Below are 142733 nucleotides of genomic sequence, written 5' to 3'. Positions count from 1 at the left end.
CTTTGTAGAGTGGTTAGTTGGTTTTTGATGTGCTATTTCATTTTTGATGTACTACTGTTGTTACTGTTACTTTTATTTTTTCTCATATTTAGTTTATAATTTTTTGACCTTTTTAATTTCTATGATAGGGAAAAAAGAACCATTCGTGACATACAATTAATGCACATACAACTTTTGTATTATATATTGTCCAAACACAAATAAAATGATGTAAAACATATTACATTGGCATCTATTTATCTATATCTCTATGTAATCTCTATAAGCAAAGTTTAGATTGCTTCTAAATCTCCATTGTGCTATGTGGCACCTCTTAAAATGTTTCTTACATTTTCTTATTTTATGCAATAATAATGTACTATATAATGATTTTTATAAAATGATATTTATAAAATGGAATTGTTTAAAAGCAAAATTTAGTCGCCCTTAAAAAAGAATATAGAGAATGACTAAAAAGTGTTCTTCATATTTACCTCTATGAACCTCTTTCCGTATGTGAATCAGTGATCTCATTACTCACATTGATCTCTCGTCCAAAGTTGTTCAACGCGGTGTGGTGCATTTTGACCTTGCACATATACCTGGATTTCATGAGTGTCTCTAGAAAGTATGTCCAAGCTTTTATGGAGGCGCCCTCACCTCAACACTCATATATAGGTGACTCTATCAAGTGTACACCACAGTCAAGCACACCACTTTCATTCATGAGCTATAGATTCATTAAGAGATAAACTTAACCTCTAACACTGTAGTATACACTATCCTACACCATATGGATGAATTCTCAAAAATAAAAATGGATAGTGTCTCCTCAAATTGACAAGTGACTTGTTCTTATCAATATGAACATAGCCTTGGAAATTTTCACAATCTATGTTGGGTTACCATCACTTTCAATTTTTTTATTGGACATAGTTCTATCTCTCTCAATGTATATATCATCCATTAGTTTCTTGCTCAGTGGGTTATCACAGGATGCATTATATATATATATATATATATATATATATATATATATATATATATATATATATATATATATATATATATATATATATATATATATATAGGGGTTTTCTAACTTAGACCCTAGTTAGGTCTAAGTTAGCAAGGTGCACCTTTTGAGTTGGACAAAAATATCCATTTTTTTTTTTTGAAACAATAGAGCAACTGGGGCATGTATGTAATTTGCATCATAAAAATACCCTTTTTTTTTTTTTTGAAACAATAGAACAACTATTACATTTTTTAAATTTCTTCCAAATTTCGACCTCATTTTACGTGCGAATCGAACGCCGATTTCAAAAACTAATACCGGAAACCTTTGTAAAATTGAAAAACGATCAAAATCCATATAAGGAACGTCGAGTTTCGTTGAGTATTGAGGGAGATCGAACCGGGTCAAAAACCGGGTCGCACGACCCGTTTCTGCATAAAACGGGTGGGAGGGACGATGAACAGTGCGCGTCGCCCACGCCCACTCTCACCGGCGGCGCGTGGGGGCGCGTGCGGCCTCAGGGAGTCTCTATTGTTTTTTTATTTTTTCATAATAAAATAGTAGATAATATTCTGGAAATTTTGGTATATTGTATGAAATTTTTGGAGACCCGAAACTATTTTTAGTTAATTAAATGAGTAAAAAGGTAATTAAAAATATTATAATTCCATAAAAAAAATCCAAAATTTTATGTAAAGTATTATGAATTATTTAGAACCCTCTTGTGTACCTCACTCTCCCTAGTTCAAGTCATGAAATTATTTTCACAAATTCCGCTGATTATTTAAAACCATTTAACAAATAATAATAATAATTTCATAGATTTGTACTCTGAAACCAATTGTTTTTTTATTTGTTTCTAATAAAATATTAGATAATATTCTGGAACTTTTGGTATATTTTATGAAATTTTTTGAGACCTGAAACTATTTTTCGTTAATTAAATGAGATAAAACGGTAATTAAAAACTATTGTTTGCTTCTGAAACCATTTAGCTGGAAGAATGGTTTCAGAGAGTTATACTGTGAAACCATTCTAGCAGTAAAATAGTTTCAGAAGCAAACAATTAAAAATCAACTCCCCTGAAACCATTCTATCAGTGAAATGGTTTCAAAGTACAACGCTCTGAAACCATTGTACCAGCTAAATGGTTTCAGAATGGTTTCAGAAGCAAACAATTAAGAAATTACTCACTGAAACCATTCTACCAGTAAAATGGTTTCAGAGAGTTATACTGTGAAACCATTCTACCAGCTAAATGGTTTCACAGTATTATATAAAGATAATTAAAGGTAGTGAAAAATTGAGTTTTTTTTTTTGTGTCCAAATCAAACGAACCAAGTCTCTATTTGTAGACAAAAAAAAATTATGAATTTTGGTATAAAAATAAAAAAATAAAAAATTAATTCACAACGAAATAATTGAGTTTAAAGTATTAAATGAAAAAAAAAACACGCCAACCACCCAGCAGTTGACACGTGTCCTGCTTTTTTAAAATGAAATTTTCTCTCTCCAGGCGCAGATCTAGTGTGGTGCACGCGCTGGCTTATCATGGAGATGGATGATCTGGACTGTCTGATTGATCCGACAGCCATGATGAGATCATCTCTTGGCCGTCTGATGGAAATCAACGGTCTGTAACGGTGGTCCTGCGGTAGGCGCGCGACACTGGATCAGCGGCAATATGTTTTTTTTTTTTTTATTTAAAAAAGAAAGGGTATTTTTGTCCAACTCAAAAGGTGCACCTTGCTAATTTAGACCCAACTGGGTCTAAATTAGCAGCCCCCATATATATATATATATATATATATATATATATATATATGGGGATTGCTAATTTACAACTAACTAAAAACATTAAGGTGTTAATTAGCAATGCGCACATTTTCTAATAGGACAAAAAAACCTTGATATTTACTAATTTAACACTAGGAAATTTTGGATTAGTTAGGTAAATTTTATTAAATGATGTGCACCCATTTAGTAATTTACACCCAAACAATTATAAATATATACAACCATAATAAACACAAGACAACCTAGGAAATCAAAAAAAGACAACTTGAGAAAATATATACAATCCAATTTGACGATTAATATTTTTAATTGTATAATAGTATAAATTATAAAAATTTGATATTTTGAAACTACTCATCGAGACGAATCCAACAACATCTTATATGCTAATATTTATTTTTATTTATTAGTAGAAAAATATGGCATGCTCCAGTTTATTTAAAAAAAAAAAATATGATGAAACAAGTTTCTTGAAAGAGAAACTATGCAAATTGGAAAAAACTGTTTAAATAAGTTGTTTATTTAGGTTGCACATATTTATAATTACGTGTGGGGTGTAAATTAGCAAATGAGTGTACAACATTTAATAAAAGTTACCTAACTAACCCTCAATTTTCTAGTGTAAAATAACTAAATGTCAAAGTTTTTGTCCAAAGTGAAAAGGTGTGCATTGCTAATTTACACCTTAATGTGTTTAGTTGGTTGTAAATTAGCAACCATATATATATATATATATATATATATATATATATATATATATATATATATATATATATATATATATATATATATATATATATATATATATATACATCACTCAACAACTGTTTGAGAAAATTAAATTATTCATTGACTAAAACGTCTCTTAATCAATATTTCATCATATATTGCCAAACATACATCCATGATATATTATCATAGGTTTACTTAGATAAATTCTAGGCAACAACATTCTCACAAAAGAAGAAATTCAATCTATGTTTAGATTTATTGTATAGGTCAACTTGAAAATTTCCATGTGACGACACCCCCACATTTGGTAGAATTAATTCTCCATACAAATTATTTATTCAAGTCTCTACTTGAAAGAATTTAAAGCGACAAAACCCCACATTAAAGAAATTAATCCGCAAAAATATTCTTTTTTCTATCAAAGGTTTTATTAAACATCATTATATTATTTTAATACAATGAATAAATCCATAATATGTGTACCATATTATAATTTTATGGTATCTCTCAAATATCTTTGCTCAAGTAGCACAAACATCATAAGGGATGCTCCATATTTTAATTCCAAAATATTTAAACTTCCTAAGACACTTCTCAAGTTATTGCACATATTGGTATACTATCAATCTTTCAAAAATAGAAGCCACTATAATAATTTACTTTAAAGTAAAATTTATCAAATCATCACTCAACTCATACATGTTAACATGTGGTCTCAAAATATAAAAATGAGTATATAATTATCGAACATTTCAATCATCATCAACGATACATACGTTTGATTAATATTAAATAAAATTCACTTGTATGAAATAATTTTTCCAATCACAAACTACATTTTTTTTAACCGAATCAAGAGCATCTAAAAATCCGGAAATAACTAAACATACCAACTAAGTTGGGATCTCGCGATGTCCCTATTCTCTACCTATAACTCTTAAATATATAAATAAATAAAAATAAAATATGTACAAGGGGGAGACTAGGCCTTACCATAAAGGAAAAAGAAGCAAAACCATTATTCAAACAATAACATATGAGATCTACTTATCCCATGAGAACTTTATAACGACCTTGCAGAGGGGAACCCTTAAAACGAGTGTTATAAGGTTGCCCTGCACTTCTAACTATTTTGTTATTTTTCTTGTGTTGGTGTTTGGAGACGTAAGGTGTGAATTCTTAATTCTCCGCATCAGCCCATGCTTGTCGAATAATTTGAATGTCTTTTTGAACCACTAACGGAAGTTCTCTGTTCTAAGTATCTCTTAAATATCCCGAACTCAATGAGTTGCAGGAATAACATTGTCAGTAGTATCCAAAACAGTAGCCTCTTCCCCACTCAATTTATTCATAAGTGCATCATCTGCAAAATCATGAATAACAATAGTATTCTCATCATCAAGATTAACATCAATATTAATATCATAATTGTTCACATGTTCCGCATCCATATTTACTGGTGTAATGATAGGCTCACTATTCAGTGAAATATTAAGAGCCACAATCCCTTCAACAATGTTGTCTTTCCTTGCTATCTCTGCTTCTTTCTTTATCGATCGGGCAACTTTGGAAGTGTTATCTTTCTCAATGTAAATGGCTTTCGTCTGAGGTTTAGCCATCACTGGTTTGCTGGCCCGCTCATCTCGGTTCATTGCCAATCTTGGTTGCAACTTGTTACAAGCTTTAACGGAGTGACCGATGGATTGACAGTGGGTGCAATAATCTGGTAGCTTCTCATACACCACATCAACATAAAACGCGTGGCCCTCTCGTTCCACCAATATTGCCTCAAATGCGCGTTTAGATAAATCTATATCCACCAACACTCTCGCATAGTGTCCAAAGGATCTATTTTTTGTGGCCTCATCTAACATCAAAGGTGTGCCAACTCCTCCTGCAATTTCAAACAAAGTTATCGGTCTCCAGTACTCCTGAGGAAGTTCATATATGTCATTCCATGATTGCACATGCGTTTGACGTTGCGTGTGAGGAAAAAAGTCAGGCTTCCATTTGACAACCGCAACAACCCAGGCTTTAGGTTACAATTACACAAAGACCAAGCTTTCCTTTTGTATAGGCATGGCAATGGGGCTGATCGGGGACGGTTTTTACCTTCCCCGTTCCCCATACCCGAATCATTGATAAATACCCGTTTCCCGCCCATTACCCGACGGGGATGAAAAATTGAACCCAAACCCCGTCCCAAATGAGTTCAGGTATACCCAAATGGGTTCGGGTATCCCCGAACCTTGCCCTGCCTTGTTGAACCTTACCCGAACCCAAAATTTGCCCGAATGCTGACATACATACAATACAAAAAATTTCAAATAATAAAGTACAAACCAAAATTTCAATGCATTAAACATACAAATGAAATGATATTTCAAAATATCAAACCAAAATTATCAGTGATATTATAAATAAATAGGGGTAATATAGTAATTTTATATAAACGGGCGGGTTCGGGGACGGGTTCGGGGTGGGTACCAATATCTCTGTTACCCGCCCCATCCCCATGTTTTGAAATCGGGGAAAACCCAAACCCGAACCCAAACCCAGTCAAATCGGTTTTTCCCCGTCAAACTCGGGGTGGGTTCGGGCGGGTACCCGCGGGTACGGGTTCTGTTGACATGCCTACTTTTATATTCAGCCAAACTGAAGCTAAATTCAAAAAAGCCCTTCCCAAGAAGGACAAGCTTCCATGGAGCAACGCCTTGCCATATCGATCCCAATTTTAAGGTGAGTTCTTTCGCTATAACAAGCTTGACTCCTTTTCCCATGATTAATCAACCATGCAGATGATTCCTGCAGTCATCAACGCTTCTGTGATACTCCTCCTCTGTAATTTTAACGCTGACTGAATCTCCCTTCACACAAGGTTGGGGAAGTTGGCTCAAGTTAAATTATTCGCCGTCGTTACACAGGATCTGTGCAAACGATTTTTTTTACTCTCAGTGGCTGGTAAAGTTTTGTTTTGTTGATCGGAAGGCGAGCCTGAAGCATAATTGGGCAGCACCTCATTGCAATTTCCATCTTGTGAATCGTGAAGAGTCGTTTTGTAAATCAAAGGAGCACCAGCCATCTCCGCAATACTTAACCATGAGCCTCCAATAGTGAATGGTAGTGATTGATGACCACATACGGGTTGAAACGTGTAAACTGTGGATGTAACGGTGATGCGACGCAGCAGATTCTGGTGGGCGGCGCTCAAACTAGGAAAATACAATCTTAAAAATCAAAACACAAACACCTATTAAATCAGTAAAATAATATGTCTTACACATATTAATACAATATCAATATTTGGTCTCATCTCAAGGAAATACAATCAAAGCAAAATAGATACTCAATATCATATTCTTTTTAACCCACTTGGGTTGGTTCATTCACTTCATTGATATTGGTTTGGGACCTGGGAGTATACTCCCCTTGAGGTCGGAGGTTCGATTCTCTCTGATGCAAATTTAAGTAGACTAATTTAGTTTCTTCGGAAAAAAAATCATATTCTTTTTCATGCCGCAAATATGAGGACTAAAACATAACTCCAACATTGACAATTTTCCATCAAATCTAAGATTTATTACAACATGCATATTCACATATTCCAAATAAAATGAATCAACAATATTCAACATATTTTAAAAATAATACTCAAGTTCAAAAATTCTAAGTCCAACGAATAAGACAATAATTATCAAAATAATTCACAACAATAAATTTAGTGGCATTAGACCATATATAATCAAGATATTTTCATAGAAATTCATCATACAATCATAATATCAACAAACACAAGATATGATTTGTGAAGTTTAGATATTAGAATATGTGTACCTTGTCCCTTGGGGATGGTTTCAATGGGAGAAAAGTTTAAAACTTCAATCGACTTGATTACACCATGCTCTTATAGATTGAACCGAGAAAATCAACAAATCATTTGTTCCAAAATAAAATTAATGATAATTCTACACATAATTTCATGTCAACATAAATACTCTTAAGATTGTTGGAAAAATATGATATGGAATTATTCTCATATAAAGAAATATTATCACAAATAAATAATACAGACTATACAATAAAATTGAAAACAAGAAGAACTTATCGGATTTGACTGAGGCGTGCAAATATATTGGGCTTAATAGTATTTCGCCATCACAGGTAAGTTATCCAGTGCAGTTGGTCTCATAGCTTATACCCTTCAAAATACAATCGTCACTTCTTACTAGCACCGCACGTGAATTAATAAGGTCTCAAGAACTACTTTTAAATGCTCATGAGAACTTTATTATTCTACTTATGTTACTCATTACCACTCTTCATTGTTTTGTCGTATAGAAAACTTATTATATATAAGCGCGCCATACCTAGATCCACTCTCATATGTTTACGTTGTATTCTTCTCTTCTTCAATCCAAATCATGATTGCTATTTATAAAGATTGTAACCGATGGTATAGCAACTAATAACATGAGCTAATTGACTAGACAACCATTTAATTATGAAACGTGTATATAATAAATAATTAGTTAATATATATAAATTAACTTTAAAATAAATTATTAGATAAAATATCCAACAAAAACTTCTCATATATGCAAAGCAAACACACTTTAAATTGCAAAAGGAAGGTGGAAAAAAAATAGTCACTTTATAAGTAAAAATATACTTTTTAGATTTATTGTACTTTTAATGAATTTAAAAAATTTCATAAGAATAGAAACGGTGGTTTACAAGCTACTTTGCGGCTGTTTTTAACCCCCGCTAACTAAATTATGAGTTCATACTAATAGTTTTTGGTTGTTGTCTTAAACCCTAATCCGTTCACTCAATTTGCTTAATTAACCTCCCGGTATTATTTTCTCCTATATTAATAATTCAAATCTCCCTTCTAATTTTGTTTTGAAGCATCCCTTTTACTGTTTTATAGTTTAATAATTTATTTTTTTTTGACTAATAGTTTAATTAATAATTTATAGATACATTAAAATATGTAATTCATTTAGACAAAGTACTCAGAAAAAATATTTTAGAAACAAGGTACTCAAATTTTTATTAATAATAGAGAATTTAGTGTTTGAAAATTCATATTTGATTAATTTTTTATTAAAATTATTATAAATTTTTTGAAGAGAGATTCATATAATATTATAAACATAAATAATATTGAAGTGTACATATATGTTAACTAGTTAGTTCTTATTAGTGTTAAAAATTGTGCTACCCGCTATTTGATTAAATTAAATCCATTATAAAATCAATGTATTCTTGTAGTGTAAGACATTTAGACCATTTGAGCAAGTAGTCAAAGAATTTAATCTCTTATCAAGAAATGTTTATAAAAAAATCTGAATAGGATAATATACCATATTACTCACGAGTTCTACGATAGAGATTAGGTACCGTTAAATAACGGTGGGAATATTGTGTCAATATTATGAAAGAAAAGAAATCAAGTAACACAAAATACAACACATTGTATAGAAATTTAAATATAATTTTACATATATACAATATTATGGTCGCTGAATTTTATATTACTTCGACTATTAATTTTGCAATCGTTGAAAACTTCTGATTTTGGTATGTTTCCCTTGTCTATCATGAATGATCAAAAGAAATACAAATAATAATAATAATAATAATAATAATAATAATAATAATAATAATAATAATAATAATAATAATAATAATAAAAGGTTGATAAAAAAATAAACTAACTTTGATTGCCAACAAGATTTGAATGTGAGATTCATACAAAGTTCAACTCACCACTTCGGTGAGACAAAGGGTCAAGGATGACCTATCAGTACTAATTATTGAGACATTTAATAATAATTTTAATTAAAAAAAAAGTTAATTTGTAACAAAGTAATAATATTTTTATATGGTAAATATTTTTTATTTTTAAATTGAAGTATAATAAGAGTATGATGGATTTTACGTTATAAATAAATTGGTCGATTTATAGACTTTTAATTTGTTTTTATACTACATGTAAATGAGGAGAAATATGACTGCAATTATAAAGTTTGTTTATGTGATGACCCTTTTTCTTTTGCTATTTCATGTTGTAACCAGCGATTTTAGTAAGCCCCTTTTCTGTTCCTTTTCTTATTTATTTTATACGCAAATTAAAAATAAAATTTGTAGTTACAGTTTGACTTTGTAATATCAAGAGGAAATTTAATTAAATTCAACTTAAAACATTTATAAAATAAGTGAGATATATTTACTTGGGCACAACTCTAAATGTAAATTATTTAGGTACACATACAAAACTAAATAAAAAATAGAAGAAAAGATGATTAAATAATACAATATCAAGTCCTATGACTAAAATATTTTACATTTAACTTTTTGTCAATTGTGTGTATGCGTCCAAATATTTTTTATTTGAATTTGTGTTTATGTAAGAATTATTATTCACTAGTGTAATTGGCATTGATATATTAATGATGTTTTCTTCTTATTTAAACAATTATCAATGTACAAAAATAAAATCGTCATCTTTCATTAACATTTTCTTTTATATATTTTTCACATTGCAGTACGTTATAAATGCAAGAGTGATTTTCACTGTCAAGATAAATTATGTACCCCTCCGCAAATTGGAAAGTGTCTTAATAAATTATGTTACTGCAGAATAGGTTAGTTGAAAAGTTATCTCGTTTTGTCTATAATAATTTGATGGAACTATTAACGCATGATATATGTTAAGAAATCTACAAGTAGAATTATATTATAAAATATAACTATTTGACTTTAAAAAAAATTAAATGTGCCAAAAAATATTTTAAGAGCAATATTTTTATATTGAATGGTTGAGTTTTGCTTTTCGCACTCCCGATTTACATGCACGTCCTCTAATATTCTAAATTTACACCTCTTGCTAGCTAGTTAGAAGGCAACAGTGTAAATAGCAAAAATTGAGAGAAAAAAATAGTTCGCTTTTTAGGTAACAAACCGCAAACTGAGTTTGTTTTCTAGATAGCAAACTGTAAACTGAGCTCACATTCTAGGATGCGAACCTTATAAAAATCAAATTTTTTTGTCTTCTTCATCCTTCTTTCATCTCTCATTAAATATATATATATATATATATATATATATATATATATATATATATATATATATATATTTACGATGTGTGTGTGGGTTTGTTGATAATGTCACAACCGTTCCAGTGGCAAATTAAAATATGATAAATGATAGTGGTCATATTTTTATAAGGTACACTATTTAAAGTGTAAAGGATTCACACTCTAAATAGCAATTTGTGTTTCAGTTTGTACTCTGCGTAGCGAGTGACAATATTTTATACTCAAACTCAACTTGTGAGCCCCCCATATGAATGAAAAAAATTCATGATAAAAAAGAGTTCGTTTTCTAGATTGCAAACTGTAAATTAAATTCGCTTTTTAGGGGTTTTGTTTGATATATCTTGAGCGGGTTGTATTTGCTTACTTTGTGGAGTGGTTAGGTGGTTTTTGTTGTGGTATTTCATTTTTTATGTACTACTGTTGTTACTGTTACTATTATTTTTTCTCATATTTAGTTTATAATATTTTGACCTTTTTAATTTCTATGATAGGGAAAAAAGAACCATTCGTGACATACAATTAATGCACATACAACTTTTGTATTATATATTGTCCAAACACAAATAAAATGATGTAAAACATATTACATTGGCATCTATTTATCTATATCTCTATGTAATCTCTATAAGCAAAGTTTAGATTGCTTCTAAACCTCCATTGTGCTATGTGGCACCTCTTAAAATGTTTCTTACATTTCCTTGTTTTATGCAATAATAATGTACTAAATAATGATTTTCATAAAATGATATTTATAAAATGGAATTGTTTAAAAACAAAATTTGGTCGCCGGCCCTTTCTTAAAAAAGAATATAGAGAATGACTAAAAAGAGTGTTCTTTATATTTATATCTTTAAGAGAAAAGAACGTAAGGTGAAACTATGTTCACATGGAACAAATTCTAAAAAAGGGTTGCAATATAAATTAGGTTTTATGTTATTTTATAAATTTATGTTAATTTTTTTTTATAAGCAATGTAACTATATTAAAATAAGTTTATGTTAGTGAAAATTGTAATTTTATAAACTATTTTATCATAAACTACCTTGACAAATTTATAATAATATATATAAATTGTATAAACTGTTTGCATAAATTCTAAAAAAACTAGGTCAAACAAATCCTAAAAATCTGAAACTTGAGAGGTCATGATTGGAAGAAAAAAAGCAAAAAGACTATTTTATGTCTCAGCTACATCGAACGTGTAGAAGTGAGTGATAATAGACCCAATTTCTTGGTACTACTTAATAAGTTGGAAGAAAACGAATCTTAACAATTTGCATATCAACATTATTATTAGCTAAGTTAGTCCAACACATTAGCACAAAATATTAATCATGCATGATGAATATGTAGAAACAATAACTTCAATTGATTAGTTTGTGTGCATTCTTCTCTAATGTAGTAGCATCTTTATATACCTAATAAAGTTGTTCATAGACTCTGGTGGTGGTGGTGGCAGTTTTCTGTTCTTAAAAGCCACAACAATTACCTGGGTGGGGAAGTTGTCGCTAGGTTGGAAATGACTTGAGTTGACTCGAACTCACATCAGCTCGAATTGACTCGACTTGTTAAGAATTTTTTCCAGCTTGAAACTCGGCCCAAATTCATTACGAACTGATTTTTTAGCTCAAATTTAAACTCATTTTAAGTTCACAAACAACTCGGTTCGACACGTTAGATTCAACTCATTAAGTGAATCATATGATTTTAAAATCAATTTTTTTTGTCAAAAGTTCAAAATTGGATCTTTAACATTTCCAACTATTTTTAAAAGAAAAGACAAATATTAAATTAAAATAAAAGTGATTCAAAATGTATAATGAATAAAATGTACAAGACCATCACCGGCTATGTCGATTTTGATCAGGTATGATCAATATGCGTATTATTTGTTTGGGTACTCAATATATAAAAATAATAATGGCCAACCCTAACTTTTTAGTCTAATTCCACCGTCTTATTCTTTCTCGTGAATGATATAATTGTAAAAATAATATCAATTGTCAACAAATTTAACAACTAATTTTGCAATTGTTTAAAACTATTATTGCTCTTTTCTGTATTTTCCCTTGTCTATCATGAATGGTTAAAAAAAGAAATACAAATAATAATGAAAGGTTGATATAAAGAAGTAGACTAACTTTGATTTTTGAATGCCAACAAGATTTGAATGTGAGGTTCATACAAAGATCAACTCACCACTTTGGTGAGATAAAGGGACAAGCATGACATATTGAAATGTACATGAGACATTTAACAATAATTTTTTTTTATAATTGAAGTATTAAGAGTACGATGGTTTTTACATTATAAATAAATTTGTCAAATCATAAAGTTTTAATATTTTTCTATACTATATACAAATGATGAGAAATATGACTGCAATTTTAAAGTTTATTTATGTGATGACCTTCTTTCTTTCACTATTTCATGTTGCAACTAACTATGGTGATAAGCCGCTTTTCTATTAATTTTTTTATTTATCTTAAACATAAAATTTCATAATTTTTTACTACTTTCGTCCCTAATTATAAGATTCTGATAGACGAAATGGTAAAGTCATTAAAAACTCTTAATTTCATATGTAAGTAACATAGTAGCTTAAAATAAAAGGTGCCAATTTTTTAGTTAACGTATAACTTTATAACATCAAAATACAAATCAAATCCAACTTAAAATATTTGTAAAATAATTCATTAGTGCAATTGTTTTTAATAATAATTTTCTCATATTGATTTTTTTTTAAAAAGAACATTATCTTTTATTAACATTCATTTATACATTTTTCCCATCTCAGGATCTCGTGGTTGCAAGTATGACAAAGATTGTCCAAATTATTTGTGTTACCCTCCTAAAGTTGGGAAGTGTTTTTCTAATAAATGTTACTGCAGTAATTAACAGGTTAGTTGAAAAGTCATCTTGTTTCTTAACTTTTTTTTCTCTCAACATTTCAAATTTCATTTTTAGCTGCAAAGGCAGAAGCAATACTAGGAGGACAATCGTCAACCCAAACAAGTGTTTCGCTTTCGGAAGATTTGAAGAACTACAATTTCTTTACATGATTATAATTAACTACTTCGATAAATAAAAGCGATATGATCATGTAAAGTAACCATCTATTTTACTTCTGCATTTAGCATAAGAATGATGTGAGATATAAAGTGAACAAATAGCACTCTCTTTTGTTCAATCTCTGCAACAACACTGTAATGATCCATCATCACCCTTCTAACAGAAAGCACCCCCTTTTGGGGCACAGGCAAACTCGAGAAATAAACCGAGGAAAACATCAACACTACTTGAATGTAAGCTTCCATACTTCACGCACGTTAGATGAACCATCGGTAATTTCAGCAACCAGGTTACTAGTCATGACACCTGCACAGATATAGGATTGTTATGAGAAATAGAACGTATAATAATAGCCACCACAGAGAGAAATCTCCGACTTCCTCCGCATAACATACCGAATAAATAACATACAAAGATTCAGAATAATAATTCTATTGCATATATCAATACTAGCTCACCATCTTTTTCCACCACAGACAGAAATCTGCGACTTCCTCCACCTACTCCGAAGTAATACTTCTTTGCAGCCATGTACACAACTCCATGAGGATGTATCAAGCACTTCAATATATGCATGACAACGAAAAAATTTATCATCAAAGATGCATATTAATACATATGGACAGATAAATGCACTCATATACATTGCAATTATCAAAACAATACCTTTTTGATAAGATTGTAGAGATTTTGAAGACTGTTGATGGAGTAAACTGTCTCTGCCATCAGAATAAAATCATAACCAGAACCTTCAATTTGTTTTTCATCGGTACCAACATGAAGGAGCAGTTTATCAATTTCACTCCAGTCACCAGCAAAAAAGCGAACTTCTGCCTTGTTATTTGTCAAGTGTGAAGGTGATGTTTGAGATCTTCCAGAAACATTTGCATTTACATTGGGAATAGTTAGACTATGTAGGACCTCGGCATTGAAGTCTTGAAAATGTACGACGGCCGCACCCTAAATCAACCATAATGAACACATTATTACATTTTTCAAATTTAACTGAAGAGACCAACGCAAAAGCCATAAAATGAACCATAGTTTCACCTCAAGTAAAGCATAGATTCCAGGCAGTCCATGACCGCATCCAACCTGAATCAAATATTTGAAAGTGAGTGATACTTTGATAGATGAACAACTTCCCTACCAAGAGACTAGGGCCCTATTTCGATAACAACTTAATTATGCACTTATCATATAAGTGTTTATAAGTGTTTACGTATAAGCTATTTGCATATTTTTATAATAAATGATAAAATAGTCGTCTATGTTGTTTTCATGAGCTATCCTAGAGTACTTACGAAAATAAGATGAAAAAAACTTGTGTCAAAGTCATAAATTGTTTCCATAAACTCTTCCAAACAGTCTCACAAGTGTTTATGACACTTGATAAGCTCAAATAAGTCAATCGAAATAGACCCTATCTTTGAGTATATCCTCTTGATCAATTTGTATATCAAATTGCGAAAGTTCTTCTAAGCAGGTACTAGACAATCTTCTATCAAACAGATAATAAATACAGTAGATCAGATCACAGAATCACCTGAAGAAAGAGATGCCCACCTCTAATACTCGCTTCCCACCAAATGAAATAAGCTGACTTTTGATATCTGAACGAAGGGCTTTAATTAGATCAAGTGAACCTTCCCACAGCTTCAGTCCTCCTAAGTCATAGGAAAGGACACCAAATTTACAATTGATTTAGTAGCTCAACATTATAGATTGAATGTCTGTCATATATTACATACAATCACTTCTATTTTCTTAAATTATTATCATTGCCTACATGTCAGTGTGTATCATGTCCAATGTTTGTGTCTGTGTCGATGCTTCATAGGGCATCACATCAACAATAACAATATGGAATGAATAAATAAACAAATGGAAAAGGAAAAAAAAATGCAAGGTGTAAAACACCACCCACCTTCATATTTTCCTGGAACTAAGTCAGAGTTGGATAAACCAAAAACTTGTTTAGTATTCACCCGTCCCTACAAGATTGTGAAAAAAGTAAGTTATAACAATAAAAAAAAAAGTAAAAATCTAATTTATCCCGTAATGTAAAATGTAGGAGTTTATCAATATAGTTCTTCACGCTCTCAATACTCTAAAATGATCGCCCATTAAAAAATGTTAATTAACTTCATCCTGCAAATATCGTTATAGTGCCTACAAATAATACTAACGAAGGAAGGAACTTGATTAATATTTTACAATTTCAAGAACCACCACACAAGCAAGAGAGACACAAAATCTTCGCCCAAAAGCATAAAACATTGAATTTATGGGTCATTTCACTTCTCCAAGAAATGTGGAACTTTCAACTTCACACTTGCTACACAACAACTGTTTGACTAGACTAGGTAAAATAGGTTGTTATGCTCCAACCATTTAACGAACCTAATTGAATATCTAGTCTCTTTTTTTGTTACATGTTAATGTTATAGATATGAAGTTTTCACCATTTTTACCCAGGAAAGGATCGAACTTTTTTCATAAGCACGAGTCAGGATCAAACTCCTGACCACTGCTTAAGGGGCCTAAGTCTCATACCACTTGGACCAATTCATCAATGGTAATTGGATATTTACTCTACTAATTAATACTAATTATAATTCACATTGTATTATTACAAGAATGAGAATTTTTCAACAAAGAAACAAACTTTACCTTAAACAAAGTAACCCCGTCAATATCTACCGAATCCACATTCTGCTTCCCGCATGAAGCAGCCTAATTTTAAGAATCAAACAATAAACAACTACGTTTCAAAAACGACATCGTTTCAACTCAAACAATCATGAACAGAAAAAAAAAGAACAAAGAAGAATCTACTAAACCTCTGAGTCAGAAGCAAAAACTTCAACACAAGGAGGAGGAGGAGGAGGAGGTGTAGCATTAACTTGTTGTGAAACATCGTCAAATATTCCGAAACCAGAACCTACGGAAGAGGAAAATAACTGAAATGTTTCGAAATTTGTTTTCTTAGAATTTACCTGTGGAAATAAAAAATAAAAAAACAAATATTAAATAATTGAGAAGAGAACAATGAAAAAGAAGAAATTATTATTGATTAGTTGTAGTGACCTTAGAATCACACTCTGAGTTCGACGCCGCCATTTTTTTGTTCTTCGAGCTTTTTTTACTTCTTTCGGCTTTCTCGTAAGTCATAACATAACGGTTTTTTCTTTTTTTGGGCTTTTGGGCTTTTGGGCTTTGCTAGTTTTGACGAATTTGAGCTGGGTTGGGCTGCTAGGTATTGAATTAGAATATTTCTCTTCCCACCCTACGTCTTTCTTTTCTACTCCGCCTAATTTTTTCATTTTTGTTACTTAAACATTGGGGTGGGAAGAGAAATCTTCATTGAACTGAACAGTTTTTTTATGCACTTTTGTTTACTTATTGCATTCACATTTTCTTCTTAGACTCGCCACTCCATTTTTTTTCCATCTTTTGTTAACCCTTCAGTTTTCAATAAAAAGCGGTGATAATATTGAGTTCGGTTAAAAGATAAGTAAAGTCTAATAAAAAATTGTTTCATCCAAAAATTAAACTTAAATGATTCATCTTTAGTGTAATTCATTAATCATTTGAGTTCAATCACTTGATAAATAAAATCTGACTAATAATTATTTGATCCATGCATCCCACTCGAATTCTCCAAAAGAAATTGTTTCCTAGAAATTGTTTTAGTATATTTTTCATGAATAATATTTTTTTTGCTCCATTATTTTTTACCGGGTCCTCTATTCTTATTTGTATAGATTGTTTGATTTTTTTCTTCTTACATTTAGATAATAAAAAAATTGGTAGCAATGTATAATTTGTATCTGACTATTATTAAAATACCATTTGTATATAAATACACTCAATATTTACTTTTTATATTCTAAGGGAAATTAATAGTAAAAGAGATATTTTTTTAAAAAAAACAATAAGTATATATAAATATAACAATAAACATGTTGTTGATCGAATTAAATCTCGGTTGTTAGCTTGGAAATGTCGTAAGCTATCTACCGGAGGTCGATCGGTTCTTCTTAAAGTTGTCTTGTTGTCTCTTCCGGTTTATTTTCTTTCTTTTTTCAAGACTTCCACATGTATTATTACTTTAATTGAATCTCTGTTTAAATAATTTTTATAGGGTGGGGATGAGGAGTTTCGTAAGATTCATTGAATTCATTGGGACACTATCTACTTAGATAGGAGTCCGAGAGGTCTTGGAGTTAGAAAATTGAAGGAGTTTAATATAACTTTGTTAGGAAAATGATGTTGGAGGGTGAAAATAGAAGAGGACGGTTATTGGAGCGGGGTATTATTGTGCAAATAAATATGGTTTGATTAGAGTAAAAATAGGAGATGGAGGGAGTAAGGCGTCATATCGATGGAAATATATTTTGAGTATGAAAAAAAGGTCTTTTAATGGGTTTGATGAGTGGTTTGAAAATTTTGCTATTTAGACCAATGTTTTAAGAACCGGACCGGACCGGCCGGTTCAACCGGGAACCGAACACAGCAGCTGTCCGGATGAGTGCTAAGAACCGGTAGTCTGTGGAACCGGAAAAAAAAACCGTTTTGAACCGTTCGGAATCGTCCTGAACCGTCCAAACCGTTGAACCGGGGGCGGTTTTAAAAAACCGGCCGGTTCGGAATCTACTTTAAAAAATAAATAAAAAATCATTTTTTCCCTGTTTATTGTTTCTTTTCGGTGTAATAGATTCCTAAGAGAAAAGGATAAAAAAATGATAAAAGAAAAATATACCAGATCTTGAAAGAAAAACATATTACATACTTTCATCCACAAATAACACAAGCTGACATGGTTTTTGTTCTTGAAAAAGATGATTATATTTTGATTCATATTTCATGAGAGGATAACTCAACAATAGAACTAGAGGAAATAGAAGAAGGATTGGGAGAAGAAGAAAAGATAGAAAACAAAGAAAGAAAAAAAGAAAAAAGAAAGAAAACAAGGAATGGAGGATGGAAAAGGTGGGTGGCGGCTGACTATGCTGCTACTTACTTTTTCATTTTATTAATTCTAGGGTTTGTTAGTACTTAGTAGTAGTAGTTTGTCTAGTTATATAAGTGGGCTTGGGCTTAAAAGTATTGATGTTTGATAAAAATAAAAGCTTAGAATATATCACACTAATAAGCCTAAATAATAACATTACTAATTTAGTAAAAAAAAAATTACTAATTAGTTCATTTCCATATTATTATTATAGAATAATTATATGAACGGTTCAATGGAAACGGTCCAATAACGATTGAACCGGTTAGACCGGTTGACCCTTGAACTGAAAGTCACAACGGTTCGATCTCCGGTCCGGTTCTTAAAACATTGATTTAGACAAGTGGGTGTAATACCCTCCTCTCACAATAAAAAACCGTGTAAAATAAAATAAAAAAATTGTTTTATAGTTTCACTTCAATCATTGAAGTTTGCGTACTGTGAGTGTTATGAAATTCAATGCTGAGATAGGTCAGGTCAAGTGAGAGAAGAAACCAACATTGATCCATCAAGAGCTGAGTCACATGAGAGAATGAACCAAGGCGTAACATTCGTGTGCACAAGGAAGAAGGGACACCCCATGTGAATTTTTTTTTTTTTTTTGAAAAAGCATGTATTATGTTTGTATGATATATTACTCACCTAATGTAATTCTCATCAAATTTCAAATTCAGTATTTTATATTGCAACACTTAGATTCTATTTTCAGTACCCTATCTATTCGGATCTGGATTTCTCATGTTATTCCTCTTCCGTTTCTTGTCATGCACTGATATGAATCATCAATCTATTAATTCATGTTGTTGACTACTTACATGAATTAGCGTAGGACCATTCAGTAGCAAGAGAGGTTTCGGTTCCTATCTCTTCATATTCTTTCGGCAAAGCGTAGAGATAGGCTAAGTATCATTACCATTACGGTGAAAATATTAAGTTTGATTAATTTGATGAGTGGAGATCTTAAGTTGTTTGATTAAATTGTTGTTTTTTCAAAAATTCATAACAAATTGATTTCAGGTAGACTAGTGGTTAGAAATTTCACCCTTAAAATGGAGAAGTGAGATATCCAGAATTCAAACATCAATCCCTTACGCAAAAATGTGATATCCCTTACCAATTGAAATAAGATGATGGAGACCCCTAACCGGTATTTCTACTATTTCAATCAATACACCATTATATATTCGACAAATAACGTCTCTCGTAAAAAATAAAAATTGGACAAACAATGTCAACTTGCATAAAGGGAGTGGCATTTACCAAAGAAAGTTATCAAACAAAAAGAAACATAATTCCAAAAGCTTTGCAAATAAAAGTAACCATTTTTTGTAATCGTAGATGGCTAGTAAAATGTTTTATGCTAGGGCCATGCATGTATAATGCAAACTATTATTGGTGGGTGTGTGATGACATTAGTCATTACATGGAAATAAAGACCATTTTCAAGTATTTTTAGAGGTTTTTGACCTAAATCATGAAGAATGAAACATTGATTTGAAGCTACATGCGAAGAAAGATAGCAAATGAAAATTGGTGGATTGTATAGTATTTTTACGCCTAAAACGGAAGTTTTTCCGCCTGGGGCGGAAATTTCACTGAAGAACCAAGATTGCTCTCTGTTTTGCCGTTTCAGGCGGAAAAAGCTGTGCCTGAAACGTAATTCTTTACGCCTGAGGCGGAAATTCTGTGCCTCAGGCGGAAAACGTTACTTTTGATCATTTTTATAAAAAGGAAACATCAGATCTGGATCATTATCGAATTTTTACGCAAAAGAACAGCTATTGGAGCGATTTTGGAGGATCAAGAGCGACCAAGCAAGGATTCAAGTGTGGAAACACATCAAGATTCTTCTTGTAATCATGCTTTCTTTCATTTTATTTGATGTAATTTCTGAATTTGCAATGTCTAGCTAAATTCTCATGATTGGTCCTTAGGTGATTCTAATTACTTTTGATCTTGAACTATGTGATTGTCATATGATATGATTAATGAATTACGAAGTTAGTTTCTATTGATTGTTCTTTGTGCTTAATGCTTTGTATGAATTCGCGACTTATATGATGATTGCAATGATTTGTTTTACTATGACGATAGGAATAAATCATCGATCTAGGAACGATTGATCAATTAATTTTCACTTAAGAAATTTTGGATTGTTAATTGAGATTAAGAGATTAAAGTTTTTCTTCCTCACATGATCATAGGTCTTACTAAGAAATTAGGGATTGATGATCATGAGAGAGGATTATGTTACCAAGACATTGGGCATAATCAATTGTGTTTTGATCAAATCATGAAACTAATTTGAATAATTCGTTATCATACATGGCGTTACCAAGAGAAATAGTAATTAGATGACCCAAAAAGGACCAATCGTTTTTCTTACATCAATCTAAACACCAAAGCAATTCCAAAGTTTAAAAGTCTGAACTTGAAACCAAACAAGAACCCCCTTTTTACAATTTATGTCAATTTACATGAGTATGTCTTCAAATTACAATTGATTTACAACAATCCCTGCGGAAAGAACGATTTTATTATACTACTTGACGGCTATTTAGTACACTTGCTAAATTTCTATCAAGTTTTTGGCGCCGTTGCCGGGGATTGTTGATTAAATCAACAAGGCAATTGAGTCATACTTTTAAATTTTATTGTTTTATTGATTAAGTTTTTGTTTATTTTAATTATAAATATATATATAAAAAAAAATATAGTTTTGAATTTTATTTTCATTTTCATTCTTGTGTAGTGCAGTTGCTTCTTAAGGTATTTTCTGATTGTTTATGCAAGGTAGGAGAGTAGCAAGAGAACTTGTCTTTGATCCTGAAATAGAGAAAACAGCTAAAGCAAACAGGAAAGCAGTTCGGTTAGCCCGAGAGGCTGCCCGGTTAGCAGGTGTTGCACAAGAAAGTAGTGAAGAAGCGGTTTCTAGTCCAAACACATCGGACAACGAAGCCAACATCATGGCTGAAAATCCACCACCACCTCCACCAGTTGTGCCTGAGAGGTTGTTAGGTGACTATGGGCAAAGAAACAATGGAGAGCTTGCCAATCTGGGTTTCCAACCGAGAAATCATGTGTCATTTGATATCAAGAATTCAGTGCTCAGCGCCCTCAAAGAGAATCAATACTCAGGGGCAGAAACACAATGTCCAAATCTGCACCTGGAGCATTTCTATGAAGCTTGTGACTATACAGACCCACCAGGAGTATCTGAATCAGATAAAAGATTAAGGCTTTTCAAGTACTCGTTAACTGGAAGAGCTAAAGACTGGCTGGACACAATACCACCTAACACCATCAATACTTGGCAAGAGCTAGAGATGAAGTTCATGGATAGGTACTTTCCAATTCACAAGTATTTGGAAAGAAGAGCTGACATTACAAGTTTTGAGCAAGGAGACTCCGAAACATTGTATGATGCCTGGGAAAGATTCAAACTGAGCCTGAAGAAGTGTCCTAAGCATGGGCTCGATAGTCATACTCAAATGCAGCATTTCACACAAGGATTGAGAGCTCAAACTAGAATGTTTCTAGATGCATCGGCAGGTGGATCTTTGAAAAATAAAAATCAAACTCAAGCTAGAGAGTTGGTGGAGTCCATGGCTCAAAATGAGTACAGAGTTGAAAATGATCGTGGTGCAAAGAAGAAGGCAGGCATGATAGAGCTTGATACTCAAACTGCTCTTTTGGCCCAATCTACATTGATGAATTCTCAAATGGCAGCTGTGTTGAAACACCTCACTAGCACTCCTAATGCCCAAATGCCAGTCATGGCAGCTAATGAAGTGAAATGTGATTTTTGTGGACAAGGGCATGCTAATGGCCAATGTTTTCCTGAAGGGTCAGAAGAGGCAAAGTACCTAGCCAACTTCAAAAGGAACAACCCAAAGTATGATCCATATTCAAACACTTATAACCCAGGTTGGAGAGATCATCCAAACTTTGGTTGGGGAGGAAATCAAAACTCAAATCAATCTCAACAACAATCTTCTTCACAAAACTCCCAACAAAGGAGACCTTCTCAATTAGAGGATACACTTACTCAATTCATAAAGGTGACGCAAGGGAACTTCGAAGCTATGAAGGTTAGCCAAGATCAAATGAAAGCCAACCAAGATATTGCCAACAAGAATCATGAAGCTTCAATTAAGAACTTGGAAACTCAAGTTGGGCAATTGTCAAGGCAATTCGCGGCTACTCAAAATAATGGTTTTGAAGGTTCTACAAAGGATAATCCGAGGAATGAAAGTTGCAAGGCGATTAATTTGAGAAATAGAGTGGTTCCTTCACCTGAGATTGTAACGAAGAAAAAGAGTGAGCCTAGTGTTGAGGGAGTGAAAGAAAAAAATAATGTTGAGGGAGAAGTTGAACATGAGAATGAGGGAGAAGTTGAGAATGAGTTAGAGAAAATGATTGAGAGTGAGAAAGAGGAGTTAGTTGAAGATGAGAAAGAGAAAAAAATTGAAAAAGAGAATGATGAGAAGTTAGTTGAAAAGAAAGGCAAGGGTGTAGAGGAAAAAGAAAGTTCTGTCCATGCTAAATTGCCATATCCGCGCAAGAAGAAGGCAAAGGCTAATGATCATCAACAATTCAAAAAGTTTATGAAGATGCTTCATGATCTCCAAATTAACATTCCTTTTGCTGAAGTGTTGGAACAAATGCCTGTCTATGCCAAATTCATGAAAGATCTCTTGACAAAGAAAAGGAAACCTCTTGATGATGACACAGTTGATATGACAGAGGAATGTAGCGCCATAATTCAAAAGAAGCTTCCTCAAAAGAAGAAAGATCCGGGAAGTTTTACTATCCCATGTTCTATTGGCAACATTTCCGTTGGTCGAGCTCTATGTGATTTGGGAGCAAGCATAAATCTCATGCCATTGTCAATGATGAAAAAGATTCCGGGAGCCGTTGCTAAACCTACAAAAATGCAACTCTCTTTGGCTGATCGATCAATAGTACATCCATATGGCATACTACATGATGTTTTGGTAAGAGTTGCTGAATTTGTTTTTCCGGCTGATTTTGTAATTCTTGATATGGAAGATGATGCCGAGGTAGAGCCGTTGTTATTGGGTAGGCCATTCTTAGCTACCGGAAGAGCATTGATTGATGTTGTTTTTTCAGATCACTCGGCACTTAAGTACCTCCTCACAAAAGGCGACTCAAAGCCTAGACTCTTGAGGTGGGTACTACTTTTGCAGGAATTTGATTTGGAGATAAAAGATAAGAAAGGTGTGGAGAATGTGGTCGCGGACCATTTGTCAAGGTTAGAAAATCCAATGGTGACCACAAAAGAGAAGTGCATTAACGAAGAGTTCCCGGATGAAAAATTGCTGATGGTTTCTCAAAGGCCTTGGTTTGCTGACATAGCTAATTTCAAAGCAGGAAATGAAATCCCGGAGGACTATTCCTATCAACAAAAGAAGAAATTCTTTAGAGATGCTAACTTCTATTTTTGGGATGATCCATACCTATTTAAGGTGGGGCAAGATGGCTTGATCCGTAGATGTGTTGATGAAGAAGAGGCGCAAAGCATAATGTGGCATTGCCACAGTTCTCCATATGGTGGTCATCACAGCGGTCCACGAACAGCAGCAAAGGTGCTTCAAAGTGGTTTCTTTTGGCCGACACTGTTTGCAGATTGTGTAGAGTTTGCTAGAAGATGTGATAATTGCCAGAGGACCGGCAATGTTTCAAAGCGGGATGAGATGCCTCTAAACCAAATGCTCGAAGTAGAACCTTTTGATTGTTGGGGGATTGATTTCATGGGACCTTTTCCATCTTCACGGTCTAACCTTCATATATTGGTGTGTGTAGATTATGTTACAAAATGGGTGGAAGCTATTCCTTGCCAAGCAAATGACTCTCATACCGTGGTCAAGTTTCTTAAAGAAAATATTTTTACTCGGTTTGGGGTTCCTAGAATTCTCATTAGTGATGGAGGCAAACATTTTTGTAACAAATACTTGGAGAATGTCTTGGAGAAATACAATGTTAAGCACAAGGTGGCCACTCCATACCATCCTCAGACAAGTGGACAAGTTGAAGTATCTAACCGGCAATTGAAACAAATTCTGGAGAAAACGGTTTCTACTTCAAGGAAAGACTGGTCAATGAAGCTTAATGATACACTTTGGGCTTATAGAACCGCGTTCAAGACACATTTGGGGTTCTCTCCGTACCAACTAGTTTATGGCAAATCATGTCACCTACCGGTTGAGCTAGAACACAAGGCATATTGGGCTGTGAAATTTTTAAATTTTGATGCAGGTCTTGCAGGTGAGAAAAGATTGCTTAAGCTGAATGAACTTGAAGAATGGCGGATGCAAGCATATGAAAATGCCGTGATTTTTAAAGCAAGGACAAAGAAGTATCATGACAAAGGGTTGGTAAGAAAGGAGTTTAAGAAAGGACAGCAAGTCTTGTTGTTCAATTCTCGTTTAAGGTTATTCCCGGGTAAGCTGATGTCTCGGTGGTCTGGTCCGTTTGTCATTAAGGAAGTTTTTCCACACGGGGCTGTGGAAATTTTTACACCAGGAGAGGAGGAGAAATCTTTCAAAGTAAATGGACAAAGACTCAAGTTTTATAAGGGAGGAGATTTTAATCGCCACAAGGTGGTAGTACTTTTCGAAGACTCTTGAGGTTTCGAGACCGTCAAGCTAATGACGCTAAAAGTAGCGCTGCTTGGGAGGCAACCCAAGGTTTTATTTAACCGTAATAGTTTTTCTTTTGATTTTTTGTGTTGTGCAGGTCAAATTGAAAAAAAAGAGGAGTGTGAAAAGTATCACAATCAGGAATTTACGCTTGGGGCACCAAAAATTTCGCCTGAAGCATAAGAAAGGAGCAGAAAAATTCAAATCCTGAGTGATTTACGATTGGGGCGGAAGAAATTGCGCCTAAGGCGTAAAAATAATGATGAAAAATGGGTGCCCACTGTTTTGCCGTTTGGGGCGGAAGAAATTACGTTTGGGGCGTAAAAATCCTGAAGAAATTGGGTTGCTTAATATTTTGCCGTTTGGGGCGGAAGAACTGCCGTTTGGGGCGGAAAATCACACTGAAAAAAATGGTGCTCTCTGTTTTGCCGTTTGGGGCGGAAAAATTTGTGTTTGGGGCGGAAATATTTCGTTTTAGGCGTAAACACATATGAAACCCTCATTCTTTCTCTCAAACTTCATCTTCTTCAACAAACCTTATCCTTTCTCTCAAACTTCATCTCCTTCCTCACACAAATCCTCCATTAACAACCATCCAAACCTTCAAACCCAACACAAATCCTTCATTAAAACAACAACCACAACAAATTCACCCATTATCTTTCACCAATTTCATCCTCAAATCTCAAACCCCTCTTGAACCTAAACCTCCCAAATCCTTCAAACTCCATTAAAACAACAACCTCTCTCACACCCATAACACCAAACCCACGAAATTTCTTCCATCTAACTCTATTCTTCAAAACCCATCATTAACAACAACCAATTCTTCAAATTTTTCCAAAACCCAAAATCAAAAACCCTTCAAAACCCTACACGAAAATTCACCCAAAAACACCATAAATCTTCATCTTTTCCATCACTCACCCATAACCCATCACCCTTCTCAATCTTTACCTTTCACACCATGAAGAACATATTCAAAAAATCCTCAAAAGATAAAGAAGTTGAAGTTGGGTCTTCAAAATCAAGGTCAAAAGTGGTGAAGAAAAGGAGAGTAGTCCGAACTCCTACACCGTCACCTTCGCCTTCTCCTCCACCATCACCGCCTAGAGAGCAATCACCACCTCCTCCAACGCCGGTTGTGACTGAAATTCCTCGGTCACGTTTTGTTCGTCCAACGGCCTACAATCGGTACCAGACTCTCAAAAGTAAGGACTTCAAACCTGAAAAGCGTCTCACGGATGAAGTGCTAGCATTGCCCTTAATTGAAGCAGAATTCCGCAACAGGCATTGGTATGAGTTTAATTTCTGTCTTCGGTCTGGAAATCGTACTTTAGCATTAGAATTTTTGAGTAATGCATGGCGAGTGAAAAATTCGTCACCACGGATTGCTAAAGTACGCGGGGTAGATGTAGATTACTCCCCGGAAACTATAAATAGGATATTTCATTTTAATGTTCCTGAATTCTGTGTTCTGAATCATCGACGTGAGAATAGGGCAACCATGGCATCAGATAAGCGTGAGGCTCTAAAATCTCAGCTGACTGTACCCGGAAGTGTGTGGGTGAGACCATCCAGACAGCTCCCACCCCAGCGGTTTAAAACCGCTCATTTGTTAGATTTTCCACGGGTTTGGGCTGAATTTTGGATAAATAACGTGGAGCCAAGTGGGAACAATTCTGAGATTCCTATGGATGTAGGGCTAGCACTTCAAGCTATTCTGTTAGGTGAAGACATAGATTTGGGCACAATTCTGAGTGATGATTTGTCTGCAATTATCCAGAAAGATCCCGGGTCATATAGTCTAACACATCTCTGTTTGATCACTAAACTGTGTCTGGATCAAAATGTTGCTACTTTTGATGATGATCAAATGGAAGAGCCTAGAAAAGTCACTACGGCTTTTGTAAGAGATGTGAGAAGAAAAACTTTCGGGAAGACATTCATTCCATTTGCTGATGTGGATGATGTAATGGATTACACGGTTGAGGGAGGAGGTGAAGAAAGGGAGGAGAATGTTGAAAATGTAATGCACCATGAAGTGCCACAGGCTCCGGAGATGGAGGGTTTTCCAGCTCCGCAATTTGATGTGAATGTTCTTGCTGACATGGTGTGGAAAATGGACATGAGCACCCAACAGGGCATTGATATGGCGGACCACTATGACACTTCATCCGCTTTATGGCAAGCATCCATGCGTTACCGGGAGCAAGTCCCGGCATATTTCTATCCGAGATATCCAACAATGCATGATTTTGATGAAGCTCACAATCAAAGAGTTAGGAGCATGGAGGCCACACATGAAATGAACCGTGCTACCTACATTCGCCAAAGGAGGGCAGCTGGCCTACCAGATGAAGGAGGGTCCTCATCAATGCAATTTCCTGGAAATCTGCCTCGTTTTGATCATGATCACAACATGCCCGAGCAGGATTGAGGTTTTGTGCCATTCACCTTTACTGTCCTTCTCCTCTATAGATTCTTTTTGGCCTGTGTATTATGATTCCTTTGTTTAATTTGTTGCATGTTTGGTGTTGGTCTATAATAAGTACTTGAGCTAGTCGTTTTGTTTTCTTTGAATGTTTTAGTCTTTTTGAAAACTTCACACTATTGAAATTTGTTTGGCTATCATCTTAGATTCAAAATTGTTGACCAAATGTGTGATATGAATTTGTGATGTTTTTGATTGTTTCGGATGCATCATAGTGATGATTTAGGCAAGGCTTAGGGACTCTCACAAATATTGACCATAGTTTAATTCAGCCAAAAACTGTGAGATTTTGAGCCCAAACACTGATTTCTTTTGATGATTATGAGAATTCCACACTTAGCTATGTCTCTAGAATTTGCGCATGTTCTCTTTAATTGATTTATTGTTGTGATGTACACACGAGGCAAGTTGTTTGGTACCTTGAGCCTGTTCTAGCCACCCTTATCATTGCTTATCCGTTGTTTAACCCCTTTTGAGCTTAAAGAAAAATGTTTTGTTTGTATCTGACCCAAGTTATCAAAATAATATAAAAAAAAAAAAAATGATTTTCTTGGAAAATTAGATACCTTTAGTGGTTTTTGCACAATGCATTTCACTAAGTTTGGGGTTGCTTTTGGAACTAGCAACAACTTAAGTTTGGGGTGGATATACTATACTAGAGAACTAAAAAAATTATGAAAGAAAAATTCCAAATTATGAAAGAAAAATTCAAAAGTTCACCAAGAAAAGAAGTATCGAAAAAAAAAAAAAAAAAAAAGAAGAAAAAAAAATAATAATAATCATGGTGAATTTTTTTTGAAAACAAAAAGGAATTTTGTGAATTGTTCTCTAAGTATAAATTCTTACAAAGTAGGGTGGGGTGTTGTATCTATTTGACTCAGTGGTATCTAATTTCAAGTTTTTTTACTCACTTACCAGAAAAGCCACCATCCACCTTTTAACCAGGCCACGTTATAACCTTTAAAAGTCCTCTAATGTGTGTGCTCATGACATGGTGATTGATTTTTGAGAATGTCTGCAAATTTATAGTAGTCTAGTTATGATGTGTTGATTGAGTGATTATATTACCCTTAAACAGGAGAGTCGGTGAGGGTGTGAAGAAATTAAGTATGGTCAATCTTTGTTTGATGCTCTTTGTTTTGCCTAAATTTGAAACTGTGTGTACTTGAATCATGACGAAATTGATCATTGAAATATCATGCAAATTACGTCTAACTTGATTGGGTTTGAGTTTGTTTAGCCAGATGAATCGAGGTAGTGTTTTGTTTTCCTGGAGATTGAGATATTCCTTGAGGACAAGGAAAAGTTCAAGTTTGGGGTTGTGATGACATTAGTCATTACATGGAAATAAAGACCATTTTCAAGTATTTTTAGAGGTTTTTGACCTAAATCATGAAGAATGAAACATTGATTTGAAGCTACATGCGAAGAAAGATAGCAAATGAAAATTGGTGGATTGTATAGTATTTTTACGCCTAAAACGGAAGTTTTTCCGCCTGGGGCGGAAATTTCACTGAAGAACCAAGATTGCTCTCTGTTTTGCCGTTTCAGGCGGAAAAAGCTGTGCCTGAAACGTAATTCTTTACGCCTGAGGCGGAAATTCTGTGCCTCAGGCGGAAAACGTTACTTTTGATCATTTTTATAAAAAGGAAACATCAGATCTGGATCATTATCGAATTTTTACGCAAAAGAACAGCTATTGGAGCGATTTTGGAGGATCAAGAGCGACCAAGCAAGGATTCAAGTGTGGAAACACATCAAGATTCTTCTTGTAATCATGCTTTCTTTCATTTTATTTGATGTAATTTCTGAATTTGCAATGTCTAGCTAAATTCTCATGATTGGTCCTTAGGTGATTCTAATTACTTTTGATCTTGAACTATGTGATTGTCATATGATATGATTAATGAATTACGAAGTTAGTTTCTATTGATTGTTCTTTGTGCTTAATGCTTTGTATGAATTCGCGACTTATATGATGATTGCAATGATTTGTTTTACTATGACGATAGGAATAAATCATCGATCTAGGAACGATTGATCAATTAATTTTCACTTAAGAAATTTTGGATTGTTAATTGAGATTAAGAGATTAAAGTTTTTCTTCCTCACATGATCATAGGTCTTACTAAGAAATTAGGGATTGATGATCATGAGAGAGGATTATGTTACCAAGACATTGGGCATAATCAATTGTGTTTTGATCAAATCATGAAACTAATTTGAATAATTCGTTATCATACATGGCGTTACCAAGAGAAATAGTAATTAGATGACCCAAAAAGGACCAATCGTTTTTCTTACATCAATCTAAACACCAAAGCAATTCCAAAGTTTAAAAGTCTGAACTTGAAACCAAACAAGAACCCCCTTTTTACAATTTATGTCAATTTACATGAGTATGTCTTCAAATTACAATTGATTTACAACAATCCCTGCGGAAAGAACGATTTTATTATACTACTTGACGGCTATTTAGTACACTTGCTAAATTTCTATCAAGTTTTTGAACGGGACCAGGATATACTATACTAGAGAACTAAAAAAATTATGAAAGAAAAATTCCAAATTATGAAAGAAAAATTCAAAAGTTCACCAAGAAAAGAAGTATCGAAAAAAAAAAAAAAAAAAAAGAAGAAAAAAAAATAATAATAATCATGGTGAATTTTTTTTGAAAACAAAAAGGAATTTTGTGAATTGTTCTCTAAGTATAAATTCTTACAAAGTAGGGTGGGGTGTTGTATCTATTTGACTCAGTGGTATCTAATTTCAAGTTTTTTTACTCACTTACCAGAAAAGCCACCATCCACCTTTTAACCAGGCCACGTTATAACCTTTAAAAGTCCTCTAATGTGTGTGCTCATGACATGGTGATTGATTTTTGAGAATGTCTGCAAATTTATAGTAGTCTAGTTATGATGTGTTGATTGAGTGATTATATTACCCTTAAACAGGAGAGTCGGTGAGGGTGTGAAGAAATTAAGTATGGTCAATCTTTGTTTGATGCTCTTTGTTTTGCCTAAATTTGAAACTGTGTGTACTTGAATCATGACGAAATTGATCATTGAAATATCATGCAAATTACGTCTAACTTGATTGGGTTTGAGTTTGTTTAGCCAGATGAATCGAGGTAGTGTTTTGTTTTCCTGGAGATTGAGATATTCCTTGAGGACAAGGAAAAGTTCAAGTTTGGGGTTGTGATGACATTAGTCATTACATGGAAATAAAGACCATTTTCAAGTATTTTTAGAGGTTTTTGACCTAAATCATGAAGAATGAAACATTGATTTGAAGCTACATGCGAAGAAAGATAGCAAATGAAAATTGGTGGATTGTATAGTATTTTTACGCCTAAAACGGAAGTTTTTCCGCCTGGGGCGGAAATTTCACTGAAGAACCAAGATTGCTCTCTGTTTTGCCGTTTCAGGCGGAAAAAGCTGTGCCTGAAACGTAATTCTTTACGCCTGAGGCGGAAATTCTGTGCCTCAGGCGGAAAACGTTACTTTTGATCATTTTTATAAAAAGGAAACATCAGATCTGGATCATTATCGAATTTTTACGCAAAAGAACAGCTATTGGAGCGATTTTGGAGGATCAAGAGCGACCAAGCAAGGATTCAAGTGTGGAAACACATCAAGATTCTTCTTGTAATCATGCTTTCTTTCATTTTATTTGATGTAATTTCTGAATTTGCAATGTCTAGCTAAATTCTCATGATTGGTCCTTAGGTGATTCTAATTACTTTTGATCTTGAACTATGTGATTGTCATATGATATGATTAATGAATTACGAAGTTAGTTTCTATTGATTGTTCTTTGTGCTTAATGCTTTGTATGAATTCGCGACTTATATGATGATTGCAATGATTTGTTTTACTATGACGATAGGAATAAATCATCGATCTAGGAACGATTGATCAATTAATTTTCACTTAAGAAATTTTGGATTGTTAATTGAGATTAAGAGATTAAAGTTTTTCTTCCTCACATGATCATAGGTCTTACTAAGAAATTAGGGATTGATGATCATGAGAGAGGATTATGTTACCAAGACATTGGGCATAATCAATTGTGTTTTGATCAAATCATGAAACTAATTTGAATAATTCGTTATCATACATGGCGTTACCAAGAGAAATAGTAATTAGATGACCCAAAAAGGACCAATCGTTTTTCTTACATCAATCTAAACACCAAAGCAATTCCAAAGTTTAAAAGTCTGAACTTGAAACCAAACAAGAACCCCCTTTTTACAATTTATGTCAATTTACATGAGTATGTCTTCAAATTACAATTGATTTACAACAATCCCTGCGGAAAGAACGATTTTATTATACTACTTGACGGCTATTTAGTACACTTGCTAAATTTCTATCAGTGTGGAATCCTCTCCACTTACCCAATGACAGATCTAACAAATTTGAGCCATGTTTAATTTTGTGGCATTAGAGTCTTGAAGTATATTATTACGATAGAAAGAAGATAAAATGCTAATTAGAAATGATAAAAATTTTAGAATAATGAAAATAATTTTTTGGCATTTTTTTTAATAGATGCATACAATTAATTGTTTATTTCATTTTCAAGAGCTTATTATATATAGTAAGATTTTTATTTTTTTTGAAAGTATAGTTAGAATTTGAGAAGTGTTGTGAATTCTTTAATAATCACACCAATAATCTTGATGTGTGGAGCAAATCGAATAAGCAATCAAAATGTGGAAATAGCAATAATAATCACGAACAAAAAATAAGTAATAAAACTGTAAGAACACGAAGCAATTGTTTACCCAGTTCAGTCAAAACCGACCTACTCTGGGGGAGAGAGCCACCCTCCGTTCCACTATCAATGAAAAGTTTGATTACAACGAGATTCAATACAAAAGAGTTGCAAGAATTAGACTTCAACCCTAATTCTACCCTTTTCCCAAATCTCTTCCCGTGACCAAGAGATTTCAATGATAAGTGATTACAAGATGAAAGAATCAACACCCAAAACCTAGAGATGAACCAAGAGTAACCCTCTTAACCCTAGCCGTCGTTTTGGTGAAAGAAACCCTCAAAACTTCCTCTCAAAAAACAGAAAACGTGACCCTTTAAATACTCTGCAGCGATTTCCGCCTGAAACACAGCTTTTTCCGCCTGGGGCGGAAACTTCCGCCTGAAACACCAGTATTTCCGCCTGGGGCGGCAAAACAGTGAGCACCCCTTTTCCTGCTTCAAATTTCCGCCCGGAACACAGGTTTTTCCGCCCGAGGCGGAAAACAGCAGACTAGTGTTGTTTTTTCACGTTTTCAAGGCAAATTTGCAACAATCTCCACCTTGCCTTTAAAACGATGGTGATGTCAACTTCCCATCAACCACCGTGCTGCTCTCTCCACTTGTTTACACCATACCCTCTTCGGCCCCCGGAGTCTACCTCTCCGTACTCCCGAAAAATGCTTGCCTCCAATTGCCCTTGGATTTTTAGGACAATACACAAGGTAAACCATACCCTCTTCAAACCCCGGATTGTAGCTTTCCGTACTCTTGAAGATATGCTTGCCTCCAACCAACCTTGGAATTTTTAGGTGGTTTCACAAGCTGCAACCTCAAACTCTCCTTGTATCCAACTACCTCCCGCAGTCTAACAAGTTACCAAGCTTGATCACCGTTGCTTCCACACAAGGTCTTCATAGCCATACCACTTTGGTGTACCTCCACCTCAAACCGAGATTCCTCCACCAAAGCCTTAAACCGGTATATCCACCATGTCTTCCACCTTGTAACGTAAAACTTTTCAACTACTCCGAAACACACATCAAGTCATTGTTAGTCTCCAACACTTCCCGGTTTAGTTCCACCACCTAGTAAACTTCATTTCACTAGTACAACTAAAACCAACCAATGTCACTAACAACCAACCGAAGTTTCACAACTTATCCACACCATGAGAATCACAACTAGTAACAAAGCTCAAGAACAATACCTCGCATTGTGTGAAAGAAATTCAATCATACCTTGAACCTTATAAGCTTTCCCGTCGCCAAGATGAACAAACTCCACCTTCAACTAGCTCTAGGGCTTCAAAGTACTCATTCCTCAAAACACATGTGATCGGAGCATCCAAAGTCCATGACTTCAACTCCATTGATTCCCAACTTCACCACACTAGCACATCCACATTCGCACAGTAATAAAGTTGTTGTTTCGAACGTAATCCTGAGTATTATTACCACCGCCTCTTCAGGCTGATGTTGAGTATTATTACCACCGCCTCTCCAGGCTGATGTTGAGTATTATTACCACCGCCTCTCCAGGCTGATGTTGAGTATTATTACCACCGCCTCTCCAGGCTGATGTTGAGTATTATTACCACCGCCTCTCCAGGCTGATCAGCAAGCTATGAGTGTCAACTGGTGACTATGAGTGCTCCCGCACTCTCATAGCCTTCCTCCTCATCAACGACAACATGAACTGACGAACTACCACTGCCCCTTCTCTGAGGACAGTCCTTCTTGAAGTGACCCGGTTCTTGACAATGGAAGCATTTGAACTTGCCACCACTATCACCCTTTGGCCTAGACTTGGACCCATATTTCTTCCCCTTTCCTCTACCGTCGTTCTCACTTCTATCCATCGTCACATTCAGCCCTTCCGCACTATCATCAACCCTCAAGTCTCTCAACTTTGTCAACTCCTTGGTCCTCAAAGCTGATTGAACTTCATCCAAGGTGATAGTACCTTCTTTGCCATAAAGCAATGCATCCTTGAGATTTTCAAGTGACTTGGGTAAAGCACATAACAGATGAAAGGCCTTGTCCTCGTCTTCCAAATTCACGTCAATGTTCGCCAAGTCGTCAATGATCTTGTTGAACTCCGAAAGTTGCTCCACCACAGGCTTGTTATCCACCATTCGAAAGAAAAACAACCGTTCTTTCAAACACTGCTTATGTGCCAAAGACTTCGTCATATACAACGCATCCAGCTTGGTCCACATAGCCGCCGCAGTTTTTTCTTTAGCTACTTCCCTCAACACATTATCCGCGAGGCACAAGATAATGACACTCAAAGCCTTATCATTCATCTCGCTCTTTTCTGCGTTCGAGAGAGTATTTGGCATATTCGATATGCCCAACAATGCTTCAACACACTTTTGTTGTGTTAATATTGCCCGTACCTTCACCTTCCATAAACCGAAGTCATTTTTACCGGTGAACTTCTCAATCTCCCACTTAGAACCCATGATACTTAATTCGTTTGATCCTTTGCCCCACGGTGGGCGCCAATTGTTGTGAATTCTTTAATAATCACACCAATAATCTTGATGTGTGGAGCAAATCGAATAAGCAATCAAAATGTGGAAATAGCAATAATAATCACGAACAAAAATAAGTAATAAAACTGTAAGAACACGAAGCAATTGTTTACCCAGTTCAGTCAAAACCGACCTACTCTGGGGGAGAGAGCCACCCTCCGTTCCACTATCAATGAAAAGTTTGATTACAACGAGATTCAATACAAAAGAGTTGCAAGAATTAGACTTCAACCCTAATTCTACCCTTTTCCCAAATCTCTTCCCGTGACCAAGAGATTTCAATGATAAGTGATTACAAGATGAAAGAATCAACACCCAAAACCTAGAGATGAACCAAGAGTAACCCTCTTAACCCTAGCCGTCGTTTTGGTGAAAGAAACCCTCAAAACTTCCTCTCAAAAAACAGAAAACGTGACCCTTTAAATACTCTGCAGCGATTTCCGCCTGAAACACAGCTTTTTCCGCCTGGGGCGGAAACTTCCGCCTGAAACACCAGTATTTCCGCCTGGGGCGGCAAAACAGTGAGCACCCCTTTTCCTGCTTCAAATTTCCGCCCGGAACACAGGTTTTTCCGCCCGAGACGGAAAACAGCAGACTAGTGTTGTTTTTTCACGTTTTCAAGGCAAATTTGCAACAAGAAGCATAGAGAAGGTTTCAAGTGGGGCATTTTTCCTCATAGCTATCAAGGTGGGTTCATCCCTATACTTACTGGAGATCGAAGTGACAAACTATCAAATAATTGTAGAGGACCACAACCTTTATAAATGGGTGGTTTAAGTGGGTTTTATAGTAACACATTATTTTTCTTTTATATATGTATGTTGAATATTACCGTACATAATTGTATTGACTAATTTCTTAAATTTTGTGAGATATAAATAAGCGATAATTTTTTTTAAGAGTTTAAGTTATTGCATACTCAAGTTTGTGATCGAATTTGAGATTTTACTTAAACTAGAAGAGGCACATTATTTATCTAAGCACTTTTACGTTAGTATATTCTTTTTAAACAAATCATCTATAATAATATTCTAGTTCATTCTATTGCTATCTTAATTACTATGGATATGCACTATTGTGTGCGATAGTATTTGTCCAGATAGTTCTCCAACTACTCTTGGTTGTTTTGCTAAGAATCTTAGTGTTACCTATGTTTTTCAGACTCAGATTGTTGGGGTGATGTTAGCTATAGATATTACTAATAGAAAAGGTTGTAACTTACTTTGGATTGAGATTGCTTCTACTCTAGTTACTCTTGCTTTTAGGAATCTTTCTATCATTCCTTAGATCCATAATCATTGGTTAAATTGTATTGAGCTCATGAAGCATATGTTTTTCATTATTTTACATATTTATAGAGAAGACAATTAGCATGTTGATTGTATTGCTACTTTTGGATTGCAAATTCAAAACTTTCGATTGTGAGGTCAGTTCTAATAGTATAAGTCATGTTTTCATTAGAAATAGATTTGATTTACAATAATATAAATTTTGTTAATCTCTTTTGAATCACTCTACTCTTTTTTTCTTCATTTGGTTTTTTCTACGAGGTAAAATTTTTAACTAAACAGTTATATCATATTCAATCTTTTTTTTTTTTGGGTAAATCAAACCACTCATTGATTATGATTTTGTTTACTTGATAATATGAGTGGCAAGTTGCAAGACAATGTTAGTTTAGCTTTTTGATTGCTTAGACAAAGTAGTCCATTATTCATGCACATTGAAACATGCCCCTTAAGCTCCCATCGTGCATAACAAAAATCCAGCTAGGAAAGTTCTTTGGACTTGACAAAAATTCCAGCTAGGAAAGTGTTTGGACTTGACAAACATCACTCATTGTCAATTGGATTTTTTCTGGAAAACTTTACTTATCAATTGCACTTCAACTCAAATTTGCACGTGATTCAACACCCACAAACAACAAACATACGTACACCACAAACCACAAAATCCATCCAAAAGAAATGAAATATGTTTCAAATTTTAATGATAAATATTGAGACATTAAAATTGAGTAAACTCTCCTCCAATCAAATATAAACAAATTGAATAGAACAATAATGAAGTGATCCAACTAATAAAAAATTTGACTCTAAGTAGCTGGAAATTCGATCTTTCACTCCGATGTATGAAAAAAAAACGATTGAGGAGAATTTTCTTTATGTGTTCCATAAATTCTTTAGTAGAGATTAATCATCATCATTACATTAAACCGTGGAAAAAACTTCATAACTTTATCATAGTGAAAAAATAAATAAAAGAAAATTGAATAGTACGTCCATTTTACAAGGAGTGTCATTTTATTGTTTCATTTCAAAATGAATGTTATTTTTAATTTTCAATATGTGATATCTCTATATACAAAATGAATGTTAGTTCTTACTTAAATATTCCTCCTCCGTCCCAAAATATAAACAAAAATGGGTCACCAAAAGTGAAGGTATCTGGACTAAATTTTAAATTAAATTCATCAACTTTTGTTGACTACTTTTTACTTATATTTTGGGACGGAGGGAGTATGTTGTAATGATTATTTTCATTTACTTATTGTTGGTGTATTCATTTATTGTTTGTATCCTTTATTTTTCACGCAATCTTAGGTGTAGTTCAACTTTCTTCGCTAGACGCTCCTCAGAGTATTTTATTGTTGGACTCTGAGGGGAGCCCGAGAATCATTACAATGAACTAGAGCATTCACAAATGATTTGCACAGATCTTCATCATAAATCTTAAGATGTTAAGTATATTGGTCTTATCACTTATATGATACTCAATCTACTCACACTTGATATACCAAGCTTTCGGTCAAGTGTGAGTTCATCCATTCATTTGGTATATTGCTCTCTCTCAAGCGGAAGTTTTTTTATACATTAGTCACCTTTTAGTCAAGTAATTGGGGGGAGCTCTCGGGGATCATAACATTTAGTTAGCGAAATCACACAAATGACCTTAACTTAGAAACAAAGTCTCTTTCTAGTTAATTTTCTAGTTAATTAGTCATGGTATATATCTGTTGTAATGATTATTTTCAACATACTCAATCAATCAAACAAATCTTTACTTAGCGTTATGGTATTCATTTATTGTTTGTATCCTTCATTTTTCACTCAATCTAGTTCAACTTTCTTCGCTAGACGCTCTTCTAAGTATTTTATTGTTGGATTGTAAGGGGAGCCTGAGAATCATTACAATGAACTAGAGCATTCATCATAAATTTTAAGGTATTAAGTATATAGGTCTTATTACTTATATGATACTCAATCTACTCACACTTGATATACCAAACTTTCGGTCAAGTGTGAGTTCATCCATTCATTTGGTATATTGCTCCCTCTCAAGCATAAGTTTTTTTGATATGTCAGTCACCTTTAGTCAAGTAATTTGGGGAGCTCTCGGGGATCATAAAATTTAGCTAGAGCAATCAAGCAAATGACTTTAATATCATATCTTAATCCAAAATCTTAAGACATTAAGTATATGGGTGATTTCACTCGTATGTTGCCCAACATCGACTTTTCATTCAATACGGGACTTTTACTCACACTTGATATATCAACACTCAGGGACCCATAACTTAGAAACAAAGTCTCTTTCTCGGTGTAATCAATCGATCAAAAAGAGGATCATTGTCTAAATTACGAGTTAGCTGACGTATCATCTTATCAACTGAGCAAATAAACGACTAATCTGTTTATCACACAACTAGTCGAGTAAGCACCAAAATTCTTCTAGTGATTATAATTTCCCCATTAAAAAAAAAACTTATATATAGCACATACCATGCATGTCCTTAGCAACACAAAGTGTAGTACTAGAAAGAAAGAAAAAAAAAAGCTATGAGTGAACTATGGGCACAACTAGGGTCTATACTAGCCACCATAATGTTTGTGTATGCCATAATTGAACGTTTTTTACCACCTTCATTTCGTGATAGTCTTCAAATCCACACACAAAAAGTAATGAACCTTTTATACCCTTACATCCAAATCACTTTCCATGAATTCTCAGGTGAAAGACTCAAAAGAAGTGAAGCATACACTTTCATACAAACCTACCTAAGTGAAAACTCATCACAACTAGCCAAAAGACTCAAAGCTGAAGTCATAAAAGATAGTCAAAATCCATTGGTTCTTAGCATAGATGATGATGAAGAAGTCACAGATGAATTTCAAGGTGTTAAGCTTTGGTGGGCTGCGATCAAAATCGAAACTTCATCACATGGTTTTTCTTCCTTCTCTAATTATAAGAGATACTATAAACTCACTTTCCACAAAAAGCATAGAGATTTAATCACTATTTCTTACATAAAACATGTTTTGAAAGAAGGAAAAGAAATTGCATTGAAAAATAGACAAAGGAAGCTTTATACAAACAATCCAAGTAGTGGTTGGTATGGTTACAAACAATCAAAATGGAGTCACATTGTTTTTGAACATCCAGCAACTTTTGAGACACTTGCAATGGAGAAAAAGAAAAAAGAAGAAGTTATTAAAGATCTTTTGAAGTTTAGAAATGGTAAGGACTATTATGCAAAAATCGGTAAGGCTTGGAAACGCGGTTATTTACTTTATGGTCCACCAGGAACAGGTAAATCTACTATGATAGCCGCTATGGCGAATTTCATGAACTATGATGTTTATGATCTTGAATTAACCGCGGTTAAGGATAATACTGAGTTAAGAAAATTGTTAATTGAGACATCTAGTAAAGCTATTATTGTCGTTGAAGATATTGATTGTTCACTTGATTTTACTAGCCAGAGGAAAATTAATAAGAACGAAAAAAATGAGGAAGATGAATTATTAATGGAACAAAAAGATTATTATCAAAGAAAAAAAGATGAAGAAGAGAGTAATAGTAAAAGTAGTAAGGTAACTCTTTCTGGTTTGTTGAATTTTATTGATGGAATTTGGTCGGCGTGTGGAGGTGAAAGGATTATTATTTTCACGACGAATTTCGTGGAGAAACTTGATCCTGCTCTTATTAGGACAGGAAGGATGGATAAACATGTTGAGTTGTCTTATTGTTGTTTTGAAGCTTTTAAGGTTCTTGTTAAGAACTATTTGGATATTGATTCACATGATTTGTTTGATGAAATTGGTGATTTGTTGGAAGTGGTTAATATGACACCGGCTGATGTTGCTGAAAATTTGATGCCTAAATCTGTGAATGAAGATGTTGAGACTAGTTTGAAGAACTTGATTAAAGCACTTGAGAAGAAGAAGATGGAAAAACAACAAGAAGAAGACAAAGATTGTGTAGAAACTGTTGAAGATGTGAAGGAAAATGGTTACATTGTGTGAGTAGAAAAGGATATACTTCTATGATGGAGATTGTTACATTCTTTGTTGTTGAGACATCTATTTTAGTTACATTATTAGGATTGGAAATGTGTACTAGTTTTATTTTTCTTCTGTAACATAGTCATTTCACATGTTGATATAGTGAATTTGATGTCTGATATGTGTCGGTGGCTAACACCGACACAACCGACATATCCCGTTAGATTCATTTTATTTATTTATGTTGATATATAGATGTGAGTGTCATGTTTAGTATCTATGTCGGGTGTGATTCTTTAATAGCATTGTTTGAATTTGTGGTGGGATCATATATAATATAATTCAGATATGTGTGTGTTTTTGAAGTTGTAAAGTTTGATCTATCATTCTCATATATCTACTTGTTTGTCATTCTATTTCAATATTAGAGGTTTGGCAGATATATTCTACAATCTACAATACAATTTAAATAAAATAATCATTTCATTAAAATAATTTCTTGTAAGCTAACATTTTGTCTCTTAAATTATATTATATTGGATATATTTGTTTGAGAGAAAGAAGGAGGGGAAAAAAAATTAAAAGATACAAGTTTTTTCAAAAGAATAATTTAATTTATATTTTACAAATATATCATATTAATTTGTTACCGTAACCCAATCATAAAATGTTTTAAAAATTGAAATAGACAGTTAAATCGGTTGAACATTTTAACCACTATTTAGTCTTAATTATTTAAAGGAATTAAATTGTAAATCTTAGTGTAAGTTCTTAAAACATTGCAACCACATACTTTTAGTTTAAAATAGACAGTCAAGTCTTAATCATGCATATTATAAAGGTAGGACCTTTGTCCACATTTTCAAAGGTGTACTTCTAAATGGCACGTCTCTTAAGATTGTACTTTTGAATGACAAAAAAATTTCATTTTCAGAATGTGTAGGGTGCAGAAAGTTACTCTCAATTACTCATGCTGCTAATAGGATTCGGGCCTATTTTGAGCCCACTGAAATTCAAACCACTAAAATCCTAAGAAAATGGTTTTTTATACCCTATAACATGCTCATAAGCCTCCCAAAATGTTCATTTTACCCTTTATATTTACACTATTCCTTAATAATTTAAAGGTATTTATTCAATAATCAATGAGAACAAACCACATAAGTAGATGTGTATGTGGTATTCACAACCAACTTTTAACCAATTTTTACTTCATATGCATGTGGCTTATTTTCATTGATTGTTGGATAAATACCCCTTATCGTGGGGTAGTGTAGAAAAAACCTTAAATAAATAGGTTTTGGGAGATATCTTTCACTTACCTGTTGGATTGTAACTTCCAAATGAAGATAAACTTTACAATAAACACTTATGTAAAAGGAAATATTTGTAGAATCTAGCAAAGTTTATGAGTCCTTTAAACATAAACAAAAATTTGTATGTAAGTCAAAATTAACTTCAACATCCCAACTTTTTTGAAAGCTCCCTCATTTATACCTACAAACTTATAATAAAAAGACTTTTTAATAAGTGAACCATGAAACTTATTTTAATTAAGATGCTCCCATGATTCCATGAACTAAAAATTAGTACACATTAGTGAACTATTAAACTTGTTTTAATTGAGATGTTCTCAAAGATCTAGGCTTGCTTAGTGTGGATTTTAAATCCGTTATGAAACTATATTAATGAGCCGGCAGCGAAACATCTATATTACTTTTTTATCTATAGGAGATTATTTGTTAGATGGATGACTCTAAGAAGCGAACTCAAATTCACTTTTTAAATGAGATTCATATTATCAACATCATGTTAGTAGAGTATTTTTTTTTTTTTAATAGTAGAGTGAATTGTTAATTACTACTATAGTACTGTGTTTATCATTTTACCAACATTTGATGGGATTTTAAATCGCCTCAGAAGTGGGAAAAGTGGGAGTCCGAATGTGGTACATTAACATTAACATTAGCACCGGAGTCCTAGCTCAAATATTAAATTATTTGACTGATTTAGTCATAACATTATACTAAGCTTTACATTCTTTATGTATGCAAATAAATAGATTGGTTAACATAAAAAGCATTAATCCATGTTAGTCACCCTAAATTTTCAACAGTCAAACATGAAACACACATTCAATTAGAAAGAGCTAGGAAAAATAATTTGTTCTGGTTCTACTTCTAGCTAGAGGTTTCCCATGCTTACCAACCTTATATCACATTAACCTCATAGCATTTTGCCACATTTTTCAGATAAAAAACTCAAAGTCTTCAAACAAGTCATTGGGCTCAAGTAGTTAATGAGTTTCACCTAAAATGACGGATTTCGGGAGAACCTGGGTTCAATTCCTGAATCGAACAATTTCTTGGCCAGACTTTACTTACCTCGCGGACGAACTCTGGACTACTAGGACCTCTTTCCCCTAGGAACCAAAGGGTTATAGAAAAAAAACTCAAAGCCTTCAATAAAAGAGTATCTAGAAGTGTCCACAAATAAAGTTCAAAAATAAAATATAAAATATAGAGATAAAAAATATAATAGCGTACTAATATATAAAAAATTAAAAAGGTTGGATGACCATAATCTCTACTAGTCCCCTTCTAATTCTGTCTATATATGCTCTTAACCACGATTTTTTATTCAAAAGACTTGAATTCCAAACTTTGTTGGAATCCAAATTCACTAGAATTAAACCAACATAAATAGTTATAGAAAATAGTTTTGATCATATTATAGAAAATAGTTATAAAGACATCAATGAATCTCCACACATATCTACAACAAAAGCCTTTGAATTATTAATGTATAGTCAACCTTATATACTTACATTCAAAAGTTTCATTTCAATGGCACCCTCTTCAAGTTTTGTTCCTATATTGTGGTTTTTATTGGTTTAGTCTTAGTCCTAGCTAAAATATTACTATTAAATTCGTTGTGTATGCATGCTAGTTAGATTGGTTGGCATAAAAAGTATTAATACGCACTCTATATTTTCAACAGTCAAACATGAAACACACATCCAATTAAAAAGCTGCTTCCCATGCTTACCAACTTGTATTGCATTAAACCTCATAACATTTTGCCACATTTTTTAGATCTGAAACCTTAAAACCTTCGTTAAAAGGAGGAATGTTATTTTAACAACTATGTATTTTTTTATAACTTTTAGGACATTTGTTTTCCCTTTTTTTATTGGACAAAAATACTTTAGAGAGAGAGAAAGAAAAAAAAAATAGAGAGAATAAGAACACGATATGAGTATGAGAAAGAAAGTTGTTCAAAAATTATCAAAAAATAAATATTCAAATCATATTTCTCCAATAAAAGAGCACCCAAAAATGAAATTTAGATTATGTGCACTATAAAATAATATCACAGAATTCTAGTAGTCAGAACATTAATAGTGATTGAATTGAGATCAAATAAACCAATTATCAAATTCGCTAGATTACTCCGCAATTGCGATTGGAAAGGAGTTGAAATCATTTGTTGCTTGAACTAACCCCCGAATCAGATTAGGCGATCTATAGTTGGCCCAATACTGGTGGTGAAAACAAAATAAAAATAGCTACATTAAATTTTAAAAAGTAATTAAAATATGCATTAAAATTTAAATCCCGAAAATGTTAGTCATGCAAATATATACATTTATAGCAACATGGCATCCAAAAGGTTATATATAAGGACATCAAATGAATCTCTATTCATTTCTAAACCAAAGCCTTTGATTTAATCACAATCAAAAGGTTCATTTCATTTCAATGGCACCCTCTTCAAACTTTATTCCTATTGTGATTTTTCTTAGTTTAGTCCTTGGTGTTATTGTGCCTAGAGGTGAAGCTAGGCCAAGAGCATTCTTTGTATTTGGAGATTCTCTTGTTGACAATGGAAATAACAACTATTTATTTACCACTGCTCGTGCTGATTCTCCTCCTTATGGAATTGATTATCCAACTCGTAAACCAACCGGTCGATTTTCTAATGGCTTCAATATTCCTGATCTTATCAGCTAAGTTTCCATGCATATTAATTTTTTTTGGTTTAAATTTAATTTTATTCTCCCAAGTTTTATAACAAATTATGTTTTTTCAGGTCAAAGACTTGGTGCTGAGTCTACATTACCTTATTTGAGCCCAGAATTAACAGGGCAAAATCTTCTAATTGGTGCTAATTTTGGTTCAGCTGGAATTGGAATCCTTAATGACACTGGAGTTCAATTTGTAAGTATTTTATCACAAAACACTTTTTTTTTTATACCTAGACTAGTACATATGATACCTACTCATATATTAGTACTCAAATAATGGATACTATATTAGATTTTGAAATTATTGTTCTAAGTTACAATGTAAACCTTGATAATGCAATTTTTGTGTAGATAAATGTGATAAGAATGCATACACAACTAGATAACTTTGAAGAGTATCAACGACGATTATCGGCTTTAATCGGAGTTTCACAGACTAAAAGACTTGTAAATCAAGCATTGTTTCTCATGACAGTTGGAGGCAATGATTTTGTAAACAACTACTATCTTGTACGTTCTTCTGCAAGGTCTCGCCAATATAAATTACCACACTATGTTAAGTTCCTCATTTGTGAGTACAAAAAGCACTTGAAGGTAAACTTTACAATTATTTTTTATTCATACTTAATAAAAAAAATTAAAAAGAAATTACTCAAAATAGATTCTTATTTCAAGCAGATTTTAAAATTTGTGTTCTCTAGACAATTCAATTTTTTTTTTTAGGGTTTATAATATAATAAGGATATATAGATAAAAGATGGGGGCAAAACCTGTTTTGTCCGCTAATGTCTAGATTTTCTTCGCCTTATTTTTAAAGTGATTATATTCTTAAAAAATTATTGATTCACAAATAGTTGTAACAAATGAGACCTTAGTGAATGCTTACAAAACTTATTGCAGAGGCTATATGATTTGGGCGCTCGGCGAGTTCTAATCACAGGAACAGGACCGTTGGGTTGTGCCCCAGCAGAACGCGCTACACATAGCACCAATGGAGAGTGTTCTGCTGAACTACAACGTGGTGCATCATTGTACAATCCTCAACTAGAACAAATGTTGCAAGGACTCAATAAGAAATTTGGGAGTGACATTTTCATTGCTGCAAATACAGCACAAATGCACAACGATTTTGTTGCTAATCCAACAGCTTTTGGTACTAATACTTAGATTATACTCTATTTATAACTATGTGACACTTCAGTTTGAATACATGTCAACTGTCTAACACGTATTAGATCAGACTCGGACCAAACTTAGGTCTTACAAAACTTAGCAAGAAACAAATACTTTTTTTATGACTCACAATTATTAACATATAATCTGTATTGTTGATTTAATTTTGTAGGATTTGCTACATCAAAAACAGCGTGTTGTGGGCAAGGACCTTATAATGGTATTGGAGTGTGCACAACATCCTCAAACTTATGTCCCAATAGAGACTTGTATGCATTTTGGGATGCATTCCATCCAACTGAAAAGGCAAATAAACTTATTGTGGAGCAAATTATGTCAGGTTCAACTACATACATGAAGCCAATGAACCTTAGCACCATTCTTGCCTTGGATGCTAGCACATGAATTAGATAGAAGAGCCTAATAAATGACCTTATCAACGGTTTGTTGTTAACTTTTAGAATGAAGTTTTATCTCTGTCCCAAATAGGTAGCTCGGTTGATGAATAAAAGAACACTAAAAGAGTTTCAGTAGTTAAAAGTTCTAGTTTTTCTTTTTATGGATACATTTTTCAATTAGAATTCGTACCTTTGTTAATGTTAAGAAACATGATATCTATGAAAATAAGGGAGAAAAACTTAAAAGTTTATTGTATTTTGTTTTTTTGACCTAAGTTGATTATATTAAGGATAGCATAAATGAGATACAAATAAAAAAGTACTGTATATATTAGCCATCTAAAAGATGATTATTTCACTACCCTTTTAATAAAAATCGAGAATACAATGGAAAAAAATAATCATAATCATTGTAATGAAGCAAAAATATGGTCGCTTTTACTAACTAAAACACATATTTATAATTTTAAAATATTTAAAAATTAATATGACAGCGAGTCATACTTTTAATTAAACACTAAATGATGGGGTCCAGGTTGTTTTATGGTAAATGACTCATTACCTTATTATTTCAAGCTTTATATTCCTTCCTCAAAATAAATTCAATGATTTTATAATAAGTACCCATTCATCTAGATTTTCAAAGTTCTATAGTCTAAAAACATGAGTCAATATCGGGTGATATTGAGGTACAATATTTTCTAAAGTAGGTAGCCTCTATAGCAGTGATGTCAGTCCGAGGGTACGTACTTGCAAAAGCTCCTCCAATGCTTAAGTCTCAATTTTGTCAATAAAGATCTCTAAAATAGGGTAAAAGAGGCTCCTTAATTACATAGAAGTGGTCCAGCTTTCTAATCGCGGCCTTTAGAAATAGATCGTGTGGACAAATATAGCCTACGACAATATAGATTTATAGATCATTTTATTTATATGTCGTTTAGCGATACCAACCCACATCTTAACTTCAACATCAACTCTTTCATCTAATATCTAATAGTATAGACTTATCCACTATCTCGTTCTCTATTGGTTTTATTGCAAAACCAACCAACCAGCCACCTACAAGCTATAGTGGATTAGCATATGTGGTTGAAAATTGATGATCAATCTATATTTCTTTGTTTGATGGATGATGTATTTATTTGTGGTGTGCTGAACTTTTAGTTTAATGTTTCCTCTTTCTTTTGTTTTGTTGCTAAATGTATAGGACCTAAAGGCAAACTAGTGGATGATATTATTTGCTAGCTAATTATTTGTCCTTAATGTTTGGTTTGTTATTATCTACTTATAATTCGTTAGTGACAAGATTGAATGAATGATATTAACAAATAATATATCTGATCCTACCTGTTCATCAGAGTAAGTTGATGGTTAGCAAAACCGTCGTGTGAGCAGCGAATCGTCCACCGGAGGGAGAGGTTTGCACATGCTGACACTTCGATGTTTAAGTTAGTAAAAAGCACAAGAGATACAAGTTTAAGTGTAAGGGTTAGAATAAATTGAATAATTGGCTCTCATGTGAATGAGAGCTTTTATAATGCCCTCAGCACTGAGCCAAAGGTTCCCTTAATGAGCCGTATTGGGCAGCCCATTAAGAATGACTGTCAAGAATCTCCGTAGATGGAGGGAGAAACCGTTATTTGGTCCTCATCCTGGGTGAGCTGTCCCACGTTCCAAGGGAAGTGGATAGGCTCTTATGAGCACGCGTCCTGAACAGGATGAACACATATGTTGAGCTGACGTGGACGAGGAAAGCTCGTCTTATTGTGTTGTCCAAGCAAGAGCGGATTTGAACCAGCTCTATGCTGAATCCAAAACAATATCAATAAAAATAAGATATTTACGATTATTTATTACGATAATACAAAAAAAGCTTCTAGTCATTGAAATTGAACATGCCTCTTAAATTACTGGCAGTAGCATGTATTTGCGGCTGTGTTTGGTTTGTTCTAATGTAGAGAATAAATAAATCGGCCGTTTCTTTTCCCTCCCAAACTTTTTTTGGTTTTCCCAACCAATATCTTACTACTCGACCACATAATCTAATTCGAGGGTCAGAGTTTTAACATTAAGTGATTTCAGTTCATTCGCAATCGTAGTTACGAAGATCAAACCATAATCATCTCTACCAAATTTAGCGTTAATCACCACTCGACCAACTAACTATTGGTCCAAATTTTAAGTTTTAATTTAAAGTTATTTTTACCGGTAATTTATAATTTACTATTTTTTTCTTTCACTTTTATGTCTTTTTACTTGAAATATATTTTGCTAATAAGAATCTTACTTGAAATATCATTTCAACATATATTTTTTTATATCATTTTAAGTTTATTAAATTGACATTTTTATTAAATATAATATATTTAATCAATAAAATACGTATAAGCTAATTTATCAAATGTTAATACAAACAAATTTAAAAGAGCAAATTAACATTTTAAAATTAATTTACACCTCCAAAATAATCATCAAGGATAAAATAAGTATTTAACCCTTTGAATTGTATTTACTTTGACTTAGATCCTTTCAACTTTATGTAAAACTCTCTTATTTAGTGATATTAAATAGATAAGGTTGATATGACCCAAAAAATATAAAAAAATAGATAAGGTTGATTAAGTGTGTTAGTGTAGCAGCAGCAACTATAAATAAAATATTGAAGATTCTCTGAATAATATTGACAAAACTGACAAAAGAATATCCTATTTTTTAATTTATAAAATCCGAGTTAATTAACAATATTCTACTAGATGATTTGTTTATAACAACTCAATAAAATAAGGGTCATGCTAACCAGTGTCCCAGGACACTAGTTAAGGATATCAAAAGAAGTAATTTTTATATTGAAAAGAGTATTTTTTATACTTATAAACAATAAATTACACAATTTCTAATACATTCATACCTTATTTAGCTTCTTAATCAGTACCCCAGGAGCACTAGTTAACATTTTCCATAAAATAATACGTACGAGATTCTAATTATAATTAACAACAACATAGGGTCCTTCAAAAAAAAACAACAACATAGGTGAATCTAAGATGACCAAGAAAAACAAAAGAAACCAGCAGAAAGAAAGAAACATACACACACACACTCAGGTCAATAAAATTTTCTTGTGGGGACCTCAAAAGTTATCTTGCTTTAGGTGCCCAACATACCACATTCCACTTGTCCAGTTAGTTTTCTTAAATTTGTCAAATTAAAAAAAAAACGAGAATGTTAACTTGTGCCCTTAAGGGCACATGTTAAGAAGATAAATGTGAAAAAAATTTAATGAAATTGTAGTGTATTCAATTCTCTAAACATTAAATGTTTTATATCATTAAATGATCTATTTCTATTTTTAGGTAGCTTAACATGTGCCCTTAGGACACAAGTTAACATAACCCTTAAAAAAATTAATTTTCTTAAAAAATTAATCATTTCAGTGATATTTTTATTTTAAAAAAATATCTTCTGCGTGCAATTGTATATATTAATTATTCGAATTTTGTAGGATTGAAATATATGGTAAACTTTACTTAAGAGCTAAATAGGCGGCAAACTCTCCTTAAGAGTTAAATGAGCGGCAAACTCTCCTAAAAATTTTAACGTTGCTGCATGCTCAAGTCAGATATCGAATTCAAAATTTTGGTTAAGCTATAAGAAATTTGTGTCATCTAATCCCATTATTTTTCCCATTAGACTCAACACTATCGATTAAGAGCTACTATTAACCTTCTTGTTTTCTTACGAATCGTACAACTTCTTCTGATTGGATGCCATCAAAAACTGTGGATCTCAAATTATTATTGACATTTGGTCACATGTGAAAGGATTTAATATGGTTGTTAAGATTTAAATTTTTGTTTGTTAACGTTATATTGTCGTATCAAAGTTTTAATAAAGTTAGAAATCCATTTAAAAGGGAATTGCAAAGAAAAAGACCAATTTAATAATTTTCACTGCGAACTTCTTAATTCTTATACTCGTCATGTCTCATTTTAAATAACCTACTTTGATCAGGTTCACTATATTCATATCTTGTTTGACCATATTTTTTGTTGGCAAGACATTTTTTTAATAATATAAATGTAACTAGTAGTATATAAGATCTTATTCAATTTTTTTCAATAAACATTTTTAAAATATTAACTTTTCATAATTTTTCACTCTGTCATTTATCATTTATTTTGAGATGAAAAGAGTAATTCACTTCCTTATGTAGTACCCTAACAACATTTGTTATCATACTCTTTAGTCCAAAAGCTTATCCTTTATTCCTTTTGGCTCCAAGATCACCCAAAAGACCCTAACCTAATAATAGAAATAGAAAGATATATTATTTACGAGTGTATGTCACATTATGATAGTGACACATAAAGCAGCAACACAACAATCTAAAGTGGGTTCCGTTTGGATTCTTCCTTAGGAAGATAATTTACAAAATTCATTTTTCAAGTTCAACTTGTGAACCTTTTTCCACCTCTCTTCTTCAAGTAAAAGTTTAAAAACCTTGCTTTTCATTGTATATTCCAGTATCTCCCAAACAGATCCCATGTCTGGAGACGTATGCATCAATCACAAAATCAAATTCATATAATTAAAATATGTTAAGAAGTCCTACGTCGGTTGTGAGATGACCTTTGACAAGTGTTTGCAAGTGGCAATCATCATTTTACAAGTCGATTTTGTAATGATGAGTTAGGTCCAATATCCATTTTTAAGATGGTATCAGAGCCTCTTCCCGATCTATTGGACCACATACCGTTTATATCCACGCATTAAATCCAATAATATTGGACGTGAGGAGGTGTGTTAAGATGTCTCACATCGAGATGAAATTTTACTTTTTATAAAATGAAAATATATCTTTATCATATGCCGTTCAATTTTAATCAAACAATCGAAAACATATAACACGACTGCACTCAGTCAGTGACGGCACAAAATCCGGGTCTGCCCCACAGACATAGCGATTTGGCTAACTACTACTCGTTTCTCTATCTTTTCTTTTTTCTCCATCAGCGTGACCCTCGTCAGTCGTGAACTCGTGACTTCACTAACTCGTTTTTCACACTATAAATACTAAAACCGACTCAGCGGTTATACTTTCTTTCTCTTTTCTCTCTTCTCTCTTCTTCCATTTTCTACATTCTCGCGATTCTTCCTTTTTCCGTTGCGCATTTCTCGCGACATCAATAACCGTTAATAGCTACGATTTTCTACGGCGGAGAATATGGCGGCGGAGGATATGTCCGATGAAGAAGTTGTTATGCCGACGAAGATTAAGATTGGAGTCTGTGTGATGGAAAAGAAGGTGAAATGTGGCTTCGAGGTTCAATCTCACTTTTTCATTTTTTTTGTTTGTTTTTGGTTTTGGTTTTGTTTTTCACTGTGGATCCAGTTTTTTTCTTCTTCTTCGTTTTCGTGTTTTTTAGATATTACTAAGTTTAAAAGAGTTCAAAACAGAGACTAATTGTTATGAATGTGTATGATTTTCCGTTGCTCTGTTTTTTATTGTAGGTTTCTTCTGCTCCTATGGAACAGATTCTTCAGAGATTACAAGCATTTGGTGAATTTGAAGTAAGTGTGTATGATCAGTTTTGTTTCATCATCATTGATTTGGATTTGACTTGTACACTGCTTTGAAGACTAGTTTAATTTAGTGCTTATGGCATAACCACTTATAATATAAGTGCTTATGTATGCATCTATAAGTCTATTTGCTTAAGCTTTTAAATAAAAAAAAGATTTTGTTTTGAAAAAATGTAGAGATTTCTTTTTAGAGATTTTTAAAAATATCTGTAGAAACTTTTTGTTTATTTACTATCATAAAAATTATATTTTTAAGATTTGAGGTTCCAACACTTAAAAAAAAATGTTTTTTTTAACAAAATGATTTTCTTAAAAATCTATAACAAACACTATTAAAATGATAAAAGTGATTATTAAAAAAAAAAGATTTTTTCTTAAAATAAACTAAAAAAAGCTGTCTTCATAAGCTATCCCATAGAGTTTATGAAAATAAGTTGCATCGTACGTGCTTCGAAATAGTCTCACAATATTTATCTTAGTAGATTAGTTTAAATAATCCAATCTAATCCAAATAGGTCCTTGTTCATGAATCTGCTAAATATAACATTTTTCCAAAAAAAAAATGGTGGACATTCGGGTATCTTGGAGTTTGGTTTAGAACCTACCCATCATCCAATCATTGAATTGCATGCTATTTTTTATATTTAATTATTTAAAAGTAAATTTAAATTTTGAACTAATTTTACTTGCAAGCACTGATATACCCAACAAAACTCCAGGTACGAAATGACTTTCCAAAAAAAATTGTACTGCATTAAAATGTACTTTATGCTATTTTTCTCACTCTCTTGTAGTAGTTAATTTTTATATGTATTTCTTTTTTAATTCGGTTGTTTAGTAGCAGAGATAGTTGTTATGGTTATGGTTTGAGGAGTGCTAGCAACACACTCTAACACACTCTTTTCTATTGGTTAAAATTTATATGGGTCCCATAAAAGTTATATGGGTCCACATTTTTTTATGGGACCCATGTGAATTTCAACCAATAAAAGAGAGTGTGTTGGAGTGTGTTTGTTAAAGAGTGTGTTGCTAGCATTATTCGTTATGGTTTTTACAATATTCTCATCTGAACTTTGTATTGTATGCAGGTGGAACATTTTGGGGACAAGGTTATACTTGAAGAACCAATAGAGAGGTATAGTTGGAACTTGTTTGGACTATGCATTTTGAAGAGCCATATTGGTGTATTTCCATTTTTTTTAAAGCTATATCTATTTCAACAACTTGCTCAGTGTTTTGCAATAGCTTTCAATTTTAGTTTTCTTCATTGAACAACTGATTGAAATGATAGAATGTTCTCAAGCTCTATCGATAGACAGATATTGGTTATTCTCATGCCTTTCAGGACATATATACATACTCGGTGGTACTAAGGATTGGTTTCTTTAAGCAAAGGAATATCTACGATTCTATATGTCATGTGAGATGTTAAAATTCCAAATCGAAGGATTTATTTCTTCTGTCCTGGCTTTTTATCATCCCATTATTAGTAGCCATTTTTATCTGATAAGAAAGATCCCTAGCAGGATAGATGGAAAATAAGGGAATGGTAACAAAGCTGATAATAATTTCTTTGTCGTCATATTTACTTATGGGTAGTAGAGAAGTTGACTTATGTATAATTGGGAGACACTGGGAGGGAAGGGAACAAAAGGGAAATGACAATGGAAGAGTATTATCTTTGTGGCGCTTCCATTTTATGTAATTTTTTGACAATTCATTTTCATTGGTGGTGGATAAATTTGGGATCTCATATAATTTAATTGAATACTCGACTTTCACTTTTGTTGTATGTCCAATTTTGGAGGGAAGATAGATCAAGACAAAATATGCTTTCTTGGGGAACAATTTATTTTCTTACCATGTTACTGTGCCTTCTCTCATAATGTGTCCAAACAAGGGATCAAACTGATGTTTTTTTCTTTCAAATATGTTGCCTGAATCATATTTTTATTTAAGACATGTAAGTTATAACTGAAATATTTGTTGCTGTCATCTTTTTGATGTTTAGAGTCACCCTGTTTCCATACCAAAATAACATTTTGTTTCAGATGGCCAATATGTGATTGTTTGATTGCTTTCCATTCCTCTGGATATCCCCTCGAAAAGGCTGAAGCATATGCTGCTTTGAGAAAGTAAGCTTGTTTACCTGCGAACTTTAATTTATTTGCATGTCATATAAATCTTATGAACCTTATCTACCATCTATTCTCATCAAAATGTTGGATTATGCAACTATAAGATGTTGTGAGATTACTGTTGGGGTCATGGCCAGTTACACCTAGGATGAAAAATTGCTTATGTATATGAGGATACTTATTTGCTAGCTTCTTGATAATTTACGTCTGAAAGAAACATCTGTAACAAATTTTGTATTGTATCAAAATTACTTGGTACTTAAAGGGAGTTATATTTCATAAATTTTGTTGTTAGTTCAAACTTAGACACATAATGTTTCACGGTGAGCATTGGATTATTTTTATTAGGGTTTTAATCTCTTGTATCTGTAGCCTGTAGGTAGGCCTTTTAATTTTTATTTATAGTAGTGGAGGTCTGGAGGACATATGCCTACGATGTATATTCATATTGTGTATATTTAACTCTTCGTTGTAGACAATGGTGATGTTTACTTAATTGTGAACATGTATAAATTTTTTTTTTTTGACTAATGAACATGTATAAAGTTAAATTCTTTAATCTGTGTGTATTACTATGCTCTTTTGTTTATACTTTCCATTGCATCTTCCTTTCAATTGTTGGATGAGAATGACTATTGATCCAAAACTTGTTCATTGTGATCCAGACCATTCCTAGTAAACGAACTGGAGCCACAGCACCTTCTTCATGATCGAAGGAAAGTCTATGAGGTAGGAAGGATTACATTATTCATTGCTTTTAGATACTGTTGTTTTTTCAGTTTTCATGATATTTAAGTGCGTGATGATGTCATGTGTATTAAGTTATCTCGGATTTCTGTTCAATAAATAAATATTGTACCTTTCATTTGTTTGAAGTCTTGAATTTCCGTTTAATTAGCTTCACTTGGCTACATAATTGAATTTTTTTCCTGCAACCATATACTAGGAGATGAATTGTTCCTTTTTAAAATGTATTTATACAACTCAAAAGTTTTTACAATAAAAATGATGATGTAATTAAATAGTTGTGTGCGTCCATGCATGTGTGTTGCATGCGGCAAATGACAGCCGATTGGATCTCTGTCTAATAGCTTAGGCATTTGGGAAACATATATATATATATGGCAAATTACAGCCGAAATGCTTTATGCTATTTGTTCTCAGATACATAATATATGGTTTTAATAATGTTCAATTTTGGGTTTCAAGCGTCTTGAAATGTTTGGAATCCATGTTCCAAGATACGCCCTTGTAAACAGAGAAGTACCATACCAACAGCTAGATTACTTCATTGAGGAAGAAGATTTTGTCGAGATTCATGGCATGCGTTTTTGGAAGCCATTTGTGGAGAAGCCTATTGATGGTGAGTTTTTTTTCTCTTATTTTGCAAATATATTTTCTTGAATATGGGATAACCCTTATTTTTTATTTTTATTTTTAAAGGTGATAACCATAGTATAATGATATATTATCCCAGTTCAGCTGGTGGAGGCATGAAGGAACTATTTAGGAAGGTAAATTTTTGGGTGACATGTCACTCTCCCTACTTTGGTAGATATAATGTGGTACTGATAATATCTAATGATCTTAGAGGACATCCCTTTTCCAAGAGACATGGTAATTTGTTTTTGACTTGGCTGTTTAGCGTTTTGGCTACTTACATGCTTAAGTAATAGATGGGTAGTAAGAACTTTAGATAAAAGTGAGGAGAAAAATTAATAAGAATTTCGGATATTATTCATAGTAACTTGATACTGACTTAATTCCAAAGACACACTAATCCCTATTTATAGGATACATAGACTTGATCCTAAATAAATAGGGAATTAAGAAAAGAAATAATAATAATAATAATAATAATAATAACAACAACAACAACAACAACAACAATAACGATAATAAGAGATATGGAAATCAGTCCTAGTAGATAATCTAAGACACTAAGATTGAAAACTGATCCTAAGACCTAAGGGATAAACCAAGATATGATTAGATATTATTTTCTAACAACCACAACCATGAAATCATCATTATGTGTAACACAAGTGACATTAAGTTTCTGGCATAGTTGATGGTATCCTTTCTTTTCTTAAGTTCGAATATTTATTAAGCAATCTGGTCTGTTTTGGGTACTGTTTGATCTTAGGTTGGCAACAGGTCCAGTGAGTTCCATCCAGAGGTTAGAAGGGTGAGGCGCGAAGGCTCCTATATTTATGAGGAGTTCATGCCAACTGGAGGGACAGATGTTAAGGTTTGGAAGTTTGAGGTTTATGTTTTTGTATGTGTGTGTGTGTGTGTGTAGTAATATCTTTGGGATGTTTCTAACACGTGTCATGCTTTTGAAAAAAATTCACATCACAAATGATCTTTAAAAAATTTCAACCAATGATTGTAGGTGTATACAGTAGGCCCTGAATATGCTCATGCTGAGGCAAGAAAGTCTCCTGTGGTTGATGGTGTTGTTATGAGAAATCATGATGGGAAGGAAGTAAGTAATCTGCCAAACATCTCCCTTATTTTTATTTCACTTCCTATAATCTATGTTTTGTCCTTGCTATAATGGATTACTACTAAGATGCTTGTACATTTAGTTCAGAATTTGCAAATGGATTTTGAGTCAGTATACAAGTTAAATTTGGCCGACCCACCTACTGGGAAAACCCCTTGATTGTTGTTGTTATTCAACATGTAGGCTTCTTTTTAAATACAGATCTATCTTTCTTATTTTCAGTTACTATTTCTAAGATGTGAATGTTTGGGATTCCTTTCAAGTATCCCCTAGTTCAGAATGGCTATTCTAGGATTACTGTAATCATCTATTTGTTATTCTCTCGCATGTCTCCAGCTAACCTGCCTTCTTGCGTGTTTCTCAGAGTACACTTGTACCACAACCATATGCCTCATCTATAACAGCCAAAAAATTTGTTGATTAATATTTTTTATCTCAGGCTTTAATAAATGTTTCTCTAATCATGTGAACATCTAAAGCTTATCTTAGTTATAGAATTTTGTGTGAAATAGGTTAGGAATGGACATATACCATTATTGAAGGGAATTACTGACTAGTGTGAAACAACAATTTGAATTTCTTATTGAAGGGCGTGTCTAATTTCATTTGGCAGGTTAGGTATCCAGTGTTACTTACTCCTGCTGAAAAGCAAATGGCAAGAGAGGTTTGCATTGCCTTCAGGCAATCGGTATGTTGTGTACTGTTAATTGCACACTATTATAAGATGAAGTGATTTTCTTTTGTTCTTTGTGATAATCTTATGATTATCTTATGAAACATTCTCATAACTGAATATCGTGTCCTGGTTTGTAGATTTTGGTTGATTTACGTTAAAATTTTGTAGTGTGGACTGATTGATAATCTTAGCATTGCTGTACTTGGATAATCCTAGCTAATGAAATAAGAAACTCAACACTCTCACATTCTCAATTTTTCTCTCACTTTCCTTTCTACTGTTATTGCTCGTGATATATTAAATATGATACTTGAGTAGCTAATCACATGGAGAAATTAACATTAATAATACAAAACAGTAAGGGACAGTTTGAATTCTCTTTTCAAAAACTATTTTAGTTTTTAAAAAATTAAAATCTTAATAGCTAGTTTGATTAGGTTGTTTTGTAAAACTGTTATATATAATTATTTCTTGTTTTTAAACTAAATTTACCAAAACTGATATTACTTGGTTAAAAAACAATTTTTTTTTCAGAACAATTTTATCAAACGGTTATTATAAATTATAACTAAAGACAATCAAACATGTCCTGAGTATTGTTCCATTTTCTTTTTCTAATGTTAATGCCTTTCTAGTGTAAGACATTAACTTTTTGAAACTCTTGGCTTAAGGCAATAAAATGCCCTATTTCCTTTGACTACCCTGGCAAGGGTTATCACCATTGAAATTTTCACATTGTTGTACAATGAGGTTGAAAAATGGCTGTGTTTTTGTGGTGAAAAGAAAATATTTAAGGTCCGTTCTTCTTAGTGTTCCAGTGTAAACCACTATTTTCTCTCGCAGGTTTGTGGGTTTGATCTCTTGAGATGTGAGGGACGCTCCTATGTTTGTGATGTGAATGGATGGAGCTTCGTGAAAAATTCACACAAGTAACATTCTATAATTACATTTTTTGGTAGTCTTCATTTTAATACTAGAAACATGATTCCATTTACATAAATTGTTATTCAGTTTGCTTCTGCTAATTAGCACATTTCATTTACAAATTACAACTCTTCCAATGAGATTTATATTATTATATCTGAGTTGGGGATTTTGTTTGATATCTCTAGTTCTATCCATAACATATGTTGGAAAAGGCAACAAGACTGTATGACATGCTATTTGAAAAATGTTCCATGAAACCGCTGTGCATTGGATGTTGAATTTTGTGAACCATATTACCTCTCTGTCTAGCCTGCATATTTTCTTCAGTATTTAGTGTCCCGTCCTTATTTTGTGCTATATTTGTTGCATTATATGCTGAAGAAAATTATAGTAATGAAGCGAAAACTGAATTAAGTGACACAACTGAATTGAACCACATTAATGCTTTGGTTCAGTTTTTTAAAACCATTTTCATAAAAATTGTATAATTTTCTAAATCAGTTTAATTATGTACCAGTTTGAAACCGGTTTAGTGATTTAAAGCTCTTGTGCATTTTATCATACAACAATAACAACTTAAGCCTTTTACCGCTTCTAACAAACGATGCAATAATAAATCATGTCTAATGATGACAACACCTTTGAATCCAAATGTAACTATTGGACACCTACCATCTAATCTATCCTCTTGTTGGTGATTTTATGGGCAGCACACATGCTTAAACCATGTAAAGACAAGACACTCTTGCATCTTTTTGCCAATAGGTGCTATTTCAATTTTCTCTTTAATGTTTTTATTCCTAATTCTATCTCGTCTCGCGTATCTACGCATCTAGAGTTTGATGAGTAGACACATGAGACAAGATAGAATTAGGAATAAAAACATTAGAGATATTTTTTATTTTATTTTGAAAAGATAGGATTTGTCCAGCTTACCTGAACTCTAGATGTCTAATACAGCATTGTATTTTAGTAATTTTGAAAAGTTTTTTAATTTGTAAAACAATTATGCAATAGTCCTAACACTCATTCTCATCTAATATTCTAATCAAAATCCCACTTTCTCTTAGGTGCCCTCCACATTTTGAACTCATGGCAAATAATATGAGTTTGAGAGATCAAAGATTCTGTTCCAATAGCTAATTTTTTTTTCACTATTTCTATTATCATCCATAGATTATAAGTACAATTGGTACTGATTTCCTTCATTTTATCTACTGTATTTACCTTGATAGAATCCCATCATTTACCCCTCCATTTCCACGTGATTTTATATGATGGACTTGAGATACTTAAACTGTGATACTTGTGGGTTTTATACATTTCATAATACTGCAGAATGTAAAGTAAGAAAAATATATTTGTGACATCTTTTCTAGTTGTTGGACATGAATTATTTATATTTTATTTATTTATTTATCACACCATACTTCTTTTTGTGAAAATCTCTTTCTGCTTGATGCTTCGGAAGGTATTATGACGATGCTGCCTGTGTGTTGCGGAAGATGTTCTTAGATGCAAAAGCACCTCATCTTTCTTCAGCTATTCCACCAATTTTACCATGGAAAGTAAATGAACCAGTCCAACCTACTGAGGGACTTACGCGTCAGGGTAGTGGTATTATTGGAACTTTTGGACAATCTGAGGAACTACGCTGTGTAATTGCTGTTATGCGTCAGTATGTTCGATTCCCTTCTCATCATACATTTGATAAGTTTTATGTTCTTCCCTATTTACTCTTCTGTTTTGGCAGTGGTGATAGAACTCCCAAACAAAAAGTGAAGCTAAAAGTTACTGAGGAAAAGCTTCTGAACCTAATGTTAAAATACAATGGAGGTCGGCCTAGAGCAGAGGTAATGTTATTGTCTAGTGCTTCTGCAATGTTTATAAAATTTCATTTGAGCTACTAGATTTTTGACATTTTCTGTATGATTTTATGATCTTTTGTTTGCAGACAAAACTTAAAAGTGCTGTTCAACTGCAAGATCTGTTAGATGCCACACGCATGCTAGTTCCACGTACTAGGTGATTGACCCTTCATAAACTTCAAAATAATTCTACTTTAACTTGACATTTAATTTTAATCTCCACTTCCAATTTCACACCAAAGGTTAATTAATATATTTCATAAGATTGTGAGTTTGTGACTGGTCTGGCTTTAGGGGAGAAGATGTCTTGTGAAGTGCAGTTTCGAAATTTCACTTGATTACTCCACTCTTGACTAGTGTAAATGTGTAGGAGGAAAAACATAATTGGAAATTACATTTCCCAATGAAAGAAGAGTAGTTTATTAGCGTAGAACAGAAATACAATTACAGTGAAGAATATCTATTCTCTCATAAATGGAGACAGAAAAGAAAGAATATGCAAGGAGTCTCCAAATTAGAGCTAAATTTCATTGCATTGAGTTGCAAAAAATTATGACTGATATGAAATGGGTAGCAGATGTGAATTTACAGCACTTCTAAACAGGACAGGTAAATGATGACGAGAAGAAACAGATTTAGAAATGGTTGCAGATTCTTTCAGTTGTTTGCTTCATTCCTTATATATAAAGGATTATGAAATGTACACGTAGTAAGTTAACTCTGGTTTAGATGTTCCTACTCGTTAACCATATAAATCACCCCTGGCCACCGAATTTCCAGTTTTGGACAATTAAGCAATCAAATCATGAATCATAAAGTTCCTACTCGTTAAGCACTCTTCAAACATCATTAACCTAGTTATAAAACCAATTAATTTATTTAAAAAAAAAAACAATTAATTTTATTGTTGGATGTATGCATTGCCATTTCGGTTGGCAAAAAGTTTTGAATTAACTATAGCTGTTATGTATTGTTTAGACCAGATCGAGAAAGTGATAGTGAGGCTGAAGGAGAGCATGGTGAAAAGCTCCGTCAAGTTAAAGCTGTTCTTGAAGAGGTTGTTAATTCTCTTGACTATTTTATTTTATATTATTCATTCATGAGGTTATTTGGTACTAATAACCTGATTTAATGTTTACCTCTTTGAATACTTCATTTTTTATAGAACACTATGGCATTGTTTGTTCAATGTAGCGATCCCACTTAGTGAAAAAAAGATTTGGTCGTTTCTGCTGTGCATTTCTCTAGATAAAAGAAAAGTTACTCTGGAAACAATAATTTAGGAAAATCTGTTGGCCGTGACATGCCGCACAGATTGCTTCCAAAAGAGGAAGATAATACTCCTGCTTGTACTTCAAATCATTGATAATTGTAGCCATTATTTTTGTTTTCTCATAATTGTTAATCATAAAAGTTTTGGAGATGTTTCATAGGTTTCTTTTCCCTCTGAATATCAGGGAGGGCATTTCTCTGGCATATATAGAAAAGTTCAACTGAAGCCATTAAAGTGGGTCAAAGTGGCCAAAAGCAATGGTGAAGGTGAAGAAGAACGACCCGTTGAAGCTTTGATGGTTCTTAAATATGGTGGTGTTCTTACACATGCTGGCAGAAAGCAGGTGAAGATTAATAATTTCAAAAAATAGTTCGGCTCAGCTTGAGTTTGAATGTATTGTTGCTATTATTGCTGAGGATAAATTTATGTTCTTATTTATAGCCTTTTTTTAAGTGGTGTTGATTATGTTTTTTCTTTGCAGGCCGAAGAACTTGGAAGATATTTCCGCAATAATATGTATCCAGGTAACTCAACTATACTTTCATTCAGCAACAAATGTCTAAACTTTAACGGTTGTATTTTAAACTAAAACATCATTGCGTCATATTACATCAGTTTTTCGTCCTGTGATCTCACATTTTCTAATTTAATATTTTTGATTATTTCTGAGACTCTTCTTTCAAGTCTGCATGCTGGATACCTGAATGCATGCTTTCAAAGATATATAATTATGTGTGGATCTCCACTTAAAACTAAAATAGAATGTTGTAGGTTGAACGGTAAGTGAATACACACATACTCACTCCATCCTTAATTATAAGCAAAAGTTACTTCTTATATTCATCAGTTATTCAATGAATCAAAAAAGTAACTTGCGCTTATAATTAAGGATGGAGGGAGTATATACCTATATTGAGAAAACTGCAGTATCAGTGCTTTGTAGGTTTTAGTCACCATAATTGTTTCAGACATGATCTTTCTTTCATTATAACACTGACATGGTAGTAGACTATAATATGTATAACAAAGGTAAATCAAATTCTGTAAATTACAGGAGAAGGTACAGGTCTGCTTCGCCTCCATAGTACATACCGTCATGATCTTAAGATTTACAGTTCTGACGAGGGTCGTGTTCAGGTATGGGCTACGTTTCTCTAACTCCCACTATCAAAACAAGGCTCAAGTTGTTTATTTGCAGTTTATCCACTTGTTATTTAATTATTATTTCTTTTTTTTAATGGCTTTAATTTTTATTTCTTTGGTACCTAGATTTGGTTGTTACTTGCACAATCTGTCTAAAAGAGTGTCATCTGAAAGGTCTTCCTGACATTTCATTGGTATATGTTGACAGATGTCTGCAGCCGCATTTGCCAAAGGTCTTCTTGATCTTGAAGGGCAGCTAACTCCAATTCTGGTTTGTTTTTTTTTCCTGAATAAAATATGTGATCTTGTTCTCTGTTTTGGATTTAGTTTAACTGAAATTTTATCGCAGGTTTCCCTTGTTAGCAAGGACTCCTCTATGTTGGATGGGCTTGACAATGCCAGTATTGAAATGAAAGAAGCCAAGGTTTGTGATGTTATAATGATTTATATTGTCCTTTTCCTACCATAAAGGCATTGCAATAGTAGTGATGATAAATTGAAAATGGTTTGTGCTCAAATATTTTGCAGGCTCGGCTGAACGAAATCATTACTTCTAGTTCAAAGACTGTTCATACCAATGAATCGCCTGAATTTTCTTGGATGGTTGATGGAGCTGGATTGCCACCCAATGCAGCAGAATTGCTTCCCAAGTTGGTAATGTTTTGTAAATAATAGCTATGATGCATCGTTGTGTCTTTATCCTCTTACTATATACTTAGTATATATTGACCAATGTCTGATGCCTTATGGAGATTCGAGTATTTAACTTCATTTTAGCTTCGTTTTGTGTTGATTCAACAAGAATAATGACGAAATGGAATTCTTAATTCCTATTGAGATAATATCTCGATTAAATATGATATTGAAACATATTTGCAAGTCACAAATGTCAAAAAAAGATTTAACCAAATTTTAGTAGATTTGTTGATGATTTTGGTAGGGTGGGTTTACTATTCCTTTTCCATGATCACGATGATCTTTTGTCAGTATTCAGACCATGTCATCTTCTGCTTGTGGGAAGCATGTCTGTTTTCTGTTGTTCGAGTTTATTAATCCAAACAGAATAGTGTATCCATGATAAATTATTGCCTCCTAATTCCTTATAGGCTTGTACTATTAATAGAAATGTGAAACTATTATTGTAAATATGCAACTAAATCTATTTTTGTTTCCCAATTTCCCGTGTATCTCATGAATAGGTAAGTTTGATTAAAAAGGTTACTGAACAAGTAAGACTTCTTGCCAAAGATGAAAATGAGAAACTCACAGAAACTAGCCTATATGACGTTATTCCTCCGTATGACCAAGCAAGAGCACTTGGGAAGACAAATATTGATGTTGATCGCTTAGCTTCTGGCTTACCTTGTGGAAGTGAAGGGTTTCTCTTAATGTATGCTCGGTGGAAAAAGCTTGAAAGAGACCTGTATAATGAACGGAAGGAGTAAGTATTTATATTTGTTGATATGTTCTTGTTTGGTTTTATTCTATTATGGATATTAAGAGACAGAAGGTTACTTCAAGTACCATTAGTACATGAGAAAGGTTAGTTATATGCATGATGGACGATGTCACATTTGTGTTTTTCAAAAACTAGATACTGTGAGTCAAAATTTATTACAGACCTGTGGTTTGCATATGGACACTTGATATGGACACTTGATGAGTAGATGAAATTATTTTTCTGCCGATATATAATATTAAATTACCTCGTCTAAATTATTTTCTTGACAAGCCATTGCAATAGAGAAAGCTTTAGTTTCACCTTGTAGCATATTGAACCAGCAAAATGTTCTTTTGCTGTTGGAATTCTAATAGTTAGCTTTTTCCAGTGACAATTTATTAACAAAAATATCATGAATTCCTGTTCATGTCATTCATGTATAACCATTATGACTTCATTTTTCTTGTGTGTGTGTGTGATATGGTAGCTGGCTGACACTCAATTGTGTGTTACTTGTACAGGCGCTTTGACATCACCCAAATTCCAGACGTCTATGATTCATGCAAGTAAGTTATTTCTTTTAGTAGGTTTATTGTCAGCTTCCATAAACCTTTTTTCAGATTTCAAGTAAGCTATTTTTTTTCTTACTAGAGCTTTTAAAAATTGTTGTTTGGCCTAGCTTCTTACTTCTAAGGAAAAAGAAGAGGAAAAAAAGCTAGGTCAAACGGCACCTTACTACTCTATTCACAGTGTTTACAGTATTCAATCCTAACTATCTCCCTAATTAGCTCCTCATTATCATAAATTGTTACTAACTCTTCTTATCACATATCCCAAAAAACTCCACTCTTATCCCCATATACTAACAAACTTCTAATTATCTTATATCCTAACATAACCAAAAGCAAATTAACATGCGTAACTAGCAGAAAAGGTACTAACAGCAAAAAATTAATAGGTCTTCAACTGAACTATCTTTTCATCTCTTAAAATGTTTACTTTACTTTCATGTATATTTTTTGCTCCTGGGCTATTTTTTCCCATCGGCCCTCCATCCAGTTTTATACCGGTCTCAAGCTAATGTGGTATTTGGGTTGGGAGTGGGATTTAAGATTTAGGAGACCCGTGCAGTTAGTTAGTAGAAAATTTCCTTGTCTATGGTGTTAGCGTCAGCATAACACTTAAAATTAAATCTTATTTATGTGTGTCTGTATCATATATGCCTAAACCAGTTTTCAGTTTCACAAATTTGAAAAATAAATTGGCAGTTTCATTTGAATCTTGTAGCTTCTTTTATTCCTTTCTCATAAGAAGTTAACATTTACTTCCACATTACAGATATGATCTCTTGCACAATGCACATCTTAATCTAGATGGATTGGATGAACTTTTTAAAGTTGCTCAGGTATGTTACGTTAGGAAATTCCGTGCTCAGCTAACTGGTTGAACCAAATGCAAGACAAACATTTCTTATAAAATTATGAATTTTTTTTTTTTTTGCCTCGAGTATTTTGAAAGAAACATTGTATGTTAAAAACAAAGACAGTCAGGTATTCCCTTGCAGAAATAAAACACAAACATATGATATTTTTCTGTATATACTGATGAGTTCTATTTGTTCACTTTCCTTGTTGCACCTCTTCTTATTTACAGGCACTTGCTGATGGTGTAATACCAAATGAATATGGAATTAATCCAAGTCAGAAGCTGAAGATTGGCTCAAAGGTAAGGAGTATCACAAATTTCCTTCAATGTTACAGATCTTGAAACAAGTTTCTTACTGTGTCTGCACATAATTTTACGTTCAGTCTTCTTTTAAAGTGAACCCCTGATCAATAGTAAGATTTTTTTTTTTTTTTTTGTGATAAAGGGTTAGTTAATTTCACCTCATATAATGAATTTGAAAATTTCTAGATGACGCCAACACTCCTTTATAGGGTTATAGAAATGAAAGGAACAAGTTTCTTACAGTTAACAATGTTTGCCTTTTTAATCGATGCGGGTGATCTGATTTGATGCATTGTTCAATTATTTGTGCCTTTTTAATGTTTGCCTTTTTAATCGATGCGGGTACTCTGATTTGATACATTGTTCAATTATTTGTGCCTCTTTAATCCAGATCGCACGTCGATTATTGGGAAAACTTTTGATTGATCTGAGGAACACCCGTGAGGAAGCCATTAGTGTTGCTGAGTTAAAGAGTAACCAAGACAACGATTCATCATTCACAAAAACTGAAAAGGAAAATACAGATGCCAAGCCAAAATCTCTAAATAAGAATGATGAAACAAGAAAATCCTTCACTTTGAGCGATATATCAATGGACCAAGATGACGATGATGATAAAGAGACAAAATATCGTTTGGATCCAAAGTAAATATCTTGTCTTCACTTTATGCTGTACATTTATTTTATTTTTATTTATGCTGTACATTCTGTTGTATTCTAATAATATTGTTCATTCTCTGCCAGGTATGCAAATGTAAAGACACCAGAACGTCATGTGCGAACACGCCTGTATTTCACATCAGTGAGTGCTGTGTTACATTATGTTATAAACCCTCAAAACAAAAATTTACATTTTATTCCCTCTGTTTCCAGTGGATTGTTGGCAAAACTATTTCCTATCTGGTTAATTTAATCATTTGATGATTCTCATTACATCAATAACAGATCTGTGGTGTTTCCCCAAACTTGAAATTTTCTACACAAATTTTGTTTTTAGTGATTATCCCGAATAATTGGTGAAATTATAAAAGCTGACCATATAAATACGTATTATATTGCATATGGACTTTGTTCCAATTAACTTTGTGTGCTGATTTCTCAAGATGTAAAGACTTTTTCAATATCAACATTGGACAAGATTTGTTCATACTTGCATGAACATATTTCTGTTTATATACTTATTGAGTTCTACTTCCTTTTCTTAAAAACAGCTGGCCGTTGGTCAATCCGGAAAAACAAATGAAAAGAAAGTGAATTTTTTTAAAAATAATCGGAAATTAACAAAGGCATAATTCTATATCATAGTGAATTGTAGTTTTGATTAAGTGTGGATTCAGTGGATAAACAGACTAGAATGAAGACAAATGATGCATCAAGTAATATCAAACACCTTTATCTAAAATATGCATCCAAATTTCTAGATTTATAAAACTCTTGACATTTGCTAAGAATTCATCTCTTAGTTTTATTTCCATACCCTTGTTTTAACTTACTATTTTTCTTGACAGGAATCACATATCCATTCACTCATGAATGTTCTTCGATATTGTAATATGGATGAATCTCTTCAAGATGAAGATAGCCTTGTTTGCTACAATGCTCTAGAGCGCCTATATAGAACAAAAGAGCTTGACTACATGAGTTACATTGTTCTGAGAATGTTTGAAAACACAGAGGTAGTATATTTTTACAATTTTGCTCGATCGACATATCTAATTAGTTACTGCAATATCCATCTTTTGCCTCTAGTTGGCATAGTAAATTTGCTATTTTGATTTGCTATTCCTTAGTGCCCAACACTACATTAGTTCTTTTAGTTCCGGTTATGCTTTTGATAGAAAAAGATTAGGAGATAAGGATGATGATTGTGTATGAATGAGTGCAACATTTTTCGGAAGATTGATTTGAATTGCAATTTGAACAGACCTATTCTTTTTGAGAAAACATGGAAATACAGATAAATTCATGCTTCATCGTAGGAATTGTTTGACGTGATGCTGATGCTTTTGCTTCTGAGTCCTGCTTTGAATTTGTGATGCAATGAGGTTGCCGGAAGCAGTACAATACAATGTTATATAGGAAGTGATGTATTAAATCAAATATGACTTTAATTAGTTGTCCAACTGAAGCTATAGTGTTTTAAGTGTTGACTGTTACAATATTTTCAAAGACATAGTTGATTATCAGGTGTTACTATAATGTATGCTAGTACGCTGTTGTTTAAAAAATATACTTTTGATTTTCAAATTACAGGTGGCTTTGGAAGATCCAAAAAGGTTCCGCATAGAGCTGACCTTCAGTCGTGGTGCTGATTTATCACCTTTGGAGGTAATTATATACAGTTTATTTGGTTTCCCTAATAAGATATCTTGAATGGTGGGTTCGAACTATCTTCATTAGCCATTGCCATATCTAATCTAATGTCTATAAGAAGAGAGTGAAAGTGAAACTCAATTTCATTATCCCTAGATTTTAAGTATACCAGATAGCTTCATTGTTTATTCTCAAAACTTGCTCTCGTAGGAAATATGCAATGCATCCAATAGGAAGTATCCATTTATTGTTGTTAAACTTTATGCTCGAGTCTTGACATAAAATAAACTTCATCCTCTTCTTGACAACTTTTCATGTGAATAAGTATGCAGATTATGTATTGAATTTCTTTTCATTAACTTATTTCTGTTGTGTTTTATGTTTGCCAGAAGAACGATAGTGAAGCTGCTTCATTACATCAGGAGCACACACTGCCTATTATGGGACCTGAAAGGCTACAAGAAATAGGTTCATGTCTCACATTAGAAAAAATGGAGATGATGTTTCGTCCATTTGCTATGCCTGCGGAAGACTTCCCTCCACCAGCAACACCAGCAGGATTCTCCGGCTATTTCTCAAAAAGCGTACTTGAGCGTCTAGTAAACCTTTGGCCTTTTCATAAGCATGCCCATTCTAATGGGAAATAATAAACTTGTAAAATGCTATACATTCCTCCTTCTACTCTTTATATTTCTTAATGTACATGGAAAAGTTTGGGAAAAACACTGTTTTTATGCTATCTACTTCTGAAATCATGTGGGTAAACTTGCTTACCACATTTTAGCTGTTCTCGTTTGGTGTTTAAGCAAATACCGTAATGACCAAGTAATGATGAATCATAGTTGCTGGTCTAAAAACTACTCAAAATGTTAAGAGTCATTTACTTTTCAAAATATTTTAACTTCATTTTAAAAATAAAAATAAAAATGTCAAGGGTTATTTTCATCAATTACTATAAACTAGTATTTTATCTTCTTTTCATCACCACAATAACCGACTTTATAAAGAATCTCATTATAATGTAAAATTAACAAAATTCTAGAAATAGAAAATATAAAATGTTTTCCAAAAAATAAAACACCTCTTAAATAAGTTGTCAAATTTTATTCATATTTTGTCTCTTTTAAAGTAATCTAGTAACTAAAATTATAACGTGATAATTAGTTGGTTCAGTGGTGATTGACGCTGAACTTGGTAGGGATGATCGCGGTTCGATCCCCCGTAACTGCGATTGGGAGGGACTGGAACCACTTGAGCTGACCCTCAAATCAGATTCAATTGGTGGTGAAAATCAAAAAAAAGTTTATAATGAAGTACATAAACTTAGGGATTAAAGTGATAATTAGTTGGTCTCTTGTGCTTAGTTCAGCTGGCAGGACATTGCATTATATATACAGGAGGTCGGGGTTCGAACTCCGGTCATTCTATTTATCGGTGGAATTTCTAGTCAAACTACTTGACGAAAGAAAAAAAGTGATAATAAGTTGTTAAAATACAAGAATATAAGAATTTAATTGATAGTAATTTAAATATATGGACAAATTTGATGGTTTAAGTCTCATAAGTCCTAGCTTAACTGGCAAAAATGCCGAAAATGTTAGGCCGGACGTCGTGATCCGGGTTCAAACCCGGGATCTCACAATTATATATGAGTTTAATTTCAGTGGATTATCAATTCTTCTAAGACAAAAAAAAAATTGATGGTTTAAATATTTTTAATTATTAATCATTCTGCATCTATTGTCAAAAAAAAAAATCATTCTGTCTTGGACACGTTATTTAAAATCATTCTGATGGATTTTACAATAAGATAACCAATTTCATTAATGAATTAAAACAGAGGATAAAATCCGTAATTAAACCTATTTTAAAATTTTAAAATAATAATTCACTCATACTTTGAACTAGTGCCTTTTCAAGCAATCATCATCTGTGAAGTGTGAAAATAACATTTTTGTTGATACTTGAATCAATGATCAGAGACTTGGAGGAAGTGCATTTACATGAAGAAACTTCCCCTAAACAAGTGACAAAGAAGACTCCAAAACAGGGGACTAGCCTCAACACTCCAAAATAGTATAGTAGCATTTGACAATTTAACATCACATTCACAAAATCATCATCATCATCAAACATAAATGCAGTAATACCAATACCTTACATCTATAGTATAAATTAGTTTAGAAAATGACACCAAATAAGAACAGAGTATGCAATGCAATAATTATTTGTAAAAGAGAGTTACAAGATCAACATACACAACAAGATCACAACACAAATTCTCATATTTTACAATGTCATTTCATAGCAATTAATCACTTTTGCTAAACTATGAAATAAACATCATTTGGGTGAAGCAACCCAACAAATTCAACATCATGATGATAATAAGATCATAGTCTTTTTTATCCTTAAAAAAAATAAAAGAAAAGAGAGACAAATACATAACTAATTAAGCTCTGTGCTTTTTAATCTTGTTTTGAAGTTCATCTTTCTTTGCTCCAACAACCTTATCAACCTCTTTCCCTTTCTTCAACAACACAAACGTTGGCATAGCCTGCACCTTAAACTCCTGCGCCACATCCTATAATTTTCCCCCAAAAAATTAAAAAAAAAAATCAAAATAATATTTTTAATAGAAATTAATTAAATTAAGAATAATAATAATAATAATAATAATAATCTTACAGATAATTCGTCAACGTCGATCTTGATGAATTCAACATCAGTGAAATCGTTAGCCATGGCGTGAATAATAGGTTCCATCATTTTACAAGGTCCACACCAAGAAGCAGAGAAATCAATCACAACCTTCAAAAAAACAGAAAATCAAAAGAATTCAATTCAGATCCAAAAAAAATAAAATTGATGAGATGATTCATTCTATAGAGTTTACTTACAAGCCGAGGAGAATCTTTGAGTTCGTTGAAGTGAAGTTGCCAACGAGCTGATGAGTGGAATGTCTTAACGGCTGAATCGGCAGATTCAGATGGTTGTGAATCGGCGGAAGGACCGCCGCCGCCTAAGAAGGAAGAGAGAAATCCGCCCATTGCTTTGTGTTGAGTTGAGTCAAATGGTTGGTTGGTTTTCTTGTTTACAAAATGCTTTGCTTGCTTACTACGCCTTAATTTCTTGTTGTATTCTATTGGATTTAGTGATGTACTCCTTATAACCCCGTGAAGTTACTAGAGTCGGGATTTGAACTCCGGATAATACCTTCACTTAAGTTATATCACGCAAGAGTCTCATTAGCCGTATGACGTGAGAATCTCATGTACAATTCCTTTGAGAAGGGTGTGAATCGAATCTCTGACAATATGTTTAAGGGAATTAAAACCTTACCACTTGAATCAATAGTAAAACAAACATTTTTTTATTAAGGATTAAATAGAGTATTAATATCTATAGTTACGTATTATTAAAAAATTATTATAAATTGTATATTTTGAAAATATTCATCGAGAAAAATCAAACATCTTATATGCTAATATTTCTATTTATATATTCATAGAAAAATATGGTCAGATTAGCTTATATAAATTGTGCATATATTATCTAATTGGATTGACTTACTTTTTAGCTTATGCAAAATAATTTATGCAAATAAATAAGTTTTTACGTATTATTATAAGCTTCTCAAGATAGTTTATGAAAAAATAACTCATGGACATACAATCTTTTTAGTGAGAATTTATGAATTAACATAAAAAAAAAATTATTTATATAACCTTTTTTATATGCTAAAAAATAAGTCGATGTAAATAGATCACAGTCAAACTGTGTCACTTATTTTAGAACAAATTAAGGAGATATATGTATTGAATTTACTTTGTTATTATTTTTTAGACTAAAAATATCAGTTATTATAGATTAACAATATCGGTTTCTTTCTATTTGAAAAATATCAGTTATTTAATGAAACTAAAAATTAAATTGAGTCTTATAAAAAAAATGTCTTATAAAAAAATTAAATTGAGAAATAAAAATAATAATATCATTGAAAAAAGAATGAATTCGAATGAACAATACTATTTTTTAGATGCTTACAAAGATCAAGTGATCAATTCAATGAGTTAAAGGGTCAAACACAACGGATTGATGTACTCAAGAGAGGTTTAATAATGATTATAAGTTTACAAAGTGTTTCTTGAAATTCCATAAGTACTATAAAGTATTTTATTCAAATGAATTATGGGATTTTGTAAATTATATAAATTAATAAAATAATTTTCAGTTTGTTACATGAATATAAGGAAAAACATGGAAAAAATTCTCCTGTTAGCATATTATGTTATGATCCTCTTTTTTTCCCTATATCTTGTTGTAACTGATGCAAGGAGTAAGCCCATTTTTTCATATTTTCTTTTTAATCTTATACAAAAAAATTTCATCATCTATATATCATTCATATGATTTTTTTCTTGTTTTATATCACAGATGTTAATTGTACTTCTGTCCTTGATTGTGCATACAATCGATGTATTCTTCCTACCATGGTGTTATGCGTGAAAGAAAAATGTATATGTGCTTAACAGTTAAGTTAAAAAAGATTCTATTACTTCTAAGCATATAATTATTTTTACATGTTATATTAAATATTATTGCTCGTATAATTTATCTTACACTTTGAGTTATATTATTTTAACAGGACAAGCTGAACAACACAAGATAAATGCTATCGTCAATAACAACTATTTGTCTTGTTTATTGCCATTATAATAAATAATAACGTGATTTCACTACATTATCTATAGTATAGTATAGTATAGGCTTAACTACACATTTGGTACCTTACGTTTATTTTAGGTTTCAATTTGGTCCCTTACGTTTAAAAAGTATCAATTTGGTCCCTTACGTTTATTTTAGGTTTCAAGTTAGTCTTTTCCGTCAATTTTGTCACATGTGGCAGCCAATTTGCATATGTGGACTGACACGTGGCACTTGGACACACTGACACGTGTACTGTTCAAACGGTGTTAGTGACAAAACTAACGGAAAGGACTAACTTGAAATCTAAAATAAACGTAAGGGACCAAATTGAAACTTAAAATAAACGTAAGGGACCAAATGTGTAGTTAAGCCTATAGTATATAATATATATATAGCTAATATATATTTATGTTTTGCATATAATATAGTGGTGTAAATTATTTATGGGTGAAACTTTTGTTGGGATTTAAACATGAGTGATTAAGTTTTGATCATTAATCTAATATTTTAAGATTTTGGGTGAAGATGTGACATATTCCTCTTTTGTGATCTCTGGTCATTATGACTCATGTTTCTTCCGAGCTTTCTGGATGCCCAACAAATTTTGTCGATGATACATATTTGTTGTGTTGATTGTCTAAGTGTAGGTACCTTTAGACACTTAACACTTGTAAAGGGTTGCTGTGTTGTTTACAATTGACCTTATACTTAACACTTTAATAACAATTGAAACACATGTTCTAGTGGTTGAAAAACTTTATTGTAAGCAAAGGATGCGGGTTCAATTCCCACTTTAGACAAATTAATTTTTAGATTTTTTTTCTTTTTATTTTCATCACAATATCCGGTCTACTAGACAGTCTAATCTGGTTTATGAATCAGTTCTGACATCAAACGGTTCCGAACTTCCAACCCCTTCCAATATCAGTTACTAAGAAGATAAATTACAACCAAATAACTTTAGGTTTGTTTCAAATCTTTCCATGGAACTGTTTTGTGTACAAAACTAAGTAGTTAGCGGTTATTAACATCAATTCTCTCCCATATGTCTGGACATATCTAAAGCGAAAGCCGTTTATAGTTGAAATGTATCCGTAATAGTCGAAAATACCATCTATAAATGATCGCTAAAATAATTCATGTGGGTCGAATATTTTCTAATATAAAATTAAATAATGGTTCAAACCTTAATAAAGGTCGAAAATACCATCTATAATTGACGGTTTATCTATAGTTGAAATGTATCTATAGTTGGAATGTATCTGTAAAAGTCGAAAATACCATCTATAAATGATCGCTAAAACAATTCTGGACCAATATTTCCTAATATAAAAATAAATAAAGGTTCACATTTGTTATGATGAGTTTAACTCAGTTGGTAGAGACATCACATTATATATGTAGGAGTCGGTTTCGAACTCTGAACATCCTACTTATCCACCTGAAATTTTTAGTAACAAGACTATTTAAAAAATAAAAATAAAATTCTATCATGTAAACTACTTAATAAAAAAAACTTAGATTCTATACCAAAAAAAAAAACAAACTTAGATTATCAAGAGATTTTATTCAAATATGTGGACCAAATAATTCAGAAGATCTTGGAATATAAAAAATTTGCTTATATATTGTGGCAATTAATTATCAAAATATTTCATCCACTTTTATTTTGACGGGAAAAATATACACAAACGAGGGGATTAAAAAAAAATTCAACTAATCACGTGAGTTTAGTTCAATTGACATGACATTGCATTATACATGCAGGAAATCGGGATTCGAACTTTGGTGATCTCACTTATCCACCTTAAGGGTGAAATTTCTAACCACTGAACTGCTAGAAAAAAAATAAAATCATCCATGCATAGCGAGAAAAGACGAAACTGTTTTGATGACAATAATAACACTTTTTGTTTAATTTTATTCTAATGTCCCAAAAAAATAATATTCTAATGACTTTTATAATATAATTTTTTCAGCAGTGCTATACATAATACATCACGACGAGTGGTTTAACGAAAAGCAAGAATGCGTGCTTATCACGTGCTAACTACCCACAACAAGTTTTATTATTTATTGACAATGATTTATAAACTAAAATAGATTTCAAACAACATAATTTCTTCCCTTCCGTCGCCACCGAGATCTGGGGTTTTTATCATCATATTCTCCATTGAATTTTTTGGGTTTTTTTTTAATACTTCTTCTCCATTGAATTTAGTACACTGGATATAATCTTTTCCTCACCACAGTTATAAAACCAAAGGAAATTAGATTTCTCTTGTAAATTCTGGCATGCACCTTCACCTTCACCTTCCTCAATGATTGTTAAGATTAAGAAATACAAATTGAAAACACTAGGATCTTCAGTTTAATGGAGAATGGGTTGCAATACTGGTTTCAACATGGTAAACAGAACAAGATATTACAACTTAAAATCAACATCACTACGCTTGGTTCTCTAGTGCTTCTTGAGTTCTTGTTACAGAGAATTGAACAATGTTGTCTTTTACATCATAAAGGTCATTGAAGAGGGGGATTTGTTGTGGCACTGTGTGTCTGTACATACCTTCCTCAATTTCTTCAAATCTTTTTTTTTTTTAATGTACTGCGAAACAAAAAGGAAGAGGAAAGGTAAACAAAGAGTTAAAAGGGCCCACCGAAATTGTTTGCCACATCATTCTTGTGTTTGTCTTTGGCCAATTCGTGAGATTCTATTGTTTTGATGAAAAAAAAATTACAGTTATTTAATTATATATAAAAAAGTTATGGACATGAGAGGGAGGCAAAGAAACATGCTGAGCTTTTAATCCAAAATCATTTATTATATTAAAAAAGTATCAAAAAAATTATTATATTAAAAAAAATTATTACAATAAAATAATTTAAAAAACAAATCTTAATAATGGACTTAAATAAAAATGAGATCTTTGATTTTAATGAGTTGATTTGTTTTTTGTGCAACTTTGATAAATTAATTTGATTGATTTCATTAAAGTTAATTTTAATAAAATCTTTTGATTGATTCGCATAATAATTAATGACAAAGCCTAATTTACTATAAATGAGAGGTTAAATATTCAAAAAAGAGAGAGAGAGAAAATATAGACAGCAAATAAATTGGAGAACGAGCAAGGTATGCTCTTTTTTTTTTCTCGCTTTATCACTTATTGTGTTTAACGAATGTATTTTATTTATTTATTATTTTTTTTGTCTAAGAATTGCATTATTTATTTTTTCTGGGTCAAATAGTCTAGCGATTAGAATTTTACATTTGTAAGGGTGAATAAGTGGAGTATCAGATTCAAACTTTGATCCTGCAATAATTTATAATGTCCTTGCCAATTGAGCTACGTTTCATGGACATAATTGCATTTGTTTTATTACCTTCTATTTTGTTTCTTTTAGTACATTAAAAATCTCTAGTTTGTTCCTTGTTGTGTTTGATTACTTACTATTTTTTTTTTATTGATGTTGTTAATTGATAATGTAGTATTATATTTTGGCCACATCTTCAAATAATATGTTTTGGGACATTCCTGAGTGTTATATATTCGGTTATTGAGAATGCACTCTCTGTCTCTTTCGTCACGTTTTATTCAAATCTCATTTTATGTATCTACCTTTCCCTGTAATATGCATGAACTCTTTAATTTTTTTCTTATTGTTGTATTTTTCTTTTATTTTCATTGAATCTCACTTATGCAACTAAATTTTCGAATTAATTTGTTTCTTCTGTTTTGCATTGATTTCAAGTTTTGCAAGATTTTAACTAGTCTTCTGTTTTATTCATATGTTTTCAGTTAGTTGTTAACTCGATCTTTTTTTTGTTTACAATGTAGTTGAAGATTGAACCCAGAACCTCTAGCATACTGCATAAATCTCTGACCACTAGACCAAACCTAGTGACTTAGTTTGTTAACTCAATCTTTGAAATTTGCGATATGGAAAAGCAATCTTATAGCAAATTTATTGATATGGTAAATATCTCTCTATTTATATCTTTTCCTACTTTATTTGTTGTGTTCTTTTCATATTTGTTTTCATTGTGAAAGTCATTAAGGTGTATTGGTTAATAATACAGTAAGTTTTTTGCCTGATTACAGGTGCGGAATCTCATAGAACAATGCATGCAGCAATATATGACTCCAACAGAAGTAGTAAACACACTACAAAATAAAGCAAAGATTAAGGCTGAAGTCACTCAAACATGTAATGAAGTTTTATTGTTTAGTTTTTTGTTATAATTAATAGTTTCATTTCAAGCCTTCCATTCTCTCTCTATTGTTAAGTTTCTTTTTCCCTGCCCGCATCAATCAATCTTTTCAGTTTGGCGAAGGCTTGAAGAACAAAATCCCGAGTTCTTCAGAAGTTATTATACAAGATTGGCGGTGATGAAGCAAATAGAGGAATACAACAGATTGTTGGAAAAACAAAAGCAATTAATGGATGAAGAACAAACTAAAGTTGCATCTACCTCCAATGGATTTCATTCTCATGCTGTTTCATCACTACTACCTTATTCTAATATCCCCGATTGTAAGTTTCTATCTACCTCCATAAATATTGTTTTCAACTCTCTATCAATTGCAATTAATTTTTTGTATTCTATCTAGCTCTGAATGTCATTTTATATATTTTACAGTTATGGAGAATCCTTATGTTTATGCGCCGCAAACTACAGAAGGATTAATTAATGGGGGTATGGCTGATATGTTTGCTCAAGGAGATATTCCAACCATGCCTCATATTCAAAATTCAAACGGCAGATCATCATCATCATCATCTGGTATGGTTGACATGTCTGTTCATGAAGTAAATATCAATGAGGCCAGCCCAAATGTAGGCAATTATGCTTCAGCTACGCCGATCACTAGTGCCTACTCTACCTTACATTCGATGAATGAATCAGTTGCGGATCGTCCATACACTTATTTGAATGAATCGCTTTCAAGAGCATTTAGCTTTGAAAACATGCTTTCAGAATATCACTTCCAAGACATTCCAGGACCAGAATGTTCAACTTCTTCTCCTCACATGTTTGGTTCTGATGTAAATGTCAATGAGGCCAGCCCAAATGTAGGCAATTATGCTTCCGCCACGCCGATCACTAGTGCCAACTCTACCTTACATTCGATGAATGAATACACTTATTTGAATGAATCGCTTTCAAGAGCATTTAGCTTTCAAAACATGCTTTCAGAATATCACTTCCAAGACATTCCAGTACCTGAATGTTCAAGTTCTTCTCCTCACATGTTTGGTTCTGATGTAAATGTCAATGATGCCAGCCCAAATGTAGGCAATGCGATAACTAGTGCCAACTCTACCTTACATTCGGTGAATGAATCAGTTGCGGAGGATCGTCCATACACTTATTTGAATGAATCAATTTCAAGAGCATTTAGCTTTGAAAATATGCTTGATATGTTTTCTGGTATGTCCTCTCTCTTTTGTTTCTATGGGTTAATAATGTGTGTCTGATTTGAATAAAATATTTTTCTACCAGATCGATCAGTTTTCTAGTTACATATACAAATGTATATATCCTCAAGTCAAGTATACTTAGTTTGGGTTAATCAATCACCAGTAGTAACAGTTCATCTCCTTGTTCGACAGATGTACCTGATCGAGGCTTTCTCGTAGATTCTAATATTCATGATTTTGATCTTCAATAGAAGAAATTAACATGGTAAGAAACTATATATCTAGGCCCCTCCTTAAAATTTTGGTTTGTGCCACAATATTTCTTACACTACTATATATTGTCATGGTTCTTACAAATACTTTTGAAAGTAATAACTAATTTTAATTGTTTATCTTACCTGCAGGTTGAACAAATGCTTTCAACAATGTCATACATAAAACCATAACTTGTGAAGAATATATGCTTTAATATTTTGGAAGTTTGCTGAAATGCATTTTGAGACTTTTTAGTTGGAACTATGCAGATAAACATTTAATTTTAGGATGATTTTATTTTATTTTATGTCTCGTGTTTCATAATTTTTTTCATGAATATTAATTGCTAAAGATTGAATCATTCGATGTTTTTATTTTTTGTAATAAATTTTAAATAAATCACGATCAAATTTTGTAAAAGAATAATTGTTTTAAAAGAATATTGCTAAAGTTATTAACATCACCGCATCAATCTTTTAAAAGTATAATTGTTTTGTAATTAAAAATAGTTGTTATTTTTTTATAAAAATAGAAATTGTGAATTTTTTGTTATTCAGAAGAGACAAAGAAAATCTTAACATTAATACTAGTACTCTGTATAAATCCAATCTCCCTAAAATGAAGTGCACACATAAATAAAATAATTAATTTTTAGTTAAAATAAAAAAGTTATTACTTAATATTAATATAATTAATTAATATAATCTTTGTTGGAACTGCAAATTTGCGAAGCCATCTTCTTCTCCAAAGCAGTACCAAATATTAAAAGTTAGGTTTAATTAGTTAAATGATCTCTTAAAGACATTTTAGGTTTCACAATAGTCCTTTAAAAAAAAAGGTTCGGATTGGTCCCTTAAAGACATCTCCGTTAATCAAATTGGTCCATTCCGTTAACTTTTAACACCAAAAGTTATTTGTCTTAATCAGTGGCGGAACCAGAAAAAATATTATGGGTGGGCCGAAAAATAGTTAATCTATTTTCAAATTGAATTTTTTGCTCCTCTATTATCATATGTTACAATTTTGGTACCAACAATCTATATTTTTACTCTAAAAATTGTGATTTTTGGCTATAAAGGTGATTTATTGTCTCCAACATTGAATCTAAAGATGAAATATCAAATTTGAGACCAAAATTCACATTTTTTGTCATTAAAATTCGCTAATTTTACGGCAAAAAAGAAAAAAAATGAGATAGGACTAAAATTGCAACAAATGTGAAAATATGGGATTTAAAAAATTAAATATTAATTAAACATATTTTTTTATGTCATTTCATATTTATATATGTTAGTTCAACTGCTAATTTTATCTAATATTATAAAGTCAATTAATTATGAACTAACATTTACACTAATACTTTAACTAATATGTGTACCGAGTTACTTATAATCATCAATAATATACTCTAAATTAATATTTACATTAATATTTCTACATTAATATTACTGAGTGCTTAAAATCATTAATAATACATTTAAATTAATATCCTACAAATAAAAAAAATTATTTTTTTGGGGTGGGGTGAGCCGTGGCCCACCTCAACCCACCCCTAGGTCCGCTGTTGGTCTTAATGAGAACCATTGGATATTTTTGCTTAAATGAGAACCATTGGATTTTGTAGATCTATGTATCTAATGATAAATCATCAACACCTATTTTTTTCCCTTTTCGATTTAGATTTTTTATTTTAAATTATTTAGATTGGTTTGATTTGTAATTTTTTATTTTAAATTTCAATGTATCAACGTCCAGAACTGATAGTTTTACAAATTTATTAAGTCTTTTAACTTAGTATGTGTGCTTTTTTAACTGCAGCAAATTTGGGTCCAAGATGACATCATATTATACTTGCAGAGCCAAAACGATGGAAAACCCATTACAAAAATTTATTAGAAATATAGATATGTAACTATGATAAAAGAGGATAAGCAGGAAGGAGGACGGTAGTTTGGTTGGAGCTACGACAAAGGTAGTACGAGGGCTCAACGAGGCTATCGAGGCAGAAGCGATGAGTGTTGTTGAAGCAATCACGTTCTTAACACAGTTCCAAAACGGATCTGTTATCATCGAGACAGACAATGCTTCAATTGTGAAAGCTATCCACAGAAGAATTTACCCTAGACTCTATTGGAGGATGCTAGCGAGGAAGATCAGAGAAGCTATGGATGAAAACCCCAAAATCTCTATCCAATGGATCAATAGGAACAAAAACACGGTGGTTCATGTGTTAGCAAATTGGGCTGAAGTTGAACCCAACAAAATTTGATTACATAAATTACCCCGCACATTTTAGGCCATATCCAAAAAGATATGATGCCATCTCATATTTCTTCTGTTTAGTAATATATTTCTATTTGCTTAAAAAAAAAAAACTGTGCATATCAATCAATTTATCAAATAATATAACACATGATTTTCATTTAATGATATTGGTGATGATTGAATTTATTTATAAGAAAAAATAATATTATCTTGTTCAAAATGCAAAATTTAAAGTCAAACAATTAAGAGGAAAGTAGCATAGCAACTAGTAAGTGCTCTTCTCACAGAAAAGCAAAAGCAAAATGGCTGTCCCTTTCTCTCTCCTACCCGTCCTGCCCGCTTTCTTTCTTTCACATCCCAATCCTGCCCGAACTGCCCGTTGTTGAAAAAAAACTCTCTTTCACATGCAAATGCAAACTCAATCTCTCTCTTTCCCACATACATCTCCTTTGGACTCAAATTTCATCAACCTCAACTGGGTTTGTCTTTGTTTTTGTTTTAGTCATTAGTTGGTGTTGATCCTTTTGTTGTTTTCACTAAAAACTATGATGTTTTTGTTCTTTTAATTATTTTCATGATGATTATGATAAAATTTTAAATTTTACTGTCTTCAATTATTGGAATTGAGATTTCTTGAAGTGGGTGTTTTTTATTTTAATCTTTTTTTATACCCATGTTCTAAAGTTTGAAACTTTTGGTGAAATTTTAATATGTAAAAGAGTTTTTTTTGGAAGATGGGGTTTAGGAATAATGCAATTCAAGCAGGGAGTTTGGATGTGGGGGGGAAGTCAAAGGGAAAGGGAAAGATGAAGAGAGATGGTGATGAGAAGGAAATTGGGTGTTGTGTTAAATTTGGTTGCTTTGGAAAGTGTATACCTTCAAGATTAAAGGTTGATACTTCCAAAAATGGCACCACAAGTGCTCATAATGGTAATTTTCTTTTTTCCTTTTATGCCCTCTTGTTTAGTTTCTGGAAATGATTTATGTTTGACATTAATGTTAGGTAGAATTAGAAAGATTTGCTTTTAATGTTTAATCTTAGGTTCTGAGTTGTTGAAGTGATGCAAATATTCTATTGTACTTTTTTACTATTAAAGGAAATTTGAGGTCTTGTTTGCAAACAATTGAGTTTCAAAACAATGATCTGTTGTCCATTACCATTTGGCCAGCTGCATAATCTCTTTGTAAATATTAGCAGTAGGCAGTACAGTAGCACTGTCACTCTATTTGAATAAACTTAATTAAGCGATTATATAGCATAACAAGTGCTTATCAAATAAGTGCTTGTATAAAAGCTAGTTCTACAACTATTGATTAAATAAAGTCACTGTTCTATAAAGCAAGGACACATACACCAGGCACAACACGAACACGTCGACACAAATAATAATTTGAGGCAATGACATAATTCAATTATAAGTGTTGGTGTTGTGTCAGTGTCGGACATTGACGCCGTGACACGCTTAATCCAAGGAGTCTCCGTGCTTCATAGTCATTGTTTTAATATGAATTTGCACGAACTGTAGAATGTCATGATTGTATGATGTGAAGTGTTTTTTTTTTTTTTTTGTATTCTTTAGTCTCAAGTTTAATCGATAATAATTATGTTTTTTTTATTAGTGGAAAAACCATCTGTTAATGAGAAAAGAAAAAAGGAAAAAATTGCTCCACCAGGATCGTCTACAACTAGTAATGCGGAAAGTGTCCCTTCCACTCCAAAGTTCAGTGAGGAATTGAAGGTTTCTTCTCATTTGAGAAAATTCACATTCAATGAGCTAAAGATGGCAACTCGGAATTTTCGACCCGAGAGTCTTCTTGGTGAGGGAGGATTCGGTTGTGTTTTCAAAGGTTGGATTGAAGAGAACGGAACTGCACCTGTGAAACCAGGTACGGGACTTACCGTCGCGGTCAAGACCCTCAACCATGATGGACTTCAGGGTCACAAAGAGTGGCTTGTACGAACGAATTCTCGATTCTTTTTTTTTTTTACCTTCAATAAATTTCTTTTATGATTCCTTTTTGTTAACATTCTCGTATTTTGTTTGTTCTCCTTTCCAGGCTGAGTTAGACATTCTCGGTGATATTGTCCACCCGAATCTAGTTAAATTGATTGGTTTCTGTATTGAAGATGACCAAAGATTATTGGTTTATCAGTTTATGCCGCGTGGAAGTTTGGAGAACCACCTCTTCAGAAGTATGATATGAACCTGTTGTATTTCTTTTGTATTCCTTCGCTACTGAGTTCCATGAATATGCAGTCCGTAGTCATTGCATCAAATTTGGAGATTTTCGACACATTATCACACTGCATTTGATATAAAATTTAGTTGAAAGCAAGTTTGATACAAACATTAATGTTGCATTCCCTATTCAATGTACTACCATATTTTTTATACATTATTTAATTCGCAACTAACTCCTAGGGTCCTAGGTTGTTATAAGATTTGGATTGCCTGCAGTCACAATCCCGTGTGTTCACATAGACAGCACATCATCAGTGGTCGTTGGATTGAGGCCGGACAATGCTAAAAGCAACCATATTTTGATTTATCTTAAACTCTAAAATACAGAGCTTGAAATTTGGGCTGTCTGATCTCGATCCAACAATCATCGATGTGCTGATTGCATGGGAATTGTGACCGCAACAAATCTAAATCCATTGTTATGGGGTTCATAAGCTTTCATATTTCAAGAAAAGAAAATCTAGAATTAAATGAATCTCTTCCTAAAATGCATCAACTTTTTTCTGCTTTGTAGTACTCTTTAAAAATTTGTATGCATAAGGAAATTTATTCTTTTCTGGTAACAACCATGAATTATGCAGAAGGGTCCTTGCCACTTCCTTGGTCTATTAGAATGAAAATTGCGCTCGGTGCAGCAAAAGGTCTTAATTTTCTCCATGAAGAAGCTCAAAGGCCAATAATCTATCGTGATTTCAAGACATCTAACATTCTATTAGACGCGGTATGTCAGTTTGTAATGCAAAAGTTTTTTAATTATTTTCTATTTTTACACCAACTTCAAAACTTAAAAGTAAACTTACTTATTTTTTAGGAATACAATGCAAAACTCTCGGATTTTGGACTTGCCAAAGATGGTCCTCAAGGCGAAAATACTCACATATCAACGAGAGTTATGGGAACATATGGTTATGCAGCTCCTGAGTATGTAATGACTGGTTAGTTTCATTTCCTAATCTTTTGTTTAGTAAATTTAATTCTTCATATGATGATTCAGGCTTTGGATTGCAAAGATTGCATATAGTTTTGACCTCTAGATTTTGTTTCATATGATACAATAAATGGTAAATATGTGCTAATTGTTTTTATACATTTTTTCCTTTTATGTACTAGATTGTTGATGTTACTCTTTAGATACAAAATCATTCATGTACCTTCATTCTACAATTAAGATAGTTCATGACATGTTATCAGAGTCTCTAATCTTATGCCATTGCGGTTTTAATTTTGACCTAAACTGTTGGTTTTGATTAGGTCATTTAACATCAAAAAGCGACGTTTATAGTTTTGGAGTAGTGCTACTTGAAATGCTCACTGGCCGACGAGCTGTTGATAAGAATAGACCAAACGGGGAACACAATCTTGTGGAGTGGGCGAGACCTGTACTTGGAGAACGGAGATTGTTATTCCAAATAATCGATCCTCGTCTTGAAGGCCACTTCTCGGTCAAAGGAGCGCAGAAAGCTGCCCAGCTAGCCGCTCAATGCCTCAGCCGTGATCCAAAAATCAGACCTATGATGAGTGAAGTTGTTCAAGCTTTGAAGCCTTTGCAAAACCTCAAGGATATGGCTATTACGTCATATCACTTTCAGGTAGTGCGAGTAGATCGTACCATGTCCATGCCGAATTCAAAAAATGGTACAAAAACACAATTAGCATCTTTGTCGAAGAAGGGTCAACCTATGAGGATATTGTCGAGTCCAAATGGTCAACACGGTTCTCCTTATCATCATTATATCAAGTCACCAAAACCTAAACATGGATAAGAATCGTGATTTTCACTCGTTAATTCGTTTCTCTATTCATTCGGTCTCCTCAACTTAGGCCAGTATTAGCTCAACAAACAATTGGTCTTTCTAAAACCTTAGAAATCATTAAAAGTTGTCTGTTATTGTGAATTTGTTATACATTTTTCTACATTTTCATAGGCTTCCTTCCTTTTGATGTTGTAATTTTTGTAAAGAAAACAACTGGTGGTGTTAGCTCATGTTATTAATATTTATAGATATTTACATACTCATTGGTCAATGTAATCATAAGTAACTACTTATTAATGTAATCAAATGTTATACTTGCAAAAGAAGCATGCTAGAGCTAGCTTTGAATGATTTTAATTTGTAGTTTCAGATTATATTATAACTCTTCGAGAGTCTTACATCGGATGAGTTATGACCTAAAAAATGTTTATAAATGAGAGACATTATTCATCTCATAATTTTGTTTTGTAAGGTTGAAATAAGCCAGACTAAAATTATACTGGCATCAAGAACAGCAGCAAGACTAATTGTGGGTAGCTTAACCACAAAAATGTGAATCCAACAAAATTTCGTCAAATGCATTCCATCAGTTATTTCACATTGATGATTGTATTTTACAAATTTTTATGTCTTGTGTGATTTTCATATTCATCATCAAATGCTTATGGTCCTGCTGTGCGTTTGCAACCCCGATGCAGTGAGAAAGTTGAAAGAAATTCTGGGATTCTCTCTCACTAACCGGTTACTGGTGTCAAGCTATCGAATCGGTTTCCTTATTGGCAAAGGAGCAACACTCATAATTTCAATAAGAAGGCTTACAAAAGCTAAAATCCGCATCCTATTAATGGAAGATCTTCCCAAAATTGCATCAGAAGATGATAAATTTGCATGCACATTTATATACAGTATCATTATTATATTAAATGTTACTTCATGTAGTTCTTTCGTGGTCCTCTTTTATGTTAACAAATTAACAATGGTCCTTTTTATGTTGTTGACAAAAACAGTTTTTTGAAATCTATGTCATATAATCAACAATAGCATAAAATATACAAGTTGACATCAATTCTAGCACCTGAGGATTAGCCACAAATCACAATGCCAAATTCGGTAGCTAATGTGGAAGATCGAAGTGTTGAATTTAGATGGTATGTTGAGGTAAGGTGTACATGTATATATTGTTATATTAGTAAAAATCGAACTCAATACCTCAAAGGTCTACAATACTCGCACACACCATAATACATATTTGTTGTTTTGAAGCATGTCTCACATGTTATGCATGGTTTTGTTTGTGGATTTTCAGTGAAGTGATGGTTGATACAAGGCCTAGAAGTGATTGTTGATACTTCATGGATAAACATGTTTTCTCTCCCGACCAATGTTTTAAAACCCGGACCGGTGATCGACCCGGTCAAAGCACTGGGTCACTGGTTCACTGGTCAGACCAGTGGGTCACTGGTCAGACCGCATGACTATTGACCCGGCTTTTATAACAAATTTAAATATATTAACTTGAATTTCATAACAATAAAATTTAATAAAAAAAAAACTTCTTTCAAACTTTTTTCAATAAAATTTCATATATTTAAAAAAAAAACACACAAAAGCTTTTCATTTCATCATTATTTATATTTTGATTCACATATCTATCCGTATAATATTATAATTTAGTCAATAAAAGTATTATCATATCATAATTTTTAATTAGAACAACATAATTTATAAGTCCAAAAAAAATAATACATAATTTAATATTTTATATTAAAATAAAACAGTGAATATATATTAAATTAAAAATAATAAGGAAAAAAATGATCAATGTATTTATTAATACATGTCATGATGTTTTATAACTAATATAGTAGTAAAGTAGTATTAAATATATTTCAGTTATTTAAAATATCACATAAATGTGAGTGGCCTAGTGGTAGTAGTGATGCTCCTATATCCAAATGACATGAGTTCAACTCTCATATACAACATATTTACAATTTTTTTGAAATAATTGATTTCCTCTTCAAACCGGTCCGGTTCACGCGTGCGGGTTAACCCGGTTTCCGGTTCAACCATCAACCCGGCCGGGTCACAGCGGTTTTCGGCGGTTTTAAAGCAGAACCGGTTCTGCATGCTAACCGAGCCAGTCACCCCACCGGTTCCCGGTCCGACCGGTCAGACCGGCCGGTCCGGTCCGGTTTTTAAAACTATGCTCCCGACCCCCCGCATTTCTTTTATACCCCCTGAATTTCAAATTTTGCCCTTGCAAAAAACATAGGTTTATAGAAACCGAAATTTTTTTTGCCTTGAAAACAAATTTCAGTTTATAAAAACCGAAATTTACTCTGAATTTGTACTAGAAAAAATCCAATTTCTGCAAACCGAAGTTTTTTGCCAGGGCAAAATTGAAATATTAGGGGTATAAAAGAATCACGAGGTCGGGAGAGAAAACAACTAAGGACAGAGTTTCTTTAACCTCAAAAAATAACTGCATTTTCATCTAGATTTATAAATACATGTGTGGTTTTTAAGAAATTAGAGGGAGGTGAAAGTAGCTATTTCTCAAAACCATAAACCCTTAATCATGTTATAGATTTACAAGAGCAAAGCTTATAAAGTAGGAGTTTTCGTTTTTCAAGCTTAAAAACATTTTTCAAACAAATCTGTTTATTTATCTTCTGCACTTGAAAAAAGTTCTTAAAAAGATTAATTAATTAAATAGTTTCATAAAACAAAACAAACTTGATCAAAAAACAAAATATTTCCAAAAGAGATGTGAATTTAAAATATCCATATAGTAGAAAACTCTAATATAGTTTAACATTGTAGTTTAACATAACATTTCTTAAAATTGAAATTCCAAAACATAGTATATGATTTCCAGTGTGAAAAAAGACCACACAATGCAAACACATCATGCCAAGGGTCATTGCATTCAAGTCGTAACTAATGAAAGACAATGGAATGCAAGGAAATCACAAAACAACCATCACATGCAACAAGATATAAGTAAAGAATACCGCAAAACATACCAATAGAACCAAAAAATGTAAAATTTTGCTGTCAAAACTCAGTACCAATTCTAGGTTCAATAAAAGAGGCTTGCAGAGTAACATTTGGTTCATTAAAAACCTATTTATTTCTACAAGGTTGAATTGCTCAACTGCAAAGAAAACACCTTGAAAACTTCTTACCCAAGAAGAGAACCAACATCAATCCGACAAACTATATGGTCCCTAAAGCCTACCTCAATTTCATGCCAGAATGGATCAAAACTATCAGGGTTTGAGAGCCAAACTCAATCCAACCTTGGCACTCTTTTCAATGGCCTTGGTGTCCACCTCAGTAGAAATGGTAAAGAGTGACTTGGGGCGCCATTCGTGCTGGATAAGAGCACTTGCCTTGCCAGCGTTGTTGACGCGAGCCTTCACTGTGGTCAATGGATCCAATGCATGTTGGGCGCCAAGTGTGAAGGTGTTTTCTTTGGTTGAGAATTTGTGACTCATGTCAACAGCAACAGCAGTGTTGGTCAAGGGGTTAATAGCCTGATAGTAAGACGCATTCAGCACATCACCTTTGTCATTCCTGCACACAAAAGCTAAATCACATCACAATGCATATAAATCCAACACAAAAACAAAACATTGGAAACAGTTGTTACGCTGTGTACACGTAAACAGGTATATACTTAAGTGGGTGGGAGTGGAGGAAATATATCTAAAGCAATAACAGAATATAGTCTTAAAAAAATGTGCATTGTTGTTAATGGAGGAAAATAGCTGTTCATTCAAATTGGGCTATGCTACAGGCTTAGCCACTATTTGACAACACCGTTCTAAATAGTGTATCACGAAACAAAAGTGATTTGTTCAAATCCCACTACGAGAAAACAGCTAATTGACAACAAAAACGGAATTGTAAATGTGACAATAGATTAATTTTGAACACTTCATAGCTACCACATGTAATGGCATCATTAAGACGTGAAATTCATGAAGATAGTTAACTAGAAATATTCCAGAACAGAAGAGCCGCGAATCAATAAAACTGAGAAGGTTGATTCAACAAAAAAAGAATCAAATAAATAACCGTTACTCACAGAGTCAATGCCGCAAGCAAGTCTTCAGTGATAAAGCTCAGTCCAAAATTAGATTTTGTTAACACCCCTTGTTTGGTGTCAAAAGAAAGATCAGCACCAACAGAACCTTGATCAGTTCCAAAAACACTAGACAAGTTGACAACCGGGTTTGCTTTCAACCCAACACTGCTGCTTATTCCAGCATAGTCGTGCAAGTATTGTAGCTCCACCTGTTCCATGAAACAGAACAAGAGAACAAGCAACTTAGTGCCACGAAGGAATACAATGAAAGAGATTTCTATCCATCTAGACTAATTACAATGCTTTTCTCAAACTATGTAGTTTACACTATAGACAATTTTCTTCAATTTTTGAATGATGATATGTAAAATGGTTGAGTAGTATTATCTAACCTTGCCAGATGTTTGCTCAGGAACTTTGAAGCTTAAAATAGCCTTCACACCAGGAGCAGGTTCATTGATAGTGATGGTTGTGAAAATCTGGAATGCAAACATTCACCAAATTCAGTGAAATGATCATAGGAATAATATAGGTCATAATAAGTCAAATTAAATTAAATTTAACAGACAAGAGTACAATAATTTTGGACTACTCACGTTGGAACTTGTGTCTACTTTGACATCAGCAGTGATGTTTTTGTTCTTCAACTGGGTATTAACATCACCCAGAAACTGTTCACCTTTCTTTGTTCCCGTTGATGTTATAGCCTGTAGCAGAAGACAAAAAGTGATCAGAAACATAACATAAATTGTTAAACGGGTGTTTTAAATCATGTAACTGTAACTGATATTTCACATAAACAGCAGTCCACTTCAGCATAAGCAATCCATATTGAGAAGTATATGATGCAGGTTAGGTTACATTATTATTTTACTATGAACATGTTACAAAACTACAAAATAACTATTGAATATTAAAAAATTACTAATAAATGTTAAATAAGAATACAATAAATAGTATCGAAAGTAGACGGGAAGAGCATATGACAGAGCAACCACACTTAAAATTTTTAAGACTACAAAGTGGTCACTACAATGAATATAGTGGTTTTAATGAGAAAAAAAAACTACAAAAGCTAACACAATTAAACATGCATAATTAATAATCTCAACAGATTTAAATCCTTATTCCACCAACAAGAGGACAATAAACAGAGTTCAATAAACAGAGTTCAATACAGAGCCTTTAATTGATAAACCTAAACCTAGAATCAAAACCTAAAGTGATGACCTGAATTTTGTGCAAATTTGGTTAAAACATAAATCCAGATTAATTGATACTAGGTTATAAAATAAAAAATATAAACTCAATTGCAGCCAGTAGGTCATTTCCATCGTGCAATTAAAATAACATTCAGAGAAAACAGAGCTTAAACCACAGAAAAACATCAAAGCAGCATATACATAAACCATTTTTTTCAATTTTAAATATCATAATATGCTTATTTGGATCCTTTAAAAAACTACATATAATCAAAATACAACTGAGATAACACACAAATCTTCCAACTAAACCATCATATTTTCTTCAACCAGCTTCTTGATTATACAAACTAAACTAGTGAAATCAAGCAAACCACCAAAGCAACAGAAACATAATCCTTTAAAACGCATACAATAAAAATGTCACAAAGTAAAAAAATAAAAAATGCCACAAATCTGTAACTAACCCATAACATTTTCTTCAACCATCGATTTGATTTTACAACATTATTATTATTAATCATACAAGCAACATTGAAAAACCAATAACAAACTAAATACAGAAAAATGAAGCACACAAATATTCAACTAAACCATCCTATTTTCTTCAACCAGCTCCTTGATTTTACCAACATTATATTCATTTTCATTATTATTCATATTATTTATACAAATAGCATAGAAAACCCAATAACAAACAAAAGAGTGAAAACGAAATTCAAAACAAAAAAACTAAAATCCAACTCACAACTCAATCATTATTCATACAAAACATTATACACAAACCAATAACTAACAAAATAATAAAAACAACAAAATCTAAAAACAAAATTAAAATTTCAACTCACAACTCCAGTAGGTGAGTAAGTTGTGATGGTGAATTTCTGGTCACTGTTATAGTCCTTGTACAACAGATCTACACAAACACAATACAAATTTCATCAATCAATCATAGATTAAAAAATCCAAAAACCCTAAAAAAATCCAAAAAAAAATAAAAAATTTGAAATTCGAAGTGAAAAACCGCAAGCATTGAAACAGAGTGAGATGGAAAAGAGTACCTCTGGCTTTCTTGCCGATGTCAGTGTAGAGACCGGGACCCTTAGCCATGGCTTCTTGAAACGGTGGAATCGAAGAATCTAGAAGAGAGGTGAAGAAGCTGAGTCTGTGATGAAACGAGTGAGCGAGTGAGTGAATGAAATGAAAACTCAAACCCTAATTATATATACCCTTTATTTTACGGATTTTTATATACGCTTTCTTTATGGACAAGCTTTTATTGTTAATTTTATTTATTTTATTTCTTTCTTTTTGCCTACGAAAATGCAAAATTACCTCCACCACCGTTCGATCTCTTATGATTTATTTCTTTTTGCCTACAAAAATGAAAATTCACCACCGTTTGATCTCTTGCGATTTCTTGATTTGAAAATTTGTTTTTTTATTTTATAATTTGTTTTTTTTTTTTTGTTTACAATGAGTGAAAATCAAACTTATGACCTATAACATACTACCAAAATCTCTCACCGCTAGACCAAACCTAGTGGCTACCTAAAATGTGTTAATTTTCTGGATTTTAAATATAGAGATTAATTTATATGCACCACTAAAATATTTACGCAGTATAATTTGATTAAATGAATATGTAAAATGTTATTCATTCAATGTATGTAAATATGCAAAATATTATTCATGTATCTAAATTAGATATTTTAGTTTAATTCTATCTTAGTATATATTATAAACAAATTTCTTTATGTGTTATGTTTCCTTTAGTGTATTTTTTTTTTTGTTGACAAATTCCTTTAGTGTGTTTTCTCTCATGCATTTCTTTTATTAAACAAAACAGATGCTCAAATCATGAGGTACAATTTTAGGATGACTACTTCTTCCCGCGTCTCTTGGAAGTCTTCGTTCAAAAATAGCGAATCTAGGAGGCGGAAATAAAAAAAAGCAGATTGTATTATGGAATGCGAACCTTATAAAATAGGGGAGCGAAGGAAGATGAAGATATACAAAAATATTAGATTTTATACGATTTGCATTCTAGAATACGAACTATTTTTTCCTAGTTTCTGCTATTTACACACTCACATCTTACGTTGCAAGGGAGTAGAACTGGAAGACCGGAGGGCGTGTTGGAGACTTGGGGGTGCGGAAAGAAAGAATCTTTTAGGAGGTGTCTATGGCCCAATTTAAATTGGGTTTATACATTGACAATGAGTCACCTGATTATACCATAGGTTCACAAAAGAGAATCAACGCTAAACAAGACATCAGGTTCAAATGGTTATAATGATCTTCATCAAAGTCATATTGTTTAGAAGAACTTGAAATCAATTTATGGATGAAATATGTTTTTTACCAAATTTGACTTACGTTGCGACCGAATTTCGAATTAATAGGACTCCGTTCCCTTAAGGAACAGAAGGTTAACACCCAAAAAGAAAGAAAAAAAAAAAAAAATCAATGTTGTGAGCTTGCAACGTCGGACAATGTCGTCCCAATAAGACTTTCCCCTACAATCACCATCAACAAGGGGCTATATACTGTCGATGTTTCAGACAAAATTTATCATTTAATATTTTATTTCAACTAGATTTAATTAGATTGGGACAAGAATTTATCACTTAATATTTTAGTTTTGGACAAGAATTAGATTTAATTTTAAATTTAAAACTGAGATTAGATCAAATTTGAAATTGTGAACAAAAAAAAAACTGATTAAATTATTTTTCTTTTGAATTTTTTTTCTTCCATTTATTATGAACGTGTGGCAAAATAATAATTGTCTTCAGTATTGTGAGTGGACTATGCAGGAATTACTCAATACAACATTAACTAATGGGGTGATATCATATTTTCTTAGCATAAATAAATCAACACTGTAATTTTTTTTAGTAGCAATAATACTCTGTAATTTACAACTGTGTGAAGTGTTATATTTTCCAACAAATGTAGTAACTATTTAACACACACATGAGATTAACCCTTCAAAGTGCTAAGAGGAAGTAGAAAGCCAATTCAACTGGCAAGGCAATGAGCATTCCTAACAAGATCCTGTAACAAAAAATAACAACAGCATATCAAATGTTAAGTAAGATATTATTAATATATGTATTCAAAGTTTATGAAAGAGATGCTTTGATATTAATTACTACTTACGCAGTGCTTAAGATTGATGGATGGACATTATATTCTTTAGCAAAAACAAAAGGAACAATTCCTTGTGGTAGAGCTGCCTGCCACATGCAAATATCATACATTTAATATTTAGGGAATCTAAAAGTCATACTATGGAATTGTTGGATTAAGATCAAATGGTTCATATTACAAGTTTTCGACATACATTGTATTATATAAGTTTTCTAATAAAAACAATATTCCAACTGAGATTGTCAATGTGTGATGTGTGATGCGCTGCATACAATCTATTTTTTTTTTGTTTTAACCTCCTGATTAACGGGGAAAAGAAAATCTTAATAATATGAATTTTAGTCGGAAAGTAAATAAATTCTAGCTAAAGATTGGTCCATGATCAATGTTTGATCTTAACCAAGGTTCATTAAGTACTTATCATCCATCACCAATTGAGCCTAACCATGAACCATCTCTAATATTATATAAGTTGTCTGGTTAAAATTAACGACTGAGATTGTCAATTGTGTAAATTTTATTATATAAACCGTCTGATCAAAGTCAACAATTAAAATTGTCAATTGCGTGAGTGCACTCTATTGCTGATATTTAGTTTTTTTTTTTTTGTGTGGTAACACACCAATTTTCAGGAGAATAAACTCTTAATAACTCGAAGTTTGGCAGAAGTAAATTTTAGACAATACTGTAATTATTCTAGTTAGGCATTGGATGTTACGGGTCGATTCAACCTTAATTGAAATTGATTAATCAGTTAGCTTAATCACTTAAGGCTATTTAGTAGTACATTTAACTTTAAATAAATGACCTGAAAAGTAGTACAAAAAAGAAAAAGAAAAGATGTCACACCTGAACTACTGCAACTTTAAACAATGTGTTTCTTAATCCAATGACAATGGATGCCAAAGCCATTAGAGCAGGCCCTACAACAACTTTCAGTCCAATTGCAACCATTGTATTCCTTGCCCCACATGCTATGATACTTGACTGTGATGCCATAAACAAACCTGATAAATTCATGTCCATCAACAAGCACAAAAAGACCTTTTAATGCAATTCTTGAATTTGGATATGATTATTTAATTATTGAAGCTGATATGTTTTAATATATCATCACACTATTAATTTTAAAATACAATTACAAAAATAGAAAGATATGCAAATAGTAGATTTTCATTGAGTATAACCGTAAACACAAATACATACTCCTTCCGATTTTATATATATATATATATGGAAAATGCTAAACAGTGCCCCCGGGGCACTGGTTAAGCATCTTAAAATAGAAATTCTATCTCGAAATGCGTGCATTCAATGACTCAAAAGTACAAAAAGTTGTCTTTTCAATATAAATTTTATTTTTTATTTCCTTTTTAGGTATGCTTAACAAGTGCCCCGGGGGCACTGTTTAGCATGACCCTATATATATATATATATATATATATGCAAAGATTTCTTTTTCATGTTTATTAAATACCTGATTATCTGATTATCCGGTTCATATATAAGTTACATCAGAGGGAGTAACTTTAAATCTTTATTTTCATAAATACATTACAAGGAAAGAAACTCAGTAATTTATATGTAACATACCTAAGCTGAACATTGCCATACCAAGACCTCCATTGGCCAATAGTTCTATTGAGTGATTAACCACCTGAGGCATATGTAATCCCCACCTGCAAAAGTTTATTATTTATAGTCATACTTATAATGATCTCTTTATGATCATAATGAAATTATATATACAGAGAGGCTAACTTCTATGTGCTAAGACTATAATCTTATTATTTTACGTATACTTCAATCCAATCACACTGTTATCCCATTTTATTTGTAATATTAATTCGAAAAATATCTCAGAAATATCTAGATGGTGAAATCTGTTGGGGAGTCTGAGGGAGTTGGGGAGAAACAACGAGCCAAATGCTTTAAAATCACAAGAGAGGAAGACGCAACATTTAACTCGTTTCTCCTGAATCCCCAACAAATCTACTTTGGATGAATATACAAAGAATTATACCATATTGTATATAAATAAATACACATGCAATAATCACCTGAAGTGTATGCTTGACCAAATGATGCCTATTAAAGATGCAAAAGTATTTGGATTTCTGATTAACTTCTTCCCCACTGTGACAAGAATGGGAAAGATCTTCATTTTCCTTTTTGTTTCAACCTGTTCTCCATCCTCTTCTCTTTTTAATTCTGTTTCACTAGTGGACGTCTCCGATTCTCCTCCTTTAAATAGATATCAAGAACTAGATATAAGAAGCATGATTTTAAATTGCAGGTACAACTAAATGTGAATAAAACACGACTCATGCAAACCGCAATTGCGTTTGCGATTGCAATCGGGTTAAGACCACTATTTAAAATTTAGGAATGACAACATAACTTTGTACACTATTATCCAAAATTTGTACGTACTAATACTACCATACCATGATGAAGCATGGATTTGATATGATATAGACCAAGGTTAGTTTATAACTTGTATGTTTCTGAAAAACTAAGATATAAATAAACTATCATAAAAAATTGTACTAATCTAGACAGTTAAAAATTAAAATATAAAAGATATAAATTAAGATATAAAAGTGCATCTAGTCTAGACAGTTAAAATATATATGTTCTGTCCCCACATGGATTGTTTAAATTACTTTATTTGGCTGACCAAGATTAATTGATCATATTTTAAATTTTCTTACATGATTGAATAAAAATAAATAGAGGCTAAATCCAATCTCAAATATATAAATGCTCTTTTTCACTTTAGAAAGTTTTTTGCTATAGAGAAAATGACAAATGAGAAAGGAAAAAAACCTGAAAATGACACAAAATCATTTGAGAACCCGAGTTAGAATTCCGATTAGAACAATTTTTAGTTAAATTTTATTTACCTATCAATCAAATTTTGGATTATCACGATCTCTTCTTTAGAGAATCAGAGGGCTAAGACAACAAACAAAATCCATATACATATATTGTGAGATAGATAAGAATTATTTTCTTTGTTGTTATTTGTACCTGTGCTTTGTGATGGAGGTGCCGATAGAATGTTCTTGGCAGCATCAAACTCATAAAGAAACAAAAGCAAATTGTACCAAATCATACTCTGCAAGAAAACAATCTGAGCTAACAGAACAACAGCTTCATCTTTATACATAGCTTTTAACAATGGAATTCCAAGAATCAAAGTATTAGGAAGTGTTGATAATGAAAAACCAGTTATAATCCATTTCAAACCACCTTTACCACTGATCTTAACGATTGCGGTTAAAAGAACAAATGCAAGAATTTTCTGAATGAAATCAGCATACATGAGTTTTAAGCTCATTTTGTAGAGATTGTTTGAAGAAATGACTTGAAATGACAAAAGGGGTATTGAGAATTTTGCTACAAATTTGTTTATTCCTGAACATTGTTCTTGTGTGAATATCTTAAACCATTTCAATGAGACATAAGCTAGAATCATTGTTACATATAATGGGACAGTTGTTGTCACTACATGATAAACATTGGCTAAGGAAATCATGTTGTGGCTAGATGTTGAAACATTTAGGATCACCCTACTGTTTATTAAGGTGTCTTACATGCTTTTTAGGGTACTTTTAATTTGGAGTTGAATAATAATACATTAATGACAAGGATTTTTTTTACACATATTTTTAAATTGCACTTGAAGTTACGCTGCAAACTTTTATATTGTGATAAAATGTATTTAAAATTGTGATGTTGCTGCGGACACCTCAAAAAAAATTTTCTTCTTTTTATTTTTTTTATTTTTTATTTTTTTATGTTGAGGCCACTATCTGTTGACTGATGCTTGAAAATTATTAAAAACTTTAACAAAAACCAATGCCGCCACATTTAAGTAGAAGTTCACGATACTCTATATCTTTTCGAAATGTTAATTTTTTTGTTTTGCTAAAGTGATATTGATCAAGTCATCGTCTTAATTGTGAGGATGACTAATATTATAAGTTTCTACTTACGAAAAATGGCACCAATCATTGTCAAAATTTCAAACAATTTTTAAACATTTGGTATGCCGTAGACCGCAAGAGACATTTTCTCACCCTAAACTAGAGCCTGCTTTAATTAAGATTTTTCATTTTTTTTTCCGGGGATCTATTCAAATAAGTGATTTTTTTTATTGTTAAAAAATTAAATTACGATATACATATACTCTTAGAATTTGGAGTTGAGTCTAACTTAACCCTACAAAACTGTTTTATAAGGTGAGGATTGTCTCACTTATAAACATAATGTGTATTCAAGCCATTCTTACAATCGATGTGAGACTCTTAACACACCTCTTGCGTCCAGCACTATTAGGCTGAGTGCGCAAATATAAATAGTGCGTGACCAGATCAGAAACCTGATACCAAGTGGCCTATCGGATCTTGGATGAGGATCTAATACCATCTTATAATTGAGAGTTCAACCTCACTCAACCCTACAAAACTAACATATAAGATCATGATTATCTCACTTATATACGTATATTCATATCATCTCGCAACAATATATAACTTTTAATACATAAATAAATCCATAGGAGAAAACCATCACCCTCATAGAGAGTTTATAATGAACTGAACTCTCAACTTTTTTTTGTCCAATAAAGAACTCTCGATTTGAACCAAAGTCACCACAAAATAGTGTTTATTCAAATAAGAAACCTTTAATTAAGCTTTGTTGAGGCTAAAGAAAGAGAAGAAAAGGCTTGTATATACAATATTGGATTGCTAATTTAAGCTTTTACTTTTCCCCTTATATTTTGGATCTTATCTTTCAACATGCTCATTAAACTATAGTTTCATTAAATATCTCTTTAAACTAACTATTAACCGCGCGCATGCTTGTTTTTTATTTTTGATATTATTAACCGCATGTTTGTTATACTTATAAATTACTCCACTTTCTTACCAAAAAAATAAAATAAAAAATTACTCCACTTTGTAATGAAATCTTATGACGTGTTGGTGGATATGTAATGATTTGATAATTATGTGATGATTAAAAAAAGGAGTTTATTAGTAATAAACAATAAATAAAGTGAGTGTATTAAAGTCCATAGGCTACAAAAGATATATTCCAATTTTCTTGTTGTCATTCTTTCGGTACATAGGTTCTTTAGCAAAAGCAAGCCTAGATTAAGACCAACATGATGATCCAAATATTATTAAAAGTCATTATATAATTAATTCGCTTTTAATTTTAATGCATATTACAAAATAATTATTTTTCTTTTCTTAATGAAAATGAATAAAGATCACCTTTTCAAAATTGCTATGAAGGAAGAATATGTTAATTGTGAGTTAAGTAACAAAGAACCGAGAAAAGAAGTGTGTGAAGAAGAATACTTTCTAATTTTGGTCAAAAGCGTGAGAACAACTGTTCCAAGTAGGGAATTTGCTTTCAAAAATGTGATTTTTTGCCATAAAAGACCAATCATCTCTTTCTTTAGGTTTTCTTTATAAAGAATCTTGAAACTCAACCTATGAGAGATATTATATTCCAATGATAGTCGCAAGATTAAGATTAACATGTAGGTCGTGTCAATTTCTCAAAAGAAATGAAGATTTTTGTTTTTGGAAAGAGATAAACACAAAAATTTATGTTCAATTTTAACTATTGATTCATATTGTAGTGTTTTTTTTTTTTTTAATTTTTTTAGTTTAATAAATTTTAATCTCTCTTAAGATGAATAAATGTAAGATCCCGAATTCGAACATCAACCTTACATATAAAATGTAATATTTCTACCAATTAAGCTATGCTTATGGTGACCATTTTATATAGTAGTTTTTAAAAAATAAAATAAATATGCATGGGCCTGCCCTTTTAGCTCGCAACCCGAATAGGGTTAGACTCGGGTTGCATTTTTAGAGCCCATATTTTAATTAGACTTTTTAGGCCGACACAATAAAACTTGAAGTCCATTATGGTTGGCCCTAAACGGGTTGGGTAGTCCTTTTTAACGACTTTACATGTGTCTCATAGTGAAAGTAAACAAGGTTTTGATTCAATGATTAGTTATACATTATTAATTTATTATGGATAAGTTAAAAGTAATTAAATATATAATATTTTTCGTCACAACTTTTAGTCCTTACTTTTAAGTTAAATCATGTGTATTCATGTTTACAACATTATAAGAATCTCTTGCACAAAAATTTAGATTTAATTTTTTTAACGAAAGATGAATTAAATATGATTTTTTTAACCACCAAAACTAAAAAAAATCATATTTAATTTTAATTTGTTGTTTATAATATTTCCTTTTTAAGCCCCCCGTATGTATCTTTTATCTTTTTAAATGATTTCTCTAGGGGAGTGACGACGTAAGTGATGTTTTGAAGGGGTTGGGGTGTTGATGGAGGAGATCGTTATTTGCTTGGAAAAAGACTTATTGCATGACTAATATCCCATAAGATTCTTTTTATTAACTCTTTTAGATAATATTTTTTTACAACCTAATGTGTCTCACAGTGAACTTGGAGGGGGGGTGATATATATGGTGGACAGGTACACAGTCAAAGAAAGCATATATGATTCTCACTCAAGGGAAGTATCTATTGGTCATATTTTGGATATTGATGTGTTGGTATTTCAAGTGTGAGTTGAGTCCCACATCGGATGAAACAGTGAATATTGAATGGTTTATAAGTGAGAGGATCCATTAACCCACCTTAAGGTTTTGGGTTAAAGTGTGGTGTCCAACTCACTTATATAATTGTTCAAGGCCCGATGTGATGATCCCCCAGGCCCCCTCAAGACCCAACAGTGGTATTAGAGCCGATGGTTGTTGATCCGGCTCCTTGTGTCGAAAGTCTTCCTGACAGGGTGTTCAGGCGGCGTGTCCCGTTGATGGCACACAACGGCGGTACAAGTGGATGAAAAAGCTTCCGTTCGAGGGGGAGCATGCCCATAAAGTAATGGATGGACTCACACTTGAGAGGGAGATGTTAATTGGTATTTCAAGTTTGAGTTGAGTCCCACATCAGATGAAACAGTGAATGTTGAATGGTTTATAAGTGAGAGGATCCATTAACCCACCTTAAGGTTTTGGGTTAAAGTGTGGTGTTCAACTCACTTATATAATTGTTCAAGGCCCGATGTGATGATCCCGCGGACCCCCTCAAGACCCAACATGATGTCATTGTTTGAAATAATGCAGTTCAATTAAATATGTGTTTTTCGACGAATGATAATATTTTCAAGTGAGGGATTTTGCAAAATGATTTTCAATATAGTTACATCGGTTGTGGTATTGATGAATCTCTATTACATCTCTTTTTTGAATGTGTTGTTTCCCACAAGGTGTGATGTGGTATTATTATATATTGGTTAGGAGTGTCGTCGAGTACTTTATCAAATAAGGTGATTACCCATGGGTTTGCCAATTTAGCGGGTTATAGGTCCAATTTTTGAAACCTAAAGATTGTTTTCAAATTATTTGATTGACAGTAATTTGAATTATTTGGTTGACTCAAAACTGTTTTATTTTTAACCATAATGAGGTTACTATTGATTCGATTATTGAGCTAATTTAAATTCATAGGGATTAAGGTGACTTATAAAATTCATGTGCAAAAATAAAATCATGTTATTAAGGTGAAGTATAAAAATTTTGGGCTGATGGAGATTGGAATCTAAGGGATTGAAATTGGGTGACTAAAAAGTATGGCCAAATTTGGCAAGTTTTGACCAATTGTCATTGACTTTGTACTACAGTTTTTTAACCAAAGAAAAAATAGTCATAATAGTATGAGAAGGTTTTTTTTTTACCAAAAATAAAAAGTATGGGAAGGTTTTGGCCAAGTGGATAGATTCATAGTCATTGCTTTTCTCAACCTAATTTTATTTGTTTGAGATCCTTTTCTTAAGCAAGATTAAATGGAGCAAAAAATAGCCTAAGAAAATAGAACGGTTATCCACTTCATATGCTTCTAAATATAGAACTACAACTTTTACTCTAATCATTATTTAAAGCATGCAAGTTATTGCATTAAAACTCACCTTCTCTAGCAATATGATGTCACCCCAATAAATTTGTATTTTTTGGTTTTAATCGGCATTGGTAAGCTAAGGTCAATTAATTTACTTAATCTATAGACCTTAGTGATCCCTTGTCTTTTTTTTTTTTTTTAATCAAGTGATCCTTGTCTTAAAAACCCAAAAAAAAGAGTGACCCATGCAAAACCAACAATAAAAAAGAAAATCAAAATATATATATTCAGGCATTGGAATAATAATGGCTGGATTTGGAAGTAAGATTGCCTTTATTTTCTTGGTTTTTGCCATTACTATTCCATGTCTTGAGGCAGGTATTGCTGAGTTTGATGATTATCTTAAAGAACAAGCCCATTTAGCTCACGAAATTGCTCTTAAGTCCTATGTGCCCAATCCTGAAAACATTACAAGTGATCTCAATCTACATGTTCACAAGTACTCACTATAACTCTTCTCTTGTTATATAATTCAACTATACATTATTTTTGTGTTTGTACTTGTGTGTTATAGGAGAAACTCGAATTTTCTATAATCGTCCAATTGATATAACCAAATCTCAACTATTGGATTTGGATTGTATAAACTTGATCAAACGTTTGAGATTTGGTTGAATGGATTGGACGGATGCAGATGATTCGAGTTTAAAAACACACACATACAATGTAAATTTTCTACCATGTGAAAAATTCATAAAAAAGGGATATTTTTCAACCTTGATTAGAATCTTGTTCTACTCTTAAATAACATGATATAATTTGTCTTATAAGAAAGAGGAAAAAATATAATTTTGTTTTTCCGGTACAATTAGTGGATTAAAGTCATAGAAGTTACCTGAATCTTCTATAGTTTTCTAGCCCGTCGAGTAATAACCGAGCGAGTTTTATCATTATGACTTTTGTGAATTTTGGTGAATTGATTAATCTCACAAATATTTGATTGATTTGTACTTAGGGCAATGCAAGAGGCAATGGAAGAGGTGTCTTTAAATAGCACAAGGAGGGAACTAATACAAGCTAGAGGTGGAAGAGGCGGTCATCGCGGTAGAAGATGCCTAGCCACCAATCCAATTGACCGTTGTTGGAGGTGTAGAAGAGATTGGGCCCAAAACCGTCAATTGTTAGCCAAATGTGGAAAAGGTTTTGGTAGAAAGGCCGTAGGAGGACTTGGTGGTAAGTACTATGTTGTCACCGATCCATCCGACAATGATATGGTGAACCCAAAACCTGGCACTCTCCGATTTGGTGTCGTTCAAAAGGGACCACTTTGGATCATTTTCCAACGTAACATGGTTATTACATTGAAACAAGAATTGTTAGTTTCATCTGACAAGACCATCGATGGTCGTGGAGCCAATGTGCAAATTAGGGACGGCGCTGGTATTACTTTGCAGTTTGTGAACAATGTCATCATTCACGGTCTTCGCATAAAGAACATTAAGTCTAGGAATGGTGGTATGATTAGAGATTCTTTTGATCACGTTGGACTTAGAACAAGGAGCGATGGCGATGCTATCTCTATCTATGGTTCATCAAACATCTGGATTGATCATCTTTCCTTATCTAACTGTGAGGATGGTCTTGTTGATGTTATTTATGGCTCTACTGCAGTCACAATATCAAATTGCCACTTGACCAAACATAATGATGTAAGTATAATTCATTTTTATTCTTCATAGCTTTCACATTGATTTTTACTCTTACGAATTCGGTCAAAACCCAAATCCTTACAGTCGTGTGTGAGTTTTAACGGTACTTGTCACTTCGTTTACGAACATTTCAGGTGATGTTGTTTGGAGCTAGTGATACATTTAAAGATGACAAGATAATGCAAATTACAGTTGCATTCAACCATTTTGGACAAGGATTAATCCAAAGAATGCCAAGGTGTAGATGGGGATTTGTACATGTTTTGAACAATGATTACACACATTGGATTATGTATGCAATTGGTGGTAGTTCAGGACCAACAATTCTTAGTCAAGGAAACCGTTTCATTGCACCTGACAACAATGCTGCAAAAATAGTTACACATAGAGATTATGCATCACAAGATGTTTGGTCAAAATGGCAATGGACATCACAAGATGATTTTTTCATGAATGGTGCTCAATTTGTTCAATCTGGTTCTCCTATTAAGAATCTTCCATTCAAAAAAGGATATTTGATGAAACCAAGACATGGTAGAGAAGCTAATAGGCTTACAAGGTTTGCTGGGGCACTCAATTGCATTGTGGGCAGACCTTGCTAGAAAGGATATTAATAATATATAAATTAATTGTTGTACTTACTCATTCTCGATCATATATTAAATATAAACAAAAGTCAAAATGTATTTCCTTTAAAATTGAATCAAATATATTTTGACTTTTTATATATTTAGTTTATATTTAAACTAAATATATTAAGTACATATGAAGGAAGAAATAAGGACACAATGGTTAGGAATTTTATTTCTTTAACTTTGATTTTAGAGGATGCATGTCTTCCATTGATGTTAATAATGAAATGGAATGGAATGAAATTAATTTTTATTTCCTTGTTTAAAAAAATGTTTTCTAGAAAGTGCTTCCTCTCTCTTTTTAATTAATTGTCGCAAAAATATTGTTTTTATTTTATTTGTTGCGTTTTCAAAGTTTACTACAATATATGGAGGGAGTATTATCGAAAAAAGAAAATTTACTACAATATTAAATAATTAATATTATAAAAATGGATAAATAATTTTATCAACCGTTATATATGGCTGGCTCTTGGGTAGCCGGGTCTAGAAGGGGGTCTTGCACGAGTGAGAATTAAGGTGTGTTTGAAAATAACAGGAGAGAGGATGTAATTTACTCAAAATATTTTTAAAAATAATAAAAGTATTTTAATTAGGAATTTGATTTTTTTTTCCTGGAGAAATTCCACCACAAGTTTCACATTTGTCGAAGTTGTTGTCTCTTGATCTAGGCTTTAGAGCTATCATGAGTCCTAAAGGTAGTGCATTCAATTTGTTGCAACTCAAGTTGTCCGGTCTCAGAAGCATAATTCAAAACTCAACAAAACTTGAGACACTTCTACTTAGTTATGTGACTATTTCATATTCTTTACCAAACACACTCACAAATCTAACGTCGTTGAAAACACTATCTCTTTACAATTCTGAATTGTACAGTGAATTTCCCGTTAGAGTATTTGATCTTCCAAACTTGAAAGTTTTGGATTTGAGATATAATCCAAATCTCAAAGGTAGGTTGCCTGAGTTTCAGTCTAGTTCACTAACCAAGTTAGTACTTGATCAGACAGGTTTCTACGGTACACTGCCAGTATCCATCGGAAAACTTAGTTCTTTAAAGGTCCTATCAATTCCATATTGCAATTTTTTCGGGTATATTCCTTCGTCGCTTGGCAACCTCACACAACTCATGCAGATAAGCCTTAAAGATAACAAATTTAGGGGCGACCCTTCTGCATCCCTGGCAAATCTTACCAAACTAAGCATCTTGAATGTTGGTTTCAATGATTTTACTGCTGATACCATCTCATGGATTGGTAAGCTCTCATCACTAATTTCCTTGGATATATCCTCGGTCAATATTGGCAGTGACATCCCATTATCTTTTGCAAATCTCACCCAACTAGAAGTACTAAATGCAATCAATAGTAATATAAAGGGTGAAATTCCATCTTGGCCAAATTTGGTTTTCTTGAACATACACTCTAACTTTTTGCATGGAAAGATAGATCTTGACATGTTTCTAAAGCTCAAAAAGCTAGTTTTTCTTAATTTATCATACAACAAACTGTCATTGTACAGTGGGAAAAACTCTTCCCTTATGCCTGGTTCTCAAATTCAAGTAGTACAATTAGCTTCATGCAATTTAGTTGAGATTCCAACATTTACAAGAGATACTCAAATGTCTTATGTTGTCAAACAACAATATAACATCGCTACCCAATTGGTTATGGAAAAAAGCAAGTCTACAAATCTTAGATGTTTCCTACAGTTCACTGACAGGAGAAATATTTCCATCCATATGCAATCTCAAATCACTTGTGCATCTTGAATTATCGTACAACAACTTAAGCGGCAATGTTCTCTCGTGTCTAGGGAACTCCAGTCGATCTCTAGAAGTTCTTATGCTAAAAGGGAACAAATTGTCTGGCCTCATTCCTCAAACATACCAAATGGAAAACAACCTTCAGATGATTGATCTCAGCAACAACAATTTGCATGGTCCATTGCCAAGGACATTAGTCAACAACAGAAGGCTAAAGTACTTTGAAGGTATTGTCTTTAAGTAACAACCAATTTCATGGAGACATTAGGTGCTATGGCAACATGACATGCAAATTTCCCAAGCTTCACATCATTGATCTTTCTCACAATGAGTTCTCTGGCAATTTTCCATCATAAATGATCCAAAGTTGGAAAGCAATGAAAACTTCCAACACAAGTCAATTACAGTACGAGCAAGAGGTAGTTTACTTGAGGTTGCACAAGTCAGAAGAATATTGGACAATAGATAATTCTTATTCGTTCACAATGTCAAACAAAGGGCTAGTCATGGTTTATATGAATCTTCAAAAGTTTTATTACAGCTTGATAGCCATTGATATTTCAAGCAACAAAATAAGTGGAGAGATACCACAAGTCATAGGTGACTTGAAGGATCTTGTTTTTCTCAACTTGTCAAATAACATCCTTACTGGCCACATTCCTTCTTCCTTAGGAAAGCTTTCAAACCTCGAAGCATCGGACCTTTCTCTCAACAGTTTTTTAGGGAATCTTCCTCAACAGTTGACACAACTTACCTTTTTGGAGTTCTTTAATGTGTCATTCAACATTCTGTCAGGTCCTATACCTCAGCATAAGCAGTTTGCAACATTCCAAGGTAATTCCTTTGAGGGTAACCAAGGTTTATGTGGGGATCAGTTGTTGAAGAAGTGTACTATAGATCATTCAGAACCTTCACCTTTTACACCTTCTACCTTTGAAAGGGTCCATGAATCAGAATCTTTCTTTGAATTTGGGTGGAAAATAGTGCTTATTGGGTTTATAGTTGGTCTTGTTGCTGGAGTGGCATTAGGAAGCACTTTCAGCCTACAAGTACTTGAATGGCTTGAGAGGGTCTTGTGAGTTGAAAGGAAAAGGCCTCTCTGTATTTGTGGTTCTCATTTGTGTTAGTTTCTTTCTGTTGTTGTAATTGTCTCTAGTAAGAGTGTGATTTTTATGTAGTTTTGTTATTGTTAGTCTGAAATATTATGAAATGAAGTAAAAGGTTGTTTGAAAAAAACCAAGACATTAGACTCAAGTCGTTAATGAGCCCCCTCCAGGACGAATTGTTCGGGAGAACCCAAGTTCGATTCCTGGTGGAAACAATACTTGGCCAGTCTTTACTATGTATAAGTAATTTTGCCTATATAAGTAACGAGATGCAAATTAAAACATGAATAAATCATTAGAGGATTTAAAATTAGATGACACTAGATATTCCTTTTACATACCATGATTTCCATATACACATTGTAGCATCAAGCATGTTCTTTTAAAAACTATCATTATTCTCTTGTCCAAAATTGAAATCTAAACAAGACACTTATGTACAAAATATTGAATTCAAATCTCTTTCTTGCAATTCTATGTTGCATATATTGGGATCAAAGTCAAATGAGATATTGTCAATACCATCATAGAAGGTTCCACATAGTTCATCATCACTAGCTATTTGCTGTTGTTGTTGATGATGCTCGCTGGTGACTTCATCCTCGGATACATTTGAATTCTTTTCAAGTAATTCTCTAAATAACGAAGACCGAAGGAGAAGACTAAGCGCTGTTGGAGAAGTTGACTTGTTGCTCAAGAAATGATAGTTTTTGTTTTCAAATGAAGATGAAGAATCTTGCTTTTCATTGGAATTAATGCAATTTGGAATGAAAAAGCTCTTTTGAAGGGCTAATAACTTTGACTCTTGTAATAGAGTAGAGTTATTTGGAGATTCCATTGTTTGTGACTCATTTGGTAATGCTTGTGATTCATGTTTTTCTTCTTTGTCACTTTCTGGCTTTAACCATTTTATGTAACTGCTTAATTCAAAGTTGGTTACAGCATGAATTCCTCTGTATTCAATTGCAGCTATGTCATAAGCACGCGCAGCTTCCTCCTGTGTACCTATATTGATTCGAGCCCGGGTGAGTATATATTCAGCCTAACAATATCGACATGCCATTTTTTCTGATGAATTAAAATGAGTGATAAACCATGATGGCATGTGAAGATTTAACTTACTATATGTTCCTAGATAAAGATATTTGTTTCCAAAAACTCTTCCTATCCTTGCTTCCCATCTACCATTATGGTGATGCCTGAAAAATATTCACCAAATATTTTAGTGATTTATGTTCATCAGCAAGAATTCACAAGACAATCATTGTTGTATATTAGAAATATTTGTCACCTTGCAACACCTCTATACTTTGAGACACCTCTTGAAAAACCACTGCTCTTTCTGTAAAATTTGAATTTTAAAAATATGTTATATATTCATGAAATTTTAGCCAAAATTATTAGCTGCAATCACAAACTTTTAGTATTTAGTGTTTACCTTCTTAATGTGGCCAAGTACTCCTCTTTGGTCATGGTTTTCATTATTTCTATCTCTTTCTCATAATCTGATGTCTGTTGGAAGTATAAGGAATATTAGATGATTCAATCATTTTGCATCAAGATTATACAGTTCATTATTAATTATTTCATAGATTTGGATTGCCTGCACTAACAATGTCGCATATTCACGCAATCAATAAATCGATGACCTATGAATTGAAACCGGACAATCTAGATTTCAAGCTTGATATTTTAATATGAAATAAAATAAAAATATGTATTAAAATTTGAACCGTTCGATCACAATTTACATCGTTGCTGATTGCAGAGAATCCAAATCCATTACTTCATAGCTAGGGGATCAGATTAACCACAGTTACAGCAGGACATTGTAATAGATCTGGGCTGTCTGATTTCCATTCGACGGTTGATCATTTTACAAAATAAAACTGAGATTTAAATTGGAATCGTCCGATCACAAATCAACGGCTAAGATTGATTACAACATGTGTACTTAGTCTAAAACAGTGAATCTGCATATCCCATAGTTACTAGTTATCATACCTGAAAATTAGTGAAAGTTGATGTTCCCCAATACTTAAGTGCAGCTAAATCATATGCTCTTGCAGCAGATTCTTCTTCATCATAAGCCCCTACAATATTTGAAACACAAATTGTCATCTTATTATATTTGACCAATAAAATGAATAAATAAAAAACTTGGCTTTCATATTCAAGATACTCACCAAGATAAACTAATAGTCCCAATGTCAAAAATTCCAGCCAAAGTTCCAAATGGAAATTAAGGATCATAAACATTAAAAAAATTGTTAGTATTGTTAAAATATGAATGAGGAACAATATAATTAATAGAAAAAAAAATGCTAAAACCAAAAAAGAAATTAAATTCTACCTTGCTTCCCTTTCTTTTTTTGTGTTATGTTCCAAGAAAGTTTGTCCCACAAGTGAGCTTCAAATCGACCAGTCCATCTATGTCTGTTTGTATATAGTTCAAGTATTTTGTTAGAAAAATAAACACAATAATAGTTTATGTTTATGCCTTTGTACCAAAAAAAAAAAATAGTTGATATCTAAAATCAATTTGAAACCGTAATTTTTTTTCCTTCTTTTTATCATAATGAAATTGAAAACATAATTTTAAATTGTGGTATGTAACCATATTAACGGACTTAATATATATATTTTTTTAGAAGTTTTTGCAATCACGGCCAACCCAACAAATATGTAGGTCTAAAGTAGAATTTGAAGTGAGAACTTTTAATTATTTTGTTTATTGAATTAATTAAAAATAGAAAAAGTAATTATTAGTGAAAAATGCCTTAAAATATGCTACAGTAATAAAATTAATACTATTAATTTAATTTAAAAAATATGTTTGAGTCGAGGCTAAAAAATGTAAGACCTAAGTTGGTTGCTTTATTAGCAACCCTTAGGCTGACTTGTATGCAACAACATCACAATCGTAATTTCAACTGCATTTTACTGCAATATCAAAGTTTGTAATTTAACCGCAACCATAAATTAGAACTATTTTTCTTTTTATATGCATATTTAGAACTATGTTTAAAACTATAGAACAAGGAAATTTCTTATTAAAATCACCTGCTAACACCACGAAATCTTGAGCTTCTCTTTGTAGTATTAGTTGTAGAATTTTCACCAATATGTTTTTTTATCATCTTCTTATTGTGGTTATCATCATCATCTATGATTGGTCCAATAGCATGTTCTCTTCTTTTTCTCTTAACACTACGTGCTCCTTTTACATCTTTTTCTTCCATACTCTTTCTCATACACATGACTTCATTTTCTATCAACATTGCCATTAATTTCTTATGTTTATTTGATATTGTTAATGTTAGGTAGAATTTTGTTCCTAATTCTTCTCAACTTAGTACTTAACTTGATACAATGTGTGTGAGGTATGTATTATATAATAAATTATAGCATGCATGGTTGGTTTGGAATTATTATGTTGTTTTGTATTTATTGTTAAAAACACAAAAATATGATTGAAGTTAAAAACAAGGGAGACGATAATTTCATGGGAAATTTTGTGTTGCCAGCTCAAAGTCCAAAAGTTTTTTAATTTTTTTAGTGAGAATGCAAATTTATATACTCCCATGCTTTTAATTAAAATTTAGTGACAGTGATGTGCTCAAATTTTAAGTCAACACCTCACTTTTATGATGTAATGATGTGTTATGAAATTGAATTTGTTTTCTTATACGAAAATTAGTAATCAAACTTCTAGCCACTTGTTTCCTCTCCTGTTTGACCACCGCAGTACGTCAATACACAATTTTGATCACTAATATTTTTAACTTTTTATTAGAAAAAATTATAAAAATTTAATATTTTCAAAATACTCATCAAAACAAATTGAACAAGATCTTATATGTTAATATTTACATTTATATATTATTAAAAAAATACGATCAAAACAAGGTAAATAAATAGTATAATTTTGTCAAATAGAATCTTATCTTATAATTAGGGACAGATGTAGTATAAAGTTGTGATATATTTAGCAACGGTATTTGTAAATTATATATCGTCACTAACAATGTGCAATGAGTTATTAAGGGAGTAATTCTAATGAAGCAGGGAAAAAAAATTTTCTAATGAAGCAGGGATAATTCGACACTGATTGACATTTTCCATAGCGAGGAAAAAAAAAACTCACAAAATATATATTTGCGACGGAAATAAGAAATTCATCACAAATTTAATTCAAATACGCGTGTAAAAATATTTTATACCGATAACGTGTTCAAATTAAATTATCATTAAAAATACTACATGCTTTAAACAGAGAAAAAAATAAATATCCTAGAATGATACTGAAGGTAAGAAAGGCAAACAAATTGTGTAACCATATATACAATGCATTTTTTGAATTGTTTGGCACATGCATTCCATCACATCTTACTATATATTAGATATTAGATTAGATATAGTATATATTTATGAAGATATTTTAAAGGAGAATGTTAACTTGTGCCCTTAAGGGCACATGTTAAGAAGATAAATATGGAAAAAATTTATTGTACTTGTGGTGTATTCAATTATCCAAACATTAAATTTTTTGTATCATTAAATGCTATATTTCTATTTTTAGGTAGCTTAACATGTGCCCTTAGGACACAAGTTAACATTACCCTATTTTAAAAGGTAACATAACAAATTTGTGTCAAAGATAATACTTATCCAAGTTCCCCACGTAATTGAAGAAAAAAAAAAGGTAGAAATTTATTATAAATATATAGAGTAATTTGAATTTTTTACCTACAACAGTTCTAATATTTTATGTGTATTGGAGGTTTGGCTAGTTGCGTGTCTTAAAAGAATTTATAATTTTTTTTGTTAATTATTTTTTGTTTATTTTTGTTTCTAGTTGGATATTTTCGCTTGTTGCTTTTTCAATAACAAATAGTGTAAAACTAAAAATTAAGTGGTATATATATAAACAGTTGTGATCAGGAGTACCAGTAGGACTCAACAACTAAACAAAAAGAAAAGATACAAAATAAAAGTTACATAAAAGGACTCCTCAAAGCTAAAGATCGCCACGACCTCCCAAAGCGACCATAAAAAAGAAGAAGACGAAAATCCAGTAAAGAGATAGCACCCCAAGAGATATGACACTCAACCAGTACCTAAAGCAGCTAGGCAAGACACCTCACCTTGCCTTGCTGGACCAACACAAGAGAGGTTGTGCCTCCCACTTGTATAGGGAATATGGGCTATCAGGGTTTTTACCTATGAACCATTTTCAGGAGGAAAGTTTCACCCTATCCACAAGATTCTCAACCGTTGAGGACCCACCGACAATTTGATTGAATGTATATATATATATATATATATATATATATATATATATATATATATATATATATATATATATAGCAAACAAACTTTATATCCGGTGGTGTGGGTGGACTGAGGTGGATCATGGCTCAGTCAAAAAATAATATGAAAATACTAAAATACTCATGATAATTTTATAAGAAATTAAATTGCATTTTTGACCACATAACTTTTACAAACTTGCGAGTTTGCTCTTCTTAACTTTTAAAATAACACTTTTAGCCTCATAACTTTCACAAATTTGTGATTTTGGCCCCATAACTTTATACCATTTTGCAAAAGGATGGGCTAATACTGATTTTGACTAAGTCAATGCACATGTGGCAAGTGACTCACATGCCACGCCAGCATGTCTTGCCACGTGGATAATGAGTCACGTGCCATGTCAGCACGATTTGCCATATATGTTGACGTCACATGTGAGTTATTGTCCATATGGCAAGATATGTTGGCGTGACATGTCAGTCACTTGCCACATATGCGTTAAATTGGTAAAAAGTGGGCCAAAATTATAAGTTCGTGAAAGATAGGAGTCCAAAGTGCAATTTAGCTTTATAAAATTATAGGTATATCCTACATATATAAATGGAATTAGATAACCTAGTGGACCGATAGTGTTTAATGCCACATGTATTATTAGTTCAAAGTTAATTATTGAAGATTTTAAGTATACGGTTTAATTTTATGACAATGAACTTTATATTTTTTACAACTTTATTTATTTTATTTAATTTATATATTATAATTTTTTTTTGGTCAAGTATATTATAATTTTTTTAGTAATCCGCCAAAAAAAAAAGTTTTTCCTTCATTTCCGCCGCTGTATAAAAATGTATCTCTCTTTTTTTTTTAATGGTTGCTGACAGGAAAGATCCAGAATGCTTTATATTAATATATTTATAATATGACCAAATCAGCGACATTAATTGAAGTGTTTTTTTAATTTTGAAAAAAAGACAACATGAATGTTATTATCAAAAGAAGAATGAACGAGAAAAAAGAAAAAGAAAAAATGACAACTTGAATGCATAAGAGGTTGAAGGTTATTTAATCTATTATTCTTGGATTCATATGTTGGTATCTTCTTGGGGCAGAATAGAGTTTGGTTTCCCCACGGTATCTATAATTTACGGTGTTTCCTATGATTAAAAAGTTCATATATAATATTCGTATAATCTAAATGTCTTTATATATACCTACTATTTACCATTTTTTTTTTATATTAACAAATTTATTTAACTTAAATTTAATATATTAATCATGTGAAGCATAATATAATTAATATTATTACGTTATATTAAACTTAACAACTCAATGCAAACGTTTTTATTTATCATGTTATAGGTACAAATTTAAACACGTAATCGACGTGAAATGTGTTCAGATACAACGTCGACTGTCTTCACGTCGGGTTTGAAACCGACGTAAAAACCCCATTCTGCACTAGTGAAAGTTATATAATAAGTTGAGTTCTCTACTTCCAATTTTCATAAGTAGAAATGGAACTCTTAATCACCTTCGTAATAAATAATAATGTTCTCAACTTACATTTATTTTTAATGTTCTCAACTTACATCTTTGTCATTTGCATTTGGGCTGATGGCAGGGTCTACCGCAGGAACGACTATAGGTTTAAGCAAAAGACACATTTAAGCCTAAAAATTAAATAATGACATCAATCGTTAGTTAGTTCAGTGGTGATTGACGCTGAATTTTGTAGGAAGGACCACAGTTTGATCCCTGCAACTACGATCAGGAGGGAGCTGAAACCATTCGATATCAGAACTGACCCCCTAACAAAATTAAATTGACGGTGAAAGCAAAATAAAGATAAAGTAATGACTAATCTCTTATATTCTAAGCTTATTCTGATAAGCTAACCCTAAACCTAATCATTTTCAAACTCGAGAAAAAGAAAATTGAACATGGAGGTATGTAAACAATATGGAAGAATGATTTCCCTTTTGATTTGGGAGGTGGAATAATGAAGTCGAAATTGAAATTGAAATTATTGAATTTTTTTAATTATCGAATTATTTTTAGTAAAAATGTGGGTAACGGGTCCCATAGAATATGGGCACGTGTACAAAAGTTGTTACCAAAACGGATATAGTAGAGTATGTATTTTTTTCAAAGTGCGGGTATGAGGATGGGTACTATAGTACCCTATCCATATTCTATCCATTGCAATCTCTACCGCGACCTCGACCAAACTTTAGATTGAATTGAGAATATTGCTAATTGATTTGTTGGGTAATTTAAAATTTGAATTGAGTTATTGTTGATTACTTTGTTGTTGTTAGGAACTTTGAATTTAATTGATAATAGTAATACTGCCAATTGATTTATTGTTGTTATTGTTGCTCTCGGTGCGGGTACGGATACGAAATATGGTATTTTTTTTTTAAATTGAAGTGTGGGTATGTTAATATAAAATATCAAATTAAATAATTTTATTAGATATTTACTTATTTGTCCACCAGTTACAGTATTTTGATCAAAATTATGTGGTTCGTTTCCCTCGAAATTAGTTTACACTTGGGGGTTAATTTTGAATCCCATGTTTGCTGTATCCCAAATTATATTCCAGGTGCATTGTTACTATTTTCAAACCCTCCTCAGGATAAAATGGATCGGATTAGTGAATTGCCCGACTGTATGATAATGTTATCGATGAAAGATTTGTTTAAGACCAGTTTACTATCTAGAAGGTGGTGCAAGCTTTGGTGTCTAAGGAGAGATCTATACTTTTTTGATATTCACAATGTGCTTGGAAGCGAGAAAGAACTACTAGAAACTGGGCATCTCAGTGATGTTAGTAGTCCGCATTTTGTTGATTTTGATAAGAGTAAGCATGAATTTGTAAAACGAGTAGATAAATTTGTCAAGAATTTTCCGGACACAAGGATCGATTCTTTCCTGGTGAACTTCTATTTAGATTGCGAACAAAACAGCACTATTGATCAATGGATAAGTTTTGCAATTGCAAGGAATGTTGGAAGAATCGATCTACTATTTCGAGGAAGGCCCTTATGGACCTAATAAACCTGATCGAGACAAATATTACAAATTTGTCTTCGATTTATTTTCAAACAATAATATTTCAACTCTAAAGCATCCATGTCTTGAATGTTGTCTTGTTTGCCATCCCACCAATTGTGACTTTTGTCCATTCAAAAATTTGAGATATCTTTCACTTAACAACACAAAAGTGGATGAAATGTTCATAGAAAGTCTGTTAATTTACAATGAATCTACAATGAATCTAAAAAGTAAACATTTTCTTATATAGAGGACCGGAGGGAGTAGTAACTTAAGGAAAATAAATTGATTATATTGGTTAATTTAATTATGTTGGATACTAGAAGTTGTGGAAGCATAATCTAATACAGCCTGCATTGTTGGAGTAAAAAAAACTAGCACAAAAAGAAGAAAATATGTAATAACTCAAATTCAAATAAGCACACTGTTACTAGAGGCAATCACAACAACAAAGGGAAACTAGAACAGATGAGAACAGTAAATACAAAAGAGAGGCTTTTTGTTTTCTACTCAAAAGAACCTTTTAAGCCATCCAAGTACATCCGAGTAGAAAGCGTTTCCCAATGCCACTCCGCCAACAAGACCGCCTACATACCCAATAAGAATTACACTCCAGTAAAGTTCAAACAAAGATTCTGAGTCATTGTCACCATCAGAGGCAGGTGGAGAAAAAGAAGGTCCTGCGTGATCTATACACTTCTTCGATAATTGATCCCCACACAGACCTTGGTTACCCTCAAATGAATTACCTTGGAATGTTGCAAACTGCTTATTCTGAGGTATAGGACCTGACAAATTGTTGAATGACACATTAAAGAACTCCAAAAAGGTAAGTTGTGTTAACTGTTGCGGAAGCTTCCCTGAAAGACTGTTGAGAGAAAGGTCCAATGCTTCGAGCTTTGAAAGCTTCCCTAAGGAAGACGGAATGCTTCCAATAAGGATGTTATTTGACAAGTTGAGCAAAACAAGACCCTTTAAGTCGCCTATCATTCTTGGTATCTCTCCACTGATTTTGTTGCTAGAAATATCAATGGCTATCAAGCTATAAAACTCTTGAAGCTTCTCATAGACCATCACCAGCCCTTTGTTTGACATTGTGAACGAGTAAGACTTGTCTACGGTTGCAGACAATTGTCCTGGCTTGTAGAACCCTGATATAACTAACTTTTGCTCGTACTGTAATTGACTTGTGTTAGAAGTTTTCATTGCTTTCCAACTTTGGATCATTTCTGATGGAAAATTGCCAGAGAATTCATTGTGAGAAAGATCAATAATGTGAAGCTTGGGAAATGTGCATTTCATTTTTCCAGAGTACCTAATGTCTCCATGAAATTCATTGTTACTTAAACCCAATACCTTCAACTCAGGTAAGTCTCCCAGCCAGAATGGAAAGGAATCATTGATATTGTTATGACTAACATCAAAGTACTCCAGCCTTCTGCAGGTGACCAATGCCCTTGGCAACTGACCCTGCAGATTGTTGTTGCTGAGGTCAATCTGAAGAAGGGAATTTCCTATCATGTATGTTTGAGGAATGAGGCCAGAGAGTTTGTTCCCTTTTAGCATCAGAGTATCTAAAGATTGGCTAAAGTTCCCCAAACATGAGGGAATATTGCCGCTTAAATTGTTGAACGATAAATCAAGATGCACGAGTGATTTGAGATTGCATATGGATGGGGATATTTCTCCTATCAATGAATTGTGGGAAACAATTAAGATTTGTAGACTTGCTTTTCTCCGCAACCAATTGGGTAGATATGTTATATTGTTGTTTGACAACAAAAGATATCCCAGATCACCAAGATCTTTGATAAATGCTGGAATCTCAACTAAATTGCATGATTTCAAACCTAAGACTTGAATGCGAGAATCAATCATCTTGGAAGAACGTTTCCCAAATGACAATTTGTTGAATGATAAATCAAGAAAAACTAGCTTTCTGAGCTTCATAAATGTGTCAAGCTCTAGCTTTCCATGCAACAAGTTATAGGGTAGGTTCAAGAAAATTAAATTTGTTAGGTTCATTATCAAAGATGTAATTTCACCCGTTATATTGCTATTATCTGCACTTAATACTTCTAGCTGGGTGAGATTTGCAAAAGATAATGGGATGTCAGTGCCACTGCCAATATTGATTGAGGATATATCCAAGCCAATTAATGATGAAAACTTACCTATCCATGAGATGTTCTCAATAGTAAATTCATTGAAACCAACATACAAGAAGCTTAGGTTCGCAAGATTTGCCAGGGATGTAGAAAGGTCGCCCCTAAATTTGTTATATCGAAAGTTTATCTTCTTGAGTTGTGTGAGGTTGCCAATCGAAGAAGGAATATAACCAAAAAAATGGCAATTTGGAATTGTCAGTGCATATAAAGAACTAAGATTTCCAATGGAAACTGGTAATGTGCCATAAAAACCTGTTTCATCAAGTGCTAATATGGTGAGTAAACTTGAATGAAACTCAGGCAACCTACCATTGAGATTTGGATTATATCTCAAATTCAAAATTTTCAAGTTTGGAAGATGAAATACTCCAATTGGATATTCACCATATAAGTCCGAATTTTGAAAACTCAAAACTTGCAATGAGGTAAGATTTGTGAGTGTCTCAGGTAAAGTAGATGAAATAGTCACAAAACTAAGTTCAAGTGATTCAAGTTTTGTTGAGTTTTGAATTATGCTTCTGAGACTGGACAATTTCAGTTGCAACAGATTGACTGAGCTAGAATATGATGTAATATTAACGCCTAGATCAAGATACAACAATTTGGACAACTGTGAAATTCGTGGTGGAATTTCTCCAGAAAATATGCCAAGAGAAAGGTTTAAATATCTAAGTTGTGAAAGCTCACCTATTTTGGACGGAATTTGAGAGTAATTGAAGTCATTATCAGAAAGATCAAGAACTCGAAGGTGTACAAGGCGGAAGAGACTGCTGTTTGCATCCATTCTACCATAGAGTTGGCAACTTCTAAGATCAATGTGAATCACTTGATTTGTGTGCTCATCACATTGAATGCCATCCCATGAGCAACAATCTGTGCTGGAATTCCAAGATGCTGTTTTAGGATAACTGAGAGGATTCAAAGAGGCAGACTTATCGATGTGAAAGCCTTTCTTAAATTGCAACAAGGCACGGCTTTCATCACCATGACACTTTGGGTGAATTAAAGGAAAACATGTTGTGAATGTGAAAGAGAAGAGTGAATAATGGAAAAGAAACTGTACTAACAAAACAATAGACCAGACAAAAACCATTGTATGTATCTTAATATTTTAAACTGAAATATTTGATGAAATGTTAGACACATACTAGGTGGTTCTTATACTACAACAGTGGACTGATTATTACAAATGAAAATGTTTTGTAGTGCCTAACTCATCCTTATATAACCGGCTCGTAAGGTGATGATTGCCACTTGCTTATAAACACTTGTCCAGGCAATCTCATATCCGATGTGAGACTTTTTAACAGTTTGGATTACACATATATGGGCCTAGCTCCTGAATATGTTTCCTGATCATATATTTTGTGTTACACTATAAGAGGCAATATTCAAATACCTTTTTGACCTTTAGTGTTTAAATTCAAGAAAGGTATTTGAATATTGGCTCTTATAGCCCAGACTTGGACACGGACACGGGACACAAAATGGACACGAGGACACCGCTAATGTAAAATACATTGGATATGGACTCGCCCTCTAATAGCCATGTCAGAGCTTCATAAATAACATGATCATGTACTGAAGCTTTTTTCATTGTCATCCACAAACTTAATTTTCTGTCCATTCATAATCTTTGACATTTGGCTCTATTATTGGATAACCATTTAATGAAACTTCATCCAATTTAATATCTTGACTCTGTCAATTGCAAAAGTTTCAATGTGGATTCTGTCCAAATCATTAGAGTGATAGAAATAATGCAAACTATGACCAAATAATAGTTATCTTATCCTCTTGACTAATACCAGCATTGACACAAAAAATAAAGACATAGCTATCTTTCATTTTTAATTCATTAAAATTTCTGTTTTAAAAAATCATTAACATCTCATTAACATATCAATTTGACCAACATAGGTACTCAAGAGGAAGCTGCAATCGTCGTAGTTGTGCGACTATGGATCCTTACGATACAAGGTCTATTTGATCCTTACAATACAATTTTAGTCCCTTAATTAAATTAAAAATTATGCAATCATAGCTAATTTCGTCGTAGTTACAGGCCCATACGATGCAAGGTCTATTTGATGCTTTGTACATTCACTGGTAGTATTTACATCAGCAATTTCTGGAATTTGCATTTTTATTGATAATAAAGTTTAAGTGAGTTGAATCTCATGAGTAAATTAGATGTAGGACAGAGTTTAAGGATTGGTGGGTTTCGGATATGCATACAGACCTTCCACCGAAATCTTCACATTGACAACAGAATTTAAACCTATGTCCTCGTGTAATTTTGGATCCTTACAAGTGAAACATATTCTTGTATTATATGGTTTTGTAATGAACAACTCAGGAGAATATTGCTAAAAAAACTACACTATACTAACAAACAACTTCATTAATTTTGCTTGAATGATTACATATATTCACCAGTTTCTTATTTATATAGCATTGGTCAATCCTAACAAATCCACCAATAACTCCTCTAATTGGATTCATCTAGATCCTTCTAGAAACAAGATTAATCACCTAAAAATATCTAAGGATTAGGAAGAAAAATATCTATCTTTATAGATTTACAGTGATTAGTGAGTAAAAAAATAACATACAGTGATGCCTTATCAAGAGAAAAAGACTTGGATGAATTTTGTTTTCCCTATTAAAGTCAATCCATAATGTTTTCTTTGATTGTTTCTAGAGAAAAGAATGTTGGCAAATCGCAGGTTTGTTGAGCGTTGTTCAGCATCATGTTCATAATCTTCAATCTGCTGCAACAGTTTTGTTCGAAAATATGAAGATGTGCGAGGACCGGCTGGTAGCAGGTCGGGTGGCAGTAATGGTGTGGATACTGTTGCAGAATCGAAATAATTAGGTGTGGAATAATGATATATTAATCACAGAACAGCAGGGGAAACAAGTGTATAGTATGTGGCAGGATTGGTATTAAGTTTATGTGCAGCAGAACCCGAAAAATGACAGCAATAGCAGGCCTAAATGTGATGCTTAAGCAGTACTAAAGGTCATCATAGAATCCATTCTATTTCAATAGTTGGTTCTGTGTTGTGATTGGTTTCCTCTAAACTTTGCAACTTTTCCTGCTGTGGACTTATTGTTTCCAACCGGTTTGTGCTCACCAGCAAACTGGAAAATGTGTTTCTGCCTCAGTTTTTTACTTGTAATGGGTTAGGAGCCAAGTGAGTTATTCAGGTGAGTATGTTATCCAACTTGAATGAAAAAGTAATGTAAGATTAGTTCTTTTCTATATTTCAAAAGATCATGAGCTTTACGTTGATCAATTGTAGTTTTTGAGCACTGTCTACGGTTTGCCTCTTTCTGACATTCGAGGATCAACTGTCAATGACATTTATTTCATGATCTTTTTTGTTTTTCTTTAATAGAATCTTCTGTTAAAGTTATTAAGAAAAAAGTTTTAAATTGATAACAACAATTAAGGCACATATTTTGATCATAATAGCTGGCTAATTCAATTATATGCTGGATATTAGATGTTGTGGCAGCAAGAAATATATTGTGATGCTAATTATTTCCTTATTGCATAATCTAATACAGTCACAGATGCATGGTTGGAGTAAAAATAATTAGCACAAAAAGAAGACAATATATAACAATTCAAATTCAAATAAGCCACAACAATTATACTTTTTGGTAACCTCATTCAAACACCAAAATGTGGTCCAAAGCACACTGTTAATTACTAGAGGCAATCAATCACAAGAACAAATGAAAACTATACCATACAAAGCACACACTTATTATAAGTAGTCACAACAATAAAAATAAACTATAACAGATGAGAACAATAAATACAAGAGAAAGAGAGGCTTTTTGTTTTCAACTCAAAAGAACCTTTTAAGCCATCCAACTACATCCGGGTAGAAAGCGCTTCCTAATACCACGCCGGCAACAAGACCACCTACATACCCAATCAGAATTACATTCCAGTAAAGTTCAAACAAAGATTCTGATTCATGGTCAACATCAGGGGCAGAAGGTGGAGAAAAAGATGGCCCTCCGTGTTCTATACACTTCTTCAACAATTGCTCTCCACACAAACCTTGGTTACCCTCAAATGAATTATCTTGGAATGTAGCGAATTGCTTATTCTGAGGTACAGGACCTGAGAGATTGTTGAAGGACACATTTAGGAACTCCAAAAAAGTAAGTTGTGCTAACTGTTGGGGAATCTTTCCAGAAAGATTGTTGAGAGAAAGATCCAGTGCTTCAAGGTTTGAAAGCTTCCCAAAGGAAAGTGGAATGCTGCCATTAAGGATGTTATTTGACAGGTTGAGCAAAATAAGACCCTTCAAGTCACCTATGACTTGTGGTATCTCTCCACTGATTTTGTTGCTTGAAATATCAATGGCTATGAAGTTGCTGTAAAACTGTTGAAGCTTCTCATAAGTCATGACCAGCCCTTTGTTTGACATCATGAACGAATAAGGATCCTTTCTTGTCACAGTCGCTTCACGATTCGTGATCTCAACAACTTGTGAACTTTGATCGTACTGTAATTGACTTGTATTAGAAGTTTTCATTGCTTTCCAACTTGGGATCATTTCTGGTGGAAAACTTCCAGAGAACTCGTTGTGAGAAAGGTCGATGATGTGAATCTTTGGAAACGTGCACGTCATATTTCCAGAGCACCTAATGTCTCCATGAAATTCATTGTTACTTAAACCCAATACCTTTAAGTCAGGTAACTCTCCCAGCCAGAATGGAAATGAATCATTGATATTGTTATGACTAACATCAAAGTACTCAAGTTTTCTACTGTTGATCAATTCCCTTGGCAACTGACCTTGCATATTGTTGTTGCTCAGATCAATATGATGAAGTGCATTTCCTATCATGTATGCTTGAGGAATGAGGCCAGACAACTTGTTCCCATTTAGCTTCAGATTTTCTAAAGATTGGCTAAAGTTCCCCAAACATGAGGGAACATTGCCGCGTACATACCCAATCAGAATTATATTTCAGTATAATTCAAAGAAAGATTCTGAATCATGGTCACCATTAGAGGCAGGTGGAGAAAAAGAAGGCCTTGTGTGATCTTCACACTTGTTCGATAATTGAAAACCAAACTGTCAGTTCTTTGAATTCCCAATTGGACTTATATAGCAACATGAAATGCATGAATGAATTTCACTTTTTTCTCCTAAACGATATATTGTATAAAATCACATTTACATGCCTTAACTTAACCGCTGCGAGACTTCTGAAACCTTAGCTCGCTGAATTATTTTTAAACCTGGTTTCAAGTGCAAATTCCTCAATGCATAACAAAATTCAGAACCCCAAAAGGCTCCGAATCAGAACATTTTAAGTTTAGTTAATAATCAATAATCAAGGAATGACAATAAAACTGAACAAAACAAAAAAAGAAACAAGAGAAAGGGTAGGTGATGAATAAGTATGTATGATGAAGGCCAACACAAAAATAACAGAAAAGTTAAAGAAGATCAAAAAGAGTGTATACCAAAAAGTAATTGGAATGAAAATTACTACTTCGTTTTAAATTTAAGTTAACACCTTATCCTCATAACTTCCTCAAATTATCTCTGCCTTATTGAATTTCTTATTTCTTGCAACACCGAATCTGTCATCAAACTACTATTTAGTCGAAAACATATTGACCTACAAATGTAACCTAAGAGTTCATAATACAATATAACTGTATATATAAAGAAAACGGTTTAAGATAACATTTCACTACCTCATTCTTTTTTTCTGTCATCTTCTTAAACTTGTTCATTGTCACCAGGGAGTGAAATCAGAGACTCTGTATGCATGACACCAGTTGTAAGTAGACGTTCAGAGAAGGAGCGATGCCCTAACACCTCTCCTTTATCATTATACTTCACCAATATACTAGCACCATTTATTCCAATAATATCACCATTTTTTGTACAATACATAGGATATAATAAGTTATTAAGATAAAGGTTATATATCAATAATTTTATGGAAAATAATTTGATTATATTGGTTAATTTAATTATGCTGGATACTAGAAGTTGTGGTAGCATGAAATTTATTCTTGATACTAATTATTATTTCCTTATTGCATATATAATCTAATACAGCTGCATTGTTGGAGTAAAAATAATTAGCTCAAAAAGATAAGAATATATAACAATTCAAATTCAAATAAGCACACTGTTACAAGAGGTAATCACAACAACAAAGAAAAACAAGAACAAAATAAAAACTATACCATACAAAGCACACACTTATTATAAGTAATCACAACAATACAAGGAAACTATAATAGATGAGATCAATCAATACAAAAGAAAGAGAGGCTTTTTGTTTTCAACTCAAAAGAACCTTTTAAGCAACCCAATTACATCCGGGTAGAAAGCGCTTCCCAATGCCACTCCGCCAACAAAACCACCAACATACCCAATCAGAATTACAGTCCAGTAAAGTTCAAACAAAGATTCTGATTCATGGTCCTCTTCATAGAGAGAAGATTCGGCATGATCTATACACTTGTTCAACAACTGTTGCCCACACAGACCTTGGTTACCCTCAAATGAATTATCTTCGAATGTACCAAACTGCTTATTCTGAGGTATAGGACCTGAGAGATTGTTGAAGGACACATTGAGGAACTCCAAAAAAGTAAGTTGTGCCAACTGTTGGGGAATCTTTCCAGAAAGGTGGTTGAAAGAAAGATCCAACGCCTCAAGGTTTGAAAGTTTCCCTAAGGAAGATGGAATGCTTCCAATAAGGTCGTTATTTGACAAGTTGAGCAAAATAAGACCATTTATGTCGCCTATGACTTGTGGTATCTCTCCACTGATTTTGTTGCTTGAAATATCAATCGCTATCATGTTGTAAAACTCTTGTTGATTCTGATAAACCATGAGCATCCCTTTGTTTGACATCATGAACGAATAAGGAATCTTTGTTGTCACACTGTCTCCATTTTTGTAGGTCTTTGCAAATTGTGACCTTTGATCATACTGTAATTGACTTGTATTGGAAGTTTTCATTGCTTTCCAACTTTGGATCATTTCTGATGGAAAACTTCCAGAGAACTTATTATGAGAAAGATCAATGATGTGAAGTTTGGGAAATGTGCAAGTCATGTTGCCAGAGCACCTAATATCTCCATGAAATTCATTATTAGTTAAAGCCAATACCTTCAACTCAGGCAAGTTTCCCAACCAGAATGGAAATGAATCATTGATATTGTTATGACTAACATCAAAGTACTCTAGTCTTCTATTGTTGATCAATTCTCTTGGCAACTGACCCTGCAGATTGTTGTTGCTGAGATCAATCTGCTGAAGGGCATTTCCGATCTTGAATGTTTGAGGAATGAGGCCAGACAATTTGTTCCCTTGTAGAATAAGATTTTCTAAAGATTGGCTGAAGTTCCCTAGACATGAGGGAACATCGCCGCTTAAGTTGTTTAATGATAACTCAAGCACTATGAGTGATTTGAGATTGCATATGGATGGGGATATTTCTCCTGTCAATGAATTGATGGAAACGTCTAAGGTTTGTAGACTTGCTTTTTTCCACAACCAATCGGGTAACGATTGTATATTGTTATTATACAACATTAGAAGTTCCAGACCACTGAGATCTCTTAGAAATGGTGGAATCTCAACTAAATTGCATGAACCCAATGATAAAAATTGAATTTGAGAATCGATCATATGTGAAGAACTTTTCCCACAATACAATGACAGTTTGTTGCGGGATAAACTAAGTAAAACTAGCCTTTTGAGCTTTAGAAACTTGTCAAGCTCTAGTTTTCCATGCAAAAAATTAAAAGATAGGTCCAAGAAAGCTAAATTTGTTAGATTTGTTATCCAAGATGGAAATTCACCCTTTATATTGCTATTACGTGCATCTAATTCTTCTAGTTGGGTGAGATTTGCAAAAGATAATGGAATGTCACTGCCAATATTGATTGAGGATATATCCAAGGCCATTAATGATGATAGCTTACCTATCCATGAGTCTTAGTTTGGTAAGATTTGCCAAGGCTGCAGAAGGGTCACCCCTAAATTTGTTATTATCCAGGCCTATCTGCGTGAGTTGTGTGAGGTTACCAAGCGAAGAAGGAATATACCCAGAAAAATGACAAAATGGAACTGATAGGGTTTTTAAAGAACTAAGTTTTCCAATGGATATTGGTAGTGTACCATTGAAACCTGTGTTATCGAGTGCTAACTGGGTGAGTGAACTAGACTGAAACTCAGGCAACCTACCATTGAGATTTGGATTATATCTCAAATCTAGAAGTTCTAAGTTTGGAAGATGAAACACTCCAATTGGAAATTCACCATACAATTCAGAATTGTATAGAGATAGGTGTTGCAATGAAGTTAGATTTGCGAGTGTGTCTGGTAAAGTAGATGAAACTGTCACAAAACTAAGTAGAAGGATCTCAAGTTTTGTTGGGTTTTGAATTATGCTTCTAAGACTGGACAATTCGAGTTGCAACAAATTGACTGCACTACCTTTAGGGTTTATTGTAGCTTTAAAGCCTAGATCAAATACCAGCAACTTGGACAACTGTGAAACTTGTGGTGGAATTTCTACAAAAAATAGGCTAAGAGAAAGGTTCAAATATCTTAGTTGAGAAAGCTCACCTATCTTGGACGGGATTTGAGAGTAATTGAAATCATTGTCAGAAAGATCCAGATCTCGAAGGTGAACAAGGCGAAAGAGACTGCTGTTTGCATCCATTGTACCAGTGAGTTGGCTGCTACTAAGATCAATGTGAATCACTTTATTTGTGTGCTCATCACATTTAATGCCATCCCATGAGCAGCAATCTGTGCTAGAGTTCCAAGATGCTGTTTTAGGATAACCGAGAGGAATCAATGAGGCAAACTTATTGATGTGAAAGCCTTCCTTAAATTGCAACAAGGCATGTCTTTCATCACCATGACACTTTGGCTGAATTAAGGAAAAAGATGTAGTGAATGTGAAAGAGATGTCACGAATATCGAGGCCTAACTCATCCTTACAAAACCGGCTTATAAGGTGAGGATTGCCTCCTCTTTACAAACTCTTCTCAAGAGTCCTATCTATCCGATGTGGGACTAAATCCCACCGAGTGTTGGCCGCTAACACACCCCCTCACGCTTAGCGTGAACGATGTCGGAAGCCCAACGATAGACCCGATAGGCTCTGATACCATGTCACGAATATCGAGGCCTAACTCATCCTTACAAAACCGGCTTGTAAGGTGAGGATTGCCTCCTCTTTACAAACTCTTCTCAAGAGTCCTATCTATCCGATGTGGGACTAAATCCCACCGAGTATTGGCCGCTAACAAGAGAAGAGTGAATAAGGGAAAACACATTGTACTAACAAAACAAGAGACCTGACAAAGACCATTGTATCTTAATATTTGAAACTGGAAAGTTTGATGGAATGGTACACACATACTGAGTGGTTCTTATACTAAAATAATGGTCTGCATATAACAAATGAAAATGTTTTCTAGTGAACTTGATTTTCAATTGACCGTGCATTTTGGTTTGGAATAACTTCACAGGTCTATATCTATGTTAGCCCGATGGAGAGGCAAACTTGATCAACTCCAAAAAAACTTAATGTCCAAATTTTGGCTCTTATAATAGAAATTCTACAATTTTATTTTGTCTTTTTTGTAATAATTTCTGTCATAATTTGATCTCTAATCAAATTATGTAGTAAAGCTTTCTTCATTATCATTTATCATCCACAAACTTAACTTTCTGTCCTTTTCAGAGTTTTTGTTTTCTATTTCATGTATATTTTGTCTCTGCTATTTTTGACTCAGCAATTTGCTGTGATTTTCTCACTACTTGCATTTTTTATAACAATTTAATATGCTGATTTAGCCAATTGAAAGAGTAGTATCAATTAGGATTGTTCCTATGCAATTGTAACAGTCTGAATTTGAACTTCTTACCACTTATTTAAAGGACCCAAAATACTTATACCTAAGCTAACTCATTGTTGGTTAAATAATAATAATAATTTAATTAAATTTAGACATGCATAATTAATTGAAATGACTCCATTTCAATTATGCAGGTTCTTTTTTCACCTAAAATTATAGCATAGTCCTCCATTTGCCTATTGACAGAATGTGGCAATCTTCCCATTCCCTGGATATGCATATACTATCTTAGCAAATTTATTCCATAATAATATTCAATATAAATATCATAACATATAAATGTTGGGAAATCGTTTCATAAACACTTTTATAAACGCAGCGGAATTTTAAAATTAAAATTTCCCATCAATGGATTCTTGTGAATGAGCATGATCAGGTCTAGAATATTACCTTTGAAGAACAAGTTTGTGGTCGCCTTTCTTGATCACAAGCACCGCACTTGCAGCACCTCCACTTAGTCCACACGAACAGGAACCTTCGATCTCACAGTGCTAGCTGTTCTTGGATGAAGGCTGAGGGAATTTTGTGCGGTTTAGGGTTTAGAGAAATTCAGAATTTTTCTAAACTCAGTTAGGGTTTCAAAACGTAACTACTGAACTTCATAAGGCTCTATTTATAGAGTTTCTTATGAGGTCTTTAGTTTACACGAAATTGGGCTTCTCAAGCCCAATAACCGTTTTTCACTAACTGCACCCCCACAATAAGTCTTACTTATTTTTTCCCTTCTTGACTGTCCTTATGTGTGTGACCCTGTAGGTTCTTATGACGTTGGCAATAATATTAATCGTAATATTATAAATAGTGAGCGGTATCTAGCAACACATCACTGTTACCCAAGTCACAGGAATGTCACGTGATCTGACTAACCTTTCCGTGATAAATATTTTGTGCACAATTACCCTTTTGTCCTCATGTCTATATTGAACACAAGGCATAGTATGTCATCCTTATCTAGTTCAATATTGGGCCCATAGACATATCTCCCGTTATGTAGGAGGGACAAATTCCATCTAGGTCACTCATGTCCCTCAGCATGATTCGTGGGATACCCATCAACCAAATTTATAATTATCCAGTTACGGATAACGTTTGAATGGCAACAAGGTATTACACTCCTGCATCTAGGGTACATAGTGGTTTCAGGTCGAAGGGTGGAATACACCTTTTATCACTATGAGAAAACTTATGACATTTCATAACATTTTATGTAGTATTCTCATGGTGGGTCAATCCGATATAAAGTTACCCTTAACATTTATATCTATGTGAAGACTTTATAACTCATTATCCATGATCAGTGAGATATGATCATCAGTCTACCAACATAATAGTCTTTATGCTTTAACGTTATCCCATTTCACAATAAAGCTTGACTATGGATATGTTTAAGAATAGTGTTCTTATATTCAATGGAATCTCACGATTAAGTCATACTTAACGTTCCATAAATGAACTGACTATTCTAGGGACTTTATCATTTTAACATATAAAATTAATAAAGAAAAGCCTTTTATTTGATAAGTAAATTATTCAATACATTTATTATGCAATTATAAATAATTGGCCTCTAGGGCTTACATCAACAATAAATTCAATATAACATTTTTAAATCTAAACATATTATAATGAAATTTGACAAAATCCCTTCTATACTACAGAAGATTTCATCATAAAAAGAATTTACTTATTGGTATCACAATCTTCTAAACAGTGTTTGTCTAGTTTCTACCGATTGGCAACTCGGATGCAGAATGCAGAAATTGTACATAACAATCCATCCAAACGAACATACAACTACAACTCCACAACAATCAACACAGCAGACTAATTGTAACCAATAAGTAAAGCTTCTTTGTCCCTTACTATTTAAATTCCAGAAAGGTATTTGAATCTTGGCTCTTATAGGGGATTCTAAAATTTCCAATACATGCATTTTATACAAGACTAATCGTTGTCGAGGAAAGTAAAGACAAAATACAACCTAAATCACAACTCAACTAGAGGTTTTGCAGCGCAACCAACGAGACTTTGGTGAATTAACATGTAAATGCTCCCTCGGAGCTGCAAGAATTCAGGTTATATAATAGTAATCGGAGAGAGTATTTAATTATAAATATCCTATATTTATAAATATAACATTAAGATTATAAAATCATGTATAGAAGATTTCAATTTACCTTTGGAATTTGATGCTAACATATTGATAACACTAATAAATAAATTTTGCAGATGAACATGAGTAAGCACTTGTTTATCAAATCTGAAATTGTTCTTACATCCACAAATAAGCCAAACTATAGAAGTAATAATAGCTGAAATAATAAGGTTTTTGACTTGTGAACTCTAATTTCTATCAACAAAGCAACAGGAGATGAAATGTCCAAAGAATAATCAATGATTGAACAAAGTCAGTTCCACCATTTCAAAGCAAAAGAACATTCAAAGAAGAGATGATTAGTTGTTTCATAGTCCTAATAACATTGTTGATACTAATTATTACCTTATTGCATAATCTAATACAGCTGCATTGTTGGAGTAAAAATAATTAGCACAAAAAGAAGACAATATAATACAATTCAAATAAACCATTACAATTATACTTTTGGCAATGAGATTCAACCTCATTGAAACACCAAAAAGTGGTTCAAAGCACACTCTTACTTATTACAAGCAATCACAACAACAATTAAATGGAAACAAGAACAAATAAAAACTATACCATACAAAGCACTAACTTATTATAAGTAGTCACAAAAAAAAAAAGGAAACTAGAACAGATGAGAACTATAAATACAGAAAAAAGAGAGGCTTTTTGTTTTCAACTCAAAAGACCCTTTTAAGCAATCCAATTACATCCGGGTAGAAAGCGCTTCCCAATGCCACTCCGGCAACAAGACCACCAACATAGCCAATCAGAATTACAGTCCAGTAAAGTTCAAACAAAGATTCTGATTCATGGTCATCATCCGAGGCAGAAGGTGGAGAAAAAGAAGGCCCTTTGTGATCTATACACTTGTTCAACAATTGTTCCCCACACAGACCTTGGTTACCCTGAAATGAATTATCTTGGAATGTAGAAAACTGCTCATTCTGAGGTATAGGACCTGAGAGATTATTGAAGGAGACATTAAAGAATTCCAAAAAGGTAAGTTGTGTCAACTGTTGGGGAATTTTTCCTGAAAGATTGTTGAAAGAAAGATCCAATGCTTCAAGGTTTGTAAGCTTCCCTAAGGATGATGGAATGTTGCCAATAAGGTCGTTATTTGACAAGTTGAAAAAAATAAGACCCTTCAAGTCTCCTATGACTTGTGGTATCTCTCCACTGATTTTGTTGCTAGAAATATCAATGGCTATCAAGCTGTAAAAATCCTGAAGCTTCTCATAAACCATGAGTAGCCCTTTGTTTGACATCATGAAAGAATAAGACAAATGTCTTGTCACTCTTGTCACGGTGTTTCCTTGATTGTAGAGACTCGTGACTTTTGAACTTTGATCGTACTGTAATTGACTTGTATTAGAAGTTTTCATTGTATTCCAACTTTGGATCATTTCTGATGGAAAACTGCCAGAGAACTTATTGTGAGAAAGGTCAATGATGTGAAGCTTGGGAAATGTGGATGACGTCATGTTCCCAGGGCATCTAATGTCTCCATGAAATTGATTGTTACTTAAAGCCAATACCTTCAACTCAGGTAAATCTCCAAGCCAGAATGGAAATGAATCATTGATATTGTTATGACTAACATCAAAGTACTCTAGTCTTCTACTGTTAATCAATTCTCTTGGCAACTGACCCTGCAAATTGTTGTTGCTGAGATCAATCTGCTGAAGGGCATTTCCTATCATGTATGTTTGAGGAATGAGGCCAGACAACTTGTTCCCATTTATCTTCAGTATTTCTAAAGATTGGCTAAAGTTCCCCAGACATGAGGGAACATTGCCGCTAAAGTTGTTTAATGATAAATCAAGCCCTAGGAGATATTTGAGATTGCATATGGATGGGGAAATAGCTCCTGTCAATGAATTGTTGGAAACGGCTAAGTCTTGTAGACTCTCTTTTTTCCACAACCAATTGGGTAACGATTGTATATTGTTTTCAGACAATGATAGAAACTCCACATCACTGAGATCTCTTATAAATGGTGGAATCTCAACTAAATTGCATGAATCCAATGATAAGACTTGAATTCGAGAGTCGGTTATACGCGAAGAACTTTTCCCACTATACAATAACAGTTTGTTGAATGATAAACTAAGGAAAACTAGCCTTTTGAGCTTCAAAAACTTGTTAAGCTCCACATTTCCATGTAAAAAATTATAGGCTACGTTGATGGAAACTAAATTTGTTAGATTCATTATCCAAGATGGAATTTCACCTCTTAAATTGCAATTTTGTGCATTTAATACTTCAAGTTGGGTGAGATTTGCAAAAGATAATGGGATGTCAGTACCAATATTGACTGAGGATATATCCAAGGCAACTAATGATGTGAGCTTTCCTATCCATGAAATGGTATCAACAGTAAATTCATTGAAACCAACACCCAAGTGATCTAGTTTAGTAATATTTGCTATTGATGCAGAAAGGTCACCCTTAAATTTGTTGTTTCTAAGGTCTATGTACATAAGCTGTGTCAAATTGGAAAACGAAGATGGTATATATCCAAAAAAATTGCAATGTGGAATTGATAGTGAGTTTAAAGAACTAAGTTTTCCAATGGATACTGGCAGTGTACCATTGAAACTAGTGCCATCAAGTCCTAACATGGTGAGTGACCTAGACTGAAACTCAGGCAATCTACCATTGAGATTTGGATTATATCCCAAATCCAGAACTTTTAAGTTTGGAAGATGAAATACTCCTAATGGAAATTCACCATGTAATTCACATTTTGAAAAAATTAGACGTTTCAACGAAGTTAGATTTGTGAGTGAGTCTGGTAAAGTGGATGCCATGGTCACTAAACCAAGTCCAAGTGTCTCAAGTTTTGTTGAGTTTTGAATTAAGCTTCTGAGAGTGGATACTTTGAGATTCAACTGACTGACTATCATACCTTTAGAGTTTTCTATAACAGGGACGCCAAGTTCAAGAAACAACAACTTGGATAGCTGTGAAATTTGTGGTGGAATTTCTCCAAAAAAATTGGTATCAAGAAGTTTCAGATATTCTAGTTGTGAAAGCTCACCTATCCTTGATGGGATTTGAGAGTTTTTGAAGTCATTATCTGAAAGATCGAGCTTTCGAAGGTGTACAAGGCGGAAGAGACTGCTGTTTGCATCCATTGTACCATAGAGTTGGCTGCTACTAAGATCAATTTGAATCACTTGATTTGTGTGGTCATCACATTGAATGCCATCCCATGAGCAGCAATCTGTGCTGGAATTCCAAGATGCTGTTTTAGGATAACCGAGAGGATTCACAGAGGCAAACTTATCAATGTGAAAACCTTCCTTAAATTGCAACAAGGCATAGCTTTCATATTCATGACACTTTGGGTGAATTAAAGGTAAACAAGTAGTAAGTGTGAAAGAGAAGAGTGAATAAAGGAAAACAAATTGTACTAACAAAATACGAGAGCAGATAAAAACCATTGTATCTTAATATTTGAAACTGGAAAGTTTGATGAAATGGTAGACACATACTGAGTGGTTCTTATACTACAACAAAATGGACTGCATATAACAAATATGTTTTGTAGTGAACTTGATTTTCAATTGACCGTGCATTTTGGTTCGGATTACACATCACAGGTCTATATCTTTGTTACCCTAATGGAGAAGTTAACTTCATTGACTCCAAAAAAAACTTTGTCCATTACTATCTAATTCAAGAAAAGGTATTTGAATCTTGGCTCTTATAGTAGATTCTAAAATATTATTTCATCTTTATTATATTAATTTCCAATACATGCATTTTATACAAGACTTCTATTTTCTCCACATTTGTCTCTATTATTTGACTCAGCAATTTGCTCCGATTTTCTCGCTACTTGTATTTTCTATTTTTGTCTTCTTTCCAATCAATTCCTTGCATAACCAATTTAGTATGTCGACACAGTCAATTGTAAGAATCTCCAATCAATTCCATTCCACTGTCAAATAAAGACATGGCTATCTTTCATTTTAATTCATTAACATCTCATTAACATATCAAATTAACCACTAAATAAGTACACAAGAGGAAGCTTCACGTGCTTATGACGTAGCTGCAATTGAGTACAGAGGAATCCATGCTTTAATCAACTTTGAATTAAGTAGTTACACAAAATGAGACAAAATGAATTTCACATATCAGTTTATGTTTCTAATAATTCCAACCAAATTTGCTACACAGAAGACAATGTTTTTATTAGCTGCTGAATATGTTTCTGACCAAAATGAATCCAATTTCACTTTTGCATTCAAATTAAACTTTGTTCATGCACTGAATATTACTTTTTTATTCTACTTTATTAGAGTTATATCCATTGTACTTTGTTTGTGACTCGGCTTGTATTGTTGTAAAGTAAACTTACACCAAAATAGCATAATTTTTCCTCAATACATAATATTATTACTTTGAAATGATGAGCACATTCAGCTAGAGAGGAAACTCATATCCATTGGAGAGATAAAGACCATACTGATTCTCATGAGATACACAAGTCTCATGTTCATATGACAGTAACACAAATATATACAACAAAAGGAAACCAAAACTATCATGCCCTACCTTGTCTGACTCTTCAAATTCTTTGTTGAACTTCCTGATTTTTATAATATTATCTCAGATAATCTACAAACAAAGCACACTCATACTAGAGGCAATAACAACAAAAGGAAACAAGAACATATGGGAACAATAAATACAAAAAAAAAAAAGATATGTCTTTTTCTTTCAACTCAAAAGAACTTTTTAAACCATCCAAGTACCTGTGAGCTGAAAGTGCTTCCCAACGCCACTCCAGCAACAAGACCACCAACATACCCAATCAAAATTACTTTCCAGTCAAATTCAAACAAAGAATCTGATTCATCATGGTAACCATCAGTGGCAGGTGGATAAAAAGAAGGTCCTGCGTGATCTATACACTTCTTCGATAATTGATCCCCGCACAGGCCATGGTTACCCTCAAATGAAGTACCTTGGAATGTTGCAAACTGCTTATTCTGAGGTATAGGACCTGACAGATTGTTGAAAGAAACATTAAAGAACTCCAAAAAGGTAAGTTGTGTTAACTCTTGGGGAAGCTTCCCTGAAAGACTGTTGAGAGAAAGGTCCAATGCTTCGAGCTTTGAAAGCTTCCCTAAGGAAGACGGAATGCTTCCAATAAGGAAGTTATTTGACAAGTTGAGCAAAACAAGACCCTTTAAGTCTCCTATAACTCTTGGGATCTCCCCACTGATTTTGTTGCTTGAAATATCAATGGCTATCAAGCTGTAAAAATTTTGTAGATTCTCATAAACCATGACCAACCCTTTGTTTGACAACGCGAACGAATAAAACTTATCTACTGTCCAATATTCTCCTGGCTCATAGGGCATCAAGTAAACTAACATTTTCTCGTACTGTAATTGGGTGGTATTGGAAGTTTTCATTGCATTCCAACTTTGAATCATTTCTGATGGAAAACTTCCAGAGAACTCATTGTGAGAAAGGTCAATGATGTGAAGCATGGGAAATTTGCATGTCATGTTGTCAGAACACCTAATGTCTCCATGAAAACCATTGTTACTCAATGCCAATACCTTTAACTCAGGTAAGTCTCCTAGCCAGAATGGAAATGAATCATTGATATTGTTATGGCTAACATCAAAGTATTCTAGTCTTATGCTGTTGACCAATGTCCTTGGTAACTTACCCTGAAGATTGTTGTTGCTAAGATCAATCATCTTAATGGAATTTCCTATCATGTATGTTTGAGGAATAAGGCCAGACAATTTGTTCCCTTTAAGCACCAGATTTTCTAAAGATTGGCTAAAGTTCCCTAGACATGAGGGAACATTTCCGCGTAATTTGTTGAACGACAATTCAAGATGCACTAGTGATTTGAGATTGCATATGGATGGAGATATTTTTCCTGTCAACGAACTGTTGGAAGCAATTAAGATTTGTAGACTTTCTTTTCTCCACAACCAATTGGGTAGCGATGTTATATTGTTGCTTGACAACATAAGAAATTCCAGATCACCGAGATTTCTTATAAATGTTGGAATCTCATCTAAATTGCATGAAACCAATTGTAAAACATGAATTCGAGAATCGGTAATATTTGAAGAACTTTTCCCACTATACAATGACAGTTTGTTGTATGATAAATTGAGAAAAATTAGCTTTTTGAGCTTCAAAAATGTGCCAAGGTCTAGTTTTCCATGCAAAGAATTAGAGGGTAGGTTCAAGACAACTAAACTTGTTAGGTTCATTATCCAAGATGAAATTTCACCCTTTATATTGCTATTAGATGCATCAAATAATTCAAGCTGGGTGAGATTTGAAACAGATGATGTGATATCACTAACAATATTTATCGAGGATATATCCAATCCTATTATTGTTGAGAGCTTACCTATCCATGAGATGGTCTCAATAGTAAAGTCATTGTGACCAACAATCAAGTGGCTGAGTTTGATAAGATTTGCTAGGGATGCAGAAGGGTCGCCCTTAAATTTATTGTATCGAAGATTTATCTGCATGAGTTGTGTGAGGTTGCCAATTGAAGAAGGAATGTACCCAAAAAAATGGCAATTTGGAATGGATAGGGTTTCTAAAGAACTGAGGTTTCCAATGGATATTGGCAGTGTACCATAGAAACCTGTCTGATCAAGTGCTAACTTGGTGAGTGAGCTAGACTGAAACTCAGGCAGCCTACCTTTGAGATTTGGATTATATCTCAAATCCAAAACTTTCAAGTTTGGAAGATGAAATACTCCAACTGGAAATTCACCGTACAATTCAGAATTATAAAGAGATAGTGTTTTCAATGAAGTTAGATTTGTGAGTGTGATTGGTAAAATAGATGAAATAGTCACATAATTAAGTAGCAACATCTCAAGTTTAGTTGAGTTTTGAATTATGCTTTTGAGACTGGACGATTTGAGTTGCAACAGATTGTCTGAACTACCTTTAGCACTTGATATAGCTCTGAAGCTTAGATCAAGAGACAACAACTTAGACAACTTTGAAACTTGTGGTGGAATTTCTCCTGAAAATATGCTAAGAGAAAGGTTCAGATATCTTAGTTGTGAAAGTTCGCCTATCTTGGGCGGAATTTGAGAGTAATTGAAGTCATTATCCGAAAGATCAAGAACTCGAAGGTGTAAAAGGCGGAAGAGACTGCTGTTTGCATCCATTGTACCATAGAGTTGGCTGCTACTAAGATCAATTTGAATCACTTGATTTGTATGCTCATCACATTTTATGCCATCCCATGAGCAGCAATCAGTGCTGGAATTCCAAGATGTTGTTTTAGGATAACTGAGAGGATTCAAAGAGGCAGAATTATTGATGTGAAAGCCTTCCATAAATTGCAACAAGGCATGGCTTTCATCTTCATGACACTTTGGCTGAATTAAACGAAAAGATGTAATATATGTGAAAGAGAACAATGAATAAATAAAAATAAATAGTATTAACAAAACAAGAGAACAGACAAAGACCATTGCATCAAACTGAAACTGAAAAATTTGATGAAATGTTAGACACATACTAGGTGGTTCTTATACTAAAGCAATGGACGCAGCGGCGGAGACAACAAACACAGAAGCACTGCAGCGGCATGCGTTTCAATTTTTTTGGTTGACACTTAAAAACTTGACACGTATCAGGTGCGGCGACCCGCACTCTGATGCCGTGTCAGAGCTTCATACATAACATGATCATGTACTGAGGCGTTCTTCATTATCATCCACAAACTTCATTTTCTGTCCATTCATAATATGTAATATTTGGCTCTATTATTGAATAACAATTTCATGAAACTTCATCCAATTTAATATCTTGACTTTGTCAATTGCAAAAGTTTCAATTTGGATTCTGTCCAAATCATAGAGCCAAATTATTAGAGAGAGAGATAGAGACAGACCAAACAATAGTGATCTCATCCTCTTGACTATAGCTTTAAAGTCTTGGCTATTTGAAAATGAATTATCAACTCATAACTCTTTGTGAATTGTGAACTCTTGTGAAAGAGTAAATTTGCGGAATAACAGTTTAGTCCCTGAAATTAAAAATTATGCAATCATAGCTGTAATCGTCGTAGTTTAAGGTCCATAAGATACAAGGTCTACTTGATGCTTTGTACAAAGCTTATTTTGATATATAATATAGTTAATATTTTAAAATAATTAAAAGAAAAACATGATAAATAATCATATAATACTTCAATCTAAAAAAAAATTAAAACTTTTTAGTGTTCTTAATTTAAAAGAATAAAGTAAATCCTCCCCTTACATTTTTATCTAAAAAAAAAAAAAAATCCTCCCCTTACATCCCCTACTCACAAGTAGAGCTAATCATATTTGTCTTTTGACAAACATGTGGCAATCTTCCTACTCCTTGGCTCCAATCATCTAAATAATATAAGGAAAATAATTAAGAAAGCAATGTGTAGACCAAGCTAGCAAATTTATTCCATAATACAATTCATAATAAATATCATAACATATAAATTCAATATAGCATTTTTAAATCTGAACATATTATAATGAAACTTGACAAAAGATCTCCCTTCTATACTACAGAAGATTTTATCATCAAAAGAATTTACTTATTTGGTATCACAATCTTCTAAACAGTGATTGTCTAGTTTCTACCGATTTGCAACTCGGATGCAGAATGCAGAAATTGTACATAACAATCCGTCCAAACGAACATACAAACTATAACAATGAGTAATCCAACTAAAATATGAAGACAACACTGTCATGAACTCTGGACTTTTGATTCTGAGCCACACATTCTGAAATCCACATAAGATTCCTGATCTCCTGCTCCCTTAACCTCATATATGCGAAGAACACAGCATAGTGAAACTGCAATGTAGACAAATTAGGATGGCTTAGTGATGAATAACATATACAGATCCTATACAAAAAGATTTATATTCAAGTCAATCAATTTCCTTCTGGCGTAATGATTCCGTTTCTTATCACTTGGTATAAAAAATCCCGCAACCATTAAAATTTTAACTATTTATTTACATGCCCCAAATAATTTACCTGTTGCTCAAATGCTAAGCAATGCCTCTTGACCTCTTCCTCATAGAATGCCTTGTCAAGCATCTGGCTCTCTCCATATGATAGCTTGGCAAAAATAGATTGATAAGGAGGGTATTTCTCCATAACAGCACGGACCTACATGAGCAATCATCATGTAAGAGAATTAACTCCCGAAAAGAACTACTAAAGAAATCAACCAGAAATAAGTGGATGCTGTAGACAGCAACGATGATTCTCAAATATTTCAGGGCAAATATCAGCACAAAATGATAATAAATAATTCAACTGCACAAGGTACTTTAGAAATTGGTAGCCAAAAGAAACTACAAATTACAGATAAAATAACAAGCAATTGAATCATATATTCCTCGAAAATATAAGATAAAAGTGCTCAAAAAACTGAAAGGAATGTTTGAAAGAGATGCCTAAAAGTTAAAACAAGAATCAACTGTGCAAGTACGACAATCTCCTGGCAATACAGGTTAAGGTCATACAACAACACTTAAACCAAAGATACGAAAAAATAATATAGTTGGAGCATTTAACACTGACTTGGCTACTAATAAAAACAAATCTACCACCCTGAGAAACACAAACAAGGGACCAAGAAGCATACAAATTGAAAGAGGGAAAACACGTATATCCACCGATGTAACAACCTAACAAATCACACAACTGAGATCCAAATCATACCTGATCGATGTCCTCACAGACAGCAAGTTCCTCATGACCATATGGGTAGCTGTTTTTAAAATAAGAAAGTCATTAGTAAAAGAAACATTACAAAGCAGTATATTGATTCATTTTAATATTTAACTGAAGGATGAGATCTTACAACAAACCGAAGTTAGAGTACAATTTCCTACGGTCATCTCGGGTAAGCTCAGTACCAATACTGCACAGAGCAGAAACCATGAGATGCTAGTTATTCAGGTATCCAGATAAGCAAAATGATTACAAAAGGCCTTAGTGAATTACCTGTTTATGGTAATATTGACAGCCCTTCTATCAGCCTCAAAAGCAAGAAGGTCAGACATTATCTCAGCAGTAGCACCACCAAGTTTCTGTTTGGGAATAACATTGAAGTTTATAAAAGTCAGGATGAAATCCCAAGGGAATGCAAATAATGAAATAAATAGCTGACAAAAAAAAAAATACTTGGACCCTTCACCTGACAAAATCTGTAAAAATCTTCAAGGTATGCCTTGTAAAGAGTGTTCCTCATTATTTCGATGTTCATGTCATCCAAGTCCTGCAAATAAACCAGTTGCATATAAATATAAAAAGCTACAGCAACAAAATTAATGCCAGTAATATCAAAGTTTTGCTACCATTGAATGTACATAATCCAAAGGAAAAGGTTAAGTAGGACAATTGTCTTCTAGGTGGGAACAAGTAGCTAGTTGCCTATCATTTTTAGATAATTTTACATTACATTATTTTATCACAATCTATTGTATAAAAATTAGGGGTAGATATCAATAATATTGAGTTTTTGCAATACAACTACAATTCTACAACAATCAACACAACAGACTGATTGATGTCGAACATAATAAAGTGAAACAAATGTTTTCTGGAAAGATGATTTACCTCTGATGTAATGCACTCAGAGAAGTATGGAGCCAGAGGAGTGTCAACGAGAACCAGCCTGTAAAGCTCCCTCATATTCTGAGCAACTGCTAGAGTGGCAATACTGAGGAGAATCCCACAGGAAAAAAGAAGTAAAATCAATATTCTATGTGCCGACATCAATCAATATATCAATAAATTTTAAAATGCATAGAAATCATGGTACCTGTCAAACATGCCCAATGGGTGGCATTTTTCTAGAAGTTCTTGGACATCTCTCTCATGCAAGGTGCCAGTAACAATCAAAACAACATTGTCTATCATGTGACCATATCTGCAGAGTAAAAGAGAAAAAATATTGATTTCAGCTTTAATTACAGACATGGGCATCGATAAATACGACACCGATACTAAGACATTGACACTGGTAATGATTTGAGAAAACGAAAGTAATTGAATATAACTACGAGTGTCAATGTTTGGTGCCAAATACTGACATGTATTAGACACCGGACATGCTCTCAATATGAAGTGCCGGTGTTTCATAGACATGTGGTATATTCAGTAAATACACCAATATAGCAAACAGAAACGCAAAATTCACATACGTGATATATTCTAAAAAGGTCGACAAGGGTTCTGTGGCTTGGCAGAGCATGTGCTTGTAATCATCAACCAGCTTAAGAGTACATTTCTCCACAATTGTGGTGGTATGCAACGGAGAAGGTTCTGCAACAGGTAACTCATCATTCATCAGCATAAATCAATAATTTTAAGTACTTGTTATCATTGAGGATACACTAACATTAATAATAATATCAATAATTTATGAAAACTTCAAAATCTTCATTCCACAATGAAAATTGAACAAAACCCGCAGTAATAACAGGTAACTTTTAGGCAAATAAGAAAATCTGTATCCAATCGTGATAGGACTCGTAACATATAACCATGCTACAAAACACTTCTTTCGGCACTAGCATTTCAAATATACAAACAATTGAAACAAATATCGCAATTTCACAAAATCATAAATAACAGAAACATTTCTGATCAACTAAGCACTTAGTTTCATTACACTTTTTTAACACAAAGCAATGAATTTTATCAAAAATTCTCAAAATTCAGAAAATCATAAATAACAGAAACAACACTTAATTTCATCACACTTTCTTAACACCAAGCAATGAATTTTATAAAAAATTCTCAAAATTTCAAAAAACAAATTTTCACTGATTAGCATTTCAAATCTACAAACAATTGAATCAAATAACACAATTTCACATAATCATAAACAACAACGAAACCTTTCTAATCAATCAAACGATTAACTAATCAACAAATCAATAAACGACAATTTCAATAACAAATTGAGATCAATGATCGGAAAATAAAAAACGCACCGTTTTGGAGATAAGGACCGTACTCGGTAGCAGAGAGATGCATCTTGATATCATCAAGGGTTTCACATTGACAGAGATTGTTGTAATCGGCGGTGGTGAGTAAACCGGAACGGTGACCTCTGACGATAGCTTCAAGGTAACCGCCATGGATGTTGAAGGAGAGAGCTTCGAATCCGTACATTTTGGGAATGGATGGATCTGAATTTCGGGTCGGGTTAAGGAAATGGATCGAGAAAGTGAAACACCTCCTTCAGAGAAAATTGAGGAGATGATGGAGATGAAGAAAGTGCCTGGTTGTAGTTCTATCACGATACAATAATAATTAATTAATAATGAGGAAAAATAATGAGGAAAAATAATGGAAATTGTATTACTTCTTTATTTTCTTTTTATTTACTCCTATCAAATTTTCTTATTTTTATTGAGAAAATTATTTTATTTTTTGACAGGAGGGAATTATTATTATTATTATTATTATTATTATTATTATTATTATTATTATAATTTGCTCAAAATAAAAATTATTATAACTATAATCATTTATTTTTATGTTCGAACTGACTCCCGAACCAGATTAAACTAGTGGTGAAAACCAAAAAATTATTTACTTTGTATGCATATGTGTAAAAAAGTGTTACCGCATTGATGCATAAAAATTAAATTCTTATGATAAATTTATTTTTTGTCAAAAAAAATTATTTTTCTGCAAAAAGTCTATTTTATTTTGTTTAGTAATAAAAAAGAATTGTTTTTTTTCTTCTAAATTTATTCTTTAGATAAAAAATAATAATGGATTGCTTCGGGTATGGTCATATACCCTTACTTTATAATAGATTAAATTTCATTTTCATTTAAAAGGATTGGAAGTGCACCTTGTTGCCTGTTTGTTATTCATTCAAATGTAATTATCTTCGTGTATATATATAAATAATTGTATCTTCAGAAATATGGTTAAAATTTTGACATCATTCACACAATTAGGACAACATTGATGGTTAAAAATTTGACATTATCCATATTTTAATATAGATTTTCATTTTCTCTATAAAAAATACCAAGTTTAAAATTTTAAATTGTTTGATTTCCATTCAACAGCCACAAACAAATATATGAATTGCGTGAATACGTAAGATTGCGCCACTATAATAGATATCTAATAGAGTATTAAGTCAGAGGAGGCATGTTATACAAACACATTTTGATCGACAAAAATACGACATCTTATCATAATATAAATGAAAAAAGAATATGCACGCAAATCGATCAACATATTATATTATTAAAAAATGAAAATCAGTATATTTGTTCAACTTGTGTTCAAAAAGTGTGTTTATATAACATTTCTGATTAAGTTAACATGGTAAAAGTAGAACGATTTCAATTGCCATCGTATGTTTCAAATGTTTTTAGAATTTTTACTACTTTATAATTTTTGTAAAAAACAAAAAGTAAGTATAAATTAGGAAAGACACATCGAATGCAAATCCAAAATAGTCATCAACTTTTTCCTTTTTACAAGTATATAGAATTTTTCATTTGTTCATGGTGTTTTTTTTTTTCAAACTTTAGTTTCATAATGTTATTCGTCGAATTCAAGAACTCCCCAAAATTCAGCATTGAAAGCATCAGACTCACCACCAATAAAATGCAAAAATCCACAAATCCATATTCCATGATGGTTTCGCAACACACCACCACTTACAGCTACCCTACCATTATTTTGCACGGCCCCATCAGTGTTAATACACATCCGACCTTCAGCTGGACGTTGCCAACGAACCATTGTGCGCTGCCTCTTATTTTCTTCCGGATTCTGTTGGCGGAAACCCATCTCATATACGTACCGGACGCATGTAATCTAAGTCATGAACCTCATGATTTCTCCACATCCACAAATAATAACATGTTGTAACCCATTTCTCAGGTCAATCCTGTTTGTTATTTCATAATTGCATAAGATTAAAATTAATCCACTGAATCATACCTCTGTCGAAGAACACATTCCAAAAAGCAACCGCGATCAAATGTCTCCAAACAAAGGTAGCCGCTTGACAGTCTCTTAGCACATCCAGGACAGTTTCGGAAGTTCCATTGCAAAGATGGCATAACTTAGATTGATTTGTCCACTTACTGCAATACTCTTTT

General features: G+C 32.9%; 15 protein-coding genes, 3 long non-coding RNA genes and 3 pseudogenes across 22 annotated transcripts; 10 read left to right on the top strand and 11 right to left on the bottom strand.

The window, feature by feature from the left end:
* Positions 1-4806: 4806 nt before the first annotated feature.
* On the bottom strand, positions 4807-6608 carry LOC123892160. Its single transcript, XM_045941983.1, has 2 exons — positions 6476-6608; positions 4807-5420 (listed from the first exon to the last, which is right to left on the bottom strand). Exons 1-2 carry the CDS (start codon positions 6606-6608, stop codon positions 4807-4809), a joined length of 747 nt encoding a protein of 248 aa, XP_045797939.1.
* A 2857-nt stretch (positions 6609-9465) lies between these two features.
* LOC123890695 lies at positions 9466-11322 on the top strand. Its single transcript, XR_006802928.1, has 3 exons — positions 9466-9615; positions 10078-10176; positions 11121-11322. It is a non-coding gene; the product is annotated as an uncharacterized LOC123890695 (long non-coding RNA).
* Positions 11323-12996: 1674 nt separating this feature from the next.
* Positions 12997-13819, top strand: LOC123890696. Of its 3 annotated transcripts, none has more exons than XR_006802930.1 (2): positions 12997-13077; positions 13427-13819. It is a non-coding gene; the product is annotated as an uncharacterized LOC123890696 (long non-coding RNA). The 3 variants fall into 3 exon arrangements; XR_006802929.1 differs by lacking the exon at positions 12997-13077 and adding an exon at positions 13140-13213; XR_006802931.1 differs by lacking the exon at positions 12997-13077 and adding an exon at positions 13157-13182.
* Positions 13732-16889, bottom strand: LOC123890694 (histidine protein methyltransferase 1 homolog). The gene is made up of 9 exons (XM_045940350.1): positions 16792-16889; positions 16545-16700; positions 16375-16437; positions 15629-15695; positions 15268-15368; positions 14752-14796; positions 14368-14661; positions 14160-14262; positions 13732-14007 (listed from the first exon to the last, which is right to left on the bottom strand). The coding sequence occupies exons 1-9, from the start codon at positions 16873-16875 to the stop codon at positions 13925-13927; spliced, it is 996 nt and encodes a 331-aa protein (XP_045796306.1). The 5' UTR covers positions 16876-16889; the 3' UTR covers positions 13732-13924.
* Positions 16890-38889: 22000 nt separating this feature from the next.
* LOC123890692 (AAA-ATPase ASD, mitochondrial-like) lies at positions 38890-40897 on the top strand. The gene has a single exon (XM_045940348.1). It carries the CDS (start codon positions 39010-39012, stop codon positions 40474-40476), a length of 1467 nt encoding a protein of 488 aa, XP_045796304.1. The 5' UTR covers positions 38890-39009; the 3' UTR covers positions 40477-40897.
* Positions 40898-44134: 3237 nt separating this feature from the next.
* On the top strand, positions 44135-46304 carry LOC123890693 (GDSL esterase/lipase LTL1-like). The gene is made up of 5 exons (XM_045940349.1): positions 44135-44463; positions 44548-44675; positions 44834-45076; positions 45383-45635; positions 45828-46304. The coding sequence occupies exons 1-5, from the start codon at positions 44217-44219 to the stop codon at positions 46058-46060; spliced, it is 1104 nt and encodes a 367-aa protein (XP_045796305.1). The 5' UTR covers positions 44135-44216; the 3' UTR covers positions 46061-46304.
* Positions 46305-50928: 4624 nt separating this feature from the next.
* On the top strand, positions 50929-68393 carry LOC123890690 (inositol hexakisphosphate and diphosphoinositol-pentakisphosphate kinase VIP2-like). 2 transcript variants are annotated; one of them, XM_045940346.1, is made up of 30 exons: positions 50929-51376; positions 51565-51624; positions 52725-52771; positions 53688-53771; positions 54440-54503; positions 54984-55137; positions 55218-55288; positions 55921-56025; positions 56170-56262; positions 56897-56971; positions 57803-57888; positions 59358-59564; positions 59640-59739; positions 59841-59911; positions 60733-60811; positions 61212-61370; positions 61509-61551; positions 62082-62164; positions 62379-62441; positions 62520-62594; positions 62699-62824; positions 63370-63611; positions 64133-64177; positions 64950-65016; positions 65265-65336; positions 65731-65984; positions 66084-66141; positions 66848-67015; positions 67593-67667; positions 68042-68393. In XM_045940346.1, exons 1-30 carry the CDS (start codon positions 51278-51280, stop codon positions 68297-68299), a joined length of 3183 nt encoding a protein of 1060 aa, XP_045796302.1. In that variant the 5' UTR covers positions 50929-51277; the 3' UTR covers positions 68300-68393. The 2 variants fall into 2 exon arrangements, with proteins under 2 accessions (XP_045796302.1, XP_045796303.1); XM_045940347.1 differs by having other exon boundaries at positions 50943-51358.
* A 1468-nt stretch (positions 68394-69861) lies between these two features.
* On the bottom strand, positions 69862-70847 carry LOC123893100 (thioredoxin H2). Its single transcript, XM_045943021.1, has 3 exons — positions 70553-70847; positions 70341-70463; positions 69862-70236 (listed from the first exon to the last, which is right to left on the bottom strand). The coding sequence occupies exons 1-3, from the start codon at positions 70700-70702 to the stop codon at positions 70105-70107; spliced, it is 405 nt and encodes a 134-aa protein (XP_045798977.1). The 5' UTR covers positions 70703-70847; the 3' UTR covers positions 69862-70104.
* Positions 70848-71831: 984 nt separating this feature from the next.
* On the top strand, positions 71832-72394 carry LOC123892668. The gene is made up of 3 exons (XR_006803248.1): positions 71832-71991; positions 72090-72186; positions 72301-72394. It is a non-coding gene; the product is annotated as an uncharacterized LOC123892668 (long non-coding RNA).
* Positions 72395-80500: 8106 nt separating this feature from the next.
* LOC123888987 (serine/threonine-protein kinase PBL34-like) lies at positions 80501-84663 on the top strand. 2 transcript variants are annotated; one of them, XM_045938158.1, is made up of 6 exons: positions 80501-81239; positions 81930-82264; positions 82368-82503; positions 83137-83273; positions 83364-83487; positions 83804-84663. In XM_045938158.1, the coding sequence occupies exons 1-6, from the start codon at positions 81044-81046 to the stop codon at positions 84313-84315; spliced, it is 1440 nt and encodes a 479-aa protein (XP_045794114.1). In that variant the 5' UTR covers positions 80501-81043; the 3' UTR covers positions 84316-84663. The 2 variants fall into 2 exon arrangements, with proteins under 2 accessions (XP_045794114.1, XP_045794113.1); XM_045938157.1 differs by having other exon boundaries at positions 80526-81239; positions 83134-83273.
* A 2675-nt stretch (positions 84664-87338) lies between these two features.
* On the bottom strand, positions 87339-90850 carry LOC123891182 (outer plastidial membrane protein porin). Its single transcript, XM_045941023.1, has 6 exons — positions 90666-90850; positions 90453-90520; positions 88999-89109; positions 88795-88881; positions 88403-88611; positions 87339-87888 (listed from the first exon to the last, which is right to left on the bottom strand). Exons 1-6 carry the CDS (start codon positions 90712-90714, stop codon positions 87582-87584), a joined length of 831 nt encoding a protein of 276 aa, XP_045796979.1. The 5' UTR covers positions 90715-90850; the 3' UTR covers positions 87339-87581.
* Positions 90851-92501: 1651 nt separating this feature from the next.
* Positions 92502-96321, bottom strand: LOC123890637 (auxin efflux carrier component 8-like). The gene is made up of 6 exons (XM_045940276.1): positions 95794-96321; positions 94821-95004; positions 94354-94439; positions 93610-93767; positions 92770-92846; positions 92502-92664 (listed from the first exon to the last, which is right to left on the bottom strand). The coding sequence occupies exons 1-6, from the start codon at positions 96299-96301 to the stop codon at positions 92598-92600; spliced, it is 1080 nt and encodes a 359-aa protein (XP_045796232.1). The 5' UTR covers positions 96302-96321; the 3' UTR covers positions 92502-92597.
* A 4466-nt stretch (positions 96322-100787) lies between these two features.
* On the top strand, positions 100788-103472 carry LOC123892420 (pectate lyase-like). The gene is made up of 3 exons (XM_045942203.1): positions 100788-101223; positions 101740-102433; positions 102568-103472. The coding sequence occupies exons 1-3, from the start codon at positions 101030-101032 to the stop codon at positions 103033-103035; spliced, it is 1356 nt and encodes a 451-aa protein (XP_045798159.1). The 5' UTR covers positions 100788-101029; the 3' UTR covers positions 103036-103472.
* Positions 103473-103675: 203 nt separating this feature from the next.
* Positions 103676-105906, top strand: LOC123892159 (annotated as a pseudogene).
* A 460-nt stretch (positions 105907-106366) lies between these two features.
* On the bottom strand, positions 106367-109220 carry LOC123892158 (AP2-like ethylene-responsive transcription factor At1g79700). The gene is made up of 7 exons (XM_045941982.1): positions 108997-109220; positions 108287-108369; positions 107938-108026; positions 107372-107445; positions 107225-107275; positions 107056-107132; positions 106367-106938 (listed from the first exon to the last, which is right to left on the bottom strand). Exons 1-7 carry the CDS (start codon positions 109218-109220, stop codon positions 106367-106369), a joined length of 1170 nt encoding a protein of 389 aa, XP_045797938.1.
* Positions 109221-113892: 4672 nt separating this feature from the next.
* LOC123892157 lies at positions 113893-115315 on the top strand (annotated as a pseudogene).
* On the bottom strand, positions 114817-125867 carry LOC123892156 (annotated as a pseudogene).
* LOC123890022 (receptor-like protein 9DC3) lies at positions 120110-121655 on the bottom strand. The gene has a single exon (XM_045939564.1). The coding sequence runs from the start codon at positions 121349-121351 to the stop codon at positions 120338-120340; it is 1014 nt and encodes a 337-aa protein (XP_045795520.1). The 5' UTR covers positions 121352-121655; the 3' UTR covers positions 120110-120337.
* A 3117-nt stretch (positions 125868-128984) lies between the features above and the next one.
* On the bottom strand, positions 128985-136424 carry LOC123888470 (receptor-like protein 6). The gene has a single exon (XM_045937535.1). The coding sequence runs from the start codon at positions 136099-136101 to the stop codon at positions 133300-133302; it is 2802 nt and encodes a 933-aa protein (XP_045793491.1). The 5' UTR covers positions 136102-136424; the 3' UTR covers positions 128985-133299.
* Positions 129241-132009, bottom strand: LOC123892155 (receptor-like protein 6). The gene has a single exon (XM_045941981.1). The coding sequence runs from the start codon at positions 132007-132009 to the stop codon at positions 129241-129243; it is 2769 nt and encodes a 922-aa protein (XP_045797937.1).
* Positions 136425-137001: 577 nt separating the features above from the next.
* On the bottom strand, positions 137002-140930 carry LOC123888471 (V-type proton ATPase subunit d2). Its single transcript, XM_045937536.1, has 10 exons — positions 140589-140930; positions 139794-139914; positions 139412-139519; positions 139207-139309; positions 138785-138865; positions 138592-138677; positions 138449-138508; positions 138307-138355; positions 137614-137748; positions 137002-137427 (listed from the first exon to the last, which is right to left on the bottom strand). Exons 1-10 carry the CDS (start codon positions 140767-140769, stop codon positions 137296-137298), a joined length of 1056 nt encoding a protein of 351 aa, XP_045793492.1. The 5' UTR covers positions 140770-140930; the 3' UTR covers positions 137002-137295.
* Between the last annotated feature and the right edge of the window lie 1803 nt (positions 140931-142733).

Source organism: Trifolium pratense, linkage group LG6, assembly GCF_020283565.1.
Source record: "Trifolium pratense cultivar HEN17-A07 linkage group LG6, ARS_RC_1.1, whole genome shotgun sequence".
In the NCBI taxonomy this organism is placed as follows: Eukaryota; Viridiplantae; Streptophyta; class Magnoliopsida; order Fabales; family Fabaceae; genus Trifolium; species Trifolium pratense.
This window is presented reverse-complemented; position numbering and strand designations above follow the sequence as displayed.

What these genes read in the sequence shown, in the direction of transcription:
- LOC123892160 (XM_045941983.1), bottom strand. Translation starts at nt 6,608, where the DNA reads ATGGCTGGTGCTCCTTTGATTTACAAAACGACTCTTCACGATTCACAA. An exon ending in AACTTTACCAGCCACTGAGA is followed by an intron (nt 5,421 to 6,475) that starts GTAAAAAAAATC and finishes TTGAAATTGCAG; the next exon opens with GAGGAGTTGGCACACCTTTG.
- LOC123890694 (XM_045940350.1), bottom strand. Translation starts at nt 16,875, where the DNA reads ATGACTTACGAGAAAGCCGAAAGAAGTAAAAAAAGCTCGAAGAACAAA. An exon ending in ACGGGGTTACTTTGTTTAAG is followed by an intron (nt 15,696 to 16,374) that starts GTAAAGTTTGTT and finishes ACAATCTTGTAG; the next exon opens with GGACGGGTGAATACTAAACA. An exon ending in GTGGGAAGCGAGTATTAGAG is followed by an intron (nt 14,797 to 15,267) that starts GTGGGCATCTCT and finishes TATTTGATTCAG; the next exon opens with GTTGGATGCGGTCATGGACT.
- LOC123890692 (XM_045940348.1), top strand. Translation starts at nt 39,010, where the DNA reads ATGAGTGAACTATGGGCACAACTAGGGTCTATACTAGCCACCATAATG.
- LOC123890693 (XM_045940349.1), top strand. Translation starts at nt 44,217, where the DNA reads ATGGCACCCTCTTCAAACTTTATTCCTATTGTGATTTTTCTTAGTTTA. An exon ending in ATGACACTGGAGTTCAATTT is followed by an intron (nt 44,676 to 44,833) that starts GTAAGTATTTTA and finishes ATTTTTGTGTAG; the next exon opens with ATAAATGTGATAAGAATGCA. An exon ending in TGCTAATCCAACAGCTTTTG is followed by an intron (nt 45,636 to 45,827) that starts GTACTAATACTT and finishes TTAATTTTGTAG; the next exon opens with GATTTGCTACATCAAAAACA.
- LOC123890690 (XM_045940346.1), top strand. Translation starts at nt 51,278, where the DNA reads ATGGCGGCGGAGGATATGTCCGATGAAGAAGTTGTTATGCCGACGAAG. An exon ending in TGAAGGAACTATTTAGGAAG is followed by an intron (nt 55,289 to 55,920) that starts GTAAATTTTTGG and finishes GTTTGATCTTAG; the next exon opens with GTTGGCAACAGGTCCAGTGA. An exon ending in CACATGCTGGCAGAAAGCAG is followed by an intron (nt 61,371 to 61,508) that starts GTGAAGATTAAT and finishes TTTTCTTTGCAG; the next exon opens with GCCGAAGAACTTGGAAGATA.
- LOC123893100 (XM_045943021.1), bottom strand. Translation starts at nt 70,702, where the DNA reads ATGGGCGGATTTCTCTCTTCCTTCTTAGGCGGCGGCGGTCCTTCCGCC. An exon ending in TCAAAGATTCTCCTCGGCTT is followed by an intron (nt 70,464 to 70,552) that starts GTAAGTAAACTC and finishes GTTTTTTTGAAG; the next exon opens with GTTGTGATTGATTTCTCTGC. An exon ending in TCGACGTTGACGAATTATCT is followed by an intron (nt 70,237 to 70,340) that starts GTAAGATTATTA and finishes GGAAAATTATAG; the next exon opens with GATGTGGCGCAGGAGTTTAA.
- LOC123888987 (XM_045938157.1), top strand. Translation starts at nt 81,044, where the DNA reads ATGGGGTTTAGGAATAATGCAATTCAAGCAGGGAGTTTGGATGTGGGG. An exon ending in CACCACAAGTGCTCATAATG is followed by an intron (nt 81,240 to 81,929) that starts GTAATTTTCTTT and finishes TTTTTTTATTAG; the next exon opens with TGGAAAAACCATCTGTTAAT. An exon ending in TCCTGAGTATGTAATGACTG is followed by an intron (nt 83,488 to 83,803) that starts GTTAGTTTCATT and finishes GGTTTTGATTAG; the next exon opens with GTCATTTAACATCAAAAAGC.
- LOC123891182 (XM_045941023.1), bottom strand. Translation starts at nt 90,714, where the DNA reads ATGGCTAAGGGTCCCGGTCTCTACACTGACATCGGCAAGAAAGCCAGA. An exon ending in AAGTAGACACAAGTTCCAAC is followed by an intron (nt 88,882 to 88,998) that starts GTGAGTAGTCCA and finishes TTTGCATTCCAG; the next exon opens with ATTTTCACAACCATCACTAT. An exon ending in TTGCTTGCGGCATTGACTCT is followed by an intron (nt 87,889 to 88,402) that starts GTGAGTAACGGT and finishes TTTTGTGTGCAG; the next exon opens with GAATGACAAAGGTGATGTGC.
- LOC123890637 (XM_045940276.1), bottom strand. Translation starts at nt 96,301, where the DNA reads ATGATTTCCTTAGCCAATGTTTATCATGTAGTGACAACAACTGTCCCA. An exon ending in ACCTCCATCACAAAGCACAG is followed by an intron (nt 95,005 to 95,793) that starts GTACAAATAACA and finishes ATCTATTTAAAG; the next exon opens with GAGGAGAATCGGAGACGTCC. An exon ending in CCATCAATCTTAAGCACTGC is followed by an intron (nt 92,665 to 92,769) that starts GTAAGTAGTAAT and finishes TTTTTGTTACAG; the next exon opens with GATCTTGTTAGGAATGCTCA.
- LOC123892420 (XM_045942203.1), top strand. Translation starts at nt 101,030, where the DNA reads ATGGCTGGATTTGGAAGTAAGATTGCCTTTATTTTCTTGGTTTTTGCC. An exon ending in CTCAATCTACATGTTCACAA is followed by an intron (nt 101,224 to 101,739) that starts GTACTCACTATA and finishes ATTTGTACTTAG; the next exon opens with GGCAATGCAAGAGGCAATGG. An exon ending in ACTTGACCAAACATAATGAT is followed by an intron (nt 102,434 to 102,567) that starts GTAAGTATAATT and finishes CGAACATTTCAG; the next exon opens with GTGATGTTGTTTGGAGCTAG.
- LOC123892158 (XM_045941982.1), bottom strand. Translation starts at nt 109,220, where the DNA reads ATGGCAATGTTGATAGAAAATGAAGTCATGTGTATGAGAAAGAGTATG. An exon ending in TACTTGGCCACATTAAGAAG is followed by an intron (nt 107,276 to 107,371) that starts GTAAACACTAAA and finishes CAAATTTTACAG; the next exon opens with AAAGAGCAGTGGTTTTTCAA. An exon ending in TCTTTATCTAGGAACATATA is followed by an intron (nt 106,939 to 107,055) that starts GTAAGTTAAATC and finishes GAATCAATATAG; the next exon opens with GTACACAGGAGGAAGCTGCG.
- LOC123890022 (XM_045939564.1), bottom strand. Translation starts at nt 121,351, where the DNA reads ATGATAGGAAATGCACTTCATCATATTGATCTGAGCAACAACAATATG.
- LOC123892155 (XM_045941981.1), bottom strand. Translation starts at nt 132,009, where the DNA reads ATGGTTTTTATCTGCTCTCGTATTTTGTTAGTACAATTTGTTTTCCTT.
- LOC123888470 (XM_045937535.1), bottom strand. Translation starts at nt 136,101, where the DNA reads ATGTGTCTAACATTTCATCAAATTTTTCAGTTTCAGTTTGATGCAATG.
- LOC123888471 (XM_045937536.1), bottom strand. Translation starts at nt 140,769, where the DNA reads ATGTACGGATTCGAAGCTCTCTCCTTCAACATCCATGGCGGTTACCTT. An exon ending in ACCTTTTTAGAATATATCAC is followed by an intron (nt 139,520 to 139,793) that starts GTATGTGAATTT and finishes TTTACTCTGCAG; the next exon opens with ATATGGTCACATGATAGACA. An exon ending in CCATTGGGCATGTTTGACAG is followed by an intron (nt 139,310 to 139,411) that starts GTACCATGATTT and finishes GATTCTCCTCAG; the next exon opens with TATTGCCACTCTAGCAGTTG.